At 38.7% G+C, this 144179-nt stretch overlaps 5 protein-coding genes across 5 annotated transcripts; 3 read left to right on the forward strand and 2 right to left on the reverse strand.

The window, feature by feature from the left end:
- Window positions 1-1854: 1854 nt before the first annotated feature.
- LOC139737220 (ribonuclease Oy-like) lies at window positions 1855-14548 on the forward strand. The gene is made up of 5 exons (XM_071647896.1): window positions 1855-1932; window positions 3082-3143; window positions 4686-4799; window positions 5643-5754; window positions 14243-14548. Exons 1-5 carry the CDS (start codon window positions 1855-1857, stop codon window positions 14546-14548), a joined length of 672 nt encoding a protein of 223 aa, XP_071503997.1.
- A 12725-nt stretch (window positions 14549-27273) lies between these two features.
- LOC139737215 (NFX1-type zinc finger-containing protein 1-like) lies at window positions 27274-46285 on the reverse strand. The gene is made up of 4 exons (XM_071647891.1): window positions 45981-46285; window positions 32620-36990; window positions 30128-30227; window positions 27274-28702 (listed from the first exon to the last, which is right to left on the reverse strand). Exons 2-4 carry the CDS (start codon window positions 36795-36797, stop codon window positions 27353-27355), a joined length of 5628 nt encoding a protein of 1875 aa, XP_071503992.1. The 5' UTR covers window positions 36798-36990; window positions 45981-46285; the 3' UTR covers window positions 27274-27352.
- Window positions 46286-52352: 6067 nt separating this feature from the next.
- Window positions 52353-59426, forward strand: LOC139737222 (uncharacterized). Its single transcript, XM_071647897.1, has 4 exons — window positions 52353-52417; window positions 56380-57298; window positions 58496-58653; window positions 59282-59426. Exons 1-4 carry the CDS (start codon window positions 52362-52364, stop codon window positions 59424-59426), a joined length of 1278 nt encoding a protein of 425 aa, XP_071503998.1. The 5' UTR covers window positions 52353-52361.
- A 7480-nt stretch (window positions 59427-66906) lies between these two features.
- On the reverse strand, window positions 66907-75912 carry LOC139737223 (uncharacterized). The gene is made up of 7 exons (XM_071647898.1): window positions 75855-75912; window positions 75065-75138; window positions 74078-74209; window positions 72735-72819; window positions 70728-70833; window positions 69926-70049; window positions 66907-68475 (listed from the first exon to the last, which is right to left on the reverse strand). Exons 1-7 carry the CDS (start codon window positions 75910-75912, stop codon window positions 67861-67863), a joined length of 1194 nt encoding a protein of 397 aa, XP_071503999.1. The 3' UTR covers window positions 66907-67860.
- Window positions 75913-78073: 2161 nt separating this feature from the next.
- LOC139737224 (5-cytosine rRNA methyltransferase NSUN4-like) lies at window positions 78074-85585 on the forward strand. The gene is made up of 5 exons (XM_071647899.1): window positions 78074-78253; window positions 79416-80226; window positions 81220-81380; window positions 82827-82951; window positions 85215-85585. The coding sequence occupies exons 1-5, from the start codon at window positions 78074-78076 to the stop codon at window positions 85486-85488; spliced, it is 1551 nt and encodes a 516-aa protein (XP_071504000.1). The 3' UTR covers window positions 85489-85585.
- Window positions 85586-144179: the final 58594 nt, after the last annotated feature.

The raw sequence follows: 144179 nt of genomic DNA on the forward strand, positions 1-144179 counted from the left end.
TCCTAAAATTCACATTGAACAAAACAAAAGTACAATGATATTATTTGTCGAGGAATGAAATCATGCTTTAGGTCTCTGTATAATTTATGAATATGTATACATTGCTCCGTTCGTGTGTGTGTGTGTGTGTGTGTGTGTGCTAAGAAAATATAACATTATGTTCAATAACTTTTCTTTTTATTCCCGCGAAAAGAACGAGAAAAATGCAATTGTATTAACAAGCGTATGATTATATGGTAGTGTCGGACATGAACTAAAACAGTGTATATCATACTCTGTCTTTGTAAATGCAGCAAACTTGCACCTATCCTGCGGGCGCAGAGAAGATCTGGACCATCCACGGACTATGGGGAGTTTGACTGGCAGCTAAATTTTGATTTGTCACTTTCTGTGTATTCAACTTCTTATTGATTTGCAACAGTGTTAGCCTCTCTCTTCTACTCAAAAGCAAGCATAACAACGTTGTTTTAAAATTGAATATTATTATTATGAAATAGCCGACAAAGGAATTCTATAGTCATGTTTTTAGCTAGAAAGATGTGAGCTGGGCGGTGGTTTCATGTCATAAAAAGAGGCATTTTAAAGTGAGTTTATAATACGGACCTAATTTGTTCGAACTACTTTTTTTATCTCGATTTTTTTTACTTTTTTTTTTGGCTTATTGAGTTTTTCATAACATCATGCTTAATTATGTTAAAATATGATGTTATACCTCTTTTTAATCTTTAAAATGAAATTCTCAAATATCAAGGTTTTGGGGGGGAAATGACGTCATACACTGAGCTGGTAGAACTACGTAACTTGAGATACGTAGCAGGTAAATGCTATAGTTACCAGTGTAGATTTACCTGATCGTACTCCTTCATTGAGGCAGCTTGAGGGGTTGGTAGAACTACGCATCTCAAGTTCCGATCCGTACGCGAGTGTCATATTTGTACATAATCTCTGCAATTTTCATGATCAGGCAAAACTACATATCTTTATGATATTCAAAAATTTCTCTAAACATGTGGCAATGAGCATGTATTTTGAGTTAGATAAAACAAAAGTTTCCTTTTTGTTATAGAACACAATTCCAAGTTGTATGTATCACTCTATGTAAAAAGACAGGCGTTTCAACTTTAAACGTGAATATCTCGAAATCGCTTCAAACGAGATACGTAGTTTTGCTAGATCACAGCCGAATATATATCTGGTTGAACATGATCAACAGACCTTATTGTTAAAAGGAAGAATCTGTGTAGAGCGGATTTACCACACTCAAATTCTGAGAGCGTAAAGTTTGTGTTTTTCTTGATACGCGTTTCTTCGTCTTCCTTTTACGTCACTTGATACGGTAACCATATTCTAGTTAATTCAATCTCGAGTAGCCGTTTTCATGTTTATCAATCCCCCCCCCCCCAAAAAAAAAACAACTTTTATCATTCGTAATACAATGCCATGCATGAGCATCGTAATTCAGATGGACATGAATATCTATAAATTTTCAATGTATCGATCCTATTTAATAGAGATGATATTCCAACCTACTTAAATTGGCCTTCTGTTATTGTCTCCAATTACAATATAATTTCTATTTCAAGATTTATTCACATCATTTATATTATATGTTTTATTAATCATCTATATTTCAGTTTGCCTGGGTTGCCACAGTTTCCAAGTTTTGACGTAAACCACTTCAGCTGTAATTTTATAACATGTCCGTGACCATCTTTTATTTAACGTTATGTGCTCCGTTGGTTAGATTGTATATGATGTCTCAATTTACATTGGATTTAATGTCTGGATGTACCTTAATCAAAGAGAAATAAAATGATATAAAACAAACGTTGTCTCTCTTTCAGGCCAGCGAAAATGGGGAAGAAGTTGAAGGATCAACCAGCCTTCTGCACCGGGGGCAAGCCTCTCACTTTCGCTAACAGCGGTTTGGCGGTATGAAATCTGCATTCCATGAAATGATCATAAATATACATGCCGCCGATTTTACGTCATATCCACGCACTCGATGCCTAAGAAGCAAACAGACAAACTAACAAACACACACACAAACAAACCTGTCATTGTTAGCAAAGTGTCAGTGCTATAACTATAATTTAACATGCTTCCGCTGAACGGCTTGCTTAAAGACCAATGCGAAATGGCTATTATTGGGGGGGGGGGGGCGGTGTCACATTGAGTATGCTAAAAGCAATATTTATTTAGTTCAATAAAATTCAACAAGGTAAAGCAGCCTTTGTAGGCTCTACATCTTTGTATATTCAAGATCAATTTCGAGTTGAGAAGTGATTAATACTGGAAGAGACTGCGAAGTTCGTACTATGTCATTACCAAAAGATGGTGGAAAACGTACATGCCCCTATAGATGCTGCATGGGTGATGACTGAACTCATTCAATATGATGGGAGCATAAACCCGCCCCTTCAGTACTTGATGTGCCCATACAGTGGTTACTAAATTGCTTCCTTCGAGACCTTGGAAAATAAATCTCAATGCAAGGCTGTCATATCTTTACCAGTTTTGTAACGACTATATCCCTTTAGACATGTTTTGTCTTGGTTGTTCGGTCACTGTGTTCATTATTCTAGGAGGTATATAGGGCCTATAGCGTATCCGGGCAATTACCCCAAGAGGGCAATCACCCCCGGCTAAATACATGGTTAGTGGCAAGGTTAGAGTAACATTAAAAGATTAGGTTTAGGGTTAGGAGTTTGGGTTAGGGTTAGGAATAGGTCCAGGATTAGGATTAGGATTAGGATTAGGGACAGGGGAAAGGTCCAGGGTAATTGCCCAGGGGGGTAATTGCCCTACGGGCCTGTAGATGTTGAAGAATTTCAGTTGCACACCAATATTTCTTTCTGTATTTTTGCGCATTTATCAGTATGAATATGAACGTATAGAGCTTTTAACCAAACTTCAAACTTTAACCTTTAGTATACGATCACAGTTCCAATACAATTTGTGTTTGTCTTTCTTTTTTCTTTACACCAGAGCATTACAGAGATCCTAACTTTTAAGCAGATTACAACGCTCGAGTTCCAATACGATGCTTTGTGATTGTCTATTTCTTTTTTTCCCCACCAGAGCATGAATGCAGACCTGACGAAAAAGTGGCCATCTTACGCTGGAAGTCACGATGACTTTTGGCGAGTAATAATACATGTATCATTCTACAGGTCTCATATTGCCTGGAGACCTCTTTATCGCTGTTGTGCAAATCATGAACGCTAGAAAAGACGTTGACGGGAATATAAATCAAATAAAACCCCACTGATGATTACGATAGGGATAAAATGTGTTATGTCTTTATAACAAGATATGACAAAATAAAGATTTGACCATCAATCAGTATGTAAAGCCTTTCTTCAAGTTGATTTGTCAACAAAATCATGCAGTAACCTTCACTGAACGTGTATATGAAATCATTCCTTGCATCATGCCGTTATAGTCATCAAACCTTATACCACGTACTACAACGCCAGGTTTTTCGTGTTTCATTAAGTGCCTTGGTGGAGTTTAAGCTCAGAACTGTAATTCGTACCCGTGGATATTTTTGATGACAGAAGTGTAAAGTACAAGATTGTAAGCTGAATAAGTGTGACTTTGATAAATATTAAATATTCTTCATGATTTCATTTGCATATGGAACTCCTCATCGTAGTGGGCTACTGAGTGAGATAGGGACAGTGCTACAGAGACCAATGATCTCTGTCTAATTTAGTCTAATAAACTGCATTTCTGTAGGGCAGTGAAGTATCTTTTAATCGTGGTTCTTGGCCTTTTTAGTGTTTCCTAATGTATACTTAATGTTTTTCAGTACCCCACCAGGGGCGGATCCAGGGAGGACCGCAACCGGCGCACGCCCCCCTTTATTTTTTGTTGAAACAAAAGAAACAAAAAGAAAAAAAAAATGGGTAGAGGTGTGCGTGCGCCCCCTTTCTTTTAAGTTTGTAAACGCGCCGCCTCTTTACGGAATTCCTGGATCCGCCCCTGCCCACTACAATGAGGACTTTCATATGCAAGGGAAATCATGAGTATGATTAATATATGTCAAAGTTACTCTTGTTTATTGGCTTACACTCTCGTACTGAATAATTCTGATCATAAAAAATAGGCCCTACAACGGATACGAATTATACAGACGTCATTATGAACAACAATAAAAAGAAAACGTAAGCAAGAATTCCATAAGATTTAATGTTCATGAAAAGAACACGTTCCATCTACTTGCCAATGACTTAAAGTTCGGGTTTATATCATCTCCCTGCAAAAGTTAGTAAAGACCAGTGTTCTTTTATAATGTAAGAAAAGTGAAACCATTTCGAATGACAGTGAACATTTCATCTGCTTGTCACTGTCATAAAGTTCAGGGTAATATCATTTCCCCTGCTACTAAAAAACAGGTTAGTAATGTGCTCTTATGTTATGTAAGAAAAGTGAAACTATGTCGAATTTTCTTTATATTTTCTTATTGTTGTCCATAATGACGTCATGAAGTCTAGTAGTATCCTTATCCAGCAATGACGGCAATGCAATTTCAAAAATATATAGCTTATTAATCGATTGTCCAATATTGTTTCAGCTTCACTTTCCCTGATGTGTTCTACCGCTTCCACTCAGTCCACAAGTATATCAGGGCTTTCCTGTACGAGTTAAATTTCTCATTTATCATCTACTTTAACTCACAGGATGAAAGAGTACAACAAACACGGGACGTGCGCTACCGACGTGCCAGAGACTGGTACTCCAGTGAAATACTTTCATAAGACTCTTAAGTTGTATGGACAACACGACCTGAAAGCGTAAGATTCGATTCATCAGTTCAATTCGCCTGGATCCGTATGCATACTTGGTAGTCTATAGTATGGAACGATTCTGTGTCCCCGGCAGACCTAGAGTGAGATTAGAATACAAAGGAATTAGATATCAACAGCAGGGGTATCGCTCACTACTCCCTCATTGATAATCACTGTGTGTATGACTTATATTGTATATATTGATTAATGTTGCATAACTAACACTTCGCGGGAAAGATGCACAATATTGTTTAATCTTGAGGATTATTATATCTTATAGGGTGATTACGTCACAATCCAATTACCACACAAGTCATGTGGGCCCTATAATTTTTTTTCTTCATCGCGACGGACATTTAAGAATTTATTTTGTCTGTATGAAATATTATCATACCGTTTTCTGGAAGTGGCTGGTGTGCAAAGGAAACATATTTCTGTTAAGATATATTATCTGCTGAAACCTGTCGTTGGTAGGCCATATAATGTCATGTAAAGCAATCTTCATGACTACGATTGGTATGGATTTGATTGCGTGATAGTAAATAACCTTAATGAATTTGTAAGGACTTTATGCAAAGACAGGCTTTAGATTGGGACTTACATAGGTACTGCGGTACTACTAAAGCTCTGCATTCTGTAACAGAAAATCCCAAGTTCGAATCCCGCCCTCGAAAAAGAGGTATCAATCCTATGCCTCTAACTATAATCTAAACTTTGTTGGAAACGCCTGGCTTACAATATTAGCAGGAACATTGTATGGGAGAGCATTGTTAACCTGGGAAAATGTGGATATGCTGGCAAACTGTATTACCCGACACTTTCGCTGCAATGTTTGCCTCATTTTTATAGAATCCTGAACAAGGGCAGAGTCGCTCCATCAAGCACGTTGTACTATCCACTTGCTGACGTCAAAAATGCATTGAAGAATGGACTCGGAGTTGAACCAGGAGTGTTTTGTAAAGTAAGTGGATGTCGCTCGTTGATTACCACCTTGTAATACAATCAGCGTGATTATACAAAACATTTTTTTCACGTATGCTCTTACCAAAACCATTTTTGTTGTTGTTGTTGTTGAATCTCTCTCTCTCTCTCTCTTTTTAACTTTATCATAGCTATTATTATTATTATTATTTCGTTGCGCGACACAGCATTACAGAAATCTGTGGTGCGATGGCGTGTGTGTGTGTAAACGTTATTAGCAATTAGTGTGATCAATGCATTCAGCTCAATTGACAAAGTGACTGGTTCAAGTAACGGAGGAATGATCGCAGGAGGACACATATCAGGTACGAATTAGGAATAAACTAAAACCGATTTTGAAGATGATCTGGGTAACGAAGCTGCTTTAGGCCTACTTCTAATGTAGTCCTGGACCTCCTCGATCTTTCGGAGTTTTGCACGCTGTAGTGTAGCTCGTGTGTAGGAATCAACACTACAGCGCAGCGGTGTCGTTCGCTACGCGCTGCACGCACTGCTGCTGCACAGCTACGGCCTAACGGTAGATTTATCGTTCAAGAAACCTGCACATTTTTCCAAAAGGGAACCGTCATTACTCTAGTAAAATGCTCGAGAGGGATATAAAACAAATATCGACTGCTTTCTTTCGGGCCATGGTAAAACTATTTGACCTCGGTGATTTATTTATACAGGGTGGCCCCGTCAGTAATCAAGTACTGCTTTCCAGGGGGCCCTGTAAACACATACATACAAGGGAACAATCACAACAAATAACATTTACATAACTCCGAATAGTACATCAAACAGAACAGAACTGTTCATAACATTGGGAAAATGAAGAATGAGACTAAATGTAGCAGTTTGCAACCGGGATGGAAAAAATGCAACTTACTGTCTGAGTTCATAAAGAAAAATGCACCCCCTATAATGAATATAAATATATCATATATATCAAAATATACATACCTGAGAAAAAAAAAATTATACAACCAAAAATTGTTTTTATGAATTTACCAAATCAAAAACTATTATCTATACACTAAACTCTCCATTCACTTATACATTATACTATTCTATACTTCAAAATTCAACATTCATTTCTAACAACAAAAATCAACTATACTCAACATTAATCATCATACAATATCAAACAACAGCTTACAATCTGCTTCTTCTTCTACCCTCCGCTACAACGTAAATCAACATCCGGCGAGAAAATAAAAATTGATAAACTCATTACCCAGAACACCATTTCAAATACTGTGAACAAAAAGCGTTCTTACTTTGGGCATTTCGCACTTGGGGTGGCAGGCTATTCCATAGTGCACCGTCAACTGAAAAGGATCGTTTACCACATTCTGTTCTTACTCTTGGAATAATAACACCAAAATTCTCCGAACTTCGTGTTCGATATCCATGAGTGCGGGTGGACAATGTGATTATGTCACACAAGTAAGAGGGTGCGCTGTTATTCATGATATCAAACAATAGTTTGCTTTTCTGGAACTCCCATCTTTTTTCCATGTCAATCCATTTTAAGGTACGGAACATTTCGGAAGTAGAAGTGAGCATGTTTGTTTTAAGGACAATTCTTGCCATCTGCTTATGTTGCTTAATCAGGATATCTTTTGTCCCTTTACTGCAGTTGCTCCATGAGATATTGCAATAATCATAATAAGGGAGAATGAGAGAATTGGCGAGCAGTTTGGCACTATCTGTGGTAAGGTACTTTCTGACTCTGCGCAATAGGGCTAGCCTAGAACCAATTTTGCTTGAGATGTACTTTACATGATCCTGCCAAGTCATGTGCTGGTCCAGCCAGACTCCCAAATATTTGACACTGTTAACTTGGTTTATTGATACATCAGACACATTAATTTTGATTGGTGGGTGTTGCAATTTTGATATTTTTTGTGGAGTTCCAAACATCATGAAACATGTTTTTTCGGTATTCAGGGTGAGGTGGTTTCTTTCTAACCACATTCTCACGCGATTCAGATCATGATTAAGACATGTTTCAATGTCCCTTGGATTGGAAGCACAGTACATAAGAGCAGTGTCATCTGCATACATGATTATTTTACCGTGGTCAATGACAGACGGAAGATCGTTCATAAACAGAGAAAAAAGAAGAGGCCCCAATATCGATCCTTAGGGGACTCCTGATTTTAACATCAGCACATCAGACGTTTTACCAGCAAAGGATGTACATTGTGTCCTGTTACAAAGGTAAGAGATGAACCAGGATAAGGCTTGATCCTTTGTGCCATACATTTGTAACTTATCCAATAACAGTATATGATCGACAGAGTCAAATGCTTTTCTTATGTTAAATACCATTCCAGTCAGCATACCTCTATCCATATTGCTCAACAAGTTATTACTCAAATACGCGAGAACAGTGTTGGTGGAATAACCTTTTCTAAATCCAGATTGGTGAGGGGTTAAGACATGATTATCTGACAAATAATCATGAAGCTGCATGTTAACTGCCTTTTCCAAGATTTCCATAATGGTCGGTATAACTGTTATGGGACGGTAGTTGTTAACATTGCCTTGATCTCCCCCCTTATGAATGGGAGTTACTCGACCTTGTTTCCATTCAGCTGGTATACGGCTGGTTTGTAGTGAAAGATTACACAGGTAAGTAATATGTGTACTGATAACGGGTGCCGCCAACTTCATGAGGCGTGCGCTAACACCCTCTAGGCCAGTTGCCTTGTTAACTTGTATTGACTGCAGCTCTCTTCGTACAAAATCCTCAGATATGTTGTCAAATTGAAATACAGAGCGACTAGTATCCCTCTGAAAAGACAGGTTCATTGGATCAACAGTGGGAAGATTGGCAGCAAGCTGACTACCAATAGATGTAAAATACTCATTCACACAATTGACATCTAGGTTCAATGGATTGGTAACTTTCTTGGATGAAGTCGGGGCAATATCCTTGAGTAACTTCCACAGTGCTGATGGGTTTCTTTTATTCTGCACTATTTGTTCATGACAAAAAGACCTTTTCAATGTTACTCTTAAATTATTCGCATGGTTACGACAACATCTGAAAAACCTCCAATCCCGTGGGTTCTTTGTATGTTCAGCCCTTTTTCTAAGGGCATCTCTTTCATGACACAATCTAGTGTACTCAGGTGTCACCCATTCTGTCTTCAGACACCTTACTCTCAAAGTAATCCTCGGACACTGTTCACTACAAATATCAACAAATTTAGCCTTCCATCTGTGCCATTCAACTTCAACATCTACATCTAGGCCTCTACATTACCTCTGAAAACTTTTCAAATTTTATGTTCCCTTATTTCAATTTCAAATATACTACAGACCTACATACATTCATGTTTTTATATATATATATACACTGTATATATATATAAATATATATATATATATAAATTTGGAGGTGCTTGGTACTTGTTATAGTGCAATAAGACGTCATGCACTATGTGTTATATAAAATAGCATACATACCCAGTAGTCCCAGGCAAGATAAATTGAAAAAATACGAAAGCCTAGATCATTTAAGACTCTACACGTGTCTAGACAAGCAATAATACCAGTTTCTTTGAACCTGTGTAGACAAAATCCTGAAGATCCAAATTCAACTATAGAGTCTAGGGTCTACGTGGTTATCTAACGTTTTCTAGGCCCTACGATAGGTTAGGTCAAGGGGCCCTGGCCTAACGTTTTTTACTAGATCTACGTCACTTACGAGCGACAGAGCTAACGTACAGTTAACACTTGACCCTACAATACAGTGTAGGTCTACCATGGATCTAACAGTAACACGTTAGACGCCCTACTTACTGCACTGTGGGTCCAGGACCAGGACTAGATGATGTTTTGTAGGATTAGGAATCTACTGGATTTAAACACAAGGCTCGTGCCAGGCATCATTGAAGTCACCATTGCTGCACATGTAGATTCCGAGAGTGTGTTGTAAATGTCGTAGTAAAAGTTCATAGCGTAGCGTGATCAAAGAGCGCTTAGCGTATACCGTACACACGCTGCCCATTTCCACGGCGCACTTCCGCGTAGAATGTACGGAGAAACCGGCACAAATCTTGGGTTGACTTGCTCAATATCCGTCGGATTGATTCCTTTTTCAGAACAGTAGGAGTCCAAAATTCGTAGGGCGTATTTGATGGCGTCCTTTGTGTCCTTATTATCTAAGATACTGTTTACATAGATCAGTCTCTGTAAAAGTAGCGAGCCTATTCATTTCAGCTTCCATGTTTAAATCTACCGCTGAAAGTCTAGTCCCACACAGATAAGTTGCCGGCATAGCCAGCGAGAATTGAGAATAACGATAATATCGAGCAAGCGTATCGCGGTTGTGGCGCAATCGCGTCGATAAGGTGCGGGATTCAGTACTCGATGATTAAAATGAGGGATATATATGTATATATATATATATATATATATATATCATTTGTTCTCTGTCGGTTTTCCCTCTCTTTGTTTCAATATTACAAAAATAAAAAATAATACAAACAAGTAAGTAACTAATACAAACAATGTAAATATACACAACTTTTCAAAGTTGATTTACATCCTTTGGGTTTATGTCAGGTTAATGTGCGTGTGTGTGTGTGTGTGTGTGTGTGTGTGTATGTGGCACACATGCACATACAATAGCTTCCGACCACACGAACACCGCACTAGGGCTTTCAATAGCTCAGTCTGTAGAGCACCGGTCTCGTAATCCGGAGGTCTCGGGTTGGAATCCCGATGAAAACCCATTTTCTTTGCTAAAAGTTATAACTATATAAATATATATATACAGCATATATATATATATATATATATATATATATATAAAGATATGTATGCATAATATATATGTGAGAGTATAGGAAGAGGCGGTAGACGTAGCTTTTTAATCCTCATGATTTTGATTTTAATACTCGAGCTTTCGGGCCCTGCCCTTTATAAAGACTGAGGAAGAAATCGGACAAAATACAGAAAATGGATATTGTATATAAAAAAAAATTATAATAATGATCTAGAGAATAGTGAAAATAATAACGGCAATGATAAAGGCAGAGACAGCAAAAAATAACAAAACTAATAGGAGTGTATATATGCGTCAATATTTTATAATATAACATACATACAATCATAAACAAGCATAGGCTACATAATCACGTACAAATACATGTGTAACTAAATATCTGCGCACACATAATTATGTACATATAGATACAAATATGTTCGCACGTATACACTTTCAAATCTCTACACACATATGAAGAGAGGCAACCATCGTAATCAATAACATCAATTAATAGTAATTACACTGAGGAGTTTATGCATAAATAAACTGAACATAGGCATAAAAAAGCATTCGAGGGCACATAAGCAGCATTATTAAACATAAACATGTGTATAATAGTGTGTTTGACAACAATCACAGATACAGGAAGGGGAAAAACAAAATCTATAGATACGTACGATGTGATGCTGCACAATTCAGATTTGGGCTGGTTGCAAGCCGGCAATCAGTTGGTAACCGGTTGTGAGAAACATTCTGGTGGTATATGAAAAAACAAAAACGGTAGTGGGCTATCGGACATCTTAACACAGTGGCAGCAATGAAAAGTCGGAACATTAAGGGTCGTACGAAAATGTATGTATCATGTAATGTATTGATATATATATATATATATTTATGATATATCAGGGCTCGAAACTTCTATTTCTCGTGGCCCGTTTGACATTTGAAATTTTGGTGGACTCAAATAGAAATTTAGTGCATTTAAAACAATATTTTGAATTTTAGCTGCCCAATCGGGCCTCCATATCACAGCCCCCTTTTTTTTTTTCGAAATGTGGATGGCCCGATATCTGTTATTTCTAGTGGCCACGCGAGCCCTGTATATAAATGAAATAATGTTTAGATGTCGAATCATAACATTGATGACATCAAAGTCACGTTGTCGCCTATATGAGATAGTTATGGACGGAAAGAATGAAATGAAAGATTAAATATAATAGATAATCTGTGGATTGTGACAAATCGTTGATAAAAACCAAGAACAGAGTAGGTTACAATACTGATCCTCGCGGCACGCCACATGTGATACCACACGAGGAGGTCGTGAAACACTGAATTTTCGTAACACTTTCATATGGAAATTGGTTTGATAATTAACTGAGCATCCATTTTAATCATGCTAATGGTAACTCACGTATGCCATAGTGTTGTAATTTATAGAGCAGAATGTTATTCTTCATTGTATCGACAGCTTTTGTAATCTAGAAATAAACAAAAGTGTGTCCCAATTTTCATCCTTACGGAACACCACATGCGATCGGCAGTCATGGAGACATGGTATTTTCATAACATAATATATTGAAGTCGGCTTGATAAATGAGCATTAAATCTAATGGGAACCCGCGTATGTCATAATTTTGTAATCTAGGAAGCAAAATACCATAATATCAAAATACCCTGAATTCAGAATTGATAGAAGTTTCACATTGGATCAAGGCTAATAAACTTTCCCTTAATATTACTAAATCTGAGTTTATGATTTTCAGCAATTCAATAGAAACATTGCCTGGGGACATATTTATTGATAATTTTCCTCTTGAGCAAGTCGATAGTATACAATTTCTTGGTATTTGTGTTGATAATAAACTTACATGGAGAGATCATGTCAATGTTCTCTGTAAAACGATTTCACGAAATATAGGTATGATTAATAGACTGAAATATATTTACCAACCTCTACATTAACAACGCTTTACTCCGGTTTTATTTTACCGTATTTGATTTATGGGATTTTAGTGTGGGGCAACACGCATCAATTCCTTTCGTAAAAAAATTTATTATTGCAAAAAAAGGTCGTTAAGAGTAATCTCTAATTCAAATCCTTGTGCTCATACTAATAATTTGTTTTGTGATAATGAATTATTAAGAATAAATGATTTATATTTATTTCAGTTGGGTCAATTTATGTTCAGTATATTGATAATAAAAGTTTACCACAAATATATGATCAAATCTTTCGACGCAATGATGCTGTACACAATTATCCTACTCGACGTTCCAGTGAATATCATCTTCCATTACTACGTACAATTCTCGTCCAAAATACATTCGTTTTCACTGGCCCGAGGTTCTGGAACAGCCTTGATAATACTCTAAAAGATGCTCTGACTTTACCTTCTTTTAAATCAAAACTGAAAAATATTCTTTTGTTATCCTCATGTAAACAAACAAACAAATTAAAGAATTTTTTATTATTTTCATAAAAAACTAACAAATGAATGAATGATGAGTATATTTTGAACAATTTAAGTGTTTGTATTTTAAGCTAAATTCGTCAAGAATCTTAAGTTCTTTTTCATGCCTTGGTGACCTCTTCAGATAACTGAATGTATACATTGTCTTGTTTTGTTCCCCTCCCTTTCTTTGTTATGCCTATCTTTAGTTTTAATTTCTGTCTATTCCGTCCATGCTTTTGTTCTTGTCCTTGCCATAGGCTTTTTTTCTGATTATTTCGCCTAACATCAGGATATCAAAATCTTATACATGGAGTCCTTGACTGATCTTGAGATGCTCTTATCTTCTATATTCACAAATTTTACAAGCCAAGCTTTTCTTTTGAATTCCTCTTTTCCATATAAAGTTAGAAATTGAGATTGTATTGCTTACTTGTTTATTTATCCAAACCAGCGTTAATATCATTATGATACTTGTATTCATTTTTTGTTGAAAATTACTTGATAGAAAGTTCCTTTTGATAATATGTATTCATGTAAGCGTTATGTATATCACTTTGTATTACTTTATATGGAAATAAAATCATTGAATTGAATTGAATTGAACTGAAATGTTTAGCGGTATCGAAAGCTTGTGCAAAATTGTCAAAAAAGCAACCAACTAACAATGGATTACCCTCATCCATTTTTTTAGCCAACTCACCACTTGAATTAATTAGCGATAGTTTTATACCATTCCTTTGTCTCAAACCATAGTCTTACTGGTGTTTTATATATATATATATATATATGTATATATATATATATTTCATCCAAAGCTTTAATCATGCAACCGTTTACAAGTTTTTTAGATATCTTTAATACTGATTATCGGAAGGAAAGAAATAGGCTGATAATCTATTATTTGAAGACGCTTCTTTATCTCCCTTTTTATAAACAGGTATCGTTTTTTACGTCGGAAATCACACCAGTGAGATAATGATAGATTTATGAATCATGCTAAAGGCTGAGCTAGCAGCATCTATATAGTGTATAAAAGTTCCTGTATGAATTATACGTATGTTGAATAGCCTACAATGAACCAACAGTTATTGAGTACATTGCATTTTTTAACTTTCTGTGAACATGGTGCTGTGATCATAACGAACAACGCTGTCCACAGAAACGTATGAAAAACTTATTTGCCAGGATCATATTGATTGTATATGAAAGGTTTGCTATAACATAATCTTCATTTGCTATACCCACAGGACGCAGGCACGTACCAACATCTGTGGGAGATCCGTTTGTGTTACAGCAAATCCGAATTGAAATTGATCGATTGTGGTTCAAAGCTTTCTGGCCAGCAATGTCAGTCCGGGAAGAAGCTCAAGTACCCCCCTTATCCATCGTCCGTCAGCACAAGCTCCTTTGGGGCCGACGGTGGTCTGGCACTCGATCTCCTAGTCGACATCGCTGAAATGTTGGCGGAGAAGGAAGAAGAAGAAAGGCTGGAGCTCGCCATGGAGGAGGCCTTCCTGGATGCCGAGGACGAGGAGGATTTCGACTTCTACTAAGAATAAAAGGGTGCACGTCACGAGACCGACACCCACGAGTCATACAGCCCTTGAGTTCAACACTAAGCTAAAACGGTCCACGAGACCGACACATTAAGTCCCGTGTAGTATCTGTCGAACTCGTGGGTTGTTTTTACCTATTGTCGAACTTATGGGCTTTAGGCCTATTTTGCCTAGTGTCGAACTCATGGGCTGTATGACTCGTGAGCTGTATGACTCATGGACCTCTTTTCAATGTCGAACTCGTGGGTTGCATGAATTGTGGGTGTCGGCCTTGTGGGATGACCCCGAATAAAAGAGTCGAGCGTAATCAAAATTTCACTTTTAGTTGTAGGCTGCTTCCCATCATGAAAACTGTACTGCAAGAGTTTCTTCATTTCTCTCCAAGGTGTGATAGGACGTACATCTCTTTGTCTTTCAGTCAACCCCCCCCCCCCCCCCGACCTCCACTGGAGAAAAAAAGTATAAACAGCTCTAAATGTATACACATAAAGTAGCGACCAGTCCACATAATTGACGGAATTTAAAAAAAAGGAATCAGAATGACGAAAGAAAGCTTTATGTTGTCGAGAATGTTCACTCATGGAGATCTTCCAATTCTATATGACCTCTTATTTTTTTGAAGAATTTGCAGACTGAGAACGATTAAGAATCATTTAAATCAAGGTCTGCAACAAAGGGCATTGAATCAACATTCTTAAGTGCATAAGGGTGAATATGATCATTAACCCATTTGTACTATTAGAGTTATCTCTTTTTCAATTGGTGGTATAAGGAATCCAATAAAAAACCTAAGTTGTCATTATAGTTGAATGATCTATTTGCATAATCTATCGTGTATCAAAGCTAACGTTGCACATTAATGAATGTACGAAATCATTGTGACAGAATACTAAGATAATGCTAACAATGATACATACATACATACAAACATACATGCACGCATCAGTAACTACTGTACATACAATTTCTGTAGCGTCATTTTCCATTCTGATTAAATGTTGAAGGCGCTTTACACCGAAGCAAAAAGAGCAAGAAGAAGATAAAAAAAGAAGGGAAGGAAAGAAAGAAGAAAAAGAAGCGGAAGAAACGAATGTCTGACTTAAAAAAACCGCACGGTTAAAGAAATAGTATTTTAAGTTGTTCTTAAAAGAGGTTGTTGACCAAATCTCTAAGCTCTCGTGGAAGAAAATTCCAGTATTGGTCCACGGTGAGCAAAAGCTCGACCCCCCCCCCCCCCAAAAAAAATGTATATAATACGTATATATATATATATATATATATATATATATATATATATATATACATTGTATATATATTTCGTTAGTAGAAAGCGAAATTTGCAAGATATACAAAGAAAATGAAATTGTCATGTCTGGTATAGGAGGGTCCCCAATACACAAAGCTTAATTTAATGTTTGGGGCCCTCTTAAATACACAGAAAAATTGTTTTTGATAAACCATCGATGTATTTAGCTATACAACAACACGACAAATCATTTCACAAAAACAAAATGGTATATCATCTATCTGCAATATGATAGCTCGGCGTTTACTATTTTAAAGTTATAATCTCAAAATTTGCCTGCAGAGCAAGAAAACATGTTTTGAGCGGAAATGTGGAGCGTGCGATGCGATGCTCTTCGACATTGTCATGAATTCTCGGTTGTAATGTGTGTGGGGGTGTAAAAGTGTTGCGAGTATGCGTGTGTGATCGATGTCTGCAATTGTGAGCATCTTTCTCTCTCTTTCTCCATGATGTAGACACGCCATAAAAATGGTATAGTATTTTCTTCAACGTAATTATGTAAAACTGATAATCAGGTCTGGTCTGCAGCTCCATTACTTTATCACGTTTCTTGGTACAGCGCATAAAGTGATCTGATAATAAACAAGGTTCATTTCTTAGTTTCAGTGTGAAACAAAGTCTTTCGCCTCTATGAATTTGGCCGCTTTATCTTTGAGACTGAACAACAAGCAAATCATATATCAGAACCAAATTTAACTTTCCTGTCCAGCAAGGACCTCCTTTGTTCAGTTTCCAATATCTGTAACATTTTCATCCCTTCAGGATTTGACGACGCGTTTTTTGTTTTTTTTCTTTTTTTTTAATTTCATGTCAGAAAGAAGGAAAGACGCTGCATATCATAGAACTGGAATAATCATTGTTGTATTATTATATGCAATGTCGATGGAAAACTTATGAGAACCTGAAATCATCCAAAATAAATGTTGCATACATAGGTGGTACCAGTACAACAGCATCGCTGTTTAGCAAAAACACGCTGAACATGACTTTTAGGGTGTTATGTTATGGCTGGTGCAATTCTGCATGTTTAACTTTTACTCTAATAGCCTTCAGAGCCAATTTACTTGAACATATAGTGTGAGGGCTGGATCTGAACTAGATGTAGTTTTATGATAAACAGCCAAGTGCACCAAATGTTGTGTGTCAGATGGTGCGTTTATATCATACGTGCTGCAAAGTGCTCTAGACCGAGCATTTGTGACAACTTTAATGAGGTTAATAAATACAATTCCTCCAGCAGGTCGTGCATTGATCGTCCTAAGGAATTTCATGAATTTGAACACGGTCGTTATATTACCTTTATCAAAATATAGTTGATGTAGACCCTACGTGTCAGAGTGAATTTAACTTTGAGAAATATCCCCCGTTTACTCGAACATCAACAATCTGCATTACCAAATGTACGCAAACACACACACACACACACACACACACACACACACACACACACACACACACACACATTCAACCAGGATATACCTATACCACATTCTGAATACACGGTATGGGACTGAAAAATATATCTAAATATATATATTGGGGTAATATCACATTACCCCAATATACACTGTATTTCGTTGCTCGTACACGGGGCCGGGCGGAGACAGGTATCCCGTAAAGGTGGGTGGGGGCGCATAGCTGTTTATTTACCACTTCCATATCTAATCAGCTAAACAAACAAACAAACAAACAAACAAACAAACAAAGCACACACACACATAAAGGCCTCAGCAGGTATTTTCTCGTGCCACTATCGGGTTTCATTAGCTGGCAAGTAAAAAAAAAGCAATACAATCAACTGACAAGGATAGTTTCTTCAACAAGAAAAAATATATATATATTTTTTTTAATCTAAACAAATTTAAAGGGGGCACCCCTCCTGGATTCGCCACAGCGTACATTGCGTTGAACACATCATCAGTTTCTTTGCATTGTATCCATTACACTGCAAATACAAAATCAATATTGAATGAGATTTCCATTGGCACTGAGCTTCGAAATAAGCAGGAACATTTTATTCTCATCTATTGCCGTCATAATGCTCACACCTGAAACCAAATGAAAGTTAATGCCAATAAACTTTAATGCACCTTTGGCTATTGTAAACTATACCTGTATAACTATAGACCTGTATCACAAATGGCATCAACTCTACGACAGACTTGTCTTTTACCACACTTAAAGCAGATGCAAATCTTCCTATCCACGGAGTGACACACCTCACCATCATCTACTGCCATGACATAGGCACATGTTTATGTATTATGTATATGTATTTGTCCAGAATATCGGTGCACTTTGAAAACACTCACTGAGTAATAACGATCTTTTAGACATACTGGCTTTGGATGACAGCATTGAAGAGCGCGCATCATTTGGCAAGAGGTACAGTGGACTCCTGTTATATAAGGGAGTTCTCGGGACCGGCAGTTTTCTTTCGTTATACAGTATATTTGGAATTTCGTAATACACTTGTAACCGAACAACTGAAAATGATGTTGCAACGAAGACTCATGTGAAAAATATGTTGTACAGTATATACAAGTACGCAAACGTCCTTCCACTTTCCATTGCTCCATCTCATCACTTCGCCAAAGGAATCTTATTTGTTTCACAGTTCATATACATTATTCAACTAGAAAACGTGAATTTGAGAACGCAAAACAAATAGAAATATAGGCCTACACATACGAAGTGTAATGTGTTTGCTTTTGGACACTATCATCAAACCACACAAAACTACAGTATACTACATATAACCAATTACCCACACGCACATGTGATACAGTATTACAATAAAATAGGCAGAAAAAGGCACAATATATAACAATACAAATCGAACATAAATCAATTAGATTAAGTTTCATACAGTACAGATCGTTCAAGATTCGCATACACGTACATGTATTAACAAACGAAAGTAAATGTTCGCGTCATCGTGCTCACTTCAAATCTGCTCGCAGATGGTCTTCCATCAATGCAAAGTTCACCGTGCTTTGACCAAAAACATTTGTCTGCCCAACTGGAACATTAGCACGTTCATACATAGCAGATTTTTCGCTGATCTGCAGAATTTTCACAACTCTCCTCTTAAGAGTGTTTTAGCTACGAGAAAAAGGGCTGTCATGATCTTGTCCATAAACGTGAACAATGACAGTACAAATTCACTATGTGTTTTGCAGAGTAACGCTTAATAATTTTATCAATATTCATAAAAGAAAGAAAAAATTCTCAGATAAAGAGGTACAGTGCGTTCACAATAAGACACATGTGATTTGTCTATTCATTACATCGAGTTCATGAATTGTAGGAGAAAAATGCAGTATTCTATGGTACAGGCAGGAAAATCCGTCTGTCCGGAGTTTTTTTTTTTTTTTTTTTTTTGGTATTATTATCATTATCATTTTTTTACATTTACGGCTCTCCTCCGTAGACAAAGGATTTCCGTGAAGCCAGACGCAGTCTCCGCGGAACATATCCCCGACAATAAAGATACAGATCGATCTTTTTGGTCAATATATGGTACAGAAATGACAAACTATAACCAAACACAAAAACATATATGTAAACCAACGTTGATCTTGCATTACAAGGGAAGGGAACATATTTATTGGTAATAACAGCAATAGAAGTGCAGATGGACGTTATATCAAGCATAGCTTGCAATAATGGCCGGCCTTACTTAATAAACAATGACGTAAAAAGAGGGATATCTGATGTATAAATTCTGCTAGGGGTTCTAAATTTTGGTAAGAGTTTCTTTCGAGAATAGACTCCTTCATCAAGCTGAAACAGGGAAATATAACGAGTGAAATATCATCTTCTTTCATTTATGAGCAGGATTGGAAGATATGCCCAAAGCTTTTATCCATACTCAAATGTTATATCCGTACTCAGAGCTGATGTGTACTTAAAAATTTGCAAATTATACATTTGAACAAATGAATGATTTAAAAATAGGTAACGATGGATGGCATGGAGCATTTACCAAATTTCGCTGCCCATTTTGATGAAAGGCAATTTCAAACAACTGTCAGGAGATATCCATAACTAAAGAAAAGTGACTCTCAACACAACCGAAAAAGATTGCCATTACATAGGAGAAGAAGTGGAGAATGGCAAAATTGTTGACTTATGATGCTATACCACCAAAAAGACTACGACAACACATTAATATCATTGTATCACCATATCATTGCATAGAATACAAGTACATGAAATGTACATATCTGATGAGGCTGGCTTTATTCTCGATTCCTTTTAATGTCGACAACATTACGTCCACACAATAATGGTAAATACGTAATTGTTATCAGAAAGTGCAATGGTCTATGCTGCACAGTAAAGTTTAAATATCCACCAGCAAAGATTCTTTGGCAATAACGTTTGTCGGAAGAATAAGTTTAGACTCCTTCAAGGCAAAAAACATATTTACAACATGATACTGCACTATCATTCATCTATAGCAACTCGGCTCTTTCGTCTAATTACTGCATTTACAGTAAACCGTGAAAAAATCCAACAATCTGAGCTATACTGTACCCACAGACTCAGAATTCACGGCAATTGCACACATGACACTGTTGCCCATTGCTACTATACTTTACATGTCATAAAATTATAATAGCGTGTATTTATACACTGCATACCGACACAGCAATGAAGTTAACCCGGAGTATTTCTAGATGAATGCATGTAAAAATATCTCACGGCATGAAGCACTATGTACACACTTGTCTATACCCATTGGAAGCTACAGGAACGGCAGTGATAAGAATGTGAAGAGTACAATGAGTCACTCTATGTATGCTTAAAATAGATGTGAAATACTACAAACAAAATTCTTCAGAGAATATCAGGATTTCAAAATGTCATCTAGTGCGATAGTAAACACATTTTACTTGATTCTACCCCTTTTGCTCGGCTATACCAATTCTCTGTGCCAAAGAACAAAGCACATCAGGACTATGAAAGTTACTACAGAGCTTTGGAATTAGTCCAATACTGAATTCACATTTGACAAGCTCAGAAGATGCTTTATCATAGCCCCTGGGTAACTATGCATCGATATAGGAGGGGTTAAGACAAACTCAAAAACTATAGCTTTGCAAACTTACATGTTCCAAAACAATATTAGATATACGCATCACATAAACAATAATTATATATTCTTGATGTAATGAATAGCATTGCCCAAAGATACGCAAACTGTAATTTATTTATTTATTTATTTATTTCACATATTTAAAAAGGGCTAGCCCGTAAGTCAGCACTGGCTGGTTTTCATCGGGGCCCTTTAAAAAACACAACGCATAAAACATTCCAGAATTACATTTACTAACAAACATAGAAAAAGAAAAAATATTATTTACATTCAATACAATCAAAATCAACATATAACGCTTATACAGTCGTGTAGAACAATTTCAAAGACATGTAAATACTACAACGTTTCTAAATGAACAAAAATGAACTGGGAAAAACCACAGCAATAGCATTTATTGCACATTTATTGCAACAACCGATAAAACTGTGAAAGACCGTGTTAGTCATTGAAAAAAAAATCTCGATAATAAAACACACATATCATAGGCTCCTTTTGAACAATTCTAAGTTGGGGGAACATCGTGTCTCTAGATTCACACATATCATAATCTGCTTTTGAACAAAACTAAAGGCCGTGTCACACCAACCTTGCGTGCGACTTGCAAAGAACAATTTGACTACCCGGAGGTCCCCGTAGATATCCGCACATGACAGTACCTAGCATGTATCTCAAAAGTAGTCGCCCGGAGGTGCGCACGCATATTTTTTTACCCGCAACCGTGTTTAGGCCCTGTCACACCTTTCCGGGCAAGCTACTCGGGCTTGTTGCGTGTAGGGATTTTCTAGCATACCGGACATTCCTGAGGGCGGAAAAGGATTTGTGCGAGTCAGCGCATGTGTGTTACTTGCTGGACGCGTTATACTTGCGAGTATACTGTGTGACCTTTGCACCAGTCGCGTGGGGGCTGACAACTTAGTGAAGGAATTCCTCTAATGGAATGGCTGAAATCTCACAGAATTTCATTATCTTGGCTGCATACGGGACTGCGAAGTACCTGCGTGGGAATTGCCTGGAAGAACTGCCGCTAAGGGTCTCTACTGGCGTTCTGCGTGGACCTCTACGGGCATTCCCGCGACTCACCCGGAAAAAGTTTTGGTCATGCTCAAAACTTGGCTGCGGTTAAATCGGACTTGCGTGAGCACCTCCGGGCAACTACGCGCTAGATACTGTCAGGTGCGGACCAACTGCGGAGAGCTCCTTGGAGTAAATTTGTTTCCCCGCAAGTCAAGCCGCAGTAGTTCCCCCGTACGGTATGACAAGGCATGAATGAAAATCGCAAACATTCTTGTTCGCCCGCTGAAAATCTTCTACGTGCTGGAAACTATACCTCCTCGCCACAAGCCCGCGTTATGGTGTGACACGGCCTTAAGTTGGGGGAACATCGCGTCTCTAATGGTAAATTATTCCTGTGAGATACCGCTGTGCACACAAATGATCTCCTGTAAAATTCGGTATTACATCTCGGGATTTCAAGTTTTGCACTGCCCCGAGTTGCGTGTAACGCGTTGGGCTACTGCATCATGCATAACAAACTTATTTGCGAGTAAAAAGGGTGCAAGATGGTGCACACATTTAAATGTCATGCATGCCATTGCTTTTGAATACAATGTTTGTAACGTTGGCCAATTAAGTTGATTGAGCACTTGCGCGGATGGGGTTTCCCATGAACAGCCAGCTATAATGTAAGCGGCTCGCTTGTGTAACCTGTTGATGGTTTCGTAGTTTTGTCGTGACCTGTTGGTCCATACATTGCAACAATACAAGGCATGTGGGAGGATATAACCCCAGTATAATAGGCTGAGATAGTGAGTGTTGAACGCTCCCTTGAGCCTTCTAAGAAAACCTAATTTTTGCTTTACTTGCAGGGCGACTCTATCAACATGCTTGTTGAACTGCAAATTATCGTCTATCATAATTCCGAGACATTTATACTGAGAAACACATTCAACTGGGGTTGATCTTATCTGTACATATAATCTGCTGACATTTAAAGTTTGAACTTTTTACCTAGACCCAATTACCATTACTTTAGTTTTATTAATATTCAGAAGCAGTTTGTTTTTTTGGGTCCATATATGTAAACCTCCTGAAGAGCATGGTTCAGTTTTGACTGAATTTCATCCACGCTTCTACCTCGCACAGATAAAGTCGCGTCGTCTGCGAAAAGAAACATTTCTCCGTTGTGGATACTCATGGGTAAATCATTAATGAATATGAAGAAAAGTATTGGCGCTAACACTGAACCCTGTGGAACTCCGTGTTGTATTGCTCTAATAGATGATTTTTTTCCCTTTTACAGACACAAATTGACTTCTACCTTTCAAATATGAAGTAAACCATCGTACACTTCTATTTGTGCAACCTACAGACTTCAATTTCAGTAACAATATTTCGTGGTTTACTGCATCAAAAGCTTTTCTCATGTCAATAAATGCAACACCATTTACGTATCCGTGATCTACATTCCGAGACCACTGATCAACCATACAAAGAGAGGCGGTTTCGCACGAATGATTAGATCGGAAACCGAACTGTCTATCTGATAATACCTCGTTCCGATCAAATAATCTTGAAATGATACATTAACAATTTTTTCTAGTATCTTAGACAATATTGATAATAATGAAACAGGTCGACAATTTTCAACACTTGATTTACTTCCGGCTTTGTGTATGGGTTGGACTCGTGCGATTTTCCAATCTTCCAAAAATTCACCCTGGTCCAATGATAAATTAAGAATATGCGTTAAGCTTTGAATTACATTCGGGGCATTGCAAGCATATTTCAATAATTTTGTAGAAACATCGTCAGGACCAGCGGCTTTTTTAACTGGAATACGGTTGATTTCATTAACAATAAATTCATCTGTCACATCAGGGAGATCAAATGAGATGTCAGGGGGAACATAACCAACAGCCCTTTCATCATAAAACTCATTAATACCACCGCTATTTTCACAGATATCAAAGTTTGTTGGATTAAACAACATATCAACAGAATTTACAAAGTAATCATTGAATTGCTGAGCTATTTCTTCTGCATCAGACACTTCTTCACCATTTAACTCAAGCTTAATTTGATTATCATTCTTCGATGATGAAATAAGCTTTATATATTTTCCACATGGCGTTCAGAGTACCACCATTTTCACTTAATGAAATATTTATGTAATCATTTTTGGCTTCCTTGATTTTAGTGGAAATTTCATTCCTCAGGGATTTATACATGAGCCAGAAATGGGAGGTTTGTGGGCTGCTTGCTTTTTTAGACATCTTGTAGTACCAGTCACGCTTATTCATGGTGTCTATTAACAAAGTCACCAGTCACCCACGGACATAACTTTGACCTAAGGCGCTTCCTCTTCAGGGGAGCGTGTTCATTGACAGCTGTCATATACAATTTATACCACCTTTTTATAGCGTTATTCGGATCGGTATCATCTACAATATCTAAAAAAGGTAAGTTTCGTAACATATTGATAAAATTCTCGTGTGAAAAATGTCTATAACATCTATACTCAATTACATTATCAAACTGTTTGGTCTCCACCTTCGTAGTACCAAAAACAGTAAAAGTCAAATAATGGTCACTTATGTGTGTCTCAAAGACCCCAGTCACCTGATGTTCTTCGGGGTTGGATGAGTACACGTGATCGATCAATGACTTAGAGTTGGGCGTTACGCGAGTTGGTACATCAATAAGCTGGTATAGGAGATTAGTATTCATAACTAACAAAAGACTGCGAGACTGTGAGTTGTGATTATCGGGAAGAAGATCACAGTTTAGATCACCAACTATTATGATTTCTCCTTCGTTTTCGCTTATACAGTGAAGCATGTTTGATAATGTTACAAAAAAATCATTGGACGAGTTAGGAGGTCGGTAGATTACACATACAAACACTGGATTCATTCGTTTTAATTTAACTTTAATCCAGATGACCTCCAAATCATTTCCACAAATATCTATTTCACAGAAATTTAAGCTTTTTCTTACATACAGTGCGACTCCTCCCCCATATCTTGACCGATCTTTACGTATTACAGTAAAATTGTCTATAGATAAATCCGTATCTGAAATTGTTGCATCACAATGAGTTTCACTAATAGCTACAATATCAAAAGGATCATTATCTAACAACAGACTCAACTCATCTATTTTATTCGGAAGAGAGGCTACGTTAACATGACATATTTTAACCCAGAATAACAAACGTTGGGATTATACCATCAATGAGTTCGTGATAGCTGTTTTTGTTCTCCACAGAGTCTCTTTCATTACGTTGTATCTCTTCTACGTTTTCTTCATTCGCGACATAATTCACTGATTCTGCTGAGCTAGCAGTGTTTTCGCGGTCTGCAGGCAGTCCTTCCAATTTCGCGGAAAACCCTGCCCTTCGGAGTCTTCTTCCTGCGATGCCAGTCTTGCCGTCTGCGAAAAGGCGATGCATCGTCTCTGATTGTTGACCTGATGTGCTGGACAAGGTTTTGCGCGAAGACTTTTATCCCGTGTGCGTTTAGATGTACGCCATCTACGGCGATTTGGGTATTGGTATCTATGCAGTCGTTGTCAATGATGTTCCATGCTCGCTGATTGGCCAGAAGTTTTAGGTCAGCGTTTACGCGATGGGTCTTCCAGGAAATTGTCTGCGGGGCCTGTCTACGATGAATTATCGTCGAGATTGTGATAGACTTGAGCTCTGCAAAAGACTTTTGCATGTAGTCGCAGAGTGATGCCAATTTGGCGACGATTTCGTTAGGTTCGTCATCGGCCAAGTTATTGGTGCCAAGATGGAAAATGATTTCCGATGCGTTGTGTTTTCCAGCTAGATCTTTGGCTATGTCAAAGGCATCATCAATTCTAGCACCGGGAAAAGATTTGCACAATACCACTTTCCTTCGTGATAGCTTTTTCGGATCTATGTACTTGACCATTGAGTCTCCAACTAGCAAGATATCTGCCTTGAAGTCGCTGTCTGGTTGGCTAGATGCGTCATTGTAGAAAAAAATCATTCACTTCTGTTTGGCATGCCTGGGCAGTATTGTTTGATGGATTGACAAACATTTTGATTTCGTCATCCGTCTGAGTCGCCAGGGTGTTGTTTGACGTACTAGAATTCACTGGCTTGTTTTCCGCATTTGTCGGAGGTGCCTGAAAACTCAAGCGGGGATCATCGATATGATTCGATTCCGAAGCAGAACAAGAAGCCGTGAACACTTGTTTGTGTTTCCTCCTGTATTCATCCAGCTGTGAACAGAGTGATCCGTTTACGTTGTTAGTTTGAACATCGTTGGAATGGTGTGTGAGTTCCGTGACAGGTGATGATGGTGGTGACGTGTAACTATGGTCATCGTCACACTCCAATTGCTCCTCATTGTGACCCTCGCTGTTGACATCATCGTGTTTAGAGCTATCGGGGGTATTTGTCCCATTGTCCAATTCTGGACGTCGAACGGATTCCAGACGATCAAGTCGGGTTTGAATGGACCTAATCATGTCCGGCAGGGAGAGACATTGTTCACATAATCTGATTCCATCGTTGTCGGAGGCAGGGGATCTTCTACAAAGAGGGCACTGGCTTATGCCGTCATCTGAGATTGTGACAATGTGGCGGCTAGCATCATGTTCGCTAGAGTCGTTTGATTCTCGATCAGTCAGACAGGCGAAGTGCTTGCATATATCAATGTGTAGATAAGGCAAAATGTCATTCAGTAGATTTGTTAGATATTCGACACTATCTGTGTCGGTTTCCTTGCCGAGAAGTTCAGTTGTAGTTTTCAGATAATTCGTTGCTTTCATAAGGCTTACTTTCGTCACATATTTTGGTAGTTTGTATCGAAAGTTACTTTCTCCGGGAGTTCCGTGACAAGTGTTCGTTTTAAGCTGCGTCATTATTTATCTTGCACATTGTCCGAGAGATAAGATGTATATAACAGTATGAGCTCACCTGTTAACTTCTTAGAATGAAGAGTGATGGGTACATAACAAGTAAATCTGGTTTTTGCTCACCGATGAATCTGCGCACATCATGTTGAATCGGCTACGGCCGTTGTTGTACACACATGGGACTACGCAGATCCTTACTCCCAGGACTCAGTTCACTTTCGCTCACAGAAATCTGACGAAAAGGTCCTCAAAAAACTCGGCATGATTCCCCCAAAGCTTCAGAATGTTTCCTCCATAGATATTGTAGCGGAGTAACATAAAGACACAATTCTGTGAAATTTCAAAAATCACATATTTTAGCGATGTTTAGCGATGTTTCAGTTTAGCGATGCTTCAAACACCACACACTGTCCACTCGTTGGTCATGATATCTAACATACATCAATTAAAATCTGCTAAACTTTCCAAGGATTTTTTCAAACTGACTACATAAGCTGTATCTCTAGGAAATCGTGCACTGATTCTCCCTCTGTGATTCTCTCTGCTGTTCCTCGAGCCTCTCCTCGGCAATGGCCCTGGCTCTCTGCAATTCTCTGTTCCTTCTTTCTTCTTCTAGCATCATCTCCTCCTCTGCATATGCTCTCTGCAATCGTCTTATCCTTCTTTCTCCTGCTAGCCTCCTCTCCTCCCTGGCTCTCTGCAATTCTCTGTCTCTTCTTTCTTCTGCTAGCCTCCTCTCCTCCCTGGCTCTCTGCAATTCTCTGATCCTTCTTTCTTCTGCTACCCTCCTCTCCTCCCTGGCTCTCCGCAAATCTCTGTTTCTCCTTTCCTCAGCCTCTCTTCTGTCCACTTCGATTTGTCGCTGTATCTCAAACTGTTCCTGTATTTCTTCTTGGTTGAAATGCATCTCTTCAACGGCACCAATATCATCATCGTATCCAGTGGGCCAGGCCGCTCTTCGAGCGCCGTCCATCTCCGTGGCAACACGATTCCCCGAGGTGAGAGTGTGGCTCTGGCCACCGATGCTTGCTCCGCATTCGGGACAGTTGGCATTTTCCATGGCTCCCCCGCATTCCCCAATGCAATACACATGCCCTTTGGGACATTTGTACCAATGCCCCTGGTTCAAGCCAATAGCTGTAACAATCTGGACCCTCTCACGATCAGTGATGCCAAGAACAACATGGCCTGTGAGCTGCTTTACCTGATGCAAGAGCTGTCGCGCATGGTGTTCATCTCCCTTTGTGAATGGTTCTTCTTGGCAAATTAGCTTGTCAAAGGACTTCAGTGCGCTGCTATTCATGGTTTGTTGCAAAGAGGGCAAGTTGCGACTCAATACAGTGAAAACCTGCTGGCTGAGGTCAACACGACTTACCTCTTGCTGGAAATCTTTGACCTGCTGTTCAGTGAAGCGATCAAGAGGACCCTCCAATATTGCCTTCTTCAATTTCTCCAGTTGATGAGTAATTGTCGTGCGTCGACTGCTCAGGTTTGAAGAGTGATAGCTGCTATAGCTGTTGCGGGCTGCCAATTTGGCAAAGATATCAGCAAGGGCTTGGAGGAAGGCAAATCTGTTGAGACAGGAGACAGCCTTTTCGAGGTGTTTAAATTTTTCCAAGCACTGTAAGAGCTTTGTGAAGTCACCTTTCACGATGAAGCCATCATGATAAGCCAAATGCTGCCTCATTCGTGCTATCTTTGATCTCAGCCCTTCCATCTTCCTCTCGATCTCCAAATCACTACCTCGAATCATCGTCTTCACCGCTTCCACATCCGATAAGGCTTTCTTGATGGCATTACCATACCTCACATTTCTGCGGATGGGCGTTTTGCACCTTGGGCAACCCTTGAGCTGTATGGGGGGGGGGGGGGGGAGGGAGAGAAATCAGAACTCCATATCAAACTGGAACCCTGTAAATGGCCAGATAAGATCATAGTGATTTCCATGAATAGTGCTTTTTTTCTTGGTTATTACTCTAACAGGCTTCATCGGAAGTGCATCAAGAATAACAAACATCTTTTCATTTTTGGATTAAAAAACCTACAAAATAACGTGTCTTCAGAATAAGGAACCTTATCAAATTTTCAGAATAACTAACCTTTGGAATAACGAACATTTGGCACACCACAACTGCTTAACGATTTCTTTTGTTATTCATTTTAGGATTGACAAACATCTAGATATGAGGATTTTGTATATTTCAGAATAACGAACCATCAGAAGAACAAATATCACCCGTAATCCAAAATGTCTCATATTTTGCAATGTGTCATTCCATGGAATGTCTTCTGCTTTGAAATATCTTATGCTCTTGGCTGTCTTCTATCTTCTGCTGTTGTTAAACATCCTATCAACGTATGGATATTTAAAATAGCCATTAATTAATTAATTAATTCATTCATTCATTCATTCATTCATTCATTCACTCATTCATTCATTCATTTTCCATTTCCAACAGAAACATAAAAATATTTTACAGAAATTGAATGCATAATTTCATCACACCATTACATATGACATGAATAATTATCAATATTTGTATATATACTAGTATATATTCATATTACATTCATAGTATTACATAAATTACATCACTGTGTGTTATCTTGGCACACAGCATGTTAATCTGTAATTTATTCCTTATCGAACATTGCTTCTGAGACACTGATTAATACATGACTAGTCATTTTTATAATTTTTTAAATATCATACATATACAAAAATCTCAGATATCCCAAACTGTGCTTTGTTCATCGACTGGCACATGCCACTGAGTGTTTTCTTTGCCATGAGGCACAGATGTATATTAAAACTTAACTACTGATTTATCAATCTAGATGCTACTCTATCACCTGAATCCCTAATGTGTCATTAGCTTTCCTGTTGGACTGAAGCACATTGTTATGCCTGTCTGAGTGGGCCGCTAACTTACAATTACCGGAAGTCAATCAAGGTTGGAGGATTTTAACTGAATGCTGATGAAAAATCATGGCAAGTTACACTGCCTGGGCAAATAAAGGCCTAATATATAGTGAAGGACATCATGGTTTCTGATTGGGGATATCATGCCCTTCCCACAGATTCAGTCATGTAAGTATAATTATGAATGGAATGATGCACTGTATACACGCTGACATGCATACAAACAAAAAGAAATGCACACATGCACATGCACATACACACACACACACACACACACAAACACAGAAAGACGTGCATTCAATATGTATGTGCAACTTGAGCAAGAGGGATAAATTCAGAATTCAGAAGACAAACCTGGATGTTGATTGTATCGTCTGAATCCTGACTCATAGCCATGTACTGGTCCAGCGCATCGACTTCTATGATGTGGCCACAGTCTTCCAGCTCCACAAATCTTGTAATATGATTATGGAGAAATGGAACAGGCAGGCGAGATGAAGACAAAAGCAAAGAGGAAAGAATCATGAGACAAATAAAGTTAATTGTTTCAAGCGGCAAAGAATTAAAGACAACATATCATTAGGGATTAATCAAATCCAACATTACAGAAAAGCTAATATGTTTATGGAACCAAATTATTGGGTCTACACTGAAATAGTGTGTGTATTTACTACTGAACAAGGGCAATCAAGGCCTTATGGTGGAGAATAAAAAATGACTAAGTTTAAAACAGTTGTAAATCGGTATTCTGAAAACTGTTTTAACGGTGTTGTAAGTCATGATAACCACGCCCATCGCAATAACCATATCCAATCGGAAATATTGTAAGAAGTAGCATCTAAGACATTTCAACCAATAAGATTGCTCCCTTGGGCTAATGCGCTTTGCTTAACTCTGCGCGTTTTAACAAGCGTTCATTCTCTGGCGTGCGCACAAATAGGACAATGGCATGCGCAGGTAAAGAGAGCCAGATATAAAATAAAATTACAACTTACAGAAGCTTGATCATTTATGCCTTCTTACAGATTTTGACGTATAGTTCGTGCGGTATGGGGATTCAAAAAGCTATCTCAAACTGAGTCATTTTATTTGAAATTTTGTTTAAAAAATTAATAAGATATTTGCCGTTTATGAGAGGAATCCAAATTTCATGGTTTATGGGGAACTAGACCCTTAATAAATAGGCCCTTGCAAAACCATGTTATCATAATAATAATAATAATTATTATTATTATCATTATTATTTGCACATGATAGAGGGATGGGAAATATCACGCTTATTGTGTTTTGTTTTATTGTTTGTTAACGCACTCACGGCATTCAGAAGATTAGATCTAATTGACTTCCTGATATTTGGGAAAAATTAATATCCAATGTCTGCTTTTTGAAACTTCTCCGAGAACAAGCACTTAAAAGAAATATCTTTTGAAACACATAAAGGTACTCAAAATGAATTCTTATTGGTGAAGACAGTAAAATCATAAAAGTTTAATATTTTGAAAGATGAATAATCATAAACGGTACCATAAATAGGGTTAAATGACTTTTACTTTTTTTTAACAATTAAGTATAATTCAGAGGAAACTTTTTATAAAGAAAGTCTCTGGCATGGTATAGACTAGGAAGTTTTGTATTTATGAGTTTGTGTTTTAGTGCTTTAAGCAAACTGCCGGCGGTGCCGGTAACCTTTCTGTTCATGTGTTTGTGTTTTTATCTATGTGCATATTATGCTACGCGTATTACTGTTACCAAATTTTGTATTGTGGAATGAGTTTACATTTCGTCAAACTGCTTTATCTTTTGCCATTCTGTACATGCATTGTTTTTATATTTTGTATTTTTTTTTTCAATAATTTGAACTCGCATACCACAATACTGAGTTAATAACTTATCTCACTATACAAACAGAAGTTGAAATGAAAGTTACAACAGAGTTAAAACACCTTCCACGCTGTTTTATCTCAGAAGCATTAATTTGCACGGGGCATGACTTACAACAGAAGATAAAACAGTTTTCAGAATACCGTGTAATCCAATGGGTGCGTAGGTTTGCGCCCACTGTTACGCGCGTGCGCATATCCTAAGACAATGGTATGCGCAGGCAAAGAGTGCGCAAGATAAAACACAAGTTACAACACAAGTTACAACATAAGTTACAACAGAGATAAAACGGTCTCAGAATACCGATTTGCTACAACAGACTTACAACAGAGATAAAACGGTCTCAGAATACCACCCCTGTTCTATAACCGTGAAAAAAAACATTTTGGGCATAGACAACGATTGGAGGACACGCTATAATCAACTATGTCTCACAGACAATCACTTGGTCATACTTATTCTGAGATTCATATTTTTTTCTCCTTGCTTTCAGTTGTCTGTTGCTTTTCTTTTTACTTTCAGGAGGCACTAGTTTTGGGGGCTATTTTACTTGACTATCAATTGAGCTTTCCCATGCATGGTCGTGAACAAGTCATTTGAAACTTCCACTTCCTATGTTGAATGGTAGTTAATTTCAGACTTCTGCCGAACTCAAAGTATATTCTCACACTGAGAAACAGGTGTATTTTAACAAAAAAAAAAATATCCAAGAGGAAGTTTGCTGCACAAGCTTTGTCTTGTCCTATCTTCCAGTAAATGGCAATTCTGTATTTTACTTTGTATCAGGTATTGGGGAAGGGCTGGCGGACATGGTTGGTTTGATTAAAACTGAACGAAATCAGAAGACAAAAACGTGTAAATTACTTGCTAAACCAGTTGTATATACGTGTAGTAGGTATAGAGTCATAGGTTTCGAGCATAACATCTTTATTGCAAACTTAATGAAAACCTTGCACAGCTCTCACCTTGCATCGTCATCATCCTCGCTGCCAAAGAAGATTTCAGTCACCTCTTCCTTGTCACAGACACGACACTTGCTGGGGCACTTCTCACCACACAGGCCAATGCAGGGATGTCCACAGGGCAGAATCTTCTTGCACGGCTCGTTGCATGGTTTACGATCACAGGGCTGGCCGCACAACTTGAGACAGGACACATGAGGACATTGCCACAGGCAGTTCTCTTTGCATGGCACGCAGGCTTCTCCACAGAGATTCCTGCAGGCACTATGTTGACATCTATTCTCGCAGGGCTTTGGACATGGTGGACACTGTGCTGAACAGCTGCTTTCACAAGCATGGCCACAGACCAGAGTTCTTCCACACGGCTGCTCGCAAGCAACATGTATTCTGCCACGGAGGCATTTGCCGCAGGTTCCGGAGCATGGATGTCCACAAGCTAACAATGTATTACAAGGATGGGGGCACGTCTCGGGCCCATCACAGCATCGCACTTCCACTGTGTGTCCACATGGATAGTCTGACTTTTTGGTCAATTCTGTGCATTCTTTGCTGCATGGACTTCTACAAAGATTTGTACATTTATGTCCGCAAGGCAACTTTCTGGAACATTGTTCTCTGCACGTTGCATGATGGACTGGAAGGTAGCATGGCAACATCTGAGAATGTCCACATTGTAGCACCTTTTCAACTCTTACTCCACATTTGGTGTTGCATGGTTCAGAACACAGCTTTGAGCATTTATGTCCATTCTTACAGATCTCGTTACCGCATGGTTGTCGGCAAATGATTTGGCTTTCCTCCTGGTTGTGATTGTGACAGGATTCTTTGCAAGAGTGCCCACATGGCAAGCGTGCTTGGCAGGGTTGATTACAACCATTCTTTGTGTACTGCACAAGCTCCTCTGCAGTGGAAACTCCAGTTGGTTTGTGCTGGTTTGAGCATGTGAGCTGGAGATGAGGACCTACCCATTCAAGTCTCTGCGCAGCCTCAATAATCTTACCCCAGAACTGGTTCTGCTTTGCAAGCAATGTGAAGTTACCAATTGCGTATAGCCCCCTCCTTGCTCTGGTCAGAACTGACTGAAGCGCCTGTTCCTCCAGGAGATATCCTGGTCTGCTCTCTCTACCACTACCACTACACATAAACAGGATGACATCACGCTCTTCGCGCAAATCAGCAATGCTTAACAGACGTTCAGATATGTTCCCTTTAAAAAGGGATTTCTGAGAGTGGCGATGAACAACTACTGCAATGTGCTTCCTTGCCAGTCCTCCATTCACCAGGAAATCATAAAATGCGGTCAGAAATGATGCTTCGAAGAGTTCTGGAGAGGTCTTGTCATTGTGTTCAATGAAGAATACACTGTTTGCAACACCGCTTACAGGTGGAAGCTCTGTCACGGATGGATCTGGCTGATATTCTTCTCCAAGAATCAATCGGCTGATCTTTGAACAGGTTGGGCTCATGCGATGCTGGGTTTGAAGCTTGTAGACAGCGTGATTTGTCCCGAGGCATTGTCCCATCAATGAAAATTCTACATTGTGATCTCTAGCAACCCTCTTTGCCAGCTGAAAGTGATGAAGGGTGTCACTCTCTTTACCAAGGAGGACGAGTCGATTGCAACTAGGAGGCAGAAAAGCAGCTGATGTTGACTGCAGAATGTCACCTGCCTCATCACAGATCACCACTTGTGGACTGACTCGATGGATAGCTTCACGATGTTTAATGGCATTTGCTGCAGTCATTCCAATCAGCTTTGCAGATCTAAATACCATGAAGTCTGTTTCTTCTTGTACTCCTAGTCCACTAGTCTGAGTAAGCTCCGTAGACAATGCTGTGATTCTCTCTCGTAGTAGTTTTTCAAGTTCAAGCACCCAGTGTCGATACAAACGCCACCTGCTGTGTGAATTCAGATTCCAAACATTCGTGACACTCTCGACCTCAGTGTTGGTCATCTTGTCTCTGGATTGTAGCTGGTTTCCAATCTTGTCTCTGGCTTTTGGGGCAAGTTGAGCTGCTACAGGGTCCAGTGCACATGGCATCTCCTGGTCTATCCACGAACAATCCTGTAATGTCTCCTCCTTGCATGAGAAACAAGTCACTGTTGGAGGAAGCTCCCTTTTCAACATATCCAAATCATCCTTGGTGATGATATCTGAAACAAGCCAATCTAGGATGATGATGGCCCCATTGCCTTCATTTCCCTCTTTGAGGCTTTGATAGTGCCCTGCACTGATGATTGGTTTAAGGACATTTTCAGGCAAAACTGATTTTCTGAGGAGCAACATGTTGCGATGGGCATTTGCACACCTTTCCTTACAGTTTTTGAGCTTCTCCTGCACAGTGCGTTCAGTTGTTGGAGGCGTCTGCTTCTCACGGTATCTTTCCAGATTATGGTCTTGCAAAATCTTGCGACAGGAAAGTGGTCCTACTCGGACAATGCCTGACCGCTGGAACATCAATACCTGCACAAGAAACTCATCAAGAGTAGCCTTGGATGCACAGATGAAGAGAATTGGTCCTCCCACGCCACTTTTACCCAGGGATCCAGTTTCGCTCCTTGAGTGAATATTACACAGAAAGAGCTGAACCAACTTTAGCCCAACGTACGTTTTACCAGTACCAGGCTGACCAGTGATGACTGTCATTTCATTGGTAAGAGCTGCCTTTATTGCGACAAGTTGATCACCATCAACATTCAGTCTCGTATCTGTTGGCCATTCGTCTGGTTGCTGCAAATGTATGCGAAATGTTGGCTGAGTTCTCCTGGTTTTGGTTTCCTCCTTGAGAAGAGGACCCACATCAAATGTCATGTTTGTGTCACTTTTCAGACAGCCTTGGCAATTTCCTGATGGGGATTGGAACACAATGTGAGATGCTAAGGGTAATGAGTCTGCAGACAGTTGTTGTAAAGCTTGCAGGGTTGCACTTGACTCCTCAATGTTGTTCCAAGAATCGATCATGAAGAACGTCTTTCCAGAACACAGTTCTGTCACATCTTCCGTTCTGAGCACCTGAATTTTGACATATCCCAGCTTCAGTAACTTCACATCGCGGCTAGAAACCATAGCAAATATCATGTGATGAAAATGTGATGTGGTGAGACACAGCATCGAGCCACACGATAAGATCTTTGTGGTATCCCAAGATATGTTACCGAGATGCGAGGTGTCGAACCTGATTTGGAAAGTCAGTGAGTCAGATTTTTCCCATGCATTTTCCTCTACAATTTTCACTCCAGTGTAGACATGACACTCTCTTTGTGCGGCATGGATACCTCTGAGTCGTTTGATCCTGTGATACTTGGAAATTACCGCACGAAGAGGTCCGACAATGTCTTCACGCAGGATATGAAAGTGTACATCAAGGAAGTCATCTACTGAAGATGGACCCTCACGGCGCGTATATGACAATAAGGGTGATTGTGCATCTGTATCTACTACCTCTCCAGCTGTAGGAAATATTGGTACAGTGGACCTAGACGTAGCTTGCAACTTTTCCACTTCTGGAAGATGTCCGGACAAAACCTGCTGCACTATTCCAAGTGACCTGCTGACTATTTTGTCATTACGATTTCCGGTTTTCATCATGTAACATGTCAAACTGTCATGAACTACCGTCAAAACCACGCAGATGTCTAAAAGACTGCTAGCATCATACACCGAGCTGTACTCTACAAATGCTTGGGATATTTCCACAAGGTGATGTATGTTTTCTTCACACATTCCTGTTTCAGCTTGCAACCTACACCTTAGTGCATGCAGGAGCAAATGCACTTTGATGAATTGCTGTTTTGCGAAGAAGTTGAATACCTCCCTCGCATTCTCATCATGGGTCTGGGAGATTAAAGCAAGAACTTTGAGAAGGCATAACATCATCTCATTCCCAATATCATCATCCTTGAGGAGTTGCTCCAAAAGACTCTTTCGTGACCTCATCTCCACAGCCAGCACGGACTTATCTCTAAGTAGGATTTGAAGCTCACGGACACTCAGATTAGGTCCAAATTCTGACTTTCTCCGTCCCCCGTCGCTCCTCTGATTTTGCTTTTTGTGTCGTCCTCTTCTTTTGCCATCCCGAATTGTTGTGCTGCTAGCTACTGAGGAAACAGACTCTGTGTCACTGTGTGTGGCGGATTCAGCAAAGTCTGCTGGAGAATTCAAGTCATACTCATCCAACATCTTGTACTTTTACTAAAAACTGAAGTCAGTTTAGGCAAAACAGGGTCTTCAGTGTGTGGAAAAGTTGGCTCTCACATTATGTAAACAAACTTTAGTACTCAGTGGATAGCTCAATCCCATGGTGGTGGTTTGTATGTGTTGCAGAGTCCAACAGTGGGTGCAACATGACAGTCTCCAGAAGAGTCCTAGATACCTGTAGATAAAAAAGTGACATCCCGGTATACAGTTGATAAACAATAGTTAATCACAAAACTTAGGACATGTTCAGACAGCTTCGATTTGTGGGATGGTATTCAATTCAATAATTAGGCCCCCCACCCCCCCCCCCCCCCCCAAAAAAAAAGAAGCACGAAATAGGAAATATACACGATAGTAAGAAGAAATCTTTGCCTGAATAAATCATTCAACCTTAACCCTAAAAATACTGGGCTATTTTGATGCCTCGTAGGACTGGCGGGGGGGGGGGGGGGGAGGGGGCTCATTGGGTCCCCCCCCCCCCCAAGATCTTGGCCATTGACCGCGCGATCGCACGGAAAATTGGCACGCGCGTCATCCACAAGGTAATCTACAAAACCGAATAGGTAATTATTTCACAAATATTCATTTCTTTTTACGTTCCAGATTTATCGTGAAAAAATGTCGGGGCGAGGGGGCAAAAGCCCCCCCCCCCCCCCCCCCAGTCTTTTTAGGGTTAAAGCAGTATTCAAAAGATAATTGTTGTCTTAAGTATATTGGCTTAGTATTTTAAAAGTAAAATAATTACTGTATTTCAGAGAAGTAATTCTTGAGTGGACTATGTTAGCTATTCAAAATACATTTTCTTTTTTACCAAGTGCTGCATTTGGTGTACTCTCGATAGGGGGTCAATCACAGTTGCAAGTTTCTTGCTTTAACGACATCTTTCAAGAAACAATTACCATCAAGAAATTTACAAGCATCTTGATAAACTTAAGTAAATATACCTTGAAACTGAACATACCAATTAAAAGGAATTGTACATCCAACTCATGGCACATCAAAGAGGAACACAAATTAATCATTAAGTCTCAATGCAGTTGATTGAAGCGTCTGAAGGGCACACATGTACCATGCATTTTTTTTTTAACGATAACGCACAAACAGCCATTTCAGAGAATTGCACAAAATTGTTTACCAGCTATTGAACTGGATGATGTGTGATGTCACACTTGTGCTTTTATTTTGACTTAGCAGTCGTGAGCTGCCTATATTAAGGATCTTCGAAATGTCTTGAATATGAAATATGCCAAATAATCAGCCAAACTGAACATTTATAAGTAAAAAAAAAGTATTTTTCTAAGTACTGAGTGTAGAGTGAACATTCTTCCACCCAATTCTCTTCAGACTTCAGCCGTGATTTGGCAAAACTACATGTCTCGTCATGACTTTTATGGGTGATTTCATAATAGTCAGCTTTCATTAGGCCATTTGCATACTGTAACAGGATTTGGCGCCACTGCTCTTGGATAAGCTGCCCGTTCGAACGTTGACGAGATCCCCGATACGCCTGAGCGGCAGAAAGCACCCAATACACTCTCTATACACAGTCAATTGACAAGTACTTTAAAGCTGCAACCGCCAATTTCGAGCGAATGATCAAGAAAGTTCTTAACTCGCTCGTTGAACGCATAAAGAATGTGGAAAAGGCTGTGGAATACCAAAGTGCTAGAGCCGACGAAATGGAAAAGAGGAACAAACATCTGGAGGAAAAGGTAGCAGCAATGGAAAAGGAAGTTTCATTCATGAATGATCAACTTAGCCGCCATGCTGTTGAACTAAATAAGACCAAACGCTTCTCCAGGAGGAATAACTTTCGCATCGCGGGCGTCCCTGAAGCCAAGGACAACGCGAGGGAGGATAGCCCTATAGATTAAGGAGAAGATCATAAAGGAAAAGTCTGGCATGCGGATACCACAGTTGAGCGAGCTCATCGCGATGGCAGGAAAGCTGAAGATCGACCAAGGTACGTTCTGGTGAAAATGCTGTCATATCGTGAGAATGTTGATATCATGAAAAGTGCCCGGAAAAGTCTCGCAAGGAAGTTGTTCTACGTCATCGATGATCTCACCCAACCTGACTTACAGGAGAAGAAAAGGTGGGCGAGAGAAGTGAAGGAGTTGTAGGCGAAAGGGACCAAATTACATTTCTTTGCAGGAAAATGGCGCACCAACAACGGTATCCCCTATAACTTCTGACTTTCATAGCTTTCATAAAAGCCACTTAAATTTGCCATCGCTATTGCTATGCACTATTGAGCAGCACGCGCATTCTGTAACATCTGTATGCTTGTCTATTGAAGATCTCCATTGCCTGTGTTTTGCATTTACAAAGTTTGCTCGTAACTCAGCTCATATAGTATGCAATATTTTCATATAACGTTTTACTCTCAATTGCCTCTATTCTGCATAATCCAACATGGAGAAGCCATGTTCAGCTCAAGCATTCTTTATTTGTCACCTATATGGTCATGATTGTATCTCCACCAGTCTTGGTAACTATCATCACTATAGTAATACATTATTGTTCAAGATAACCTTAGGGGCCTACTCTTAGAGAGTCTTGGTTACAATATTTCTTCATGAACGCATTACGTACACAGTTGTACTTTTTAAAAAAATGTTGGATATTTGAATTAATCATTTATTTGTTTTGAATTGTCAGATTCAAATCATACTGAGTTCAATTAGTTCGTTAAATTGACTTTGTATTTCATTCATGTATGAAAAAGAAACTTAGAAATAAAATCAAAATCATATCAATCAATCAGTCACCTTTACGCTGTTTCTATTGAAATTGGAGGGGAACAATTCGCCATGTCATACTTTATGATTAAATGTCGACCATAATATTGTGTTTTTATTTGTATTGTAAGTGCCTTGTGATGCATCCTTCCTCTCCTATCCCTCTTCCATCCTCCTCGTTCGATACTCTGTTGCAAAGTCATGCGTTCGTTACATCTGTACTTCGATAATTGATAAGTCACTGATATTCCATGCTTTCCATGTTTAATGATTATATAAATGATCAACAATTATAGATATAGAAGGCAACTGTGGATATTTCCTACCTTACCTCACGAATTCCATCGTCAGATGTCAGAATACATAGCGTATCTTCCGATTTAAGGTTATTGCATGTTAATACTCGCAGCACAGTAAAAAAAAACTGATTTTTTTTCTCTCATTTTCTGTCCTCCATACAGTTGAATGTTTCTATTATTTGGGTAACAGAAACGTGGTTGAGTGATACATCTCCCAATCTTGTAAACCTTGATGGCTATAAATTTATTCGTGCTGACAGGAAATGTGGAAGAGGCGGAGGTGTTGGTTTTTATATTACTCATTCACTGTTCCCAAAAATTACACATGATTTGACGGGTTTTTTTTTTACATCCAGTGCTGCCTTTATTCAAGTTGATGTAACACACTGGTAACTTTTTTATTGCATTCTTAATTTACAGACTCCCAAATGCAAACCTGGAATTATTCTTTGAAGACCTAGAAACCTCAGGGAAATTAACTCTTTCAATAAGATATGCTGTTTAATGGGCGATTTTTAATATCGAATGTGGCAAATGAAAATGATTCTACTTTAACTTTCTTAATATTTTATTATCACATTCATTTTATAATACAATTGATAAACCGAAAAGAATAACTCCTCAGTCAGCCTCTGTGATAAAAACAACGCATCGAGATACATTAAAGTCAGGTATACTTTATGAAAAATATATCTAATCATCTCCCAATTTGTTTTATCCTTTCCAATATGATTTCCAAAAGATTTTCTCAAACTACTAGATATGTTAAGCGTAAAATAACATTTGATTTAGTCAATGGATAAAAGAATGATTTGGCATTAGAAACTTAGAGAGATGTCCTTGGATGTAAGGAATTCGTTAATTCTGCCTTTGACTTTTTTAAATTTTTTTCAATATTATTCTGATGATATGTCTTTAAATGAAGCAAGTGTTGTTAAAAGAGAAGAAAAAACACCCGGGGATCACAAATGATATTCTGAAGTCAATTAAGAGACTGAATATGTTGTTTATAAGTAATAGTTATGATTCATAATGTTTTGATATCTAATATAAGAGATACAGGAATGAATTGACGGAAATAATTCGGACGTCTCGTAACTCATATTTTCATAATAGAAAGATTGGTAAAAGTAATAAATAAACTTATAATTCCACTTGGAAAGTAATTAAAGAAATCTTAAATAAAAAATTGTTCAAATAAGATTGCTTTGTTATTTTTTAAGGAGGTGGTAACTGTTGCAAATATATTTAATGTGTATTTTGCCGGAATTGATCAAAATCAAAGAATATTGATAGAAATGGAATGGATTTTCGGTATTTTTTTAATATAAGTTTTTATGAAACGATAGTTTTTATCCTGTAAATGATAACGAGATATTGAAAATCTCCAAATCATTGATAGTTATACTACTAGTCATGATGAAATAAGTTCATATTTATTGACGAAAATGATACGATATCGTTTTGATATCACTGGGATATAATCATTTTCAACCTTTCATTATGTACAGGTGTATATCCACAGTCATTTAAAGTAGCTAAGTGGTACCAATCCATAGATAAGATGATCCCTCAAATATATCTAAATATTGAACCATTTCTATTTTGCCTGCCTTTTCAAAGATACTTGAAAAATTGCGAATAACAGAGTTGATAATTTTATCACACGCAATAACCCGCTTATTCCTGAATGGTGAGTGATCAGCATGGTTTTCGTAAAGCACATTCCACTGATGCTGCACTCTTGAAACTATATTACGACAGAGTATCGAGCGCCTTGGCGGACAATAAGCACGTGGTCGGCGAGTTTATGGACCTCAGCAAGGCGTTTGATACTACAGTACTCTAGATCATGGTATCTTACTTTCAAAATTGTAGCATTATGGTGTGCGGGGCGTTTGATTGGTTTATTAGTTACTTATAGATATCAATATACTGTTCACGACTCTCATCCATCTTCTTTGCTTCCGTTAACATGTGGTGTCCCCCAAGGATCCATTTTAGGTCGGCTTTTGTTTGTAATAATGAAAATGATTTGGTTAATGTGTCAGATTAATTGCAATGATAAACTTTGCCGATGATACGAACGTATTCTTTTCCCGTTGTCTCACTTCGAAACTGAATATACTGAACTTCCAAAATTGTCACTTTGGTTCCGGAGCAATGTACTATCGCTTAACTTGTCGAAACAAGTTTTATTCATTCTTGACGTGTTGTTATAAATGAATATTTGAATTGGTCTGATCATGTCAGACATAATCTACTCCCATTGCGCGCAACATTGGCATTCTACGTAGATTACGACATGATCTTTGGACGGAGAAAACTCCGATAATTCACTCGTTTTGCCATATATAACTTACTGCAACATTATCTGGGCAACTTCGTACAGCACTACAAATTCAATATTTTTGGTCCAAAAGAAAGCCATGCGTATCTGTGCTGGGACTGATTATAGAGCTCACATGGATCTAATATCTATAAAAAAAAACCCAACAACAAACAAACAAAACAAAACATACAATTTTGAAAGTCGACGACAGTAATTTCTTAGAGACTGCTACCTTCATGTTTCGCTACTATACTAAGCGTTTACCCTCTTACTCTATGACTATTTTCAAACTAATCCTCTCTTACCCAACAAGAAACGCCTTCAACGTTCATTTAATAAATGAAGAACTTGTTTAGCTAAAAAAAACAATTCGGCACACTGGCCCAGACGTATGAATTCTATACCATCTCAGTCTCGCATTCACAATTAGCTCATTTGGTTCTTTAAAAAAAAATGTTAAACATAATTATGCTTAATTGTTGCCAAATATTGGTGACCTAATTTACATATCCAGAACAAGTATTCTTTTGTCACTTGAAGCACTTTCATTCTGTGTTATATTTTATATTCTGCCATCTCTGTTGTAGGCTTGCCATGGAATGTTTTCTCTATTTGCAGCTATCCATTGTATAAGAACACGCAAATGAGGTGCAACTATTATTGCAACGAGACCAAAATAATAATAACAACAACAATAACAATAATAATAATAATAATAATAAATAATTCAGTATCATTGTGCCCCGACGTAATATTTCCCTGGACACCAAAGTCATCTGTGAAAATAACAATTGTTTCATGGTAATATCATTTTCAAAATCTTTAAAACTGTATAAAAGAGCGCCACCAAATCTAAATAACAAACAGTTCAACATTGATGCTTTAATAATATCATGGATTCCAGCCTCATTAGTTGAGGTTCCTCGTGTAAGCAATTTGCGGGACACCAAATCTTACACAAGGAAACTTAACCCGTTCCATACTGAATTTTGAAATCCCCATGTGACTTAACACACAGGCCACCAGGTTCCTGCATGGAACGGGTTAATTTTTAATCTGAGATTCACTCGTGAAAAAAAGGAAAATCCATCGTTTGATCCATGGTTTTCATTTAGATTATTAGATTAATTTGCTTGTCTTTTATATCACTTTTGATTTATTAATACACACTTTTATCCACCAATGAACTGTAAATCTATCGAACTTGTTGTATTAGACGTCTACAGTAAAAATGTCGTACAATTTTGCTTAAAAAGTAATGTCTTTTCACTTTTTTGAGGTGAAAATGTGTCCAGTACATTGTTGTTAGCAAGTTTTGTTTGCCTTCAAAAAAGAAGATACTTGCGGTGCCTGAATAACAGTAGGCCTACTCAAGGGTAAAGTGGTAGGTCTTTTATAATGTAAGCAATGACATGATTAAACTAATAGAAGGAGGAATTCAACCAGTGTGGACCTTTTTGTTTATGGAGACCCACAGCTAGGATCGGATATCATGCTTTATGTGCAGATCAAATAAGTGTGACAATATCAAACACAAGATTATTTTCCAAATCATATGGATATATAAACAGGAGTTCTCAGTACATAATCATGTAAATATACATATTTCATGACGACAAATCTCTAAGTATACAGGTCATGCACGTGAAGGAGACCGTTTGTCAATAGGCAAATCGCTTGACTTGGACAACGCCTCTAAGCATTACGGCTTGGAACAATTCTATTTTTTTTTAAACTGAGGGAACAGAACACAATGATATAGATATCTACATATGAGAATAAATCATGATGTAAAACTTTCAAGTATTTTGAATGTCATTTGACCGAAACGGACAACGCAAGGTGGAATACAAAAGGACAAAAAAAAAAAAGAGAGAGAATAATGGACAAGAATAAGAGGGTACCCGACTAAGAGAAGAGAAGTGAAGGGGAAGAAAAGCGATAGTATTTGCAGCGTTCAGGAATTGGGCGCTACATAATGTAACCCCGGGCGCTACTTGTATACACAGATATAGCCCGAACGCTTTGCGTTTCATCGGACTGGTCGCAGTTAAAGCCCAAACATAGTTCTGGTATGCCTTCAAAATTGTCAAATTTAGCCCAAAAATGTACACGTATGCGTAAGAAATGTGTGGAATAACGCTGTAATGGCAAAATAATGCGAAATAGTGTATTTTTTAACCAAAAATGTTCGCATCTCAGAACTTCCCCGATCGGGGTCAGGCTAACTCGGACTCGGGGACAACTCGGCCTAGTTTTGACGGCGGGGCAGAGTTGTCCCTCTGGATTATACAGTGTTGTACTATGGGAGCGCTTCTCGTTCTGGCTGGTTGCTGTCAGAGCCTTCTTCTGTAATAGAAGCTCTGGTTGGAGTTATTGGCCGAGTTGAAACAACGCGCGCATCAAGGAACCTCTTTGGCTCACATGCAAAATTAATATGTGCCTATCAAGCGCCTGTGTATAGACTACGTATGGCGATCACGAACTGTATACGTATAAATTGTCAGAAATACCCTGCTCGAAAAAAAAATCACAAAAATATAAAAATATTTCAAAAATCACCCTAAAAATATATTTTTACGATATTTTTGTATTGAAAAGACACCTCAAAAACATATCTTTGAAAATATTTTTTTTCATACAGTTTTGGAACACCGAATACTGTATGTTAAAAATATATTTTTTGAATATTTTTTGTCACGTCGTGCTGCTACAGCAAAAAAATACTGTAAAAATATGTTTTCTAGCTAATTTTACCGCCTTTATGATTTGGGGCTACAAAAATACTGCAAAAATATATTTTCAAGTATTTTTGTTTTACATTTTCGAGTTTGGACAAAATAAATAATAATTTCGTGAATTATGTAGATGTTTTGCGCGTATCTAGAATGTACATTCTGTGTATGTGAAGAAATCATCAATATCCAACTTAACCTTTCACATACATAACCCTACAGCTAGTCATAGAAGCCCAGGCCTATGTAACCTATGTATCTACATCCTATACATAGTTGGTACCAAACACATCACACTCACTTATATAGGGCCATTTAGTTATAATGTTTTAAGGCGTGGTTACCAAGTAAATTACACTTTTGATATTGAACAATGAAAATGCCTCCTAACTAAAGTTGAAATTATGAATAACACAATGATATTGAGCAAACTTTTTAATACAGTTCAAAGCTTATTGTAATCATAAAAACAATTAAAACTGTATTTTTTCTTTTTCCATGACTAAAACATGCTATTTGTAGAGTATTTTTCCACAAAAAAAATCACAAAAATATGCAGTTTAAAAGAAAATACTCAAAAAATACTCAAAAAATACTCAAAAAATATATTTTCAGTTGGGGAAAAACGACTGGGGTAGGGCCGAGCTGTCCCTGAGACCGAGCTAACCTGGATCCTCCTGGAATATAAAAGGTCGGCCGGTATACCGACTTTTACTTTTGATCTCAAAATACTCCGAAACAACTCATCATCATCCCAGCAATTAAATCGCGTCAGCCAGTTAAGTTTCTTGGGAGACTCTTTCAATATATTGCAAGTAAATATGAAATGGTGCCAAGACAGGTTCCCAAACCCTTAGGCCTATCAGAACTATGTTTTCACTTTAACAGGAGATATTTAGTGGGCTGATAGGCAAGGGCATAATTATTTCTAATTCGATTGGTACATTGCGATAAGAACCTTTTTTTTATAGCATGATTAAAAATGTATGCATTGATTGGAAATTGTCACGATTGAAATGGACATTGTAAAACAAGAAAATAGAAGAAGCACTACTTACCTCAACACGATTCGAAGTATTATCCAATATATAAATGAGGCCAATAACTCTGTTGCCTACGTAAAACCTATGTCATAGTTCACCACCATTCATTGATTATGTTCTTCGTCTCATATCGGCGTATGTTGTTGTACGATTCGCGTTCTTCTCAGTCATACTCCTGACTACATCAAAGTGCCATATGGTGGCCGTGCCTGATCCACTCAGGTAGATTTTTATCTCCAGGGCACTGTCTCTGAAACAAAATTAATGTCAGTATTAAACAGAGAACGCGAAGAAACTGTATTGTACGGTTGCGTTTTCTTGTGTAGCTCCGTGTCGATTGCCCACAGCCACGCACGTACCGTACCGCTGTACAATGCACTACGAGCACTTCGAACGCAGAAAAACGAAAACAAAAACAAAAACAAAAATACAAACAGAGCGGGGAATCCCACGGAGGCTAGACAACTCGACCTCGGCTAAAGCTCAAGACGGCCCAGACCCTGGACAAATTTGGACAGGGTACTAAGTAAACCGGTTTAACCCTGCCTATTCCCACGACGTTTCGCGTGATTATTCCACAACGCGTGATGCTCTCGCCGCGATGTTTTATGACTTTTTTCTTTCAAGTATATATCGCGCAACTTTTGAGACCAAATTTGTCGCTCCCGGGCATACCGTTTTGAAGCCACGCCCCTTTGAAAAAAATTCGTCGACCCAAAAATTGCTCAAAAACATGATTTTGTGTACGAATCCAATGTAAATAGTGCTTTTGCAATTAATTCATATAGATATAAACATTTTTACTTTTAATGGCTGATAATGATTTATTTTAGCCTGATTATGCTTCAAAAAGTTTCTGCGACAAATTTTGACGAAAAAACAAAAACAAAAAATAAAAAAGAAGAAATACATTAGAAATTCAATAAACAATAAAATACATAAGAAATAATTATGAAGCCGAATTTTTGCTTCAATATTATTGTTGAGGATATTGAAAGGAATATGTTCACCAAAAATTAGAAGCTTTGGAGCTTTATTTTTTGATTTTTAGGCAAAAAAAATATTTGTGCATAAATTAGCATAAATTAATAAATATAAAATACATAGATAAAAATTTGAAAAACCTAACCATACAGTCTTGTAGATTACATTGGCCTCTACCTTAGCGCAAATTTTCGCGAGGATCGCGCTATCACGATCGAGATCTGAAAGGGGGCCAAAAAGCACCCCTCCCCCTCCCCCCCCCCCCCCCCCCGTGGTTTCAAGTCCCTCAAAGGGTTAACAGACTACTGATATATACCACAATCCTTTTGCTGCTGCCGCTGCAGGTGATTGGCGATGTAATAAAGCAACGGGTCAGACAATTTGAGGGTGTACTGATTTTAACCTTATCTTGCAAGGAAAAACTCACTGCACTTATTCCCTATCACTAATGCAGATATTTTAGATGTTGCTATGAAGTGCACACAAAGTGTGATGAAGTTCATGCAACTTCAGGTATTGCAGCATTAAAGATATTTCACTGTAACATCTTTACGCAATGGCATTACTAGTTATTTGAAATACGAATACATTGTATTCCCCTATGCTGTTAAAATTGCCAAGTGGGTCCCTTTTTTTTGGAATAGGCGATAATTTCTTTCAAATAATTATCGACAATAGGCCCTATCTGTGTTATCAATTTTTACAAACATTTTTTTACCATAATTAATTCATAAGTTGTATTCGGTATGAACAGTATCATACATTACAAGCAACTCGTTTGCTTTTTAGAAACGGTTAGTGCTTCGCATGCATGTCCTTCTTAATAACACAGATAGAATAGCTCAAGCTTTCGTAAATAACGAATTTAGGTGCGTTTTTAGATCTTTCTAACGCATTTCATTGTATGGATCATGATATCTCAATAGATCAACTGTGTTTTTATGGTATACGAGGAATTTCACTTCTTCTAATCAATTGTTATTGATCACATCAACTCGATTAATTGATAGGTCCTACATGAACGAAAATATTTACATTTTGTAACAGTGTGTGCATGATTGTGTGTGTATGTGTGTCACTTTTTATACCTCCACCCACACATAGTGTGTAGGGGGGGGGGGGGGATGTAGGAATCACTCTGAGGTCGGATGGCCGGTCGGTCGGTCGGTCGGTCGGGCGGTCGGGCGGTCGGTCCGTTGCAAAATCTTGTGGGTCGAACTCCTCTCTCATTTTTTGAGCAATTAACCCCAAATTTGGCATGTGTGACCACTATCAAAGGTAGATGTGCAAGACACCTTTTTCGTTAGTATTGCATAATGCGTTGCCATGGCAACGGCATATTTTCATAAAAACTTGTGGATCGAACTACTCTCTCATTTTTTGAGCAATTAACCCCAAAATTGGCATATGTCACTGCTATCAAAGGGAGATGTGCAAGACACCTTTTTCGTTAGTATTGCATAATGAGTTGCCATGGCAACGATAAATTTTGAAAAAATCTTACAAAATGTTGTGGATCGAACTCCTCTCTCATTTTTTTTTGAGCAATTGACCCTTAATTTGGCATGTGTGACCACTATCAAAGGTAGATGTGCAAGACACCTCTTTCGTTAGTATCACATAATGCGTTGCCATGGCAACGGCATATTTTCATAAAAACTTGTGGATCGAACTACTTTCTCATATTTTTAGCAATTAACTTCAAATTTGGCATGTGTGACCGCTATCACAGGCAGATGTGCAAGACACCTTTTTCATGAGTATTTCATAATGCGTTGCCATGGCAACGGAAGATTTTCATAAAAATCTTACAAATGTTGTGGATTGCACTACTCTCTCAGTTTTGTAGCAATTCAGTTTGAATTTAGGATATGCGATCAATGTAATGTATAATTGCGCAAAACACCTTTGATGTGTGTGTTAATAAATCTGTTGCCATGGCAACAGCAGTTTTTTTAAACCAATCATACAAAAATGTGTGGATTAGCGTAACTCCTTCAGTTTTCAAGCATTTGGCTCGAAAATTGACACATGTGACCACTATGGTACATAGATGTGCATACTTGCTCTTTTGTCATTGTTGATCAATGTGTTGCCATGGTAACAGCATAGTTTGCATGAAAATCATACAAAAATATTGTGGATTCAGTTAACTCCCTCAGTCTTAGAGCATTTGACTTGAAATTTGGCACACATGACCACTATAGTATATAGATGTGCAAACTTAATCTTTCGTCAGTGGTGAGCAATGTGTTGCCATGGTAACAGCTTTTTTTAAGCAAAAAACATACAAAAATATTGTGGATTCAGCTAACTTCCTTTAGTCGTCGAGCATTCAGCTAGAAATTTGGCACACATGACCACTGTGGTACGTAGATGTGTAAACATAATCTTTCATCAGTGGTGATCAATGTGTTGCCATGGTAACGGCATATTTTGAATGAAAATCATACAATGAACATCGTGGATTCAGTTAACTCCCTCACTCTTTGAGCATTTGGCTTGAAATTTGGCACATGCAACCACTATAGCATATACATGTGCAAACTTAATCTTTCGTCAGTGGTGAACAATGCGTTGCCATGGTAACAGCATCTTTTCACTAAAATGCATACAAAAATATTGTGGATTCAGGTAACTACCTCAGTCTTAGAGCATTTAGCTTGAAATTTGGCACATGTGACCACTATAGTACGTAGATGAGCATACATAGTCTTTTGTCATTGTTGATCAATGTGTTGCCATGGTAACAGTATATTTTGAATGAAAATCATGCAAAAATATTGTGGATTCAGTTAACTCCCTCAGTCTTAGAGCATTTGGCTTGAAATTTGGCACACATGACCACTATAGCATATAGATGTTCAAACTCAATCTGTCATTATCGTTGAGCAATGCGTTGCCATGGTAACAACATTTTTTTCACCAAAAAGCATGTGGATTCAGCCAACTCCCTCAGTCTTTGAGCATTTAGCTTTAAATTTGGCACACCTGACCACTATGGTACGTAGAAGTGCAAACTTAACCTTTCGTTATTGTTGATCATTGTGTTGCCACGGTAACAGCATAGTTTTAATGAAAATCATACAAAAATATTGTGGATTCAGGTAACTCCCTCAGTCTTTAAGCATTTGGCTTGAAATTTGGCACATGCAACCATTATAGTACAGAAATATGCAAACTTCATGTTTCATCATTGTTGAACAATGTGTTGCCATGGTAACAGTGCATTTTGAATGAAAATCATACAAACATTTAGATTCTGCTAACTCTCTCTGTTTAGAGCATTTTGGCTTCAAATTTGGCACATGTTACCTCTACATTACCTAGATGTGCAACAATTCTTTTGTCAGTGTGGAAAATGTGTTGCCATGGTAACAGTATATTTTGAATGAAAATGATACACTAATATTATGAATTCAACTAAGCCCCTCATCATTTTAGCATTTGGCTTGAAATTTGGCACATGTGACGGCTATGATATAAAGTTGTGCAAACTTCATTTTTTTCTTAATGTCCAACATTGTGTTGCCATGGTTACACAATGTTTGATAAAAACCATAGAAATTATCAGTTTATTTATCTTGCTCACTCATTTTTTGAGCACTTGACTGGAAATGTGGGACATGTGACTAACAGTGAGCAATGCATTTATTCACTGTTGAACGGTGCATTGCCGTGGTAATTTTTTTTTTTTCATTAAAAAGTATTAAAGAAAAGATAATCCTGGTTGAGCTAATTCCCTCAGTTGCGGGTGGGGGTAAATTAATCACAATGAGTGATAGTTCTAGTTTATTTTGTATTTTGTATTTATTTTTTTAACGACGTTTGTGTGCTGTGGGTACCGAAGTATGGGAGAGCTCTTTCCGTTGTGTCTTTTTTTTTCTTTATTTGTATGTTATGTAAAACATTAATGTTGTGGAACTCGTGCATAATACCTAGGTTGCCATGCATGATCTCAGTAAAGATCTATCTATCTATCTATCTATCTATCTATCTATCTACTATCTATCTACTATCTCTCTCTCTCTATCTATCTATCTATCTATCTATCTATTTACTATCTATCTATCGATCTACTATCTATCTATATCTATCTGTCTGTCTGTCTATGAGTGTGTTGGTCAGTGCTGTGCATAATGATAATATATCTATTTGTTATAGACTGTGGAATGGGAATATCTTATATTGTAAAATGTAGGTAAATTTCAGACTGCAGGCTTTAGATATGGATATATGAGAGATAACCATCCATGTGTTATCATGTTATAACAACAGCTTGTTTAGTCTGGGACTGTAAATCTGTTTATGCAGACTGGGAAAAATATCTTGATATCGCACTTGTAAATTTTTTATACAATGTACTTTAATCAGCGGGAAAAACAGTGTGAGGATACTGAAATTCTTGTTTGAGTGAAAGAGAGAACAAAATGATAAAGTGAAAGAAACGTAGAGTTACAATCGTATAGTTTACCATCTCTTCGTTGTTGTTGTTGGTGGTGTTGGTGTTGTTGTTTATTTTTATTTGTTCAGGGGGGGGGGGGGTTACTAAGTGCCAACACGCAACATAACTACCTACTATGTCAGAAGCGGATCTAGAGGGGGGGGGGGGGGGTTGCAACCCCTCCCCCCCCCCAAAAAAAAAAAAAAAAAAAAAAAAAAATCCGGGGAACATTTCTTTTTAAATCTTATCTTTTTTTTTAAACTTGTAAATTTTAATTTGGCAATGACCTCTATACCAAAAATAGTGGGGTTTTAGATGCAAGAAAACGCCATTTTCCCACACAGATTTTCAAAAATTCTCCCTACTGTGGGAGGGGGGGGGTGTCCTGTTCCTGCTCAGGGTCTACACAGGTTCAAAGAAACTGGTATTATTGCTTGTCTAGACACGTGTAGAGTCTTAAATGATCTAGGCTTTCGTATTTATTCAATTTTTCTTGCCTAGCTGGGTATGTATGCTATTTTATATAACACATAGTGCATGACATCTTATTGCACTATAACAAGTACCAAGCACCTCCAAATTCTGAATTTGCCCCCAGGCAATTATATTCAATTCGGCCTGCGGCCTCATTGAATATAACTGGCCTTCGGGGCAAAGTCAGAATTTGTCGGTGCATATATTGTTATGGTGCATGATTCAGCCTCATGCACTATATATATAATATAAAAAATATAGCTTTGCGAGTATCGATGCACGACGGTGGATCTGCTGCATGCATGCATGCTGGCGGCGAATGGGAAGAAATACACCGCTCCCTGGCCGTGCCATCACATGCCGTACTGTGTCTAGTGCGCATGCGCGTTGCTAACGGTACAGTACAGCGAAAGCGTCTACTACGGCTACTTACTCGTTTGTTTTCAGGTGTCCATGTCTGGCGTTTCTAACATTTTTGTGTCATCATACACGACATGGATCAAAATCCTGATAAATACTTCATTTTGCATGGTCGCAGAACTCCTATAAGGTACGTGAATGCATCCTTGAAGATTCCATCTATTCGTGCAGGTTTTGATGGCGGTATTTACTGTGAAAATTGCTCACATAGCATAGGGCAGTCGAACTTTGTACGGTCGCTAGGTAGGAAAAGCCCGCAGCTACTGCGGCGAGCCGGATTGGCGGAGGACGTAGGCTGCAGCTTGTGACATACAATGTAGACTGTAACGTCAGACCGATGCAGCATGCAGGTGTCTGTCTCTTCACGGTGGGCTTCTTATCTGACATTGGGACATGTATGGTCAGTCCCCCACTGACCATATACATGTCCCAAAGTCAGATGAGAAGCCCACCGTGAAGAGATAGATACTTGGTAACCCCGGGACGCTCCGTATACACAGTTACACACTGTGGGAGCGTCCTGAGTCAATAGAGTGCTATATCGCCTTATCGGTAAGCTTGAAAAACATACACAGTCTGTCACAGATTTTCGCACCTCCGTAGGTTTCGAATATCACGAGGAAAAAACGTACTTTTATAGTATACATAAGATTCTTATCTAATTAATACCCTTCGTTCACCTTGTTCTTGTTCATATTGGTCCAATGATCTTGAAAAAACGTTTTTTTCACGGCCATATACGGGTCCGTAGTCCTAGCTCCCCATCCCATTCACCATTTTCGAAATCAGTATGCAGTACACTGCGCACGTAAATATTCATGTGCTGGCGGAGTCGCAATGCGTTTAGCCTTCTGACAAGGCGTGCGCGCGCGCACCCACCCAGAAAGCAACGCAATATACAGCGAGAGGGTTTGCCAACAGTATGATAAGGCCTTGCCACAAAGCTACACGACTTGATGGCCAGCGCATGCGCACAAATCTCAAATCCATTTACTGTATAAGATGTAGTTCTCCCGAGTTCCTCTCGACCGAGTCGCATTTAACTCATCAAACCGAGCAGAAAGGGACTATTACCAGAACCAAAAGTTGAACGCAGTCAGTCTTCAACATTACATCTTCACCTGTAAGTCTTCATATTGCGGAATTTTTGCGATTTCATATTGATTTTTAGGCGCTATACTTCGCCTGTCATGATCATGTCTGCTACAATGCGCAGCCCCAACACTGCGTGTTGGGGCTGGTCGCAGTTAGATACTTGGTATCATTGGACATTAATTGCATTGGTCTATCTCATGATCTGTGGTGGTAGCTACAGTGTATACAAGTGCTGAGCTCTGTTTCATGAAAGCCTGACAAGTTGTCATCCTCTGCTGAGACTAAGAGTGCAGACTTCTAGTAAAATTCTACCATCAGTCCATAAAAATATCTACTAATCGAATAGTAACACTTTTTGAATAAACAGTCAGTCAGTGACCAGAGCTTGTCATATCAGCCAATGGTCTAGATATAGAATGTATGACCAAACGTTGTGGGACCAGACACGTATTGTAAGTGCGTCTGTAATGAAAATGGCGCGCCCAGGAATTCTCACGCCGTTTTCAGAGTATGTTGTCTAGTAGTAGTAGGATGGGGGTTTGGGTGTCCGGACACTTAAGACTCTCGCGTACTGACTTGCTTATTTTACTTTGAATACGCATTTACGCACAGCTCCTCACCGACAACTGTTTATACGTAGGCGCGTCACTGTCAAACCAGACGCACTTTACAGTACGCGTCCGGTCCCACAACCTGTCCGGACACCCAGTGACTGGGTATATATGAGGAGTCTATATCGAGTCTTTTGAGGTAAAGAAGGGTGCATATTCTATGTAAAATGGGTAAACGTTTAAGTTTTCACGCGTGAACTTACATTGTAAGTGTCCAGAAACACAACCCCCCATCATATAGGTTCTAGATCCTACACTGTAGCTTACAATTTTAATAGACTTGTTTCTGTCTAACGTTAGATTCTATTTCTCTTTTTCTCCTCCTCACAATCTCTTTCCTCTTGAATAAGACATTCCTTTCCATCCTGCGTTTCTAACTGATGTTAGTGTTAACTCTTTTCAGGTTTGAATCACATGCAGCTAAAGGTGTAACCAGTTAGACACTAACTTAGAGTGGTTGGACCTTACCAGTTAGTCCGTGTATGGTTTGGTGTCCAATATCGACACCCTGGCCTAATGTAACAATAGAATTAGAAACCTAAAATATCGCTTTACCTTTACCAAAGATACGGGAAGATTGCTGTGTAGCAGCAGTCGAGCTTCCAGGTCTATCCTCTTCTATCATCAGCCCACTTATTGGTAGGTGGTTTCTTGTCCAGTTCAAAAGAAGGCAAGGCAGACAGGCTGTTAGTAATTACTGCTCATCACACATCAATTAGTTACAATCTTACAATTTGTCTGAAATTTTACTCACATGTAGACTTTCTAGACCTAAAGAAAATACTCTGAATTCACAAGCTTGCATTTAAAATGTGATTTGCAGTACTACTAGTAGTAGTAGCTAGGTCTACATGCTCCAAGATAACTGCTTTGAACTTGTACAATTTGTAGATCTAGAGTGTTATTTTGACGCAGTAATTTTGAAACTGACACCCCTACCCTCTATTGACAATACGTGTGAAATATGCACGTAATGTTTTTCCAATGTGCATTTATAATCTATGGTATCATTGTTTTTATGTTGATCTTGTTTATTATTGGGATTTTCAGTAATATTTGGACATCTTCAAATCCCCAGTGAAGAATGCAAAACCACTGCACGTAGTCTCACGCGTGAATGTTCGTTCTTTTACCATACGCGCAATTATATAGAGGGGTGTCGGTTTCAATGTACAGTGTCGATGTGTTAGACACCTACCATACTATTACTATTACTTATCGACCGCTTTCTTATTTAATACCTCGCATTTTAGAAAATATTCCTTAGATTCACCTTAATTTTATGTCACTATAGGCAGAAAATACTGCAGATTCATATCACGGGCTCAGATTGTTGACTGGTACCGTACTATCGTATGCGCAGAATAATTTTCTCTGCAGCAAACGCAGGTGACATTTTTTTACTGTGAGCCAGTGCAAGCTCATCAGTTTAATTGACCTCCTGTTCTCCCATTGATAAAGCACTGAATGGCAATGACGTGTTAACATCATGTTTGTTATTAACTGTTAACTAATGAGGATTTTCTTCAATTCTTTTTCCTCCTTTTTCCTCAGGGTATTTGCCTGCAAAGGGTTCTAGGCCCTATTGAGTTTCCTGCAGCCTTACTGAAAATAGGGTATACTGTAACCCCGGGGCGCTGTAACCAGTACGTGTTGGGGCAGCTGGTGCAGTTAGTCCTACTGATGCTAGCCTATACTGTATGTCTCGATCCAAGTCTAGTCTAGAACCCAAAATTTGTGCATATTTCAGTCACAGTACATTCTATGAAATTCTGCTCACATAGAGCACTTTAGAAAATTCTAATCAAACCACAAGTTCTGTGGTCGATACCAGATTTTTTTTTTCCTTATTTTTTTTTTTTTTTAGTAGTATCATCATCAAACTCATTTTACTGGACTAAGCAGGATAGGATGGGGCCCGTACCTTGCCATCCTGCACCCATATGATGAAAAATCTAGTGCACACATACATGTATTTATATTACAACCTAGATCTAAAAGATGTGTGTGGGGGACCATCAGCATGATACCAACACTTATTAAGTTACATATTCCTTGTATAAACTTACATGTATATTTTAAAGAAAATATGACCAGCTGTCACCTCAGTTTGCTTGGTTGTGGTAATAACCCTGCAAAGTTCCAAGCATACTGCACACAGTTCCATGCTTACATTTTTGTTCAGTACGCTTGTAGCAATTTTACGCAGGGTGGCGGATTTAGGGCCCCTGGCGATGTGCGGGTACCTCACTAGATTATGTAGAGTCTATGCGGGTCATTGCTATAGTTGGCAGCTGTGCACAAACGCATGAATGATACATCATAAATTACCTATACAGTGTCATACTAATATTTTCTTGTTTTGTGTTACTTTTCTTCATCATAGAGACAAGGATTCGACGTTCCTTTCAAATTCTCAACGGACGCTGAGTACAAGGAATCTGTCTCAAACTACCCTATATCATACAGATGTGAGAAACTCCATTCTACATAACTCTCCTGGTGATTGGACTGGGCATCAATCTCTGGCGGAGACGAAGCAATCATGGCGGAGTCCCTCTCCAGAAAATCCCTATGCGGAAGTTCAGGAAAACTTGCGTGCCAAGAATTCTGAGCTGAGCCTTGACCTCAGGAGTCTAAACAGCAGTTTGAACAAAAGCCTCAGCAAGAGTGTGAGTTTCAGTGATAAGAAGACTAATGCACAGAAAAAACAGCGGGATGATGATGAGCTCAGTTTAGAAGACACCTTTGAAGAAGAACTGCAGCGTCTAATTGATGCCGACACCCTTGAACTTGAAGAAATGGAGCAGAATTTTGCTGGCAAGTCACAAAGAAAGACAAAATCTCAGTGGTACGTTGAGCCTGTACACCTTACAAGGGACTCTGACTATCCAGTCTTCAGTAGTCTCGGCGCAAAGGAGCACACGGTCTCCCTGGTCAACCGCACCACAGGGGTGCTCGGCACTGAAATGGCTCAGCGGAAAGTTGCGTCAAATATCATGCTGGACGATGAGGCTAAGCAATACTTTCCAGTGACCTTGGGAGAAGTGCCTGCGATTATGGAGACCCTAACCATGGCCCCACCCCTGGAGACAGCTGCGCAGGCTGTGAGGGACCGCACAAGTAGGAGTGTAATGAGTGATGTGGGCCCAAGGAAGACTGCCGCGGGGATCAAAACTGGCTCAACGAGCCGCAAACCAGCTAGTGCCTCAGGGAGGCTAAGAACTTCACAGAGGAGAATGCAAGAAAGTCAAACTCTGCAAGATCCACAGATGAAGGCAACCAGAGACTACAGTTACTTGAAGGTGAGAGTATGGCCAATTTATCATAAAGACGATGGCCTACATACTGTATATCATGCAGAGACTCCAACTCTCCCGCTTTCGATGGGAGATCTCCCGCCGAAAGCCCATTTTTGCAAAATCTCCCGTTCTCCCGCTTGAGATTTAATTTCTCCCGCCCTGGCTCTATGTCTCATCATAATATGTTGAAAATAAGCCTGACATAGCATGAGAAAGCATCTATAGAACCCTAGAGCTGCCAGGGCCCTTAGGTATAAGCGGGCCCTGGACCCCAGCCGCAAGGAACTTCGCGCTCGTGATGATGTTTCGCGCACATCAAGTTGCGGTCTCCCGTTTGCTAGGGGTTTCAGGCGGGAGAATCTCCAGATCAGAAGGTGCTTGGGGTTGGAGTCTCTGTATCATGTACACGTGTACATGTATGCATGTTGACCTGTACTTGCTAGATGCTGGACAGAGTCCGACTGCCTTCTGCTGTAAATATCTGCAGCTCATTGTATCTGGTAGATAACTGTGTCTGGAGTCAATTGATGGAAATACAAATTTGTATGCCAGAATGCACCATGCCATTGTAGCATGTGAGACTGTGCCATATCATGACACACAGTATGACACACTGTGGCACAGGTTGAGGTATATTTAGTGTATTCTTTATTGAAATCTTGCTTCTAAGGTGCTGTTTTTGCATACTTTCCTAATTTATATTCATGTGCAAAATTTTGTAAAAGCTCAGTCAACATGTCATAAATTTAACCGATAAAATAGTATTCAATTTGTATAGATGTCTACCCCATTACATATTGCTACATCAAACTGGAGTACTTTCTAATGTACCACAACATAAAAAGATGTTGTATTCTTTCATTGATCACGCCAGTGTAGATTTGACATATTGTGATTAATTATCAAACATTTTATTACTATGCAAAATAGCTTGTATTATCAATTTAAGAAACTTTTTGCTTTGTTTTGTGTAAAAAGGTGCCTTACATATAACCAAAATTACTATGAATTTTCCTAATGTTATGACTAATATTGTAACACTGTTATGTTTGATGAAATGGAATCATATGCTTCAGAAACAGATAAAATGATATGTCATCTACAGAAAGATACAGGAAGTATATCATTATTTCCTTTCTACATCATATAGGGCCTATTGCTGCATATATTTATTTTCCTTCATTTGTTGTCACTGTGCAGGCATCACAGCAGTTCGTTGATCAAAAGGTGGTGGCGTCACCCTTTGAATATGAGCTGGCCAAGCTGCGCATGGAGCGGCTGCGACTCGAGGAGCAGCGGATCCTGGAAACCAAGCGCCAGGACGAGCTTGAGCGGATCCGGGGACCAACCCCAAAATGGTGAGAACTTGGAAACATTTTACTCAATTTGTTTATTGTACATGCTGGTTGCTTGTGGTACCATTACACAAAACTACTGTGCTGTAAAATGTATTGGTTAAAGAAGATTATCCTCTCAAAAAAATAATTACATCACTGATATCAAAGATCACTGAAGAGGACACATGGTATTTGTAGTTACTTCTAGTTATGTTCTCATCTCTTTAGAAGAATAGCTGTTCCTTTAGTTATTTTTTTTTGTTGCTTTATTTCCTTATCATCATTATATTTTCTTTTCTTTTAACCCTCAACCCCAGCCAAGAGTGATTTTATCAATGCCTGCTTTCTCGTTAGCAACAATTGAATATCCACTATTTACATGTGCATTTTCAATGCACCTGCGGAATTCTTTCAATACTATTGATCAAATGTGTAATTTGAAATATAGAATGGTTAGTACCATGGATCACTGGCAGTGGTCTCTGTTATGTAATATATAGTCAAAATATTGCCATGCCTGTCTTTGTATTATAGTATGGTATAAGGTATCTCTCCTTCATGGTCAGTGTTGTGGAGAAACCTGTTTTATAAGATGGTATTATCCTCTATTGAAAGTGACATTTTAAATGTGTTTTCATTTCTAATGCAGGTATGAACTGAAAACTCCAAAGTTTACCTACGAGCATGCCAAGAACAATCAACTCATCAACAGCAAGAAGGAGTGGCAGGCATTGTATGACTATCGGACTGAGCTTCTGTCTGCCTCTCACGAGTTCACCAAATCTGCAACCTGATGTGTGGCACATGTGGCTCACCCGAGTGGGGTGATTTCTCAGGCATGTTTCCTTGAGGACAGCTCACATACAGTACAGATCCTCCGGGTCTCGATGTGGTGGTGTACTTCATGGCTGCGTCACAACGCAGGTTTCACAGTCCTGACAATCTGACTGCAAAAATGCTGGAAAAGCTGCTTGGACGTGTCCTGCTGTGATCAATACGTGTGGACATGCATTTAGCGATGATCTTGTTGATCCTTAGCAGCTGATATAGATAATAGAGAGGAGTTGAAGTTCAAGTAAAGATGGGCTGAATGGAAAAGAAGCAAATGGAAAAAAGCCTTATTTAAGTTGTAAAACACATTTATGTGTTCACTCAGGTTCACTGGTATGGCACCAAAGAAAATAAGATTATGACAGTGTGGAAGTGGAACTTGCATGTTTTGTGTAATGCATGCTGGATAGGCTGTCATAGAGAACAATTTTATTCCAATGCAACATCAACATCATGATAGCATGTGATGTGATGGTTTAATTGGTTTTTGAAACACTGCTCATGAAAAAAAAAAAAATATATATATATAAATATATATATATATATATATATATATATATGATATATTGTGCTTCTAGACTTTCAGTTCCATTCCATTAAAAAAACAAACAAAAGAAACACTCAGAAAACATCAAAAACCAAAAATCAGCCAAGTTGACTTAGTACTGAGATCTGCTTTTCAAGTCGAGTGGAAATCAACCTGTGCCTCTTTATGTTGGTTTGGTGCTACATTCAATTGTCACGTACTTTCAATGGACACATGATTGTGTTGGGTTTGGTATGTAATAAAGCTGCATTACTTTGAAGTCATATTCTGTGAGCAAAGGCCAAAACAATAAAAAAATATTTGATCTTACCAATAATCAATCAACACTCAATTCGTAATGGAATCATGCTTTTAGAATTAGCTGAATATCACTTTGGTCAACTGCAAACAGGTCTCTAATGAATAAATGTAAGATGCCAAAGGTTGCATAGTGTGAATTGCTTGGAGCCATGCAAAAATACCAGTTTTATTCCAATCATCTTTTCGCCTAGCAGTGCAATAGCAGAAATGTGAGTATGTGAGTGTGCGTGTGTGTGTGTGTCTGTGTATGAATGTGTTGCTCCATGCATGACTTTGATATCTGGGCAGTAGTACAGAGAGATATAATGCCAACTCCATATTTCCATAGGACTTTCACTTTTCTGGCATTGATTATTGCATCACTTTATCAAGAGAGCATCTCTCCATTCTATTACTCACAATTTTTCCATTGTACCTCTAGGGACATAAGTAAGAATTTTTCATGAGTTCAGTTTTGTTTTGTTTTTTATAGAAGGAAAGAGAATCATGATTCTCTTTCCTTTCTTCTTGTTCCCATTTATACAAACTTGTGCTGTTTTGTTAGGTTGGATTAACTCTGTGTAGGTAATTTGAACTTGGGGCTGAGTTTTAATTTAAGCTACACCACAGCACAAAAGTTTGCAACCGTGCCTTTTAAGTAGGGGTGCGTTTATAAGATTTTGCGCGCCTAGAATCACTGTTTTGAAACACTGTTTTGAAACACTGTTTCAAATCACACTTTCGTCAGGAGAGCGTCTATAAGATTTTTTCTCCGAGCGTGTTGGGGCTCTTGCTCAGACTGTGCCATTGCGCAACTCACTCTGCGCAGTTTTTCCTTGGCAAAAGGTCAAACAGGGTGCGCGCAAGGCATTGTGACGTCACATAAACAGTGTTTGCGATCGCGGTTGCGTTTATAAGATTTTTGAAACACTGATTCTACAGAAACACTGTTTGTAAACGCACTATTTTGTGCGTTTACAAACAGTGTTTCAAAACACTGTTTCACATCACGGTGAGCGTTTATAAGAATTTTTTTCGAGCTAGAATCACTGTTTGGCCAGAAACAGTGTTTCAAACACTGTTTCTGGCCAAAAGAAAAATCTTATAAACGCACCCTAGGTTTCAAGGTGACAAGAACTTCACACTTCCATCTGATTCAAATTTTGTTCGAATTGCCTTGCCCCATGGATGGAATCCTAACAGCGTGTTTCTCTGTGCACATCATTGTTCCACAGCACTATGTATGATGAACTTGTATGTGGCTGCTCACATTTAACTCTTTATGTGCCACGTTCGCACCTCCGACTCAGTCGACGGCATGCCAACTTCGCATATTCTGCTCAACAAACAAAGCCGCAAAGACCGATCGATAAACCGCTAATTACTGCTAATCCCGCGGCACAATGAAAGCGTTTCTCGTGCTTTTGTTCCTCTCATAAACGGCTTCCATTCTATGTAATGATCGAATATCAAGCGATGTTCCCAACTAGATTTGCTCGTACATTCTAAGTTTCTGTCACGGTTTAATGTGCAAAAGTCATGCCTTTACAGTAATGTAGCAACTGGTCATTCAAAAGAAAAATTGAAAAATAGAGTTGTCATACAATTTATATCGAAACAAAGCTTGATATTCCCATCTTAACAGAAATTTGTAGAAGTTATAAAAATTGGAAAAACAGAATTCTTTCTCAAAGCATGACTACTTTCGTGTCTCAGAATAACGTGGCACACAGGGGGTTTCCACCATGGCACGTAAAGAGTTAATAGGATCAATACTCAGGAATTTATCTGTTTGTACCAACATACTGCATACTTACACTGGAGCAGAAGTGTGAAAGTATATGGTACAAGAAACTTCCAGCAAAGCCAGTAATAGTATTACGTGTGCTTAGGGTTATGTTGCAAATTGACAATTTCCAGAGACTCCAACCCAAAGTACCTTCTGATCTGGAGATTCTCCTGCCTGAAACCCCTAGCAAACGGGAGACTCAAAGTTGATGTGTGCGAAGCGCAAAATTCCCAGGGTTCTAGATGCTCTCTGGTGCTATCTAAGGCTTATTTTTTCAACATACGATAGAAATATGTAAGAAATCCATTCCAACGGGAGACAAAGAGCCAGGGCGGGAGAAATTAAATCTCAAACGGGAGAACGGGAGATTTTGCAAAAATGGGTTTTCGGCAGGAGATCTCCCGTCGAAAACGGGAGAGTTGGAGTCTCTGAATTTCTATGTTGCCTGTGCCATAGGTTTGAACTTCCTACATTACATGCAGGAAAAACAATTACAGTTGCTCCCATAGGAAGTCCCTCCATCTCAGTAAGACATACAGTAATTGGTTATATTGAAAATACGAGTATGAATAAAATTCATAATTTACTGGTAGATTCTTTAGATGTGTTTGTGCTAATATTCATAAAAGTGTTACAGCTGCAAAAAGAAAAACCCTTCCCAATGTGAGTGAATCACTGTAAAAGTGGAAATTTTTGCAGTGTAGAAATTTTCGCGCATTTAGCGTGACCAGATACCACCGTGAAAATAAAAACATGCAAATATATTTGTGGCTCATATGTTTTACAAAAAAAAAAAAATTACTCGCGTAAAAATATCCACTTTTACAGTAATGGTCAAGATGTCAGTCATGCTGACAGTGCTGAATGGATGATGATGAAAAGTGTTGTATCAATTCTTGTTGCCAATATCCTAATCTGCCAGGGCAGCAAAGAGTCAGTGAAGCCACTGTGACCTGTAGGCATCACCATCTGAGTACAGTGAACTCCTGTTGTAACAAAGTCCTCAGAACTGGCATTTTTCTTTTGCTATATGAAAATCTTATTTTAACCTAAGGAAGAAACAATAAAAAACAAAAACCGCATAATGTTGCTGCCTGAATTTTTACTTCATTATATCCATCTGGAATTTTTACTTCATTATATCTGGAATTTTGCTATAACCGTGTGCATTTTATAATGGGAGTGCACTGTATATCAGCCAATATTCATATGTTTGACCACTTTGGGAGAGTAGTGAAGTGGGGTCTTCCATGTACATAAGGTATGACTCTCCCACACAAGAAACAGACAGCTTCTCCCAAAGGACTTGTCAATAGAGGAGGTGAAATGCCTTGGAAAAGGGTACTGAAAGGAAACCTTGTTATAGCAAGCTGCTTGGTACGTACCACTGAAATTTCCTTGTTATTTTTGGTATCAGAAGTTACTCAAGAAATAAACATAAAACAGAATATATGTGTACCATAAATGGAATGTGACCTGCAAAATTACCTTGTGATATCAGGTATCTCACTGTATATCCGACCTCCCTATAACAAGGTTGCCCTGTGCTGCCGGGTTGGGCCTCGAACCTTATGCATGCGTGGGAGCCCCCAGTCTCATTCACAAAGTCTTTGCCTTTCAGCCACAACAGCTATGTCCCACTACTCAACACAAACAACATGGTACACATGGCTGATGTTCTCACATGACCATTATGTGACCACCCAGCTCAAAACCCACAAAAAAATATGGTAAAATGAATTTCCACTTTTCTACATAATTTACTGAAAAATGAGTAAGCTCTACGCTTTCTGAAGAAAAAGGAAACAATTTGTAACTTGTTTAAATTGGACCATCCTAATACATTTACAAAGTGATTGAAATAGGAGGAAGGAGTTGCAGTTTTGTAGAAATGGGAGAAAAAAAAAATTTAAAGATTAGGGTGATTAAAGCATGCAGTGCACAAGTATCAATTTCCCAGAGAAGCAGTGCTTGTCCTAAAAAAATATGGATAAAAACTTTATATTTCTGTTTCTGCTTTTTAAAGTTGACAAATTTTGACAGTAGGTAGAGAAAGGATTACTCTCCGATAAGACAAACTTTAAAAAAAGATGAGTCTATCAACCAAAATGACATACTGTGTTTTGGTCCATTACATAGAATCCTAAGCTGCAACTTTTTGTGGGTTTTGAGCTGGGCAGTCACATATCCTTATCGATACCAACACTTCCCACGAGCAACAGATTAAATGACATACATGTAAGCAAACAATCACCTTGTAATTATGGCGACCTGTTCATCTTTATAGCATACAATAATAACCCAACATTCACCATAAAATGAATAGTGGATGTACACAGGTGTTTTCTTCTTTTTTTTTAAAACAATAATTATACTATATGCCTGGAATGACACTCTGTCATTAGATAAATGTCTTATGTACACACATGGAAATAATCTTACCTTTTATCAATTTTAAGTCCATATTGGTTTTATCTTTTCTTTATTTTTCCTTCTGACATAACCTTGCATGGTACACTGTAGATGGAAGGACTAAACATTTCCATAGTATTTACTAGTAAAGCATTTCATTGGCTTTTTTTTTTTCTGTTTCATGTAATGCTCAATAGCCCTTTTGCTGATTTATATCACCCTCTTCAGAATTCTGATTTTTTTTTTTTTTTTTTTTTTAATGATTCTGTCTTTGTTTCGAAAAATAAAAGTGGATACAGAATCAAGGATTGGGAACTACTTGAATTCTCTGATCATACCTACAGGAATGCATCTGCAGTATCTACCTAAAAATTTTGCCACAGTGATTCCACGTAGTGTGAACATTTAATCACATTGCATAAACTACACAAGTACAAGTACACAGTTAAAAACGGCATAATATAAGACTTATACAACATTGCTTCTGGAAGCAGAGACTTTTTGAAACAAGTCTATTTTGAGCTTCTGAGGGATCTTGTTTACAACTTCTTTCTTTTTCTTTTTCTTTTTTATGGGGGGGGGGGGTTCAAATTTTGCAGTTGACATGTCAGTTTCAGTTTTGTGGCACAGATGTCACGTGTGATAAGTGTTAATACAACCACAAAGTATTCGTCCGCTATAATGCTGATTGAACACTGAAACAGTGTCACAGGAGTAAACTTAAGGTCATCTACTGTAAAAGTGGATATTTTCGCGTGACTAATTTCTCGCGCTTGGCCAGGTAAGAAGAGTTTCGCGTGTTTTTAATTTCGCGAAATCAAGACATCAGCTACTGGAACATATGGCATGCAAAAATATTCGCGTGCTTTTATTTTCGCGCTAGCTTCTGGTTGCGCGAAATCCGCGAAAATTTCAACACCGCGAAAATTTCCACTTTTACAGTACTTGTCATATAGAATTGAGCCTTGCTGCACCGTAAACTCTTGAAGGATAGCTTCTCCATTCAAATTCTATGAACTAATGAATGTAATATTTCCTAGAAGCCAAAGGTTTTTAGACAGTTGCGACCTGACATCACTGATTTACAATCAATCAGGTACCAATTCCTGTCAATGAAGAGTAACAAGTATCAGAGGAAAAGATTTCAGTAAGCTGCTTCTGCAGGGAAGATGGGTGATACTTAACGTGGTACAACTTGTAATTGCCAGCTGGGATATCGGATCAACCCAATTATGGCAAGATGACCAAAAGGTTTACATTCCACAAAAGATGGGTGATACTTAAAGTGGCAATTGCCAGCTGGGATTTTGGATTAACCCAATTATGGCAAGACAATCACAGGGTTTTCATTCCAAAGGCCAACAGGTCAAGGATGTTGAACTTTTGTCCCAGAAGAATTGGCCACAGCAATGTATACCTGCCAAGGTCCTGCATCTATAGTTACGTTCAGACGACAAGCCTTAACCTCGAGGTTAGGAAACCTCGAGGTAGTTAGCTAACCTCGAGGTTAGCTGGATGTTAAGAGCCACGAAATATCTTGTAGTTAGCGCTCTAACCACGAGCCGCGGGGGGTTCCTACTCGTAGTTAAGCACCGTGTGGACACAAAAATCAACGCACTCAAAGGGGCAGGAGTTTAACCTCGAGGTTTCCTAACCTTGAGGTTAAGCTTTGTCGTGTGGACGCACGTCGAAGTTAGGGGGCAAGAGCTTAACCTCGAGGTTTCCTAACCTCGAGGTTAGGGCTTGTCGTCTGAACGTAACTTATGTCTCAACACAGGAAGGGTAACAAGGTAATAGGTAAATGTTGAAGCCTAACAGCTTGGTTTCTGCAACAACTACTATTTCTTACACCTGTGGTATATACAATAACATGGTACATTACAGTACCAAATACCATTTCTTTCCTTTCTTTGAGCATGCTTAGCAGCATCAAATATATTGTGTAAAAATAGTCTGGAAGACATTCATAAGTACTTATCATGGAACAAGTGGAACAAAACACATACACCTATGATTTTTTTATTGATGGTGAAATTGTTTGAAAATGTATCACATTTAATGAGCTTGATGTTTCTCTAGAAGTTACAGAAAAGAGAAAGCAATTTTCTTTTTCTATACACAAAAGTCGTAGCTGCATTACAAATTAAAAAGACCTGCAACATATCCTTCTCATGAGAGTTCATGTGCATTGCATTGCACGTCCTATTTAAAGATTTGTTTATCATGTACAATGCACTCGGCCCCAAGGATAGGTATAGCCCCCCAGTCACATTTCTGAACTGCTAAAACTTAGAGTGTGCAAGCATACCCACAACCTTCAATGCTTCCAAAATACATCACGACTGCAAATACCATCACATCAAACAAACAGAAAAACAAAAAACTGAAGGAGACTGCAGAGTTGCCGTGGAATAATCAGATTAAAGGGCATCTTCAGATTAGAAATTCAACATACGTAGTTGAACACACTTAAATCAACAGTAAAAGTGTGCCTTTTCATTAGATATCTATAGTTCGCACTGAATATAAGGTACACCAGGAGCTCTTGCTGCGCAACAAAATATCTGTATAGTTCTTGTGCATTGGAAATTTGTGTACCTGATAGGATGTATAATTATGCAAGTACTAAGTATATCATCTCATCAGAGTTAAAAGACATGGGAAAAAGGGCTCATAAAAGTTGTACATGACCAGCAGTAAAGTTCTACAGAACAACATAATTCTTGTACGATGAAAAACAAACATTAAATGTATGCAACCTTATGCCAAAAGAAGGGGAATCACTGATACACTACTGACATCAGCCAGCCAGAAGTACAGTGGTTACAGTTTTGTACCATCATTTGCAACTTCCTTGAAAAGTTAGGATGATTCCCTTGTACAAGACATCATCCAGTTCATGCCATCGACACATGGGAGCATGTCCTCAAATATCACCTTTCAGGTATATTACAAGGATTGGATACAACAGAAAATACTGTATTAAAGAAGTGGAAGTGGTGTTACAAATAAATGTGTGCCTGGGCAGAATTTAAAAAGGACTGAAATAAAGATGCAGTACCGACACTTCAGTCTGGTAATACATTAAACTTTTTTCCTTTATTTGCCATTTAACGTTGTTCTTAAATATTACAAAATCTAGACAAAATCTGATAAAAGTGGAACAAGACTGGAGGATGGGCAAGGAGAAATAATAAGGAACACACATTATTTTATGGTGGTGTTTGGTGGAGAAAATAGGTAAAGCAGCACAAAATATATCAAGGAAGGTTTGTGCTAACTATTAAAGCTTATTCTTGGAAAAGTTGAGGTGTATTTGACTCTGAAAAAAAGTGTCTATTGGTAAACAGAAATTGCTATAAACTTGGTCTCATGTGAATTTGTACTCATACATGATGTAAAACCTCCGAAGAATGAGGATGATGATGATGAAGCTTAAGATGCTCATGGTGACGAGGGGGCAAAGTAGCCCCTCAACCCCTCGGTCCACTGGTCTAGCTCCGGAGGCAGGGGGCGAAGCCCTCTGACTTGCTGCCTGGGGAGCCGTACTAGTCCTGCTTGGGACATTAGTCCGCTGCCTCACAGCGTCTGAACTTGACGCACCACTCGAGGATTGTGATTGGCTGGTAGGCTGTGAGGCGAGACTCTGGCTGCCTCCGCCTGTTGTCTTGTTGCTTTCTTCGGTTTTGCTATCCGTGGGCGTCGATGGTGGTCCCTGCTGACTACTGCCCCTACCCGCTGTGTCTGCAGGAGCCTGAGTGGGTGGAACGTGAGGGGTGTAGTTTCCTAGGCCAAACGGGGCTTGCCCCTGGAGCATGAAGTTTGGTGGGAAAGGCACAAACGGTGGTTGCTGCGGCATGGCACCAGGCTGCTGGTTCAATGCGTTGAAGGGATTTGGCGGGAAAGGTGGCGGTGGCACGGGGTTGTTAGGCGGAGCTGCTTGAGTTGGCGAGGTAGAGCTCCCTTCAGATTTCTTCACTTCTTTCTGTAATGGTGAAATGTCGGGTATCATTTTCAGAACCAGCTTGATCACACAGATAAAAGGAAGATTACCTCTGCTCAGCAATATGTAATTTGTCAAAACCACAAATATCAATATATCAGTCAGTATAATAAAATCAGACAATAGGAAAGACAGAACTAACTACCCACATAAAGAAAACAAGCTGTTTCATCAAAAACTTGTTCGGGAGGGGGGGGGGGGGTGGACTGAAAAATAGCAGTCTTAGGGAGATTACGTGAAGAGTGCGAGTGCTGTATCATTATTGCTCAAATACTCTGTGCTTGAAAGCCCAACATTTGAAACTCTGGAAACATCTTCCACTCTGTTTGAGGAAACCCAGAAAACTCTTTATTCTCAATCACAAAAATGGTTTGAATTTATCAACACACTACATCTGGAATGTTAAATCATGATTGCTTGATTTATATTTTAAATCATAAGTCATGATATTCCCTAACCTAGTTCACAGCTATGAATGGATCCAGAGGGAATATTTGGCATCTGCAGTAACTCATCTCCCGGGAAGAGATTAAAGATAATATAAAGTTTGGGTACCTCAAAAGTTTCCCTGAGTTTCCTTGTCTTAGTTTGTGTTTCAGGTTAAAGTACCTTTCATATAACTAACACTGTGAGACTTACTCGCCCCAAAGTGCTCTCATGTCTTAGTAATCATATGCAATAATGGTTTCGTACAATACGTGTATATTGATTGTCGCGGTATCGCGTTGAGTCAAACTAACGGCTCGTTCAAATTTTTCAGAGCCCGCTCTGCTCTGGTACGAAACCATTATTGCATGAATACTAAGAGTGAGAGTATCTCATCCATGCATATGTGTGTGTGTGTGTGTGTGTGTGTGTGTGTGTGTGTGTATGTGTGTGTGCATGTGTGAGTGAGTGTATGGGGGGGGTCATAGGTAAAGGGGAGAAGAGCGAGTGACATGAATATTACAAAATCATTCTGACAAAGCCCTTGCCTCCCACACTACTCTATATGCCATATACTGTAAAAGCCATTATTTTCGCGTATACCGGTAGATATTTTCACGGATGAGGAGGTCACGAACATTTTTTAGCGAGATGTTGTTTTCGCGAATTGACACAGAGCCCATCATAAGCGCACTATTACCTTAGCGCATGATGACATTTTTGCGTGGTCTCAAATTTGCAGTCCAACTGTGATTTGCAAAATTAGCGAAAATAACAGCTTACACAGAATTTAGCGAGTCTAAATTTTCGCTAAGCGGGACTTAGAGATCGAGTGCATATATTCAAAATTGTGGAATACTGTACTGGACGGAGAAATGCATACGTGTGCAGCACATTCATGTCGGGATCAGAATCATTATTTTCGTGTTGTCTTTAATTTCGCGAATAGCACCAGACTCACAAAATTTGCGAAAATAAATTGCCAAATATTCGCCTCCCACAATACCTTAAACTGAATCTTTGCAGCCAGCTCAGCTGCTTCTCGTTGCATGGACGCCGATTTGGCTGTGACCGCTGGAAGAATGCTTCGATTCGGCGTCCCACATTTATCACACTTCCACTCCTGCGACCTGCAGAGTTAATGCCAATAGAATCAGATAAATGATAACATTGTGTGGAAGCACAATCACTACACTTTAAAATATCACCATTATATGGGATGAATGAGGGGCCCAGCATTATTTTGGTGACTAAATTGTGCTCTTAGTTTGTGTAGATGAATCTTATTCAGAATGCACGTATGATCAACCAGTGTTGATATATAGTTTGTTTGGAAAAGAGTCACAGAATTTGAACATCCTAATGATGACAACATCATTATTGATTTATCATCAAAAATTACTTTAAACCATTTACTTTGCTCTTTGTTTCACATCATCTTTCACATGATGATGATGAAGGAGAGCAAAATTCAGTCTTTTCTTTCTGTTTCTTACCCTCCATTTGCAGCTAAAATAATTGAAAGGAAACCTGACAGTAGTCATTGTTCTAGAACTGACTTTAAAGCCCAAGGTGTCAATAATCACAGTCACACTGGCAAAAGATCACAATCTTTAAGGTCTTGAAGTTTTGTTGGTGTGACTGCAAACTTCCAGAAACTTCTCATGAAACTTCTAGCAAAATTCCCCACTCAAACTAGAGACATTTCCCAGACCCCATCAATCTCCTCGATCTTTGGGCAGTGTGAATGCTAGTAACTGAAACTTTGTGAAATGGGGGGGGGGGGGGGGGGGGGGGCTGTAGCTTACTTTCTGGCTAGGACCTTGCGTTCATCTGGTGTGTAGTCCAGGGATCCAATGGCTCCTTCCCCCTTGGTTGGCATGAAGCCAATGATGGCTAGGAGAACTGTACGAACTGTGAGAAATTAGGAGAGAAAAAACAGGTTTGTACTTATACTCACTAGCATCCTAAGTGCCAACATTCCACCTGGAACTCAAAGCACCAAAAATGCCCCGCTGGCATTGGTAGCTGCCTTTGTGTCAGACATGATACTGTCTATGCTACTATTCTTGCGTACAGATACTTTCATGGATGAAGAGGTCACAGACATTTTCGTGAGATGTTGTTTTTTGGAATTAACACAGAGGTCTTCATAAGTGCACTATTGCTTTAATGACATTTTCACATGTTCTTAAATTTGCGGTCTAACAATGATTCGCTAAATTCATGAAAATTAAACAATTACAAAAATGACAGCTTATACAGTATTAAGTCATGTTTGGGTGTCGGATGGTAATGATTATTCCTGGTTGGAATGGTGCAAAAGCAACTGGGTTAGCACATATCATTTTGAATAATCATGTAGACTTAAAGGGGATGGCTAGTAACTGATCAGTGGGAATCAGTGGGAATGCTGAGGGATGATTGTTCCAATCCTTGTGGGATTCATTTAAGAGTACATTATATATCTACTGTTGTGTGAAAATTATTTGCTTCAGAACGCTCTCATATTCAAGTAATGTGCAGATTAATGCCCCGTCACTGACCAGGCATGCTAACCTGGAAACATTAAACTGCACATTACTTGAATATGAGACCATTCTGAAGCAAATAATTTTCACACAACAATAGATATATAATGTACTCTTAAATGAATCCCACAAGGATTGGAACAATCATCCTCCAGCATTCCCAGTGATTCCCACTGATCAGTTACTAGCCATCCCCTTTAACCCTATTCTAACTGGGGGGGGGGGGGTCAAATTGACCCCCCCCTCGACGTTTTGAGCCACGATTTTGCAACGCGCAAAGATTTTGCCGCGTCGTTTCACGACTTTTTAAATTGAAGTCTCCCGCATATTTTGAGACCAAATTTGCAACGTCCGGGTACACCGTTTTGAAGTTACGTAATGTTTTGCACATGCATGTCAACCAAAAAACAGGTCAAATTCATGATATCGTGTGCAAATCCAATGCAAATTGTGTTTTTTGGTTAAATTGATATAAATTAGATTATTTCAGCTTTTAACCATTGAAATTAATCAATTCTAGTGTAGATAAGCCTGAAAAAGTGCCTGCAACAAATTTTGGAAAAAAAAAATAGAAAAAAAAAGGGTCGAAAAAACAATAAAATACATAAGAAATTAACAAAACAATAAAAAACAAAAGAAATTGATATCGATTTTTTTCACGAAAATGGTTTGATGTGTCTTGAGGAATTCTGACACAAAAATTTAGCAATCCTCTAGTCTTTTTAATGGAGTTATAGGTGAAAATATGATTTCGTGCACAAATTTGCATAATTAATTTATTAAAAATAGAAAGGCAATAGTTTTCTATTGTATGACCATGTAATCTTGTAGTTGACATCCAGCTCTATCTTCACGCAAAATTTCGCCGCGATCGCGCGATCGGCGGCCGAGATCTGAAGGGGGGGTCAAATTGATCCCCCCCCTCAGTAAAAACGTGGTCTCAAATAGCCCAGTTAGACAATTTATGGCTTGCAATCATCTTGCCTTGGCACATACCAAATCCAGGATGCATTTACAACTGCATTCAGAATTTCTACTTGTCAGACCTGTCTTTTGCCGATTAACACCAAGATTACTCTGGTAACAATTATAGTGAGTACAATTCACAATACCATGCACGAAGAAGGTACGAGTTGAGGAAAGCCCATGGAACAGCCGCATTTTGATGTAATGCCATATGCCATGCTACACATTAGCACAGGTGAAGAGGTTGACTGTTATTTAAACGAGACTGTAGTCTCTATAAAATTGCCAACAGGCATGAGGCAAGAGGAGGGCACTCACTGCTCCATGATGGTTGCCAAGTTTCAGGATGGTGGCCAGAAATGGAGAGGCAGATCTTCGTTCCAACTTCAAACCTTCCCGTTGGCTAAATCAGAGAGAAACATACATAAATTGATGTCCTGAGATAAAGTCTGTATTCTGTTCTGGTAATTTTTCAGTCTTTTGAAACAAAGTCCAATATCACAAAGTACATACAAGTAATGACAGTATGACGATCTAGTCAACAGGTCCTTCACTGTATATCCAAATTTCATTCAAACATGGCATTTATTATCAGAATAGCACATACAGATACACTGTAGGTATCTAAATTTGGCTAAAACTATGAGAGTTCAGCACTGCTCATGCATTCCTTGGACCTATTTTTGACATTAAAAATTAGAGATCAGTTTCATCTAGTGCTTTAGGCATCTTCTGTTAGCTTCAAGACTGTAGAAAGGTTCATTAAATGCTAGAAATTATTCACTAAGAGAGTTAATGAAATGCCATATGCTCACGTATTAGCATGATGGTTATTTCAAGTGTCATAGAGCACTTTTTTATGTGAGACTCATAGACACCCCCACAATGCTTTGTAACAGAGGGCTGCTATGATGAACACTATAATGTGACAATTTCAGTGAGAGAATCCAAACTATGAAATCTTGCAAAAATGAAAGCAGGAAAAAAAAAGCTGGACATTGCAGAAAAGGCAAAGATGATATTTATCTGTATTGTGGTTGTCTTCTATACCTCATCTCATTGTATGTGTGTATCGTTATTAACCAAGTGGTCGAACAAAATCATAGTCATCAGTTTGTTATGCTACATTTACACCATGTTCCTGATGCCACAGGCCACAGCAGCCCTGTTTGCCCAAAACGTACAGTGCGCCGTGGGTAGATGGTACATTCTCCTGTTTTTCCCCCTCTGTATTCTAGTCTTGTTCGTTCCAGTCCTTGCTATGGTGAACATGTAGCTATCAGACGACGTTTTCACAGCGTCTGGTCAGGCAAGACTTCATAAAAATTTTTATCGCGTCGCACTATTGACCGCCTCTAAGTTTTTATTATGGCCTGTTACATTCTGTCACGTTTTGTTGCGCTCACCCCGTTTTTTCATGACCCAAGAGGTTTCTCATTGGCACCGAGACTGCCATGGCAAATTTTCTGACAATTTTAAAATCTGACCCAGCATCCACAGAAATCACGGCCTCTAAAATTTGCCCATCCCATGCCATGGCCTTGTCTAAAGTCTGTTCAGTTTTGTCCACGGTGGTCTGAAACGTGACTGCCTTGGCTGTCGGAAACATGGTGTAAAGTCATTGGAAAATATTGCATTCAACCTCTTTAAAAGACTCTTACTGTGAGAAGCATGATGCTCGGTGGCTTCATGGGGTATTCTGGTGGGAGAGTGATCCGTCCATGATACACGCCCCCAGCAAAATCTGATTCAGGTGGACCACGGACCGTAAAGTGCCACTCAAAGAGGTTGTCCTAAATTTTGAATGGACAAGAGAATACAAAGTAGGTGAAGCATCTCATAACAAGCAAACTGTCAGTATTTTTCTGTTGTTTCCTAACATTTTCTTTTCTCATCATAACATGCAACTACTGTGCCTTCTTGCATTTAGTGTTCAGTACCCTAGCTCTCTAGTCATCAGTTACAAGATTGCTCAAGATACTGTTACTTTCTGATACCTTAGAAGCATATGACTGTCTTGCATTATGTACAATGCATCTCTAATATTAATTCTTATCATATGGCACAATATTCAAAGCATATTGCTTTTTTCAGGTATAAATGTGTGATATACTGTACGTAGTTCCCTATTTTTGAAATATCAAATTATTTTGGCAAGCAATATCAAATGGCAAGACATGTATTGACACTTGTCCCACATCACACTGGGAGATGGGGTTATCTTTGGTATATACAGGTACCATACAATTGTACAAGAATTCACTGTAGATCTTGTCTTCTATATAACATCATGGAAATAGTTTTTACAATGTACTGTAAAAGTGGATATTTTTGAGCGGCTAATTTTTCATGCTTGGCCGGGTATGAAGAGTTTTGCATGTTTTTAATTCTGCAGAATCAAGACATCAACTGCTGGAACATATGGCACGTAAAAATATTCATGTGCTTTTATATTTGCACTAGCTTCTGATTGCGCAAAATGTGCAAAAATGTCAACATCGCAAAAATTTCCACTTTTACGATATGAAGGCACTTTTGTGAGAATATCTTTTTAAGCTCTTACATAGTATGTAATGAGTATGCATCGGAGAGACATACATCATCAAGCGTTTTAATGGCATTATCACATTTGCTAATGGTAAACTTACCTCTAGTGGCTGTGCAAAATATTGTTCTGTTGGTTCACTTAATTCCTGGGCCTCTTTCATGAGCCGCTTGACAGCTGTAGGGAAGAGAAAACACACCACAGAGCAATAAACACTGATTATAAACACGTATAGCATTGCACAGTATATGTATATTCATGCAGCTCCTGAACAATTCTTGGCATCATCTTACAACCCAGATTGAATCCCATTTACAATAAATATTGCATGACTGGAATGTCACAGTACAGTGTACCAGTATGTATTGCATTGCAAAAATATGCACAAATGTGCATCTTAATTTATAAGTTATATCCAAGTGTATTTCACGATGAAAAATGCTGATGCGTGATTATACTACACTCTATACACTACCTCCCACTCCCCCCCCCCCCCCCCCCCCCCCCCATCATCTTGGTCTCGGCTCTATTTTGACCCTTTATGCTGTATGTCACTCTTATGCCTTCTTCACTGTTTGCAGCCCTGTAGCCGTGATAGGACCCATGGTGGTGCAATGTGTACGTTGTATCCACAAAGATGCCAAGGTCAGAGAGTAGCTAAGCAAAGCGATGGGGTTTGTTTCCCCTTCCCTTAAGGCCAGCCATGAAGTGCAAAGCTTAGACAGCATTTCTAAGCTGCAGTCTGGTGTGTACGGTACCAAGAAGTGGTAAAGCATGTTACCCTTGATTCGACCATTTCCATGAATAGACCACTCTTACGAATATAAATGCCCTGAAATTTATCAATAAAAAATGGTGCAAATCAAGTGTGAAATTCAAACTATGCAACTAACTCCACACGTGTTCTGAAGAGCGCAACAGTGGGCCACGTCGCAGGACCCCGAAAATCATTGTCGTGACCCTCCCAGGTCAGCTCGCATAAGCAGTTCAACGGGTAAGTAACAGGTAAAGTAAAGTTGCATAGCAACAAATATAGACTTGTTTCATTCAAGTTTCGAAGTTACTAGTCTGTTTATCTGCATTGAATCTGTCAGTACAGCATGTACACAGGTACAGCCACGGTGGCAGCAGTTTCTGAGATAACTTGTGCATTTACGCGCTCTTTATATTTTGCATGCCATTGTGCTAGAATTTGCGATATCGCCACGGTTGGACCACAACTATTGTATAGACTGTGTAAACTGTAGCCCCGCCCTGCTATTCACCATCAAATAAATAAATGAGAAGAAAAAAAAAAAATGTCCCAAAATAAGACTTTTTTGGTGGTTGGAAATGATGCATCATGCATGTTTTTTTTTTCTGTTTCTGTTTCAGTTTCAGTTCCGTTGGTATACTCAATGCTCTCAGAATTAACTGTAGAACTGTTCTACTCCACGAACATTCTAATTTTATTTGTGACACAAATAAAATTAAAATGTTGGTGGAGTACAGTTTGTGTGTGTAATGTAGCTATTGTAGTGGGATTGGGTTTTTGGGGCAGACAGCCTTGACTTTCCCCCTCCTCTCTACTGTACTTTAAATTACGCCCTTAACCAGACCCAGACTGTCTACTCATGACTTTGATCCGACTGCGCGGTCACATGACTGACACCTTCAACCTCGTCAGGTGAATACGACTGCACGACTGCACCCCACCACATCGCCCCATGACCTTACTCCGGGGCTTGATGACTGGACTTGTGTGGCTGACGGATGTGGACGACAAACCCCCTCTAAAAATCGGTCAGCATCAGGAGCATTTAATACATAGGGCTTCAGGCCATCCAGAGCTACCAAGTCTCATGCATTGTGAGTGAGACTCAAGCATTTAGGGTCTGTCTCACGATCTCACGCATGGCACCCATTTTTCTCACGCATTGCCATTGGGAGCATACACACTTATGAAGCTTAAAGGATTAAAGTGAGAGATGCAATTGAAGGTATATTTCCCTTTTGTCTTTCAAAATAAGTAAAAGGTAGTCCCTTATAGTGTAAGTATGCACCAGCTTGCACCATTAAGAACTAAAAACTGAAAAAGCTCCCAACCGTGGGAGGGCGGACACCCCCTCCCCTCGCTCAGTCACTTCACTCCCTCGCTCACGGACATGTGCGCGCACCGAGATGCTGAGTCATGAAAATCTCACTCATAAAAATTTTTTGAACTTGGCATCTATGGGCCATCTCAAGTAAATTTACTGGCGAGTACTGAGGCGTGCGCGTACCGCCGTGTTCACTAAATTACTGAAGACGTGGAGCAAATCCATTATGTGTGAAGTGTGTGTGCGGATGTGCACGTGAGTGAGACGTGACTCTCGTGCATTAAATGCGTGAAACTTGGTCGGTGTGTTATCTAGCTTCGATTATAACACGTCCTGGCTGAACTGAGAGAAACGATCACTACCCACGAATACCACGAAACAGCAGCCGTTGTTGGCCGGTACGTATGTATGTATTATGGCCTACGTATATGTAGACTTCTAAAACGTACTAGTAACGTTAGACTACATGTACAATTACAAACGAGGAAGCACATCATACGTACTTCTCAATATGTGGGACTACATTACAATTCCACTTGTTTTCTTCAAAATCCCGTGTCTGAATATTAATATGCGTGTAAGTATGACGCAAATAAAACTCACCGGGACTTCTTCTTGAATATGTTGTATGCATGGCTGCTGATTCTATCACAAATCACTCGAGTGTCTCGGGGCTAGAAAACATTTCAGGGCAATAATGCGACGTGGCGTTCGCTCGTAATTCGTCTACAGCTGTAAGGCCACATAAACTTGTGTGAGCGTAACTTTCTGTAGCCAAGCCTGATTGGTCAAAGTTTTACGATAGATATTCAACTGTCCAATCATAAAATAGTTTACTAAACGCGATGTGTCCTCTCAGCAGATCGGTACTTGTTCTGTGAGAACGTCAACAAATACACGTGCTTGTCGATCACTAGGTAGCTCGTCTTTCCCTCAAGTTACAGGGTTGATATACGAACCATGCTACAAGATGTGAGATTGTTGAAAGGTAGTTATACACTTTCTAATGCTTGATGATGTTTACGATTCGCAATATGCATTTATTTGGGAATTCCAGCACTAATTGGTGGGCGCTCCTCTACCTCTGTCGCCAGCAGCACCTTCGCCGGCGTTTCCCCGCTTGCTCTCCAGCAGCTACTCGCTATCGGGGCCGGGGAAGTACCACGCTGGGGCACACGACATGCTGTCGAGGCAAGAAAACAAGAGCCAAATTGGTGAGATGAATTAAGCCAAGATGAAAAACGCCACCAATCATATTTAGAGATAAAGATTTATGTTGTAGCAGTGAACATTCCAACACCTACTGACTGTAGCCTCGCCTACTTCGGGTTCAATAGCCTACTTGTGAAATAAACCAGCAAATTATAAAAGCACAGATGTACTGTACTCATCAGATACTACTACACTACAATGTAGTTCAAGCCTTGGCTTCAGCACTGTTCAGGCTTCAGGCCCCTGGGCTTCCCTTTAAGCTAAGTTTAAGGTTATGTACAAATTGAATAATTTCACTTTCTTGCTTTGTTGATGTGTTCTTTTTAATTAGATGAACTTTTTGGTTATCACTGGCAGCATATATATTCACATAAGTGCTATATGGGAGGGCTTAATTCTCTCTTCCATCCACTTTTTTGATAACTCCAAAAATCTCCCCATTTACTTTGTCATTGGCCAAGATACACTGCACTCATCTTACCAAGGAGGTACTACTAGGCCAGGCAAGCCTACACAATAGTTCAAAAGAAGTTGCTGAAGAACCATTCGGTCTAAATCGAGCCAATACTGCATGGGGATAACCCGCAACTCACTTGAAGTGTTTGAGATATAAAGAAATGCAATCGCTGTAGTGTGATCTCTTGCAGTTTGCCACATACATGTACACTGTATACAATAGATCACAGTTACAACTTGTAGTAGTGATGATGATGATGATGATGATAATAGGACTTAATGATAATAATAATGATATTATTATTATTATTATTATTATTACTATTATTGTTGTTATTGTTGTTATTATTGTTGTTGTTATTATTATTATTGTTATTATTATTATTATCAGTAGTAGTAGTAGTAGTAGTAATAGTAGGAGTGGTATCTATAATTCAGCCAAGCAAAACATCACAACTAGGGCCTACAGTTACATAAACACTTGTTCCTTTAAACCTTTATCTCTATTAGCATAGCCTTCAAAAAATATTTAGAGTACCGGTTCATCTGCACAAAATGTTTGGGAAAAATAGTGCTCATTACAGATTGTTTGTCAATTTTGAAATTTCTTGAAGAGTGTCACTGTTCAAAAAAAAGAAGACCGTATGCAAACAAAAACAGAGCAGTGAAAACTTCAACTTTGTCTTGCTGTATTCATGTGACTGACAGGTCTACGGAAAGCGCAAGAATGACCCCACAGAACTGGCCCTGAAGCACTTTGATCAGAACTACAGGCCTATCTTTGGAGAACAGTGGCCGTCCGTTCGCTTAGGGCTCTTGTCCATGCCAAAGTATGGTGCTCTGCTCAACAACTACAGTGATACCGACTATACGGTGGAGAAGTTGCACTCTCTGGGCTTGGAAGACTTTGTCCAGCCATGTGTGGAGTCCACGATTGCTCACATACATCAGCGCAAAAAGGAAGCAAATGACATGGATGAAGAATATGAAGCCAGTGCCTTACCAAGACAGTTAGGGGATGAAAGGGAGGTACGAAATTATGATGTTGCTGCAAGTGACGTCCAGGAGAGAGAAATTATAGGGTTAGCCGAGGAGGAAGATGCAGATGATCTTGATGTAGAGGAAAGGAGACCAGAGGCTGCTTTGAAGCCCTGGTGGGAGGACAAGTACATAGTTGCCCCAGGTTACGAGCACCGCATGGAACTCATCCATCAGATGGAGATGGAGGAGCGAGGGGGAGAGGAGGTGATGGGTGGGGCTCCGCCCATCATTGACCTGGACAGTGTCGACATCAAGGTCAGTCCTCACTTACGATGCTTCCTGCACAGGGACGACCCAGCAGCGAGACTTCCACCGGCGAAGAAATGTGCATACTCTCAGCAGCTCCAGTACTACATCATGGATGCGGCTTCGGTGCTTCCCATAGTGGCGATGGGCATCATGCCAGACGACGTCGTGCTTGATTTGTGTGCTGCCCCTGGTGGGAAGTCCTTAGCCATTCTGCAGACCATGCTGGTTGGTAAGTTTCAAAATATTACTTCTGCCTTCTTGTATGACTTTTCGTATGATGTACAGTACCCTCCGCATAATCGGGTAGGCTCGGGCAGAGCGTTTCTTACCCGATTATATGCGGATTCTGATTAACAAAAGAATACGTCTAATTCACAATTGACACACTCAGTGTGTATCTACATGCAAAGTACACTGCACCAAACACCTACACTGTATGCTTAAGACGCGTGCTGGCACGGCACATTATACATAACGTGTACTTACTCAGTCAAGAGCAATAATTTACACTCTTTTTATGGACAAATATGTCTTCAGAAAACTTTGTCGTTTGACTATAAACTCCTCGCTAACACGCAGGCGTTTGCGTGCACAAGTTATGCCGAATGTCAGGTTATTTTTCGAGAAGTGACTGGGAAAAAGCAAAATTACTGGTATGGAGCTGGTGTATGGCCTGTTTTTCCTTTTTCATTTTTTTTTTCTAAAAACTTCTCGTATTGTGAATGTTGCTGCGGAGCAAGGGAGAAGCGCAAGTGTGTTCAACTCCTGTCTGTCTATGCAGTTGTGAGTGCCAGCTATATGTGTAATGTTCGTTTATATGTGTCAAATCGGTACAAGGTGTACTGGTACATGTGTTTCAATGTTTAATCACTCCCCAATTGATCTGTCTTCTTTGCAAATTAAGCAGCGAAGGCGAGTAGCCGTGGAAAATTTGACATTCATGATTTCTTGAAGTGTTTTATCTGCTATAAACTGGGTAGAAATTAGATAGGAAGAAAATTATTTACCCATTTATGCGGAGAGGCAACCCGATTATCAGGTAATTTTAGTGTGCATTGGAACTGATTTGGACATTACTACCCAATTAAACGGAGTACACGTTTAAGCGATACCCGATTACGCGGAGAGTGCTGTATAATGTTCTTGAATGTGAACAGGCTCTACCAGCATTAAATGGTTGATCTGTGATGTCTTACTCTTGGACAATGCTTTACATGTACAGGGAGTCTGACAGCGAATGAGAAAGTGTCGTCAAGAAGACGGCGGCTGCAAGAAGTGTTTGGTCTCTATCTTCCGAGGACGGTGACAGCCGGCGGGGCGGTCAATATTGCAGGTGAAGATGGCTGCGAATGGGGAAAGATGGAACCTGCTGGCTATGACAAGGTAATCATGACCTATTGAAAACCAACTGTGATAGGGAGTAATCTTACTTATTTACTTACTGTAAAATGAGGAATGTTCGCGTGCATTTTAATTTCGCAAATTTCGTGAGAGCCAAGATTCGCGAAATTAAAATGCACGCGAAAGTTCTTGTCTACACTATATGCATTGCATATTAGAGGCAAGTTGCAAAAATTTCATGCCACATAAAAGGCTGTCAGCTCCAATTTGCGAAAATATCATGCTGCGAAAATGTTGTGTTTTACAATAATTACTTTACTTTTGCTTTTATTTTGATGGCTTCCCTTCTAAAGGCTACAATAGGGGATCACAACCCTGATCCATTTTCATCCCCAAAAGGGGCATCTCTAAGAATCTGAAACAAGTGTATATGTATGGTTGGCCGCCTGAATTTGCGGGGGGGGGGGGGGGGGGGGGGGGGGGGTCGTAGGGTCCCAATGAATTCATTTAAAAGTTAATGATAAGATATCATCTAATTATGTCCCTGGTATCATGTGCTCTGCTCTGGTATATTTTTTGATCATACATTGCACATTGCACTATTCATCGTTTTTGGTGTTTCATGTGGTAGCGTAAGCGAAATTTATCCTGTATTTTTCCTTTTGTTGTTCATATTTGTTTTTGTTTGTTTCTGTGTTAGTCACAGACTTTCAAAATGCTTCTTAATTTTCACTTACAATTAAATCTTTACAAGCTGGTTTAGAAGATTAAAGTTCCTGTTTCTCTCAACAGGATTTCAAGATTACTACAATCTCAGTAGCAAAATTCCTAAAGGACCTGATAGGCATTTTGTCCAGGGTAGCCTCTTGCAGTCAAAGAGCTCTGTCTCCTGACACAGGGGCATGAAAGCATCATTATTTGATACATTGTCAGATGCCTACTGAATTGATTTTATTTGGTACTTGAATCAAGTTACAGTTGTAGCTTTATGATTCTAACAATATAATTAATGAAGCAAAACATTGCTAAGGCAACAAGCCCTTGTATCTACAAACTGTCAAATGTTTAAGAGAGCAAAAACAAACAAACAAACATGGTGGCCAGAGCACTATGTCAAATGGCATAACCTTTCCTATGACATGCTGTTGTGGCTTCATTTTGGGGGTATGATAGCTACGATTTGGACTGGACATCACTACAACTAACTGATTAATCCAAAAAAGAGTCTTTTTTCACCAAAATTTGATAAACAAGGTTTTGTCACCCCAGCAACAAGAAATGTGTGTAGGTGTGTGTGTTGAGATGGGAGGATGTTAGCTTTTTCTGCTATGCTTTTTAATGCTTTTGTGATGACATGTCATTATTTATGAAGTGCCTACAAGTCACACAGGGCCTCTGCATTTTTCGCATGCAGATACCATGATATACTTATTGTTTTATCGATTATGCACAACACCCTGTAACCTATTTGTTGTTGTATATGTTCAGGTGCTTGTGGATGTGCCATGCACCACAGATCGGGTATCAGCGTCAGTGGGCGACAACAATATTTTTGGTGTCAGGCGATCAAGAGAGAGACTGAGCCTCCCAAAGCTACAGACAGAGTTACTATGGTTAGTATTAGAGTTTGTCTTATTTACATCATAGTTATTACCTACATAGGAAGAAGGAGGTTAAGGGATCATTGGCGTTGGTTTGTCTGTTTTCAAAATAACTCAAAAAAATTATTTACGGATTAAAGGGACCGTACAGTACTGGTTGAGGTGGGGATTCATGTTTTGAACAATTTTAAGTGAGATAATGAGAAACCTCTTATGAAATCGAGCATGTAATTTGAAGAAGGATTCAATGTTTATTTGATGAAAATCGTTTTTCAAATGGCTGAGATATCCAAAAAAGGGATAATAATGAAAGGCGACAGGCCACAACTTTATTAGGATCTCTTTGTTTCATCTTGTTTTTGGATATCTCGGCCATTTCAAAACCGATTTTCATCAAATAAACTTTTGATACCCCTTAGAATTGCATGCTCTTTGACATCTCATAGAGTGGTTTCTGAATATCTTGCAAAATGTTAAAAGCTAAATCCTCACCTCAACCAGAACTGTACACACCCTTTAAAATGAAACTTGCATAAAAGGTTGATGTTGACACATGGAACACCTTATTCCGTTTTGGTAGTGATCCAGGAAATTGTATGAATTTTTGAAGGATTTTTCATCTTTTGGTGCAAGGTCAACGAAGTTGGGGTTCAAGCTGTGCTTACTGGAGGTTTACATATTATGTGCACTAAAGCGTGTGCTCTGCTCCGGCAAGGAGCCATGCAATGATGTAAACAAAAGGCTTCTATTTTGGAAATGAGTTGCTGGCTGTGTGGTGGTCTATGCTCTCCGAGCACTTTTCTATTTAAGGTGCAATGTGCAAAAGTGCTTCAGTGCACTGCAGCATCAAGTATGAAAATACATGTGATGGTGAAGAAGGGTGCCTGAAGCTAACAGCAAAAGGGCCCTTGATATTGAAAGAAATGACAAGATTTCCAAAATTTTTGAAATAATCATGTTGCAACTAATGAAACTTGATAATTTTCATATAAGGTAAATGCATCTGCATTAATCTATAGGGATGTACAGATGCTCCATGTTCATGGGGAATACAGGAGCTTAATCTTATTTAGCCTCTCTCAATATGACTCTTATCATTGTACTTTACTGGGAATTTAGAACAATGGTGGCAAATGTTTGCTACGAAGACGATCCTAAGCCAAAGCCTCAAAACTGCTCCGAGGCTGACCCATGGTGTGTAAAAGTTCATGTGTGAATAGAAGCCTCAGAGATTACATGGATAACGCATTTTCAAGTGGCCTTGAACCAACTCTGGAAAGGCATCCGTAAGGGGTCCTCTACCCTAACAATGGACGACCTCTGTCCCCAGCTTGATCGCATCGCTCTTTCTTCAACAACATATCTCTCCAAATTTCTATCTCTTTTCTTACAAACCTTTGTCTGAGCCGCGTCATTTTACCAATCCAGTTTGCAGTATTTATATACCATCAGGTCCGTCTCCAGACAGGGCCATATTGTCTCCTTTTTATTGATTGGTCAGCTTGTGGAATTCTGCTAACCACATGTTCCGATAATTTGGCCCACTATGCATTACTAAAACACCATCCAAGATACTTTTCAGGTCAGCTGAACTTCCATTTTAGAGCTTCTGCAATGTCTGTAAATGTGTTATGCATGTGCATTTGTAAATGTTCTACACAATACCCATGACCATGTTGGCAAGTTAGTGGTTTGACGCATGTTACCTCTTCTCTTTGATGGAATCCTGGATAATGAATCAAGTACAGCTGTATTCAAAGACAATTTTTAGTCGCATTATATGGTACCTTTAAAAGAATGTGTGCAAGGGAAACTTAATTATGATAATTCATCAGAACAGAACGAATTGATTACAATCCAACCAGATTTATTGATAGTCTTGGGGAAAAAAAAATGTGCATTTGAATCTTAATTATGATAATGCATCAGAACAGAATTAATTGGTTACAATCCAACCGGATTTATTGACAATTTTGAAATCATTACAGACTTACGGCCATAACAATGGTAAACCCATTGATTTTTTTTCGTGACCATTTTCAAGAACTGCATTGTCCCTCAGTATCTCTTCTAAAGTAACATGGGATGGTGTAAACTGAATGAGTAAAAACTTGACATGCTAGAGTTCATTGCATATTAACTATTCTTTTGCCTGTGCGGTTTCTGCCAAGGTTATTTTTGTTTCTTTTCTTCTTTTTTTTTTTCTTTTTAACTGCTTGTCAGTCGTTCATCTCACACTCTTTGGCCATCCTTTCTTGTTCTTTGTGCTTCACAGTGCTGGCCTTGAAGCTGTCAAACCTGGAGGGACGGTAGTGTATTCAACCTGTACAATATCCCCCCTCCAGAACGATGGAGTGGTCCAGAGTGCAGTGACGAAGTGCCAAGAGGAACTAGACATTGGGGTGTCTGTCGTCGACCTTTCACCCATGGCGGTGGGCTTCAGTGATGTGTTCAACCTCACGGGCTGCCGCTATGGTCAGCTTGTGCTGCCAAATATCCTGGGAAATTATGGGCCCATGTACTTTGCCAGACTTCTGAGGACTTCTTGAGTGAAGAAACAACTACAGCACACAAACAAACAATAGAAAACAAAAGGAAAAAATAAACAAAGAGGAAAGTTTGAGCATAATCCTCCCTTTAGCAAGATACCAGAGAAAGAAAGGGACTGTAGAAATTCATGATGTATTATGAACACACTTCTTGGTAAAAATGAACAAAATGATACTGGTGGATCAAGGACTGATTGTTATATTCTCATAGTAGTCATCTCGTCATAGTTCGTTCAAGATATTTGAACTGTTCGCCTTAGGTAAACCACCATGAAGGCAAAGAATGATGCTCAGGTGAGAAATGGACCTGCAGGCTCTTGCTTTTTATCTCCTGTCAAAGCCAGTACAGTGGACTCCCATTATAAAGAAGTCCTTGGGACCTGCAGTTTTCTTTTGTTATATCTAAATTTCGTTATAACCGCACAAATAAACACTAAAAAAACCTAGAGCCGATAATTTTGCAACCTGGATTTTTATTTCATTGTAACATGAATTTTGTCATAACGGTGTTCACTATAATGGGAGTGTGCTGTATAACAAGATGAGTAATATTCAAAATCTACTTGTTCAAGGGATGTGCTGCAGTCCTGAATTTTGTTCGCATACACGTCCATAGTCTTGCTGTGGTGCTCCATTTTCTGCAAGAGACTTCTTTGTATCTTTCTACTCCTTTACGGAGAACAGGTGTATTAAGATTTCAGCTATAGGAAGGTGAAGCTTGTACCCCTGATACTTTGGCTGCTGTGACTAAGTCTTTATTCTCCATCAAAATATGAAAAAAAAAAACCAACAACCATACGATTAGGCTAGATTACATCATCAAACCACATGGCAGACATGTATAACAAAATATAATTTAATACTCTTTCTCACTATTATGCAAGACCAAACAGTGTGAATTAGTTTCTTTACCTATTGTAAGACCCATACAAAATGTCACTAGATGAATATAGATGAACAATTGTTGAATTGACAAATGCTTCCCATGTACATGTTGTGAACTAGAACCACTTTATTTAACTGCATGGCTGGTGGAACCGGCTGAACCGTTTTATGCACCATACAAAGAAATGCATAAGGTGTCATCACTTTGGGCCCCCCACAGTGGCACTAAAGAGAAAGAGATAGATATCTTGAAATGTGAGCGCGGTTAGGTTATGTTTTTCCGCTGAAGACCCTTTTTTTTTTTCTTTCTTTTCTTTTGCTTGTGAGCTCGGAAATGGAAGGGGAGAGATGAGCTGAGGACCTTTTTTTTTTTTGCTTGTTACCTCATGAAACCCAGAAGTGCCCCCCCCCCCACTTTTGAAAACGCTCCGTCGGCAACCATGGGACCATGTACGATAGACCAGGCAACAAGAACAATTCCTAGTGCTAAGCCCGGAGGAATAACCTCTGCTGTTCAGTGGATGCAGTAAGGAGCCTCAGACCTCATATAATCCAGCAAGCCACAATAGCAATGACATTCAACCTTCACTGTAAGTCTTATAGCACATATGGTCCCACATATTGATATTTGTGTCCTGCTGTTATGGGGTATGAATCGAGCAAGAAAATCATTGATTGGGCAGGACTTTATTGTTATAATGATCATTTCGTTTTTGTTGTAGCAAAGTCCATGATGAAATTTGACAGATCAATTGTGATGTGTGTATATGTATCCCAAAAAGTCATATGCTGTAAGGCCTACTGTGCTTACAGAATGATAGGATTTGTCCACTGGAACATGAAAATCTGTTGATTATGTTTCCCCTATTTGTCAAAGATCATGACAATGTCCCGTTATTAAAGATCAGAATGGAAAGTGTGCAAAGAGAATTCTGTCTTTATGAGTTGCAATTTAGTCCCTCACTGCATTCTCTGTGTCTTATCATCTGCAGACACAGAGTAGACCTTTTTTTTTAACCTTACCATTGGAAAGTAAAGATTATGACAAGAATCATCAAACCTTACCCAGTTATCCGAGAGGGCAAAGTGAAGTTGATCATCCTCATCATTATTACAATTAGGTAAATGTCATTGCAATGTTCCAAAAGATAGCACATGATGTAGGAGAACCCATGGGATACAGTTATGTGCCCTTCATTTTATTCAAAACAGAAGAGAAACAAGGACTCCTAGGTGCTTATCTGTGACCACCAGCAATTGTCAATATTACGATTATTTTTTTTTCTTGATGCAAGTACATGTATCAAATTCTTATGTGGGTCACCACATCTGGAAGTATGAATACATAGGTATTGAGTAGCTTGCTTGAAGATCACTGAATCACTTTTTACTTTGATATATTTTTTTCAAGCAAATTGGTGTCATAGGCATTTTAGGTGGTTGAACCTTTTGTAGGAGATGAATTCTGTTTCATGACTTTCTGTATTATCTATTTATGCAAAAACTGCAGAAATAGAGACAGAGAGGGATATATTCAGAGACTCCAACTCTCCCGCTTTCGACGGGAGATCTCCCAAAAGCCAATTTTTGCAAAATCTCCCGTTCTCCCTCTTGAGATGCAATTTCTCCCGCCCTGGCTCTGTGTCTCCCGGTTGATATTATATCTTACCTAGTATCATCGTATGTCAAAAAATAAGCATGAGCTAGCACGAGAGAGCATCTGGAACCCTAAAGCTTCCAGGGCCCTTAAGCAGGCCCTGGACCCAGGCCGCAAGGGACTTCGCGCTTCACGCACATAAATTTGCAGTCTCCCGTTTGCAAGGGGTTTCAGGCTGGAGAATCTCCAGATCAGAAGGTGCTTCGGGTTGGAGTCTCTGTATATTATACAAATATACTTGGCCTTGAGAGTTTCTTGTTAAAACTATGGGCAGAGGTGACTCCAAAAGAACTATTCACTGAGGGGCGCAGCCCCGAAGTGAATACAGTGTAGTTCTTTTGGAGTCACCGAGGCCTATAGTTTGAACAAGAAACTCGAAATTAGGCAAAGTATATTTGTTTTATATTTTGGATCAAAAATACAAACAAAAGAAAGGAAAATGAAGGAAATGGAAAGCCAGAAGTCATATGGTGGATGCAATGTTGTGAAGGGATCCTACATTGACCAGCTAGCTACTAGCAGCGTACGATGCAGAACTGCTTTGTGATGTTGTTAAAAATGGTTACAGCTCGTTATTCCAAAGGTTCGTTATTCGGAAGGCTCTTCAGTCCGAAGATTCGTTATTTTCCAAATTTCATTTTCGGATTAACAAATCTTCGGAATAACGCCACAAATGTTCGGATTAACGAACCCTTTTTCATTTTCGGATTAACGAACCTCTAGGTATAGGGAATTTGTGTGTTTCGGATTAACGAACCTTCGGAATAACGAATCTTCGGAATATTGAACCTTCGGAATAATGAACAGCACCCGTTAAAAATTGATACATTTTGACAAGCGCGACGCGACGCACGGTGCGAAGCAATTTGCGCAATGTTAGAATTGTTTTTATGACGTCACAATCGTTTTGTTAAGAATTGGTACATTTCAGAGTGACGGTAAGAGCCGCTGCCGTGCGCATAGAAATTGATACATTTTCAGAGTGACGGTACGAGCAGTGCGGAATGTCAAAATTGCTTTGTGGCGTCACAATTGTTTTGTTAGAATTATTGTTACCTCCCAGACTGATGGTGCAAAGCTGCGCACAATTTCAGAATTGCTTTGTGACATCATTTTGCAAATAGTACTTTATGGAGTGTCAACTTTCTGAAATAGCCGAAAAAACCTTTAATCACGTGAAGCTCTTTCAACCAATCACCAGAGGATAAATCTTTGATCCAAAATATAAATACATATATATATAAACTGGACTGCAAAAGAAAGTACCCACCTCTGTCAAAGGCCGCACACAAAAAAACACCTCCTAGAAATAAACAATTTTTGTACGCAGGTGTGCTAAATGCCCCTTACTAATCACATACCCAATAGCAAGTGATTATCTTTATTACAAAGAAAAAAAAATGACATGCACAACATCTTGGTCACTGAATCAAAAGTCACAAAATGTAACAGAATGAGCCTTACAAGTTTCACGCAAAAAGCAATGTCACAGGACGAAAAAAAGCAGTCACAAACATCAATTTTCAATAATGTGTATGTTCCTGATACTATGGGACAAGTTTAGAAATTGCTCTGTGCGAACAACCAAAACGTCTTGCAATTGCTCGATGACTTTCACCTGCCTCAAGCATCCCAATGGCCCTTAATCGCTGTTCATTATGTCCAGTCTAAAGAGCTAATTGATTTTATTCTGAGAATTTAGCATAATCAGGAAGGATAGCATCCCTAAATACAGAATACACTCATAACATCATTTTGACAAAACAGGTGTTCACTTTGACATATTGGTTGTTTAAAAATGTCCATTCAGTGGCCATTTTTGCGTGGTGGAAAGTGCTTTTGTGTGGGACTTTTGATTCAGTGACCAAGATGCTGTGCATGTCAAGTTCTTCTTTGTTATAAAGTTACTTGCTTATGTACATGTGATTAGTAAGGGGCATTGTAGCACACCTGTGTACAAAAATTGTCTACATGTATTTCTAGGAGGTGAATTTTTGTGTGCGGCCTTTGACAGAAGTGGGTACTTTCTTTTGCTGTCCAGTGTATATATATATACATATATCCAAACAGGTTGAGATTTCATGTATTGGCTTTCACGAAGAAATGAAGAAACAACATGGTAATGCATTTTTGGCCAATAAAGCATGAGTTTATTCGACTCAAATTTGCCTTCTTCCATATATACGTGTATATATATCAACTTGGTATACAACACCCTGTATAATTCAGTGTTCAACATAGATACATATTCATGCACGTAGCAAGATGACAGCACTGAAAAAAGTGTGCTATTAAGGACAGAGTTTAAGAGAATGATTATCACCAGTATGGAATACAATGGACATGCAAACAACACAAACACGAAAACAGCACCATTGAAACGATATATTTACAGTCAACTTTGCCTAAGTTAAAGGGGTGGTATAGTTTTGGTTGAGAAGGGAATTCAGGTTTTAGCTCTGTGAGATAAGCTAGAAACCACTTATATGAGATATTAAGGAGCATACATTTATAAGAGGATTTGATAAAAATCGGTTTGAAAGGACAGATATCCAAAAACAAAGAGATCCTGATAAAAGGTGGGATTCCCTTCTTATTGGGACCACTTTGTTTTACTTTGGTGGTAGAAGGCTTAACGGTGCACCACGTATTCTTTCTCAGGTACTTATTTGGCCCTGAAAAAGCCCTACTTTTGAGATTGGGTAGGACCTTTTCAGGGCCACATACATACCCAACAGAGAATGTTTGGTGCGCCGTTAAGCCTTCTACCACCCAAAGTTCTATTGCCACGGAAACCTTCAAAGATTTGTCTTGCTCTGTTTTAGATTTTTTCAGCCATTTCAAAAGCGACTTTTATAAAATAAACTTTCAATTCCTCTAAGAATTGTGCGCTCTTTAATATTTCATAAAATGTTTCTTTTATTACCTCATATAGTTATAACCTGAATTCCCATTTCAACCAAAACTATACCACCCCTTTGAGCACTATATCCAGACAAAATCATTCGACTTACGTGAATTTAGACTTACACTTTAGACATATTCCATTTGTGCGAGGTCGACTTTGGTGAGGTTGAGTACAAACAACATTAACAACACAACATTTTTGTAAATGTTCTTTATGTTTCAGTCAATCAGTCGAGAACCGGAGGTGAATTCTTACTCGTTATAGCCGCAAGCTTTGTCAACGTGTCATGAATTTGGACTTGAACCTGAACGACAAAAGGGCGGACGGCAAACTGTCAAAAGCTCAAAGCCACTCTCAAGGTCGGTGTGGGAAACGCACTTCCGATGATAATCACGCAATACCGCTCATTATTGTTTCCTAATTGTGAAACTTTTGTAGATTTGTGTGCCGGTTGTTGTCGTCTTCGTGACAATATTCGCAAAATTTTCTTGCAAAAATAGATCAGTGTAGAAAAATAGCAAAATAGAGTTTAAGTGGATAGCCATCCAGTATAATAAAAATGCAAATACAAGAGAAAATACAGACTATTCTATATGTTTGCATTAACAGATAAACATTTTAACAGGTTAATGGTAACAGGTTTACCATTAACAGGTAACAGTGTTATTAACTCTTCTGAAAAGGCACGCAATCTTGGTGTTGTTTTTGATAGTACCATGTCCTTCAAATATCATGTTGCGCATGTATCACAATCTGTAAGATTCCAGTTGCGTAATCTTGGTTTTATTCGGAAATATCTCACTAAAACAGCAGCGGAACAGCTTGTACATGCTCTTATTTCCTCTCGTATAGATTATTGTAACTCTTTGTTTTTCGGCATGTCACAACAACAAATCAACGCTCTACAACGTCTTCAAAACTCTGCCGCAAGATTACTGACCTATAGTAGGAAAACTGCTCACATTACGCCAGTGTTACGTTCTCTCCATTGGCTTCCTGTTGAAAAGCGAATTATTTTCAAAATTGCTCTTCTTGTGTATCATGTGGTTCACTCAACTGCACCCGAGTATCTCCAGAATTCTTTATATTGTTATAACCCTCCTCGCAGACTTCGATCATCTACTCCCTTTTTATTTCAGATACCTAAGGTTAAGCATTCATGGGGAACTCGTTCTTTCTCCCACATTGGACCAAAAGTTTGGAAAGATATCCCTGTCACTGTTCGCCAGTCATCCTCTGTGGAATCATTTAAAACATCCCTAAAAACATATCTGTTTAATATGTTGTAGGAAACAAAACAAAAAAGTGAAGATGTCACATAATTCATTTTTTTTGCTTCTTCGTCTTCTTCTTCTCTCTTTTCTTTCTTCTTTCTTCTCCTAACCTTAAGACTAAAAGCGCCATGAGCATCTTTTGATGGACTGTTGCGCTATAAAAGTATACATTATTATTATTATTATTATTATTATTATTATTATTATTATTATTATTATTATTATTATTTTATATCTCTCAATGAAATTGATCGTATCAAGGCAATTACCACCATCAATGGACAACCTCCCGGCTAATACCGGTTATTGATAGGACTGTTAGGTTCCGGATGCAGATTAGGGGCATGGTCAGGGAGTAGTCTGGGGTAATTGTCCAGAAGTAATTGTCCTAGTACAAAAGTTATGATAGATAACTATAAGGAATAGCAAAGCTTGGAAAGCAGCGGAAGAACAAGAAACCAACGAAAGACATGGAACATGCAATTGTGCTTGCGTAGAGTTAGAATCGGATTCTAAGCAAGCACGATCTACCCAGTCTAAATAGTTTCTGTTTGGATATTTTCTTTTAAGGTCAAGTCTCTTTCGGGTGTCTTTCCGACATTTCTACAGGAGATTATGTTTGTCATCGAAAAACAAAAACAAAAACGTGTATTATTATATTTTTCAACTGGTGGTTCTCCTGCATATGGAAATATAGGAAATAAACAACACTTATGTGAATGATATTGAGAGAACATAAAAAGAGTAGAGTCATATTATGATCCTTCTCTTATTATTCTAACTCATTTGGAACAAGCAGGATTTTTTTGAGTAGTCTTGATAATGCACATGCTTTCCCAATTTGACAAATGTACTATTTGTCCCACATGACCTACCAATTCGGTTTACGTTTGACCTATTTAATGTACTCGATTTATACATCCTTTGTCGGTGATAACCTTAGAATCAAGGAAACAATTAAATCGAGGCTGTTCGAATGTAGGTCTAATTCTGTCAGTAGAATCCTTGGTATAGCAATGTATCCAAATACCAACTACAATCTGCATGCCGATTATCAGCAAACCTGTGTAACAAAACAATACAAACAAAGCAAAACAAAAACGAAAACAAACCAGAGGCAGGAAAACCACAAAAACTATAAGCTACCTTTTAAAGCATTACTCAGCAATGAAACAATCCAAGTTTATCCTAGAGGTACATGTATACACCATGTGTACAGTCCACTTGTACCCTGTCTTATATATAAGGTTAATATATATATATATATATATATATATATATATATATATATATATATATATATATATATATATATATATATATATATATATATATATATGTATATATGTATATATTGGCGTTCCATGCCAAAGACCTGGGTTCGATCCCCGGCGGAGACCAATTTTTCAACCCTTGCGCTTTTCCAAAAAGGAGGAACAGTGAGAGGAATAATGATGTCAAAGCTACGCACCGATTTCTCCTCATTTCTCATATCTCATATCTCATATATAGATATACTTGTATATATATATATATATATATATATATATATATATATATATATATATATATAAAGATAAGTAACAAAGCTGCAACAAAGTTCATGCTGTATTCACCAACGGTTTATTTCTTCACACAAATTTTCGAGCGTCTCGCCGCCCTTTCTCAAGTGTTGATACTTGAGAAAGGGCGGCGAGACGCTCGAAAATTTGTGTGAGCTTTGTTACTTATCTTTTTATCTTGCCAACACGTGGACTACCTTATCAACATACAATGTATATATATATATATATATATATATATATATATATATATATATATATTTATATTTATATACATCCATACATATTCATTTCATGGTTTGGGAATGCCAGGTAGACCAATTTTCAGCTTAAACTATTTTGTGTTAAACAATGAAAAGAACTTCTGGTTGCAGTTTCATTTCACTGAATTAAGAGGCACATTCCAAATCAATTCTTGCAAAACGAACTACAGTGTACGTAAAATGTATGCCCGGTTCACATGATTAATCAACCATGACGTAACAATGTATGATTTAAAGTCAAGATTTGTCTTTAGAGTGTCTTGTTTCCGACAAGCAGCAAGTACAAGAATTACAAACAGCAACCAATTTCCTTCAAAAAATCCAAAGCAGATATTTTGAATTTGTACATTTATTTTGTATCATATATACTTCACGACCTGTATACACTTCCTATACAAATTGTTATGGGATACAATTTGTCAAGTATTTTATATTATGTATAATGATTACCTTTTTTGGATGGAAATAAAGTATCACTGAATTAAAGCAAATAAAAGACAACAATGTTCATACACTGATAGGGGAAACGAAAAAATATATAAGCGAATAATGATAAGCGATAATTTGATAACAAAGCAACACTGCAATCCAATCGAACTTTATCATTATGTTTTATCGAATTCCCTCATAACTGATGACAGTGTCATCACATTGCAACCGGTCTTCTTGGAAATCGGAACAGACTTAAAAACAAAAAACAAAAAGAAAAAAAGCAAAACAAAACAAATAAAACAAAAAGGACCTTCGACGAATACATTTTCACAAAATGGTATATCCAAGTATATGTAGTGGTGATTGCCATACGTGTGTAAATGTACAGGATATAAGTGTATAATTATATACTGTATTGATACTTCCCATCAAATATATTAATGTTCAAAAAATTGAATGAGGTTCTTCACAAACCAGGGCCAGAGAGCTGCAGCTTACAATATTCTGCAAAGGAGCGCCAGTGGCGGACGTGGCGGACACGTAATTCAGAAAGTAAACATCAGAACATCCAACGATTTGCTCAAAAAAGTGAACGACCCCCAACAACAACACCCAAACAAACAAACAAACAAGCAAATAAACAAACAAAACCAAAACAAACAAAAGAGCCCGGACATTGATAAAGCAAGGGTTAATTTTTTGCACGGGGTATAAAGTAGAATGGCAAGGTTTTGCGGAGGTCGAAGCAAGTGCATCGAGGGACTACGGTGTGCCCGCTTCCTTTTCCTATAAAAAACCCCAATTTACCTGTGCGCCGTGACAACGAATCCGTTGTGACGTGGGAGGGATTATATTCTAATCAATGTAGCGTGCAGAGCAAAGCATAAATCATCATTGTTTCAACATTCGTCAAAGGCTGACTATTTTGCAGACATGGGTGTCATATTTCATCGTTGATATACGGAAAGATTAGATCGGCAAAAATATGTATGAACATTTGTTTTTTATTTCAGAACTTTTTGCACGTTTTTCCTACTGCTTATTTATGTTGACTAAAAACTCAAAGCTCTTTTTTTTCGCTTCCTCGCTTGTCGCGTCATTTCATTCGTCGCTTTTTGCTTTTCGATAAGATTATTCCAGTCTAATGCACAAAGAATCGTGGAAAGGGAAATCTCATTTTCAAAACTATTTACGTTTTGAAAACTTTGAAGTCTGAAATGCTTCACAATGTATCTCTATAACATGCTTTATTTCCTGTGCAAATGAAAGCATGTGATAAACAGTCATAGGTTACTACCTGCCCACAGGCAGGTAAGTACAAGAAAAGAAATACAATGGGCCCGGTCCATCACACCACAGTTGACAGTTACACAAATATATACGTGTATACAAGTACATTTACACACAAACATAATACATGAACAGCTGTAAGAAGAGCTGTAAGAAACACAAAAAATAACTCTAATCATTCGTTCAATTATACGAATCTACCGAAATTCACTACCAATAAATTGCATTAAATCCATCCAATATAATCATAATTATTTCACATCCAATATTATAGAAAAAAAACCCGGAAAAATATACATCATGATAAATACATATTATGCATATATATATATAATAAATCCTATAAATATACTTGTTCAACAATACAAAGGGGGAAAATCAAAATAGGCATAACCGGCCCGTAAATAATTACTGTATATAAACATCTAAACATCTAAATGACATTAAAAACAATCGCAAAATTCCGGACAATGTCCTTTGTGATTTGATCATTATCTGTCGACTTTGCTTTTTCCACGAAAGATTTTTACACAATGAGAAATACTTGGATAGATTCTTGGATATTCAAAAGCTCCTCTCAGCTTAGCACAGGGACACTATAGCAGTATTTCGTGTAACTTTTTTTTTTTCGTGTAAAGGTAACTGATCCAGGAAGTAATTCCCCAATATCAGGCCCTTCAGCAAACGAAAAAGGTCGAAATTTTTTGTTATATAAACGTGTGCGTGATTGCTCAATTATGGTAATCACTTTTTATAACATAAGGTACAGTGAACTTACACGGAGGAAGCTATTATCCGTTCGTGAACTTATAAAAACATCCGACTCCAGCCTGTCACTCCCTCTGTCAGCTCAGATGTACCAGGAATGGAGTTTGCTCACCCCAAACTATATTCTTGAATTAAAACAGCACCCATGGGCATTCAGGAAGAAGTAAATGTAAAATGATATGATTTCGTTACATAACGTAACGTAACCACATTTAACTGTTTTGTCATATTTTGTTTGAGTGTTTGTTGTTGATTGTGGTTGACGGCTACAAATCCGTCCCACAAAAAAAAAAAATCAAAGGTCTTCACAACGATTTATGTCGTACCAAAATCTAAGAACTATTGACCATTAAAATAGCTATGTACCGTCCCACGACTGGTCTTCGGCTCATGAACGCCGTCTCACCTATTATACTATCCCTTTGTTATAACCTTCTAGAGGACGTTGAAGATATTGGGTCATAATATGTGTGTGTGTTTTATTTTTCTGTCATCTTCTTTGTGTCTTCCTGTCATCGCAGATGAGTCAATTCAATCTCCGTCTAAGGATGCACTGTCTCCTTGCAACGCACTCTTGACAAAATGCACGCCATCGTTGAAGGAACGATGTACCCTCAAATCATAGTCTGTCAAATCTCAATGGGCTTAGTTTTCCAAGTTACGGCAATGGCGAATATCAAACTGTGCCATCCGGCATTTTCTTCGTGCGTCCTGCTGATATACATTGCACCATGTACAAGGAGTTATATAGTTTGAGAATGAGACGAGGATCTGAAGTGTGGAAACTTAAAGGGCAATTTTCTATAAACACGTATAAAGGTGATATTCAGCAAATGCAGAAATATCTTCAGGGATGACAGTGCGAATATTCACAATATTGTGAATATTTGCACTGTCATCCCTGAAGAAGAGGAAGGATCCTCGAAAATTCGGATTATTCATTAAATCAAGATTGGCTATTAATGCATTCCCTGCATTCCTCTGTTGTGACTTTATTATTGCTATATATATATATATATATATATGAATGGAGGTATGTGACATCTCTGCTGGCTATATCGACTTATCCTTACATCGTTCTAAATAAGATACACTGTAATAACTATGAGTAAGAATTGCTGTAGCGTTCCATCTATAGAGGGCAGTAATAACCCATCAGTACTGAACCGCCCGAAACCGCCCGAACCCGCCCGAAACCGCCGGAAATCGCCCTGAACCGCGCTCGTACCCTTTTACAAAGTTTTACGCTTTATTCTTTTTATTGTTTTCGTGTAGAACATATTGTTATCTAATTTGAAAGAGGTCAAAGGTCAACAGAAGTATGTCAAATTATATCTTTGACACACAGGTGTCTTAGCAAAGTCTTAGGATTTCAAATAAACATAACTTATGATAGACAAAAATAAACATGCAGTAATCTATTTTGCATAATTTAGAAAGTTGTCGAAATGAGGGTAATGTTACTGTACCTTCCAGGGAACTGTACGCCATTATGTATGGAATTCTCAGTTGGTAAAGAGATAACATAGAATTGAAACTTTCTCTCATCAGTATTTCACTAATCTCTGTACTTGCGCTGAATCCATGCAACCGTATGACATGTTTGGGGCATGGCCGGCGCCACTTCCGGGTTTCATCAGCTGCCAAGCCAAAAAAAAAAAAAAGGAGAAAATATCAAGACTTTATGTGAAGAGTTTGTTCGCAAAAACCGATAAGTCCATTTTTGAAGATTTTGAAGTACGGTCTCTGTCATAAAGTACAAAAAACCTTTTAAATCATATATTGGTCACTAGATAATCATAAAGTTACATTTTTGAAGTTATGGTCAAAAGAAACAAAAATTTTCTTATTATTCTCTTTATTTTTCTTGACCTTTAATCGCAAATATCTCCATTTGGCAAATATGGACTTATCGGTTTTTGCAAACAAAGTCTTCATGTATTCCTATGTATCATCCCCCTCAAAAAAAAGTAGGGGGGTGGGGGTGAGCTCCCCACCCCCACCGCCGCCTCCCCCCCCCCCCCCCCCCCCTCGGTTCCGCCGGCCCTGTGGGACATGCTAACCAAACTGTCAAAAGATGCGGCATGACCCTTCAGTACGCTTTCATTTCAATCCCTGTACACAGCAAAACTATGAATTTTCCGTATTTAGAAATACGAGACTTCACAAGATATTTGTTATGTAATTATGATCATACATTATTATAATGATCCTTTAATTTGCAACACAATTCATAAAAGATTACATTCTATGCTGATGCAGTTCTATATACCAATATGAATTATTTCTTTAGGCTTAAGGAGGCAAAGACTGTTTTAATTACAAATGGAATATGGCGATTCTTTATACTTTATATCTTTAATTTATTATGTGGTCACTACAGATGGATCATTCGAATAAGGTATTTTAATCCAAACTGTAATGGCCTTGGCTGGTGAGATATGAAAATAGGAATATTATTCTGAATACTTCTCTCATGCAGGTTTGTTCTTCATCTCTTGGAGTTAGGAAAGAGTTGCTTGACAATGCTGCTATTGAGGTATTGTTGAGTGGGCGATGAGCTCATCATAAAACCAGCCAGTCCTTGGGCTTCTTCCCGCGGTTTCTGAATGACCGTGGCATTGGTCCAACATGACAGCCTCTCATACAGACGGTCCCGCATCCCGTTCACTAACTCTCCATCATTGGTCTGTGCGTGTGTGATTGTTTGTTCGTGAACGTGTGAATGAAAAATACATGTTATCTTTATGAGTGCCGTAAAAACACCAGCAAAGGATAAATCATTGATTTACATCCTTTGGGTTTATGTCAGGTTAATGTGTGTGTGTGTGTGTGTGTGTGTGTGTGTGTGTGTGTGTGTGTGTGTGTGTGTGGCACACATACACACACTGTAGCTTCTGACCACAAGAGCAAAGGACAAACACCGATCTAGGGCTTACAATAGCTCAGTCGGTAGAACACCGGTCTAGTAATCCGGATGTCTCGGGTTCGAATCCCGATGAAAACCCATATATATATATATATATATATATATATATATATATATATATATATATATATATATATATATATATATATATATACATTTATATATATATATACATATATATATATATATATATATATGTGTGTGTGTGTGTGTGTGTGTGTGTGTGTGTAATTTTAACAGGAAATATGTAATATTAGGAATATTTTTTTATTTGAATTTGAATTTGCATTCCAATTTGAAGAATACGGTTTACGTAGCACCATTTTCATCTCTGTATTAGTACGAAAAGAGCGAAAAGTCATTGATTGTGTTTTTCTTTTAGATTAAGACAAACATTATGTATGAATTCCTTTTTGAGACTTTTGAGACTTGTCAGTTGTTCAAAAATGTATATCTTTGGGGATTTATATTTCCCTGAGGAAGAAGAAAAAATCTCCAAATTGTAAACTTGTTCTTGGTTGTTTTTCAAATTCATCTTTGGTATTGTTGATTTGATAGCAGTTTGGAATTGAAATCATTTGATATTTTGCTTTATAAAAGCATAGTGATGATAATAGTAAATAACATTCGTGCATTTACTAATGTGATTATACTATATTGCGCTTAAATCTTTAATGAAAACTATTGTTTTTGAATTTGTCTGAATTCCTATCTTTAATAAATCATTGTCAAGTGCAGAAAAAAAATCACAAACAAGGATTACTTGTCATTTAAGCAAAACAGAAACAAATGTGGGCGTGTTTGTGTGTGTGTGCTGGCGAGAGCAGTCATGTTGCGTTTGGATTTGCTCATTTCTAAACTGAACTGATGTACCAGATATGGCTAATCTAGTTTTGATGCGTGCCAAAAGCGCTGTGATAACAAAGAAACTGCCCCGAACAGTAGAACGTAGAAAATTATAGGCCATTTATCATGTTTATAGTCAATTATAGTTAGTAACGGGTTGTTTTGCGATGAAGCGGTTGGTCAGTCAACAAGAGCGTATTTCAAAAAAAAAAAAAATAACCGTTGAGTACCTAACCTATGCTGAGTTGGTGAAATACGTTAAATTCTTATCAAACTATTACTGAGTGCAAAACTGCACATCTTGAAATGCAGTTATACCTTTGATGAATTAATTGAACTCATTCACATTGGAACCTCAGATATATCTTATTCCCTAAATCGCATTCCCAAAAACAAATTTATTACAAACTTATTCTACTTACGAGTTAATGATAGATGATGACAATTATGGAGTGTAAACTATTGTAAATCTGCTTATCATTTTGTCAAGTAGGCCTATCATACTGAAACACTTACAATGTAAACTAATGATATGTACAGGAGTACGAACAATCATTACGTTGTGATACACATACAAATCAGTATCTGACATTAATGTTTATTTGGAATATATATCGTGATATAAAAACTTGAAAAAAAAAGTTAAGTAGACCTAAATGATACAACTGAATCGAATCCAAAATCAACTGCGATGCCAGGAAAGGTTTATTGTCTTTCTCAAATGTTAATTCCCATTGTAAAAGTTGAATCTATAATAGCAATGTATTGTGTACACTTTTCATATACACTTTCATAAATATATTCCACCCTTCAATATCTATAATTACATGTAAGCATATGATATGTATTAATATGTATATATATAATATTTGTGAGATATGAGTAAAGGGAAAATGGTGCATAGCTTTGATATGAGTTTCATTTTCTCTTCCTCCTTTTTTTTTTTTTTTTTTGGAAAAAGTGCAGCAAAATTGAAAAAGAAAAAAGTTTCCGCCAGGAATCATTCCCGGGTCTTTGGCATGCTATATCTATACTTACTTATATCAAAAGATTTTTTTAAACAATAACGTTGCAAGAGAGAAGCAAGTTTAATGTTCATTGATACTCTAACACTGGGATAATACTGATTTTTTTTAGGGAAACACAGTAGCCCCAACTTTTGGTAGTGTTTCATCGTTTAACATCTGCAGGAACCTTTGAAACTATGACATTGCTTAATCATCATAGTGTTGTACGGAAATGTTTGACAAAGGTTTCCTTTTCAGAGAACCTATGGGAAAGGGTAACGGTTACATCCAGACATTGCTTCCGCCCTCAGACAGATTGAGTTGCCATACATTTCATTTTGTTCGTTTGTTTGTTTTCCCGACATACCAGTGCGTGAAAAAATTTATGACGCCATGGGGTTGGTAGCCTTTTTTCTAGAGCTCTCACGCTCTTTCAACTGGTTGTGTTCAAAAGAAGCCAACACCGACCATGTCACCTGTCGCTGTGACTTGCCAGATGGCTTTATACTCCGTCTCCCATGACAACCATCGGCTTCCCTTGCCATTACAACGAGAGGGGCTAGAACAAAGGCTACGATACTGGTAGCACTTGATGGATCCTGAAAATAGAGCACACCCACGTTATGCTTTCAAACGAGCCTAGTGATAGCTACAACAAATGTATGATAAGAAAATCAAGTGGCGATACCGCGTGCATTATTGTACTCATAATACGTTCCCGCTCGCAAAGATTTGCAAAGTTATGCGTGCGCATCATAATTGTTTCGATAGCCCACCTACTATAAAATGGTGCTACCCTCGTACTAGTCAGCTAAAAGTTTTCGGTTAATGTATAGAAATACTATTAATGAAAGCAGCGAACTTATTCATCGGAGCACTCTATTTCAACCTGGAGACGACATCCTTCGATTGATTTTAGGATGGGTTTGTTACTTGCCCAAGCAGTCTACTTTGTCATTTTTGCTGTGCCGGTAATCTACGGTAAGATTAAAGGAATATTATCAGTCGGTGATCCAATTTGTGACGCAGTTGATTCTAAGAAGGGATACAATTTAAAAGTGAAATCATTGTAGGTCCAAGGGCATAAATTGCATATCAACCTATATATACATCGATGTTTCTGGGTTAATGATTATCATGTGCACCGAAGAAGGCTGTTTCGTTCATACGTTTACATTATATCTACATGTACACCTTTTTTATGTTATGCCACACACAGGTGTACCTCTCGTCACAATCTTGCTGTTTATTTGTTTGTTTGTTAGTTAGTTTGTTTGCTTGTTTTAAGATGGAGTGTTATAAACATACTGTGTACCACATGGGACTTTCCTCTCGACGTGGGGAACAAGTTCTCCCTATAGCGACTGGGATCTTTTCTCTATATTCAATGGCTGGCTATCTTCAAATGCAGCAGATTGTTAATAGACCGTTCATTCAATCAACTCTTTCGAATCCTGCAACTACAGTGTGCCTTGAAATAAGACCCAAATCACATCGTGTCCTTACAATATACAAATGAATTCATTATACTGGTGTCCAAGGTATAGTTATGATAACAATGTAAGTACAAAAGTGAAAGGTTTCCGATTCTTGAGCTTGGGTGCTCTACTGTGTAGTGCTAGTAGCTCCCTTGCTTGCTGGTTGCTCCAAGCTGGTGACGATGGCCCTTCCTAGAGCAGCGGGTCGTCTCTGTTTATGATCGTTGACTTCCCAACTTCGGTCCTTCTCGGAGCCCCAAAGTGTGGCCTGTCTCGTAACACCAAATACCCTATTGATTTTACTAACATGATATATTCCCTATTATTTGTAGTCTTTTGTCATTCTGGATTCTCTAAATAAATGTCATTAGAGAGAATACAGTTATAGTCAAACATATAGACCACCTTTAATTTCCATTGTGATATTTCACAAGGTATCATTATCTTTCAACATTAACAATGATTGAGTAATGGTCTAGTGGGATTTGGGGAAAATATGACTGTTAGAGGCATTTTTTAGTAAAAGTTGGGAACCGGTCTATTTTGTATAATTCAAGTACGCTGAATCCAAAAATTCCGGTTCCCAAGCGGAATTTTGAGTCTAAGAGCATCTAATTTGCATAAACAAAATGGCCGCCAATTCATTGCTTTTAAAGGTGTTTTGATGATCTAATTTTAATAAAATCTCCCTAGACATGCAGAAATAGTAATAATTTCAGAAATTAAAGTGCAAAGACAATAGCTAGGTCATCAGTTGTTCATAACTTTCACTTATATATGCAAATTAAGAAGTGAAATATGCAAATTAGGAGTTGTTGCTGATACAGCAATGCATTACCGCATATATATGCACATGTATAGTACCTACGTGTTCACTTCTGTTTTTAATCATTTCAACAAGTTATCGGGCAAACAAAAAGTACTTGGTGTCGCCAGAGTCGAATCAAAATTAATCAATTCAAAACAATTCAATCAATTCAAAAGAAATGAATTACACTTATGCAAATATCTATGCAAATTGGTATACAAGAGGATACATAACTGGCAGGGTTCTAGATTCTACAACGCATTGCCGCTGCATATGAATCTGAGTCATAATTCTGATGATAGTTATCATTATATCAAGACCGGTTCACGATCACTAGTGTGATAAAGAGATACAAGAACCAATTTCGAGCATTGAAATAAAACATGCATCTCATTTGCATGATAAATTATGTAAATATTTTTTCCATTTTTTCAAGATATTTTCCCCTAAAACAAAGTTTTGCTATTAAAATATACCTTGGCGTAGTGAAAAATAGATATGCTATCGGTCAAACAAGGTGTACATGGTGTCATCTGAGTCCGAGGAAAATCAAGTACTGGAATCAACCAATTCACAATTAAAAAAAATGAATTACAAAATTTACAATAACGTATGGAAATTGGTATGCAAGAGGCTATACTACGACAGGCTTCGAGATTCTACAACACATCGCCGCGATATATGAATCCGAATCATTATAGTTATAATATCAAGACATAAGCTGATGATTCTTTTGTGATAAAGAGATACAAGAAAAAAAACCAGCTATTAGAAATACCCTCACAATCTAATTTGTATAATAAATTATACAAATAGTTGGCCATTTCTATGGATATATCCCCTAAAACAAAGTCTTGCTGTCAAAATGTACCTTGGCGTACTGAAATACAGCTAAGTTATCGGGCAAACAAGTTGCACATTATGATGTCGTCAGAGTCCGAAGTAAATCAAGTACTGGAATCAATCAATAAAGAAGAACTGAATGACACTAAAAGGAAATATATTTGCAAATTGATATTCAAGAGGCCGTAGACCACTGAGGCAGATTTCGAGATTCTACAATGCACTGCAGCAATAGTATTATGAATATGTTTCATAACAGTTATAACATGAAGACCTGTTTATGATTCCTGGCGTGGTTAAGAGATGCAAAAATTAACTGCAACTACTAAACAAAACACATCTATTATCTCATTTGCATAACAAATTATGCAAATATTTACCCATTTTCTATGCATATTTACCACCAAAACAAGGTCTTGCCATCAAAGTGACCGGGCAATCACATCACTATTACTCTATGGATTAGTGCGAGGGTACTTTATCCTTCCCTGTACTTTGTCGTCTTCATTGGATAGATTGGTTTATAATGAATTATTTTCAATCTGTTGAATTTAAAATCAAGTGGCAACTTTCATAAATCTCGTCTGCGAACATAATTTTTTTTTTTATCTATCTCTTCACCCACCTCGCAGGCTCAAGCAAAAAAAAAAATTGTAAGAAAAATCCTGGTATCTTGGACAGTGTCGGAAACAGAAACGAAGGATGAATTCTAGTCATCAACACCTTTATATTTTGGCTGAAAAGAAACATAACCTGAGCCGAAAAGTCTATTTCTCAATCGAGCTAAATTAATCTACATTCATGCAAGGTTTGCATCATCACATTGTTGCCAACATGCACACACTGCTGTACATCGTAGGCCTGATTTGTGACATTTGCATAGAAATGTTCTGCATTGCTTTCGCATGCACATTAAATCATCTCAAGGCAACTTTGCAGGATTGGAGCTAGACATATCGGTTGTACAGGCTGTAGACCAGTTCAAAACGTTCCCACCCATTGTCTACTGGTGAAGAAAGATCAGGTCTGGCACAGTGAGCAGGATTTTCTTCTTTCTTTATCTTTTTTTAATACAGGAGTATTGTCGTTGAACAGCTTCCGTGAGCGTTCAGTATACTTTTGTCGGTAAACTGCCGGAACATAATTATTTCGTGCCAAACGAGCTTGTGTGATGCATCTTTAGAATCGAATATAAGTTTATTCTTATGAAGACGACTGATAACAACCATGTTCTTGGAACCCTTTAGTTTTCTTCTCGTACAAGCAGCATCCTTGATGATTGTGAGTCATTGGTCACTTGCTTTGATAAGAGTGCTACTGTCAGTATCAGTCTGGCAGAAAAAGCACAACTCCACTATCTACAGAAGAATGCCTCTTTAAGGTAGCTATCGGATCGATGTTATCTCTCAAGGGAACAAAAGTAATTTCATGTTCGCAATGTAGTGGAAAACTCAGGTCCTCCATTAAAAGATCCATATCCTAATTCTTGGGCAGAAATTCGAGTGACACCATGGATATTCAAAAACTATACTTGATAAAGCAAATAATGAGAGGCAAAATGGCTATTACGTCTGATATGAAGTGGAATCTTCTGTATGTAACAGGGTTTCTAATGAGTATTCATCATTCCTTAGTTCTTACAATCCACTGGCCCTTAAAGCTAGAGGCCTGTTTGCTTAAAGAATGTCATTTCTATGATCTGAATCCCACCTGGTGAGATATATCATAAGTCAGACAGACGAGGGAGCGTGACGAAGAATAAATTGAAATGCATCATACTTGGTGGTTATCACTGGCGGCATGTTATCCACGTATATTGAAAACAAAAACAAAAAGGAACAGGAAATAATGTGTAAACTCCTTATTTCGCAGATTGCACTGGCCGAGACAATTTCAGAGTTCGAACTCTCTTGGAAGTTGACTAAGTTACATTCTTATAACAGATGTAGCAGGATCAAATATAGGTAGATGCGTGCCACACGTCTTTTATTTCCATTTCTTCTCCCTCACTGCTATTCTAACATCGTTAAGATAAGGCGCGGTCAGAGTGGCAAAAGAAACTCATAATTTCTGTGCCCGATCTTTTGTTGTCCGGTCACACTGGCAAGAGATCGAGAAGTTTTGCGGGGACAGCATTATAAAATGAAATATCCCTAGCTGATGTAGAGGGAAGTTTCGCGGAAAGTTTGCAGTCACACGCACTTGAAAAACTTCAAGATCTTAAAGATTGCGATATTAAACTTTTCGATAATTTGCCAAATTGGCCGCGCCTTTTGAGATCTTGGAGAACGCAATCTTAAACTTCTTGATCTTTTGCCAGTGTGTGATCGCGGCTATTCTACAAACTTAACTTTCCAATGGATCCTTCTCCAGTCTTGAATATAAACATATATATATATATATATATATATATATATATATATTCATCTGACGGACTAACAACATAATTTTGTTTATTCATTGGGGCATCAGTAATGTTTGTTGTGACATTAAAGGTATTTTTCGTCGACTTGCAAGAAAAAATGCTTCAAGAGAAAATAGAATAAAACCACCTATCACATTTTAACCTATAGACGAAGTTTGCTATCTATAATCATATGTAATCATATATATATATATATATATATATATATATATATATATATATATATATATATATGTGTGTGTTGGTTTATGCATTACCGTTGGTATTACCTGTACTAAACTACTGCTACAACTTTATTCTTTCACTGCAAGTGTATGTGATAATACTGCCTTTCCGTTGGAGCGAATGTAATATTGCTGCCCATGTTTCTTTTGCCTTGTTTTTGTTTTTGTTTTGTTTTTGTTTTTGTTTTGTTGTTTGCCTAATATTCTGTTGAAATGTATGCAAATTGTTGTCACTGCCTACATTCCGTTTGATTGGCTCTTTGTTATTTCTATTTCTATTTCTGTTCAAATGCATGCAAATTGGTTGCTATTTTGCTTTTATGTTATGTCTCATCAAGCCCTTGAAAAAGACTGGTGAAACAGCCGAAAGCTCGGGGAATAAAGGCAAGACTGAACATTACTGCAACGTCTATACTGCAAGTTTTCCTTCCGTCACACACACACACACACACACACACACACATATATATATATATATATATATATATATATATATACATATATATATATATATATATATATATATATATATATATATATGATTACCATGCTCTGGTTAACAGGGAAATAGAATTTCCGTGCTGATGCTACAGATTTGCATATTGGAACAATACAATAATGGATGGTGCATATGAACAAAATGTCATTGATCGATAACATTCCCCCCACCCATAAAAAGTTGAGTCATGATCCGCGTAGAGAGAGTTTTCATCAATTCGTTTTGCGATAATCGATGTACTAAAAATATTTTCATGGAATTAACAATTTTTTAAGGCAATATTGCAGCTATTTTGTATGTATTATGCAAATTAGATGTTAAAGTTCATTCGCTTAAAGGGATCGTACAGTTTTGGTTGAGACCTAATTTCAGGTTTCTAACAATTTTGGTGAAATAATGAGAAACCTCTTATAAAATATTAAAAAGCATTTAATTTTATGAGGAATTCAACGTTTATTTGATGAAATTTTGTTTTGATATGGCTGAGATATCCAAAAAAGAGTGATTCTAATAAAGTGTGGGACCCACACTTTATTACGATCGCTTTGTTTTATTTTGTTTTTGGATGTTTCAGTCATTCCAACCCGATTTTCATCACATAAACTTTGAATTCCCCTTAAAATGGTACGCTCTGTTCTATATCATAAGTGTTTTCTTGGTATTTCGCGAAAAGTTAAAAGCCCAATTCTCAGCTACACCAGTACTGTACCATCCCTTTAAAGAAGACCCGTTTTTTGTTTGTTTGTTTGTTTGTTTTTGCCCTAGCGCAATCATTGTTGGTTAAGAATCGGGTTCCTATTGAAACTTGAATTCTATTTAAAAAAAAAATCCAAAAGGACCTTTTTAGAGGATTTGAAAAAATAGAATTTTACCAGGGTATATGTGACCCTGCACCTCAAAACAAACAAAAAGTCGCCAGACATGAATTTTTAGTTAAGACCATATTCTGAAAGAGCAGACGTTAAGCTTTAAAATGATGTATAACTCAAATCAAATGGACTCTCCTAACCTATCTGAATATTGAAAAGAAAGCACAAACTCAGGAAAAGTGTGAACTGAGAAAAGAGGCTCTGAAGTACAGTGTCTATTCAAGCGCTTAATCTTTACCAAACCGTGCTGGCTGTGCGATGAATGGGACAAAAACAGGAAGTAAACCACCGGAGTAACAACAATGAAGGGATTATCAGATTAAACTGAATTTAATCATGCTTCATTAACACATTCTGTCCATAATTAATGCCAACTTTCAAAGCAGTAGCGCTATCCTTTCAAAAGTTATTAGAGTTGAAAGTGAAGAGTGTGGACAAGGTTTTTCAGAAATGTAAAAAGGGATTCTAAAGACACACCTAATCACTTTCTACCAAAAATGTTCGAGATAAACTGCTAAAAAAACACACTTTCCTGCCCGTTTTATGATACCAAATTTTAGCATAATGTAAAAAATATGAAAAAGTCAAGTTCACCTAGGTTGACCCATTTCACTTATTTTCAGTCCTCACGCAAAATCAGTGTGTGCGACTTTATGTTCGTTTTGAGGTGCACGGTCACATATAGGCTATTGAATGAACTGCATGCACATAAAACTCATGAAGCCTCCATATAATTTGCATACCAATTATATTTGCATTTATTTTGATACCACTGAGAAGGGATTCCGGTTTTCATCTAACCCTCAAAGCCTTAAAGTCTATATTATATATTTTGTCTTTAACTTCCCCTTAAGAAAAAAAATCTTCCAGTTTTGATATGTATTTATTTGCATATTTCAGTACTAATTTGCATAATTATGAAAGAAATATACTATTTACCGCCTGAGAAAAGTTTATCCCTGAAATTGCTAATTCCATTCTATGTACATAGATTTCAAATCACTTTTTTCCAGGTCGTTAAAAAGAAAAAACAATTCTAGAAAATGCGTGTCTGAAACTCATAATTTCTGTGCCTGGGCAGCAATCTTATTTATGCAACTTAGATGGTCAAGATCGGTGAATTTCGCTTGGGAACCAGAGTTTTCTTAACCCTCAAAACCTTTAAGTCTACATATTTAGTATTTAAATTGCCTCTCAAGAAAAAAATTGTAACAATTACTCTTCCAGCGTTAATATATATTTATCTCCATATTTCAGTATTAATTTGCATTATGAATAGAATATACTATTTACCATCTGAGAAACGTTTATCCCTCAAATTGCTACTTCTATTCTATGTATGAATACTTCAAATCACTTTTTCCAGCTCGTTTGCAAAGAATTTCTAGAAAATGCGTGTCTGAAACTGATAATTTATGTGGCTTGGCAGCCATTTTGTTTATGCAAATTAGATGGTCAAGATTGGTGAATTTCGCTTTGGAACTAGTTTTCCCAACCATTAAAACCTTAAAGTCTACATATTTAGTATTTAATTTGCCTCTCAAGAAAAAAAAAATCAAAATTACTCTTCCAGTGTCAATGTATATGTATATATATTATATATATATATATTTATTTATCTGCATATTTCAGTTCTCATTTGCATAATTATGAATAAGATATACTATTTACCACCTGAGAAACATTTATACCTGAAATTGGTAATTCTATTCTCTGTACAAACATTTTAAATCACTTTTTTCCAGTTCGTTTGCAAAGAATTTCTAGAAAATGCGTGTCTGAAACTGATAATTTCTGTGGCTTGGCAGCCATTTTGTTTATGCAAATTAGATGGTCAAGATCGGTAAATTTCGCTTGGGAACCGGATTTTTCGGATTCAGCATACTCAAATTAGGTAAAAGAGACCAGTTCCCAACTTTTACTCAAAAATGCCTCTAACACCATTTTAGAGAGCCCTTTTTCAGAAATCCCACTAGACTATAAGTTATGATTAGTTTGCTAATTAAAATCTAAGCATTGTTGTTTGTCAGTTTTTCTACCAAAATGCAATTAAAATTCGGTTTGATATACCGACCTTTACACATACAATACCACAACGGGAATTATACATTTATAACTAGAAACTTACAAGGCACAAACAACTTTTCATAAGATAGTCATGTACCTACAACTGTTGTTGGTGTTTTAACTCGAATCCTCGTGGTGAGTGATTCTCTGCTAGACGATCGTTCTGTCCGAGTCGAATTGCACCAATCTCTGAATCACAATGTTTCCAACACTCTGCTCCACTGAACTTCCCAATTTGAAAATGACGTATTAACCTGATCCCGAGTGTTCGGCAACAGTATGTGGCATCTGAAACTTACTCCTAATTGAGTCCTAAACATCTTGTATTTATGTATTTATTAGACCATATATATGCCTTCATGTAAAACAAGTCAGATGAGGGGACTTCTTGGAAAGTTTTTGCAGAAGTCCTTCCCCCATTTCCTGATTGGCTGGCGTTTTCTGCCAAAACTTTCTGAACCGTTTTGTTTTGCATTGGTCAAGCCTCCGCTTGACGTCATTACTTCCTGTCCACGGAAACAGGAATTCTCCGAAATGACCCTGTCTTGACCAGGCTATAAACTTATACTGTGACTTTCTCAATTACGTCTACATTCCAGACAGCATGAGGTATATCATGTATACCCTTTCCTCGTATTTTGACGTCACAAATAGGGTCTGCTTATTCTGGAAACATTTAATTTCAATCAACTGTCTTTAACTTTCATCGTGCACCACAAAATCCATTATTTGGACATGCTGATGCAAGCTCATGTCCTTAAAGTCGCATTGCTTGTTTGAGAATTATAGCAACACCCATTTCTTACAACAACATTTATTAAGTTTATTACGCAACAAATAAAAACAAATATGTCATACCATGACACAATGAGCACAATGAGATCCATTCTTTGGGTGTACCATTTCACACTCTGAAAATGTAAGAAAGTTGTTCATTATGGCAACTGCTTGTACAGTTCTTCTTGGATGCCAAAGTTCACAAGAATATGAACCATGTCCCTCCTGTTGACACGGCCATCCATTTTAAAACTTACTACACTTGTTTTTTGCCTAGAAATCTGCAGCTCTTCAGTGATCCCCTTTAAGGTGCAAAAAGGGGCATTTAAAGGAAAGAGTGTTACTGATGCCACATTGAACAATTATATCAGGGCAGTAACCCCCGAGAGCAAGTACCCCCGGCTTGATACTGGTTAGTGGTAAGGTTAGAGTAAAGATTAGGCTTAGGTTTAGGTTTAGGGTTAGGAGTTAGAGTTAGGGTTAGGATTAGGTTCAGGATTAGGATTAGGATAAGGATTAGGGCCAGGGGAAGGTTCCGGGGTAATTGCCCAGGGGGTAATTGCCCTTGATCCATTTAGAGTTATCCAGTTCTTATATTCCCCTGTTCCCGTAGTTTAGGGTTTCATAGCAATGGTCAACGTTAGTATCTCGTTATAAACGAGTATGCATTTCAAGACTTTAAAAACTAGAACGTTATTGAGACATGGTGTCCAGGATGTCTTTAAAGACAATTCTCGAAGTTTTCCGTTAACAATGGGCGAGTTGTTATTTGAATAATGATCGAGTTCTTTTGGGGGAGGAATAAGCCATCGAAATAGTTGCATGCTTTTCGTCATGTAGTAACCTACTAATAGCCCACAAGGACTTCAAATTGAGAGCTTCCCTAATGGGTCAACCGTACTGTGCCTTGTTGGGGTCTTTCGGATTGTCACCCTTTCTCTGGCTGTGTTGGCAATCTACTAGTTCGTGCATACGCTGCTATGCTGATTACTCATGGAATTTATCATCTTTAATGGTTAGAAATTTTCATTTTGCTAACTTCATAGGACAATGAGAAAATGCTTTGCTTTAATTTACGCGAGCTGACCTGGCGTCTGATTACGATGGTCAATTCGAATACCTCCTGAAGCAATGAAGACTCTAAGATAATTGATGGAGCTGATCAGCAAATCTGTGAAGACAAGTTGACGTCACATGTTATGAGGTCACATCTCCCTAGAAACGAGTGAGGGATACCAAATCTTTACGATTCATCGCAGATTTTTTTTTACTCCGCAAAAGGTGTCATTTACACACAATTCAGCCATCATTCCGAGTGATGGAAAAATATTGACTTTTCATTTCAGCATCTGCATGTACTATCGTACAGTCCGACCTCTCCTATCCAGACATGTCGTGACCGGCGCTAGACCGGATAAGGGATTTGACCGGATATGGGAGACTCAATGTTTAATACCTGCAGCTGCCTACCCAATGTAATTCATATGAGTTTGTGTGGGAAAGTTGTTTGAGTTTGAAATCCCCCCTTTTATGAGATTGAAAAGAGAAAAAAAAAAACACGCCGAGATCGCATCCGGATAATGGAGAGTTCCGGATAAAGGGAGGCCGGATAGGAGAGGTCCGACTGTATGCTGTAATTGTCCATTTATTTATGTATTGTATTTCCTCATTTCAGGTGAGCACACACTCCCTTGTGGTGAGAATATCACGTTGACGGCTGCAGAGCCGACCAGGACAATCTCCACTCCATACTATGTGACGGAGGACCCACCGTCGGGCATAGAGTTCGACTGTCTGTGGATGATCAGTGCACCCCCAGGGAAGCAGGTGAAAGTGGCTTACTTGGAGATCACAACATACGTAGAAGACGTGAAAATCTACGACCATCCAGCGTCCATCGATGGGTCATACCTAGTCACCAGACTGTCGGGTTCGGTGAGAATATGGATACCCCAGTTTTACTCCACACGGGGTGGAGTAACGATATTTTACGACGACTTGTCGCCCAGATGGAACAATCGGCGGGGGTTCATCATTGACGTGTCTGTTGTAGGTAAGTCCGAGTCTGAAGAAAAAATACGTAACAGTGTTTGTTAACAAAGTAGTAGTAAGAGCCAAACACACACACACACACACACACACACACACAGAAGTTGTGGTAGCATTGTTGGAGGCAGTAGAAATATTTGTACTGATAGGTATACTAGATAGAAGTTAACGATAAAAAAGAACACTTTAGCCCTCTCTGTAAGCCCTACGACATTCATTTTCTGTCCATAGGTTTATGCGTGAACTTTCTGCATATCTGACTCATTGACAGAGCCTCGAAAGGAATAACGTCCTTGTATTGTAGAACTGACTGAGTCACTTGCATCCAGCATGACAACGCACATAGGCCCTTTACATAGTACACAGACACTAATAGGAGTAAGGATGACCGACATGCAATCACAATGTTGAATAATAGTAATAGTAATAATAAACCTTCTATAGCGCATGTTACAAATTAATGTTCGCTCTGCACTTAAATACATTATGAATCTTACCAGTTTACAATTATCACAAAAAAAAACACACATATAGCTGTTATCATACGAGACACAACATAAACTGTATGCATTAATGTACAAAAAATCATACACAAAAGATGTTTACTTCTCTAAGATGGATAAGTTTTAAAGAGGATTTGAATGAAACCAATGTAGACGACTGACGGATATGCTGTGGTAGTGAGTTCCGCAATCTTGGGGCAGCAACTGAAAAAAGACTTATTGCCATAAATAAATACCATTTTGTTTTAACTTAAGGAATAAAAAGAAGGGATTGTTATTGTGATCTACGCACTACGTGTGGGGACAGGTGAGATACTGAATGTATTTGAATGTACTTTTTTTTTTTGCTTCAATTGTGTGGAAATTAATGTTTTGTAATACAGATGGCATTGTCCTTCCCGGACCAACATCGTGTGGTGGTATCATTGATATGACTGAATCCTCCCCGGTCATGCCTATCGGCTCCCCATTCAACGACGAGGACATCGACAAGCTCGGACTTGTGTCGTGCTTCTGGCGCTTTTTTGCCCCGCCCGGGAAGGAGATCGAGGTCACGTGGCGGAGAGTCGGCGTCTTGAACGAGGAGATCGGCATTTTCGACGATCCGAGGGCCGTCTGGGGCTCCGATGAGATTGCTGAGATCAGCTCATCTTCCATCGATTTCGACGTCGCACCTTTCATATCAACCGCCGGAGGACTCACAGTTTATCTCCGGGGCGGACACGGGGTGTACATCGGAGACGGTTTTGATGCGGACGTCCGTGTAACCGGTAGGCAAGCATACATATTTACCGTAATAAAGATATGCGTCAGACAGAGGTGGACCAGACCGTGGTAAACCACAAGAATGGTCGGTTACGCAGATAATACCACTATACATCGTTCAAACGACCAAAAAGCAAAACAAAGTACATGACCATTGTGTCTGCATGATTTTCCAGAACAAGACTGAAACTATGTTAAGAGGCGGTATACAATGGTTAGGTGCAAATTGATATTGCTGTTTTGCAACAGGCACCGTTATGTATGGGGGTGACACGACATTTTTGCTCCTGCTACCACCGGTCCTGCTACAATTGCTCCGGTCTTATTTCCTTCAAGGACTGAAGGTTAGGGTTTAGGATAGGGTTTAGGTTTAAACTAATGAGAGGATTAGGGTTAGGGATATGTTTGAGGGTAGAATAAAGGTTTGGCTTGGCATGCAGATATTTCATGGGAGCAATAGTCGCAAAAGCAAATGTTATGGAACCCATTGTGGGATATAGAGTTAAAGTGTACTCATGTGCTGCAGATGTTTCTTATCACGAGACTCCATGCAGTCCAACGACTCTGTTTGTTTTCGACATTATTTTCATTTCCTGCAATCAGTCCCACTTCGCTAATTTCTGGTTTCCCCATATATATCTGACTTTCCAAGACATACGATTATTGTCATCCTTACTTTATGTGGCTGTTTTCCCCAACACAATCTTTTCGTTTCGCCATAAAGATCCCGGATTCAACAACCAATCATGTGGTGGCACCCTTTACCTTACGGACGACTCACCCACAATCTCCTTCAGCACTCCTCAGTACTTCACAGGTGGTACTGGCGGAACATTCCGCTGCCGCTGGTACGTGAACGCTCCCGAAGGCAAGCAAGTGCGCGTAACGGCCGAAGACATCATGACCGAATACGACGAAGAAATCATGTTCTACGACCATCCACACTCATCCGACGAGGACCTAATGCTTTCCGAAATCTACGGCACAATCGATTCGGCATATGTGGTGTCGACCAGGGGAGGAATATCCGTGGTCTACGAGGATTGGGAAGACGCGACCTTTTCGTTGGGAGCCCGATTTTTCGCCGATGTAGTGGGTAGGAACAGCACGAATGTCTGGTATTTGATCACCTAGATTTCTTTTCCAATAGATGGTTCAAACACAATAATCTGAGAGTAATATCAAGAAAGTGTGTCTTGCTAAATAAACAAACAAACCAACAAAGAAAACGAACAAACAACAAATATACGATCGGGGTTAAATATTCAGAAGTTTGCTTCTTTTTTCTTTTTTCTTTTTTTGCACACTAGCAGTTCTCAGCATTTGGAGCGCCATCTTCTGGGAATATTACACTTGTACGTTCTTTTCTACTTATTATTTTTGTTTGACATGATTATCGGGGGACGCCCGAACGTTTCTTAAAGGTAACCCCCCCCCCCCCGCCCCCTCCATCGCGAAATACTACTGTTGTAATTTCCCTATGTTTTCTTCTTTTCTTTTAACAGAACCAAAAAGCGCGGGAGGGGTATTGCATCGGTTTCCGGTGCCCATATTTATTTTGTCACAGGAAATTATATTTTTGTTAATTTTATTTCATAACATATTACAGCAAACTCTGAAAGATAGGGTACTCAAAATGAGCAAATGATGCATTTGTTTGTGCGTGTATGTGTGTGTGTTTGTGAGTGAACATGTAAAGTGTGTGAGTTTGTTGGTGTGCGCGTGTATGTGAGTACACATAGAATGTAAATAATGATTATATTAGAGGAATCGTTTATACGTTTATAATATATTCAAGGAAATACGTTCTGGAGTCATGCCTCGAACCTGAAATCCTGCGGTAGAACGATCCACCTGGATGATTCGACACCATCCATCTCCTTCGCCTCACCAACCTACCCGGAGACCACTCAGTTCAACTACTTCCTTTGTATATGGCACTTCACAAGTCCCCCGGGAACCCGGTTGGTCTTCAGTTTGAGTTACATATATTTGGGAGAAGACGTCACGGTGTACGTCTGGCAAGACGACTTCCAGTACGCTTATTTCAACAACAATCAGGCTCCGCGACAGGCCAGCGTCGAGATTGATGGCAATGAAGCCGTGGTTGAGTTCGTGGCCGACGAGATTTACGATGACGTGACTCAACATGGGTTCTTATCTTACGTGTTATTCGTTCCGGAAGGTAAAGTTTTTTTTTTTTTTTCTCTCTCTCTCTCTCTCTCTCTCTCTCTCTTCATCCTTGTCGTAAAGTTAGAAGTGATGAAGCAATAGGTCGAAAAAAGTAGGGAAATAAAGAAAGTCAAGAAAGGAATGTGGTCAGAATCATTGGAAGAGCCAAAGTACGTTTACTCTCTAAAAATATGTATGACGAAATAGAAAGATTACTTATAATTGACTGTCATTCAGTGGAAAAATGTTGGATAGGATAGTCTAACCTTATCACATGTTTTCAAGAAAGATCAAAGTTAAATGAGAAAAAAAAATTATTCAGAGGGGTGAAGGTTCAGGTATATATTTCTTTAATTTGTCTCTCTCTACAAATTAGATTTGTTAAGATCGCACTGCTGATCTGTAAATTAACAAACATGTCGGAGAAAGAAACCACGGGACTCGAACCTGGTAGTAGTGTCGCTGCCCGGAAAGCAGTAGATAAAAGGTTCGAGTCCCACTGGTTCCTTTTTCCCGACATGTTTGTTAATTTAAAGATCAGCAGTTACAATCTTAACAAATTTAATTTATAGAGGGAGACAAATTGAAGAAACTTATTCCTGAATATCAAAGTTGTGCCCAGTCAACACGAACTTAAGGTTAATTGCAGAAAGCCAAATATGTATAGCCGTGCTGGTATCGTAAAATGGATGCTTGCCGCGTATTCGTGATTTATATTTCGGAAAAAAATCTCAATAAAGAACTTGAACAACATGACAAACAGCATGAATCTACAGTATAATTTATGAAGACATTACATTTTGTGCCTTACTGGATATCAGACACCTCATAATAGGCCTACTTCATTTGACTCAAAGATATCTGTCGGTTAAAGTTCAATCAGTGATATTTCATGTAAATATCTTGCAATATGAATAGCTTCTCCTGTATAGGCGCCGTCATCACGTCTTCATTTTTAATTTATTCATTGTTATATTCTACTATCTGGTCATGTTGGTAAATGTCTGCAAATTAGTACACATATCAGTAAAATGACTATTCAACAGACGAAGGAACTCCACCTGCGGAAGTCAAAATGGTATCCTAGCTTTGGTTCCTCTGTTTCTTGGTAGATGCCCCGACACCTGCCGTCGAGGCCTCAGAGGAAGTAGTGCACTGTGGAGGCCTCGTGACTCTAACCCAGTCCATGCAAAGCCTGGGAATAGTGACACCGTTCTACCCGGACTATTCCGCAGAGGACAACATAGAATGCACGTGGGTTGTGAGAAGTGAGGATGGTTACATCGTGAGTTTGGATGTGGCTGATATTGATCTAGGTGACAATGCCCGAAATCTGCAGGTTGACTGGGGAGAAGGCGTTCGTGTTCCGGTAATAGAGTTAGCCCAGCCTGTGTCCTCCGTCAGCAATACAATGATCATCTCCTTCGTAAAGTCGTCTGATCAACCCCCGTTCAGAGGAGCGAATTTCACGGTCAATGCAGTTTTCAAAGGTTTGATGATATAATTATGTTCTTTGCATATTCTTTGCTTTTCTCCGAATTTATGTGCAACAACCGAAATGACTTTTAGCCACTGTCTTGCATTAAGTGTCAGACCGATTGATTAGAATTCTTACATTCTATATACAGCAAAGTGCTGACAAGCATCTGAAACGAGATTTGATACCTAATATTGTCTTACATCTCTTACAAGTTTTTAAAAATGAAGGGGACCAGGTTATGGGAACAGGGACGTCGATTCATTTTTAGAATGGGCTGAGAAGCAAAAACAACCAAAAAAAAATCTTTTGAGGCCATTTGCCTGGCATGATGGCATCAATTTTTTTTGATGCCATTTCCCTATTAAAATCGGCTTAAAAACTTCACAATTTTTGATGTCACTCTAACAACAACGGTAGCTGACAAGCAAAGATAAACAACTAAAAGTCAAACCCTATATTCTTCTGCGAAAAAAAAGTGGAGGGTTCTTTCGCTTTTATAGTGTTTTCTCACGATCTCAATGAAATATACATTTTTATGAGGTTTCTTCTCGCTTGTGCATGAGAACTGTTGTATTTTGTGGTTATTACAATTTGTGTGAAAACTTTTCCTCACCTTTCCCTCTGTAGAAAGGTAAGACTTAAAATGTTACTACTCTTTGTAACTGGATGCAGATCGTGTAAGCAAACCAATGGGTCATACGTGAATATCTGGTATTATGACATCAACTTATCGAATCTGCGTGAACATGTGGGGTATAATGGAAGATGGTATCATTGTTTGATGAGCACGTCTGAAACCTTCAAATTTCACTTCAGTGAATTGATTTTGCTCAACATCAAACAAGTGTCAGTCAACTTCCACAAAGAGTGAGATTTGATTGTTGGAAAACAAAATTAAGCAATGTCCTAAACACCGGTGCATCTAATGTAGAACGGAGGCTCTGAATATACCAACAATGACAACATTGAAAACAACACAAACTACAGCAAGAACATATGAAAAACACAATTACTCACGGCAGGTTGTATTGAAAGTGACGATCTTCTTTCAACTAAATTGGATCGATATCACGTTTCCATCGTGATCATGAAATACGTACATTGCAGGGAGTTACAAGACATGATGCCCTTTATACTTGAAGGATCTCACATACACATATAAATGCATTGTCTTTACCAAAGTTTATGAGTTTTGAAAGAATGTCAGAGACAAATATCACCCATGGCAGCGACTAGACCAAAAATACATCGTTAATGCCAGAGTGTCAACACCGCTTTGAATGCTAGTCCTTCAGAGAGATATAGACCCTAGTCGCTGACAACCAAAGTAGTTCCGGTCAAACCGATTTTCATGCTTCCATTTCATTTTGTCTCCTAGGGTAGACTTTCTTTTTCTTAATCTTTGACTGTTCTCCCTTTCAGTTGTAACAACAGTTGCTCCAACGACAATCGAAGGTAGGCAAACATTGTTTTAAGGTTTCCAAGTATATAGAATATAAAGTTATAGTATAGCTGTCTTCTTTATCTAAAACCTCGTTATAGTATTACGTGTATAATTATATTCATATGCCACGGTGTTAAATATTCCTAAACGAAGGAAAGAGATTGAATGGCATGGGGATGTGAGTATGCGATTTTACGGTAACTCCATGTCCTGAAGAAATATATCGCGAGAATTCTTTTCTTCAGAAATTGGAATCCTTAAAAAGACTAAACTAACTGAAAGTGAAAACTATGAGAAAATGAGATACTTAGAATACTCGAAATTTCCGTTTCCGTTGCCATATATAAACCATGATACCTGCGTGTAGGTGCACAACGCTAACAATAGCATCACTGGATTTCATATCATTAGCAATTGTATAGTTGCGAAATGTTGTGTGTTTTTTATGTCCATTTTGGCCTGTTTCGTTGTTGCCTCTTGCGACAAACAGGAGGCAAACTGTATGCATCCATGCATTTTGGTAACGAAAGCTCCTCATGCCTTCATACAATACGAAATTAGTTTGAAATGTACCACCATGTTATGTGCTGAAGAATTTTATCGAGATGATTCTTCTCTTGAGAAATTAACAATCCTTAAGAAGACTGTGAGATATTGAAAAAAAAGACTGCACCTGTAGGACCTACTAGCATGAAGACGTAAACTACATCAATCTAATGATACTTCTGAAGAAAGATACACGATTAAGGATAGAGGAATCAACAATTTCATCGAGCCACGAATTGTGCAGTCGCCATGAAAAAAATATGGGAAAGTGAGTTGAATATCCAATGCTTTCCTGTTATAATGCTCGGTTGTCTCTGGCCATATTTCTGTCAGACGTAACGACGACTGCACCTGAAGATCCTACGACAATGAGCGGTAAGTGAGTCCTTTATCAATGCAAAGATATTTTGTAGTTAAATATATAAGACTATTTAGATCAATGAATGAGACAAATTTGTAATAAGAGCTTTAATCGTAATTGGAATGTGCACTGAATATTCATTTCCCCCTCAGAATTATTAATAATGCTCGAATATTACTCCACGATGTTTTTTCCCCTCGGACAAAAAAACAAAACAAAATAAAACAAAACAAAACCGGCTGCACCTGAAACCCCTACAACAATTCGAGGTAGACATAAGTACTTTCTAAGCTGAAGATGGTTTGCAGTAGACATTAAGGACTCTATGTCGTGTTGAAAGGTCGTTATTTTCCAGTATATGCTTTGTAATCTCTCAATTTCTATTTCTTCTCAGACGTAACAACGGCTGCACCTGAGCCCTCTACGACAATGCAAGGTAGGAACGACCTGGAACACTCATGAGTTCGACACCCACGAATCATAAAGCCCACGAGTTATACAGCCCAAGAGTTATAAAACCCATGAGTTATACAGCCCACGAGTCATACAACCCATGAGTTCGACATTAAACAAACAAGGCCCACGAGACCGACACAGTAAGCCCCGTGTTGGAATGTCAAACTTCTGGGCTGCTTTTACCTAGTGTCAAACTCATGGCCTCTGTGACTCGTGGACCCTTACTTTCAAATGTCGAACCCATTGGCTGTATGACTCGTAGGCATGGGCGTAAATCCCGGGGGGGGGGGGGATGGGGGGGATATATCCCCCCCTGAAATGGAGGAGGGGGGGATGGCCTGTACAATCATCCCCCCCCCCCTGAATTTTGAGGGGAAAAATGGAGGAAGCAGAAATGTGATTGTATCAATTTTGGCATATTGCATGACGTTTGTACGCCGGCCTTCAGACAGGTAACAGGGCTGAACAGTATTCTATCTTGTAGGAAAATGTATACATAATTTTCTCAAGCGCTCGCTCGCTTCGCTCGCTCGCGAAGAAAGTAACATTGACATACACTGTAAGGTATGGCTCAGACGTTGACAACGTCAATATAGGCTACATGTAGGCCTAAACATGCACGAGTAACTGGGGACCATCTGCAAAATATGTACGAAAACAAACAAACAAACACAAAAAACTATATCGCCATAATTGAACCCCCTCCATTTCCTGAATCATTCCTGAGAAACGACAGTGACTAATGACTCAGTCAGGATACATCTATGGGCATACCCAGGGAAGATCAGGGGCGTCGAATCTATGGGGGGGGGGGAAGGGGCATTTGCCCCGCCCCTGCGGAAGTGTTTAGGCAGACAAATAATTTATCCCCCAAGCAATTCCCGAGATGAGGACAAATCTCGAACTTTCTTAATGGAAAATTGTCAAAAAATCGCCAGAACTCTGCACCAGATCGTTGTATTGCAATCTTAAACATGCAAAAGCTCCCCTATACAGGATCCCTTTCGATAAACTTTGTACAATTTTGACATTGACGTATATTTCCCTAATTCATCAAAGAGTGTGCAGCAGATCTTTCACTTAACAAAAGCACCCTCATATGCAGAGGCATCAATGGGGGGGGGGGGGGATGGTTCCCCGATAAAGTAAATGTCAAAATTTTCAAGCTCGCTCGCTCCGCTCGCTCGCATTTAACCGCTATGCCATTCTCCTGATGTTGCTGATAGTGACTGACAGCAGGTGCGCCCAGTGCGCCCCCCTTAATTTCCAAAGCGAAAATTTTATCTACAAACGGCAGTTTTGGGACTGTAAAATGTCAACATTTTCAATCTCGCTCGCTTCGCTCGCTCGCATTTAATCATTATTCCATTCTCCTGAGGTTGCTGCCAGTAATTGCCAGCAGTTTTCGCCCGATGCGCCCCCTTAATTTCCAAAGCGAAAAATATAGCTACAAACGGCAGTTTGGGGATTGTAAAATGTCAAAATTTTCAAGCTCGCTCTCCTCGCTCGCTCGCATTTAATCATTATTCCATTCTCCTGATGTTGCTGTCAGTAATTGCCAGCAGTTTTCGCCCGGTGCGCCCCCCTGAATTTCCAAAGCGAAAAATATAGCTACAAACGGCAGTTTTGGGACTGTTAATGTCAACATTTTCAAGCTCGCTCGCTTCGCTCGCTCGCATTTAATCATTATTCCATTCTCCTGATGTTGCTGCCAGTAATTGCCAGCAGTTTTCGCCCGATGCGCCCCCTTAATTTCCAAAGCGAAAATATAGCTACAAACGGCAGTTTTGGGACTGTCAAATGTCAAAATTTTCAAGCTCGCTCTCTTCGCTCGCTCGCATTTAATCATTATTCCATTCTCCTGATGTTGCTGCCAGTAATTGCCAGCAGTTTTCGCCCGGTGCGCCCCCCTTAATTTCTAAAGCGAAAAATATAGCTACAAACGGCAGTTTTGGGACTGTTAATGTCAACATTTTCAAGCTCGCTCGCTTCGCTCGCTCGCATTTAATCATTATTCCATTCTCCTGATGTTGCTGCCAGTAATTGCCAGCAGTTTTCGCCTGATGCGCCCCCTTAATTTCCAAAGCGAAAATATAGACAAACGGCAGTTTTGGGACTGTCAAATGTCAAAATTTTCAAGCTCGCTCTCTTCGCTCGCTCGCATTTAATCATTATTCCATTCTCCTGATGTTGCTGCCAGTAATTGCCATCAGTTTTCACCCGGTGCGCCCCCCTTAATTTCCAAAGCGAAAAATATAGCTACAAACGGCAGTTTGGGGACTGTCAAATGTCAAAATTTTCAAGCTCGCTCGCTTCGCTCGCTCGCATTTAATCATTGTTCCATTCTCCTGATGTTGCTGCCAGTAATTGCCATCAGTTTTTGCCCGGTGCGCCCCCCTTAATTTCCAAAGCGAAAAATATAGCTACAAACGGCAGTTTTGGGACTGTAGAATATCAAAATTTTCAAGCTCGGTCGCTTCGCTCGCTCGCATTTAATCGCTATGCCATTCTCCTGATGTTGCTGCCAGTAATTGCCAGCAGTTTTCGTCCGGTGCGCCCCCGCCCCCTTACTTTCCAAAGCGAAGAATATAGTTACAAACGGCAGTTTTGGGACTGTAAAATGTCAAAATTTTCAATGCAAAAAGATTTCACCGTGGGAGGGGGAAATCCCCCTACCATACCCTCCCCCCCCCCCCGCTTGCTTCGCTCCCTCACATAACTGCTCCTCCTAAGATCAAATCCTGTCTACGCCGGTGATAGGCCTCATTATTTAGTAGGCCTTCACAGTGATGTCGCACAGGCGGAGCAAGAGCTGAAATACCACGATTTAGTCATTCAATAATATGTTGTGAATATTTCATTTTCTTATTGTTTTTTTAAAGAAAAGAAAACAAAATTTTCACCAAAAGTGTGCACCAAATCGCTGAATTTCAGGTCTGAAAATGCAAAATCTTCCACATGTGGGAGAGGGATACCCCCCCCCCCCCACATACCCTCCCCCCGTTCGGTCGTTCCGCTCCCTCTCATAGGTATATAAAAAAAAAAAAAAAGTTTTCATACTTTTAAGGTCTGATTTTCCGCCGAAAGTCATCTGACAAGCAAAAAAACAAAAGCAACAAGAACAAAAAGTCTTCATATTTCTGCTGCCACTTTCCTCCCACTTTATATTTCATGCAAAAGAGTGGGACATCCGATCCCTGTAAAGTGTGTGCGTGTGTGTGTGGGGGGGGGGGGGGGGCACCAAGCTTTCTCCCCCCCCCCCCCCCAAGCCGGTCCGGTTATGGGCTTGTAATCGTGGTGATGGTGACCATCCCCCCCACTCCTCAGTACGGATTTACGCCGTTGCTCGTAGGTGTCGGTCTCGTGGAATGACCCCGGGACAACTATGTCAGTACAGGGATACATAAGAAATGAGGATAGTGTTTAGTTTAGTAGTTTTATCTAAAATGTTCTATTATTATTTTGTATAATGTCAGGTATGCGTAAATTTCTCTTTAAAATTTTCGGGGGGGGGGGGGCCGTCGTTTTGGCAAGTTCCTTTATAGTTCTTCTAACTCGTGAGAAGCGTCCCAAGTTTAATTTTGCAATGTATTATTTAGGATAAAATCGGAGGGGGATTATGAAAATGAACAAATGAATTCAACTACGATCTATGACTGAGTTCTTTGCATTTGTCTTTATGTTTCGCTCGTTCCAATTCTATGCGATACTTGTCCAATTTTCGCGGTAGTGTATCAGGTTTCTTCTGGCGTGGGTCTATGTAACTATGGTAATACTGTCAAAATTAACTTGAGTATGGAGCGAAGTTTGACGTTAAAGTATTTGCATAATCATTGTAATCACTGGCGTAGCCAGGGGGGGGGGGGCGATGGGGGCGATCGCCCCCCCCCTAAGATTTGGACCGGGGATTTGGGAGGCGGAAAAAAAAATGCGTGTATACTGTATATGCATGCACATGAAGCGGGTCTCCTTTGCAACCTTTCATCAAATAAGATATTTTTTGAATATTTCACTCAAAGTGTGCACCAGATCGTTGAATTTCAATTCAAAATATGCAAAATCTCTCGTGCTTGGGAGGGGGATACCCCCTCCCAAACCCTCCCCCTCTGTGCCTCTTTCCCTAGCCTAGTACACTTTTTAGATTTACAAAAAATTATGAATAATTCTGAGTGCACAAGACTTATCACTTATATTCCGAAAACTCAAGGTTCCCTCATGTATAAGGGGAATTTCCCCTTTTAATCGACCCTTTCCTCCCTCAGCCCCCCCATCAGTTTGTGCGTGTGTGTGTGTGTGTGTATTTCCCAAATGTTGATTCCATCAAAAATGCGTAGATGAGATATCTCAATTTCAACCTTAAAAAGGCAAAAGCTCGATCGGAAGGGAAGGGTGGGGATAACACTCGCCCACGCCTTCTCCCTGCTCCCCCGCCCCTCCCCCCCCCTTCCACCATGCATAGAAGTATAGACTGTGGCTATACCCAGATCGCTTTATTTCAATTCTAAAAACGCAAAAGCTCCGCGAGCGGGAGGAGGAATCCCCCTTCCTCTATATACATCACTAGACTTTATGCATACACACAGATGGTGCACATTCGGAATAAGAGCTAAATTCCGTGATTTTATCACTTCGATGAAAAAGTATTGCACCAAAAATTTGCAACAGATCGCTGAATTTCAGGTCTGAAAACGCAAAATCACCTTCGTGTGGTAGGGGATATGCCCCTATCTACACCCTCGTGTGCATGCTTTTTCTGTTTGACTGCTGAACAGACGGTGTTCATGATGTTCAGTGTAAGAATTAATACAAGAAGATTATTTAAATGATACCATTCTATAGGCAAATTGTTCAATAATAATATACACTAAATTATACTGCAACTTTAAACAAGTGGGACTGTTTCATCACGTTAAAACACGCAAAAACATGCATCAAATTGCACCATTTGCAACATCAAAATGGAAAAAGTTCTCACCGTGGGAGGGGGACACCCCCCTCCCACACCCTCCCCTCCCCCTTCACTCGCTCCGCTCTCTCGGGTTCAGTCGCGTTCATGATATTCAGTGAAAAGAGTTGATACAAGAAGTGTATTTAACTTATAGCATTTTATAGGCAAATTGTTCAATAATAATCTACATCAAAATAAACTGCTACCTTAAACAAGTGGGACTGTTTCACGTCGATATAACGCGCAAAAACATGCATCAAATTGCACCATTTGCAACATCAAAATGCAAACAGTTCTCACCGTGGGAGGGGGACACCCTCCCACACCCTCCCCTCCCCCTTCACTCGCTCCGCTCTCTCGGGTTCAGTCGCGTTCATGATATTCAGTGAAAAGAATTAATACAAGAAGTGTATTTAACGTATACCATTTTATAGGCAAATTGTTCAATAATAATCTACACTAAAATATACTGCTACCTTAAACAAGTGGGACTGTTTCACGTCGATAAAAGGCGCAAAAACATGCATCTAATTGCACCATTTGCAACATCAAAATGCAAAAAGTTCTTACCGTGGGAGGGGGACACCCCCTCCCACACCCTCCCCTCCCCCTCGCTCGCTCCGCTCGCTCGGGTTCAGTCGCGTTCATGATATTCAGTGAAAAGAAGTAATACAAGAAGTGTATTTGAATTATACCATATTATAGGCAAATTGTTCAATGATAATCTACATCAAAATATACTGCAACCTTAAACAAGTGGGACTGTTTCAACTCGTTAAAACACGCAAAAACATGCATCAAATTGCACCATTTGCAACATCAAAATGCAAAAAGTTCTCACCGTGGGAGGGGGACACCCCCCTCCCACACCCTCCCCTCCCCCTTCACTCGCTCCGCTCTCTCGGGTTCAGTCGCGTTCATGATATTCAGTGAAAAGAATTAATACAAGAAGTGTATTTAACGTATACCATTTTATAGGCAAATTGTTCAATAATAATCTACACTAAAAATTACTGCTACCTTAAACAAGTGGGACTGTTTCACGTCGATAAAAGGCGCAAAAACATGCATCTAATTACACCATTTGCAACATCAAAATGCAAAAAGTTCTTACCGTGGGAGGGGGACACCCCCTCCCACACCCTCCCCTCCCCCTCGCTCGCTCCGCTCGCTCGGGTTCAGTCGCGTTCATGATATTCAGTGAAAAGAAGTAACACAAGAAGTGTATTTAAATTATACCATATTATAGGCAAATTGTTCAATGATAATCTTCATCAAAATATACTGCAACCTTAAACAAGTGGGACTGTTTCAACTCGTTAAAACACGCAAAAACATGCATCAAATTGCACCATTTGCAACATCAAAATGCAAAAAGTTCTCACCGTGGGAGGGGGACACCCCCCTCCCACACCCTCCCCTCCCCCTTCACTCGCTCCGCTCTCTCGGGTTCAGTCGCGTTCATGATATTCAGTGAAAAGAGTTAATACAAGAAGTGTATTTAACTTATAGCATTTTATAGGCAAATTGTTCAATAATAATCTACATCAAAATAAACTGCTACCTTAAACAAGTGGGACTGTTTCACGTCGATATAACGCGCAAAAACATGCATCAAATTGCACCATTTGCAACATCAAAATGCAAAAAGTTCTTACCGTGGGAGGGGGACACCCCCTCCCACACCCTCCCCTCCCCCTCGCTCGCTCCGCTCGCTCGGGTTCAGTCGCGTTCATGATATTCAGTGAAAAGAAGTAATACAAGAAGTGTATTTGAATTATACCATATTATAGGCAAATTGTTCAATGATAATCTACATCAAAATATACTGCAACCTTAAACAAGTGGGACTGTTTCAACTCGTTAAAACACGCAAAAACATGCATCAAATTGCACCATTTGCAACATCAAAATGCAAAAAGTTCTCACCGTGGGAGGGGGACACCCCCCTCCCACACCCTCCCCTCCCCCTTCACTCGCTCCGCTCTCTCGGGTTCAGTCGCGTTCATGATATTCAGTGAAAAGAGTTAATACAAGAAGTGTATTTAACTTATAGCATTTTATAGGCAAATTGTTCAATAATAATCTACATCAAAATAAACTGCTACCTTAAACAAGTGGGACTGTTTCACGTCGATATAACGCGCAAAAACATGCATCAAATTGCACCATTTGCAACATCAAAATGCAACTAGAACCGGAATTTGTCAACACTGACAAATTAGGTGATCCGATCTCTTCCAAAATCAATGATTTGAGTCCTGATCCAAATATTCATGACCATACAGGTTTCATCTGTGTTGACGGGACATTGGCCGTGTGATGTTTGGATTCTCATTTAGAAAAGGGAGTGAGACCTGCCATCTTTGGTACCGAATTCCGTATACACTAACGGAAATACAGAATGAAGTATATTTGACCTTTGACCTCACTTTGCACACCCAAGATGGCGTCTAAGCAAAAAGTGATTATTTTATGAAATGATTCTTGTAACATGGTCTTTGCGTGTGCAAAATATGGGAAAGATAGGACATGTATTCACCAAGATACAGGATGAAACATTTATGACCTTTGACCCTAATTTACATACCCAAGATGGTGTCTGATCAAGTAGTTGTTATTTTATGAAATAATGTACGTGACATGTACTAAATATGTGCAAAATATGGGATTGGTAGCCATTGTTGTTGTTCATCTATTGCACAGAAAGTAGTAGAAAGAAAGAAAAATAAAGAAAAAATTATGTTATTTTATAGAAATTTGAAGGAGAAGCATAAAAAAAATCAGAAAAAGATAAAGTAAGGAGAGGGAGATTAAGATTAAGTAAAGAAAAAGAAGAAAAAAAGTGTTTGAAAAAATTTAAAAAAAATATTGGCAGGGGTGAGCCTCGAACCAGTGACCTTAGGATTACGAGTCGGATGCGCTACGCAATGACCTATTTCATTCTCCATAGGCCCTGTGTATTAAGCAAAATGACGCTGCATCGAAGCCTCGTGCCATTTTCAACCAAGTTTTTCGACGTGATGCCGACATCGTATGAAAAAATGGAGGGCACATTTACGATAGCCCAAAGTCTCAGCTACAACATACTAAAATCTGGGAGGAATTCACCGAAGCATAAGTGAGCTAGTGCTCGAAAAAAAGAGTCATGTCAAGTTTCACTGCCAGAAAAACTGCTCTCCCATAGAGATAACACGTAAACTGGTCAAATTTGACAATATTACTTTCAATCCATTTTTACGAGGTGATACCGTCATCCAATCAAAATGTTGTAAAATATTAATGAAAGAACATCTAATAAGCTACAACATATTGAAATTTGGGTGAAAATTGGCAAAGGATTAGTGAGATACGCTCGAGTGAACTTAAAATTTGATGACGTCATTTTGAAAATTTCCTTTTTTTACTTTATTAAGAAGTTTGATATCTTTTGATCATTTTTTCAGTATTGCCAACCCATGAAATGACATGTACAGCTTATCAGCTTTCAGAATATGTAAAGAAAATGGGGGGTCACCGTCCATCCTGACGAGTAATATCGGATTTAAAATTGGTGGTTTTTTGGCATAGTTGCACTGTATATCGCCATTGACGCGCGCGCGGAATTTCAACTTTGACGGGCCCGTATGACGTCATATTGAGTCGGATTGACTTGAAACTTGGTAGAAATATTCCTTGACATTTTAGGCAGCCGATAAGTGTGAAAAAAGGGATATTTCTATTGCATATGAGCTGTGCGTGTGAATATGCGCGCGCGCGTACGCGTCCGTCCAATTTTTTCAATTTTTCAAAAAATGCTCCAAATGGTCTGAAACGTGTGCAAAAAAAATTTGAGCTCGATTTGAGCATACAAATATTTCAACGCGCGCGTACGCGCACGTCTTAAGAGAAAATCTGAATTTTGAGAATATGAGTAAAATGCGCATAACTTGAAATATATGTGACGTAAATTTCATTGAAAAATTCCATTCCATTAATGAGATATGATTGAGAATGTGTTTTCATATAATGACGTCATAGTGACGTCACGGTCGACTGATCACAATGATACATTAGATTTGTCGTCTTTGGGACATGATACATATATGGTATGAGTTTGAAATTGATACTCTGAGTACTTTCTGAGTAAGTAGATACACAACTTTTGTCCAGAAATAAAGAAGAAGAAGAACCAACAAAGAATCCGTACAGATACAGAAGGTGATCCGAGAGGATACTCGGATCACCTAAAAAGTTCTCACCGTGGGAGGGGGGACACCCCCTCCCACACCCTCCCCCCCCCTCGCTCGCTCCGCTCGCTCGGGCTCGGTCGCTTCGCTCCCTCGCAGACTCACCGCCCCCCCTAAGATGAAATCCTGGCTACGCCGTTGATTGTAATGTCTGTTAATATTGCTGACTTACTGACTTATATTTATTGACCTTACAGAGATGCCAGAGCTAACGACAGAAGCAGTGGAACAGGTGTCAATATCCGATGGTAGGTTTCTTAAATACCAATGAAATGAAAAAGGGGAAGTCGAGAGAAGTTACAGGACAGAATTCAGATACACTGTATTCACGTCGGCATACATTCTTACTTGTTGGATACTCAGGAACGTGCATTTATCAAACGTGCATGAAAACATCAGTAAATTTGTTTCAGTTGAGAGTTTTAAACGTTATTTGAAGACCATTCCAATTGCATTGAATGCTTTACATTATTGAGTTTATGGCATTTTGATTTGGTAAAAAAATGTACGAGATATTATTTTTGCTTAGCTTTTTTTTTCTCTCTCTCTTCTTTTTTTTCCTCCCTACCTCTGATTGTTTTTTTTTTGCTCCTTATTGTTTGAGTTCTTTTTTTCCTTATATGTACCTCGCGTATATTTATATTTGTTTACTGTTTCAGCTAAATTTGTGTATTTCTTGTACAGTCATTTTTTCCATTTGTTGTTGTTGTTTTTTAATACTCTCCAATATTGAATGTTTTGTGTATTGTTATGTTGTTTTTACTTTGGTTGGACCCCTTCGAAAATCAGCAATTTGCTGAAAGGGCTATCCATCCCACAAGTGGTAAATAAATAAATACAAATACAAATAATATTGTAAAGATTGTCAGCAGTCAGTAGAATGTATATAAGAACCCTCTTATAGGAGATCATGGCGACATATTTTTCCCCGCTGTAAGTTCGGATGTAATTTCCAAACATTGATTTTAAAACTCATTCATTAAGTCATATCAATCCATAGTTTACTAAGAGCATACAGAAACATGTGTTGTGCCATCGTGTTGAGAAATGGTAGCCACGAAATCACAAACTATGACATGCTCTACAAAGGATACTAAGCACAATCTTTTTTCATTTACCGATATGACTTAGCTTATAATTACAACAAAATAACTCGCTTAAGTAATCACAAATCATTTCCACAAACCACAATAAACTACCATGATCAGGAATACACTGTCCCTATCCACGTTAGGAAGCACTTCATGAGTGGCTTAGAATATTGTAGGAACAACAAAAAAAAAAAAACAGCTCAACCCTCCCCCCCTTCGGACTCTGTTTTTGCAGGTGTGACTGTAGCGTGCGATAGCATGACCTTGACTGTTTACCTGCTGAAATCAGTCTTGCCCGACATGGTCAATGCAAGCGATTTCCACTTCATTGACGACAGCTGTATCGCCGTCGACCACGATGAAAACCAGCTCATGATGAGCACGAGGTATGACAGGTGTCAGACGATGATGGAGGTGAGTTTGGGGGTGAAAAGGACGTTATCAAAATATTGTTGACATCTCTTTTCCTTCTTGTCTCCAATTATTCGTGACGGGCTACCGTTTACAACGCCTAAAATGTAGCGGTGTCCTCGCTGATGGCGAGCTTTAGATCTGCGTTGCGAAAGATAGACGACGCTAATTCATAGGTTAAAACTGGTGACTCGGGAGGCTGCGTCGTCTTAGCGTTCGCATCGCAGATCTAAACCTGGCTAATGTACACTTGACTACGTAAAGTAGAATTCATCTTTATTAATCACCTTTACATATTAAGTAATAATTATTCGTCTAAAACAAAGATTATTTCACTGTACAGAACAGTATAAGCTTTTTTTTTGTGCTGAAAAATGTAGGCCTAATTACTGTTCACAAAGCATGCACGTGTTTGTAAGAAAGTTTCTCTGACCATAGAATTCAAAATTTGTCTGGTCTTTCTATTATCACGCAGCAAACGAACTCGGCCATTATTTATTCGAACAAAGTGAGATACTTGCACATAAGGCCAGAACTGGACACCGAGATCACTCGAGACATGGTCGATATTACTGTCGATGTTCAGTGCGAACTAGAACGACAGCAGGTCCTTAGCCGATTCTTCAACCCCGTCAGCAGCGCCATCGAAATCAGCGAAGTTGGCTTTGGCAACTTCATCCTGAGCTTCGACCGCTATTCCGACGAGCAATTCGACAACAACCCCGAAGACCCAGAGGCACCCATCTTATTGGGCGATCGCGTCTTTTTTGGCGTTACGCTGACCAGCGTGCCCGAATTGACCGTCTTCATCGACAACTGCTGGTCAACTCCGTCACCGGATCCACTGGACTCCACACAATATACTCTCATCACCAGAGGGTAAAGAACATCTTGTTCCGCTGTCTGAATTATACTTCTTTTGTACACTTGTAACTGGTTTTTTTTTAAATCTCACGAGACCGACACCCACGAGTCATACAGTACGACATTGAAAAAGGGTCCATGAGTCATGCAGCCCACGAGTCATACAGACAACCATGCTGGGCACGAGGCAAATAAGGCCTATGGGCTTGACACTGGGCAAACATGACCCAGAAGTTCGACACTATGTAAAAAAAGGCCCATGAGTTCGACTATATGATACGTGGCTTCAGTGTGTCGGTCTCGGGACCTCTTTTGCTTAGTGTCAAACTTGTGGGCCTTGTTTGCCTGTTGTCGGACTCGTGGGCCTTGTTTTCCTAGCGTCGGACTCGTTGGACTTATTTGCCTTCTGTCGAACTTTACTTTACTTTAGGAACAATAATGTGTTCAATTTCTTCTTTGGTTAGATGTGCGGTCGACTCCACGCTTGAAATGTCCACGGATTTGAGACCAAAATTCGAGGCTTTCTCTCTGGATGGATATTCCTTCGTTGGAAACTTCTCACAGGTAAAACAGAATTTCGTGTCACACTGCAGGCTACTGAATGAAATTATAAAACAAGAAAAACGGGCAAGATAATCCCAGTAGACAACCAAGAAAACTACGGAAGACATAAAATACTTTAATAAGCGAATCACTATGTGATTACTTCCGAAAACATTCCTAAACGCAGGATTTCCGTTTAAGATGAAATATTTGAAGAGGTAGTTGTGATTACAAACTCTTATATTACGTGGAGCCCTTCAGCAGGTATTTCTCGCCGCTGCAGGACGAAGCTGCATTGCCAGGATTAATGAGAGTAAATGGCAGTCAAGGCGTAAGTTTAAACTCGAAGGTAACTCAAAGACGTATTGGTTTAAACTCGAAGGTAACTCAAAGACGTATTGGTGGCAGCAGGGAAAGTGAACATATTTCTGTGCCCCTTATTTGAAATGTTTTCATCAATCCTATCCCAACTTTTATCTGAAATTCTTCAACGCTCATTCCGGTAGTTCGAACCTGTTATATAAAAATAGAGACAAACAGTTATGTCTGAAATAAAATTGCCGTCGTCTATCTGCACCAAGGTGTACGTACACTGCGAGGTACTGGTCTGTTTCGAGGACGACGGAACTTCGCGGTGCAGCCAGGGCTGCGTGACTCGAAGCCGACGTTCCGCCGAGGCTCTCCTAGGACAGAGTTCCACACCTAGGGTCGTGTCCAGAGGACCTTTCCACCTTGCGGATCAAGAGCAAGGTATGTATACTCTTAAAACTTAAATGAAAATATGAACCACCTTAATGAGAGTTAGCCCCGGTTTTTTTTTTTTTTTTTTTTCGTTATCAGTCCTCCTTTGTTTTAAATTTCACTGTACAATTCAAGAGTACGTCAGATAAACATGTCGCAAGACTCTCGGGAAAGTGTAAATTGCAGACCACGTTGTGAAACTTTTTTTTTTGGTGCTCTTAATGCATTTATAGTTTGACACAGATGTGTGTAGTAATCAGTTATTTGATGTATATTGATACTTGAATTTGCCTCTCATATTTCTTTTATTTTTTTCTCACACCATAGAGCGTCATACAACTAGAGACTTGTCAAGTGTTTGAGTGATGATTTCAGACCGCGTTCTTGATATTGTAATTTGATTGTTTACAATCACAATAAATGAAGAGTTTGAATACTAGTATACTGTTCATTATCATATACACATATTGTTCATTACACAATGATAAGAAGTTGCCTCTTAAACACTTTTTTTCAGTATATATAGATATAAGGTCAAATCAAATCGAATCAAATCATTCAATTGAGAGACAAGAGACTGTTTTAATCTAAGCTCTAAACATCTTTTCCCCTCTTCCTTTTCTCCTTAACCTCTCTGCAACGTGGATGTCTGCTGCTCCGTTGTCACAGCTCAATATTCGATGAGCACCAACACGACAATCCTTGTCGGCATGGTTACCGGGCTCGTGTGTCTCTTTCTCGGCGCTGTGATCACTCTCATCATCGTAAAATTTAGCCGTAGTTCCTAGGATCACACGGGGCTGATCATATCGATATCTCGCTGCTGCCTTATTCATTACCATCTGGCAAACGATTATGATGACTGCCAATTTTACTTTGAGTAACTGAAATAGAAAAAAAAAACGTGAGAAGGCCGTGTCTATGATAAAGTACCATACTATGCCTTTTTCTTTGTTTTCCTATTGAGTATATCATAACTCGCTATACGTGCTTACATTTCTCAAACTGCGTGCTTACATTTCTCATTTCTCAAAACTGCGTGCTTACATTTCTCAAACATTTTTTACCGTTAGCTTCGTATAGTAAATGGTGCGTTACTTTAGAACATAATTTCCGGCGTGATTTGAAGTATACAGATACATTGTAATTAAGCTTCATAAAACATGATAAACCGGTTTCTTTGGGGCTCACCATTATTGTACATGCCACCGATCTGCAATTCAATAATTAACTGAGGACGTTGTCTATTTCAAAAGTCATGAATCCCACCTTAGAAAATACTTTCCACGTTCTGGAAATCTACGATCACAGAATCTCATCAGAAAAGCGTTGATTTGAATGTCCAAGTAAAGACATACATCAGAAAATATTTAAAGACCTGATCGATGCCGTTTACTACATCATTATGGTGGACAATAAAAAGAGAAAATTAAATTACTATTTCTGGCTTACATTTAAGTATAGGTGAGGGTTATACAGAATAGTGGGAATACGTAAATATGTTTCTCGAGGACAATGTGGGATCTTATCGGGTAAAATCTCGTTGGTATGGTAACGTAGTCTTCTTAGTAGACTCATAAAGTGATGAGCAATAATCGTATATAACAGTCACCACAGTGGTTAACTCCCCGTTGAGAGAAATGGCTGCCACGGTACTGTGTATTACTTGACCAAGACTAAAAAGGCCGCACAGTCTCTCACGAAACGAGACAAAAAAGAGGAAAAATTATACAAGGAAGATGGAAAGGAGAAAGGAAGGAGCAGGAGAAGAGATACATGTACAGTGAACACGGTTATAACGAAATTCTCGAGACAGCGAAGTAAAGATTCAGGTCTCAAAATTACCACCTATATATTGTTATATACTTTACTGTTCGGCTATAAGGAAATTTCGATATGACGAGTGAAAACCGCCTGTACCGAGAACTCCGTTATAACGGGAGTACACTGTATAAAAAGACCTCACCCTTTGCACCAAAAGGAAGAACTAATATAAGATGCAGACCTCAATAAAATATCATTGTTTATGTGTTTATAAAACATGTTTTTTAAAACAAATTTGCATTCTAAAGTTTCGTTATATCGTATGTATTGCTAAGACAGACTCCTTTCGAAAAATGTGTGCAATTCATCTCATTTGGCGCAATAATGTTCGTGTGATTTTTGTTGCTGTTGTTGTTGCTGTGTCTCCATTTGTTTGCAAGCCTTCACGTGTATCTGCCATTTGCAGCAGACACTAGTTCGCGAGTTTCAGTTTATTAATAACTCTGTTATAGTAATTATTGTTTCATCATATCATTGAGGTAACCTTCATATACGTTTCACGGAAAACTCTTTTGTGTTCGCCTGGTAGTGTGTGATATTCGTAATAACAATGAGTGAAAAAAAACACTTCAATGAATATATTTGAGTGAAATGAATTGTCTATAATCTTATTGCCCTTTATGCCTCATGCGCATTACATCTTTCGTTTAAATTTTAAGGCGTTTAAGTGAAGCATGCTAGCTCCTTTGATGAAATATATGTCGAAAATGAGTCGAGCTTACAGGGAAATTAAGAGATTAAGGAGCGTGTCATTAACATGGGTCTTAGCTGTATTTCACGTTGCTTTTCTCTCTCAAATGAACTATAATGATGAAGTGACAGAGAGGACCTAAGGATATCATGAGGTAACACCATAGGTGTCGTTATCATTTTTGACGATGATGATGATCTACAGCATTTGTATAGCGCCATACATCTGTTATAGAACATTCACAGGCGCAGACTCCTCCAAGACAGTTAGCAATTGAATGCCTGGTGAAAAAAAAAAAATGTGAGTTTTTAGTGAGGCTTTGAAGTGATCCAGTTTGTCAATTTCACGGAGAAAAGATTGGAGGGAGTTCCATAGGCGAGGAGCGAAAGAGGAAAATGTCCGGTCTCCGTATCCCTTGAGATGTGTAATGGGCATCTGGAGAGTAAGGCCAGATGAACGCATTGGACACAGTATGGAGTGTGTAAGAAAGACTGAATGAGTGAATGAAATTCAATAAATGACTCTATACAAGTAATCTTCTCCAAAACAAGAACATACATATTAAATGGGCGCGCTCACACTTCATGAGATAAAAGAAAACGAAAATGAAGTAAATCATAAAAATGTCTATGAACGCTCACACAACAGAACTTCTATCATACTTCTACATCGTCACTGACACCTGTAACAACCTTCAACCAAACTCAGAAGCACTAAGCATGTTATTGATTCTTAGAGATGAATCAAGGACTTACGATTGGGGTGATAGTAAAAAAAAAAAGTACTCAATAAATGGCAACTTGATATGCCCATTGGTTCAATCACGAGATTTCAAAGAAAAGCCTCAAATAATGCTTTCGGATCAGTGGACATGGCGGAGGAACAGACATTGACAGAGGAGAGCGTTTCGCTTTGTCTATAATTGAAATCTGGGGATAATCGTATAGGCCTATCTATTCTACTACTGGCAATAATACAACAACCCCAAGTCATGAAAAATTCTACTCGATGAATATGACTTTAGCTGTAGGAATTACGCCAAACAGAAAACAACAAAGAAAGAATAACCAAATGAATGAGAAGTTATGGGATTTTAACATTTTGATAGGTTTCCGCGTAGCGTTATCATCAACGACACATGTGCAAGGGAGAAAGGAATACGATATGTTCAAGAGCGCGATGTGTCCACGGGGAGGTCAGTTTATGCAATCTGGATTAAATCTATTATGCTTCTGTTTCCAGTGATCATTGATGTTGCCTCGACAGTATCAGCACAAGGGCTATTCAAAGATTTCACTCTTTCCTCTTACTAGTGCGACATCTTCCTATATACAACTTGAACTCATGATCACGCGTAACTTGATTATTGATAACAAAAACAAACAGCAGGATCAAAATCTTAGATATCATGCAAAATCTTGAAGACTTGAATCATAATCTGCACGTTCACTTCTATACTAATGGGATGGAATTCCCAAAGACTTGATTCTCTCACAATATGACAATGATCTAACTTCAGATAACAACTTGGTCGATCTTTTTGTCTGAATCGATTCAAGCTGTTTTCCATCACTCTTCTTTAAGTTCATTTCGGACACATGAATAATATTCCAAGATAGATATACAAGTCATGATATTTCATTTCTTAATACCCAGGCGATGCGGTTCACTATACTGGGGGGGGGGGGGGGGGGGTGCGACACAATAGCGCATACAGTTCAGAATGTATGATCGTTTGTGTTACGTGAATAACGTGAAATGAAATGAAATGTACGTATGATTATGTCATATTTTCAAATCCCTAATGCACTGCATCATCACACATGATCACCTAATTCCTTGCGATATACTTCTAAGATATTTTTACATCTCAGCAGTTTAACTATTTCAGACTTTGTAAACCCTTCATACCGTATTTAGTTTGTGGAATATTATATTATTTTGTTCTGTTTGCGGGTTTTTTGTCCATGTACGATCATTGTAGGAAGTTAAGCAGTTTTGATAATTGTAGGAAGTTATGCAGTTTTGATATCCAGTATTGTACCACAACATTTAATGCAAGTTTGTCTCCACTTGAAAATGCTTAAGAAATTATGAAAACATTAAAACATCCATTTAAACGTATACGCGTATATATCATGACACGGGGTGCTCAATTTGTGTGTGAGTGAGTGTGTGTGTGTGTGTGTGTGTGTGTGTGTGTGTGTGTGTATGTGTGTGTGTCTATTCAGCCTGAACGCAAACAGAGAGCTTTATTGTAATTATTTTCTCTGTTCTTTTTTATTCTTTTCATCGAAATATAATAACTTAAAAAACTTCATAGACATAATATTCGGTAACATTAAAAAATGTTTATAATGATATGTTGATTTAGAAAGTGTTATAATAAATGTAGTTATGTCTATGTATACATGTATATATATATATATATATATATATATATTTATATATTGTAACGAAATTCGATTTAATCGTTCGATTATAATTTGTCATAATCGATTGTGCCTGTAGTATAGAAATGGGCGCATTATCGGAACGGTGGACAAACGTTTCAAGGTGGTAGTGCATCGTTATGAGATTAAACATTTATTATCTAATTTGTGGTTACTTGTTTGTCCTGGGCAAGTTTGGGTTATTTAATACCAACTCCGGTTTAGACAAATGATACATGCCGAATTATAGTAACCATGTACAAGAGATACTGTTAAAACGTATAATCATTGTACGAATTTTGTAACCACGTCAACATTTTAAATAATTTGAAGGACTACTGCGGGTATATTGCACATGGCTTACGGCGCTGTGCAGGATTGCATGCCTCATTCCGCGACAGGAGGAGAGGTGTATAAAGTGGCCGTTGTGTGACATGTACGGTACGGTCCGCAACAAAGTAGCCCGTGTATGACATAATATTTCCAATGTGTTGTTCATGTTATTTTATATGTATTAAACTGTACATGTGTTCCTGAATTGCTGTGTGCACTGTGTCTTCATGAGGATTCTACCACAATACAACAATTCGGAGAGTGGTGGTACATGTTCCTGAGTTGGAGCGCCGTTCCTGAGAAGACCAACTAGCAAGTCATTGGATTTCGAGTATAATGGTAATGTGACTTGTCGCATAGTCCGTGCCCAATCCAAGTTCCAGTCGTCGCCGTTGGATTTCGGGTATATTGGTAATGTGACTTGTCGCATAGTCCGTGCCCAATCCAAGTTCCAGTCGTCGCCGTTAGATTTCGGGAATAGTGGTAATGTGACTTGTCGCATATGCCCTGTGCCCAATCCAAGTTCCAGTCGTCGCCTGAGGAAGTTGGTAACGGTGCGATACAGCATTTTACCCCATGCCATCAATGATACTGTGCCACCATATGGTTGTGAAAGGTGTTCCACGTTAGCGTGACTGAGTTGGTAGCAGAGTTGGTAACAAAACTTGGTAGCAAGAGTTGGTAGCAAAAGTTGGTAACAAAATAAGTGTACCAATTCAACATCCTCTACAAGTGACGCTTGGGAGTGACATACTTTAAGTGATGCTGAACTTGGTATGTGTGCCGCTTGTGTTGGTGAGCTGCTTCTGACACAACATAATACATGGTAGCGTACAGACTACTACTAGTAGTTCTAATAATTTAAAGGGATCGTTGTAAACTGCAACAAAACGAACCCCGCCTACTCGGCCATCCTGACACGGCTCGCAGAGACATTGTACAAACAGTCAAATACATTATTTTAATTCACGACGAGAAGGCGAGTTCGTCACAATATATATATATATATATATATATATATATATATATATACATATATATGTGTGTATGTATGTGCGTATGTGTGTGTATGTATGCATATGTGTGCAATGCATATGGACAAGACTGTTTATAGTCTAATTTCTTTCACTATATGCTACCCACAAGGAGGCACCGCGTGCGTTTGGGAAGGGAACAATCTCTCGCACTATTGATATACATACATGTACGTGTATATATCATTTCATAATCGAGGATCGACACTTTTTCTCTTGTGGCCCGTGCTGGCCACTGAAAAAAAAAAAATGAATATTAAATTTCAATCGCTCGAAAAGGAAAATGTCTTCGCCCGAATAAGAGGAAATATGAACAATCATTTTGAATTTCTGCAGCTCCCAATCGGACTACCAAAAGATAGTCTTTGGGGGAATTTAGTGGCCTGACATCAAATTTTAGTGGTCTCGGGGCCACCGGGCCATCTATATTATGTTATAATATATATATATATATATATATATATATATATATAAATGGGTTTTCATTGGGATTCGAATCCAAGACCTCCGGATTACTAGACCGATGCTCTACCGACTGAGCTATTGAAAGCCCTAGATAGGTGTTCGTCCCAAACCCTTAATTCTCTTTGCTCGTGTGGTCATAAGCTATAGCGTGTGTATGTGTGCCACACAAACACACATTAACCTGACATAAACCCAAAGGATGTAAATCAACTTTGGAATAAATGCAAGGGATCCCTCGTATTTATTCCAAATGTTATTGTTGTTGTTGTTGTTGTAGTTTTTTGTTTCAGTTTCCCCTTTCTTTGTTTCTTTGTTTATATATGTATATACATATATATATAATATATAAATATATACAATATATATATATAATACATATATATATATATACATATAATGTATACATATATGTATATATATATATATAATATATAAATATATACTATATATATATATACATATATGTATACATATATGTAAATGTTTGCGCTTCCATTTATCTGCATTTTCGCAACTTTAAAAATTCATAACTTTTGCCTCAATTGTCCGATTTTCCTCAAACTTTCACTGATGTGTTCCACAAATGTTGCTGCTTTCACTCAATCCCCTTTTCTCTTTGGGTTTTGGTTTCCTTTAAGCCATGGGCAATTTCAAACAATTGCTCTGGAGGCGGAGCCAAATCTGTGCTTGTGCTCATAGCTGGGGTGGCGCCCTAACTGTTTCAATCCATTTACAGGCTGAGCACTCCAACAAACTTGGCTCAAAAGTACCAGCCTGTATAAGGATAATTTTATCCTCAATCAAGACATATCAAACATTCACGGACCATGGTAACAGTGGTGGTGGGGGAGGGAGGGGCGTTCGGGCACATCCACAATCTGATTGTGAACGTATATCAACTGTAATGGTCTGCTCTATATACGGTGCAGAAGTCTTGTAGTGGATCCTGGACCTGATGGGAAACCAGTTCAGTTGACGGAAGACAGATTGCGTGTGGGAAAATTTGGATGTGTGCTATATAAATGTATTCTTATTATTATTATTATTGTTATTATTATTATTATTATTATTATTGTCATAATCATCATCATCATCATCATGTCATCGTGCTTTCCAGTCAAGTACGTTTCTCCAGAATTAAGGAGCGAAACAGTCGTGTGAACGCGATTGGCCACCAAATGTGTTCTGGGGGCGGAGCTTAGAGAGACTGCGCTAATGAAATGTTCACACTGCTATAGTCAAAGCGCTCGCTACTTACGGCTCAAGAATGATAGGTGGAAACGTGGAAAGAAGCCAATCCTCTCCTCCTTGTTCTGAAATTCAAATTCGTAGAATCCGTGAAGCCTTCCTTGGTCGTGAGAACGAACGATAATTCGAATCGTAATTGCAATCGAGTTCATAATTCAGCATTACAATTCCGTTTCTCAGTAGGTGTAAAAACAACCTCACTCTCTCTTTCTCTCTCTTGTGGTTACGATCGTTAGGGTCAAATAACTGTCAGGGGATGCGCTTAACGAGGAGAAAATGAACCCTTGACAGTGCAAATCACCGACCTTGATGCATACATTTAAGTTTCCATCGCATGCATACTCCGTACTATCTGAACATCAAATCAAAGCACAAAACTCAAACAGACAAACAACAACATTAACAAACAAACAAACAAACAACAACAACGACAATTTTGGTTTTCTATGCCCCCTGACCGCTACCTTTTGCTTCTTTAAAAGGTGTTAACATTCTGAGTCGTTAGTACCCGTTGCATTGCAAAAGATTGTAATTTGTGAAATTCGTGCTTGTGGACAAACACACATACACAAACACACACACATACGCACACACACACAAACACAAACACACAATTGTTAATTGTCACATCGCGATCCAAAAATCGATCCCGCTTTATTTGTTGGGAAACTTGGCGATAATTTGTTTCCAGCGGATGTGTGTGAACTCGAATCTGTCAATCCTATACATGCCGCTCGCCCTAATAGGTCCATGCTCTCGGATGCCCGAGTTAATGTTCCTTCACTATTGATTTCTTTTAAGCATCGCAATGATTTGCCCTGCACAATACAGCGTGTGTGAACGGTGGCAAAAGTTTTAAAATGTTCGAGTTTTCGCCATGAAAACCTATTTTGCTGTCAGGTGGATGTGCTGGCAAGCACCATTTACAATGATTATTTGAATGATAATTACAATATTATCACAGATGTTTGTCTCAGTGAATTTACAAACCAACGTGTCCTGTTGGTACAAATGAATCCTTTTTTCTTCTGCACATGCGCAAAGTGGAAGCCCGAACTGGCCTATTGCGTGTGTATGATGTCAGGAGAGTGCAGGGAAACTTCATTTCATTTCATTTCATTTCATTTCATTTCATTTCACTTCATTTCATTTGTTTCATTTCATTTTATTTGTTAGAAGCACCAAGGACACACTATCGCGATATCGTGACAATGTTCACATTCTCCAACTTCCTGGCAACTTTAAACTAGATCTATGTCAGGGTTTCTCCTCTTTATCATCCCCCCCAAGATATATATATATATATATATATATATATATATATATATATATATATATATATGTGTGTGTGTGTGTGTGTGTGTGTGTGTGTGTGTATATTCCTTCCCAATTTGATTTCATGTCGGTTGACACTGATTCATTTGATTTTGTTTTATATCTGTTTGTAGGTTCTTTAATTAATTATTCGATGTCTTATGAATTTTCTGAGGGTCCCTTATCGTACAAGCTTTGCTTTTCAGTGGGACCCTCCATTTCAATTCCCATCCTTAATTAACTTATACAATATGCATATGTATATACATATATATGTATGAAGAGCTTATTTGCAAAAGGGGCTACATACATATTTGATGAAAATTTACTTATTAGCATTACTGCATAGGATCCCATTTGATTTAGTTACAGTAAAAATTTCAACTCCTGACAACCATTTGAAAAGAAATTATAGCAAAATTGAATTTTGATTTTCCATACACTTGTGTACAATTCTCACAAACCAGTTTTTCTCTAAAGAACTAAAAGTGGATCTAGCCTCTTTCGCAAATGAGCTCTTCATATATAGATATATAGATAAATATTATATATACATAAAATGTAATTATGAAGAGCTTGGTTTCAAAAAGCGCTAAATCAATCATTTTTCAATGGATTTAGCGCCTTTTGGAAGCATGCTCTTCATATTTCTTCATGTGTTACTCATTTTCACATGTACTTTGTTAATTTACGTGGGTTTTTGCAATTATTACAAACATGTTCTGCATATACATTGCAAGTAATTTCTCTGTTCACTTTTGATGGATATTAAAATAGTATGAATCTTGAATCTTTGCGTACAGTTGTGTGCTTATTGTGTGTATGTGTGTGTGTGTGTGTGTGTCCTTTCTTTTATTTCTTTGCACAAATCAAAATATGCTGCCGACAGGAGAGTATTTCGTATAAGGTGAAGGACAAATTATCGGATGTCTTATG

This window comes from Diadema antillarum, unplaced genomic scaffold (genome assembly GCF_040938485.1).
Source record: "Diadema antillarum isolate AM-2024a unplaced genomic scaffold, OU_Dant_1.0 seq00000686_RagTag, whole genome shotgun sequence".
Classification (NCBI taxonomy): Eukaryota; Metazoa; Echinodermata; class Echinoidea; order Diadematoida; family Diadematidae; genus Diadema; species Diadema antillarum.

What these genes read in the sequence shown, in the direction of transcription:
- LOC139737220 (XM_071647896.1), top strand. Translation starts at nt 1,855, where the DNA reads ATGGGGAAGAAGTTGAAGGATCAACCAGCCTTCTGCACCGGGGGCAAG. An exon ending in TCGCTAACAGCGGTTTGGCG is followed by an intron (nt 1,933 to 3,081) that starts GTATGAAATCTG and finishes TTTCCCCACCAG; the next exon opens with AGCATGAATGCAGACCTGAC. An exon ending in GGAAGTCACGATGACTTTTG is followed by an intron (nt 3,144 to 4,685) that starts GCGAGTAATAAT and finishes TTTAACTCACAG; the next exon opens with GATGAAAGAGTACAACAAAC.
- LOC139737215 (XM_071647891.1), bottom strand. Translation starts at nt 36,797, where the DNA reads ATGTTGGATGAGTATGACTTGAATTCTCCAGCAGACTTTGCTGAATCC. An exon ending in GAGGATGATGACGATGCAAG is followed by an intron (nt 30,228 to 32,619) that starts GTGAGAGCTGTG and finishes TCATATTACAAG; the next exon opens with ATTTGTGGAGCTGGAAGACT. An exon ending in ACGATACAATCAACATCCAG is followed by an intron (nt 28,703 to 30,127) that starts GTTTGTCTTCTG and finishes CCCCCCATACAG; the next exon opens with CTCAAGGGTTGCCCAAGGTG.
- LOC139737222 (XM_071647897.1), top strand. Translation starts at nt 52,362, where the DNA reads ATGGATCAAAATCCTGATAAATACTTCATTTTGCATGGTCGCAGAACT. An exon ending in GAGACTACAGTTACTTGAAG is followed by an intron (nt 57,299 to 58,495) that starts GTGAGAGTATGG and finishes GTCACTGTGCAG; the next exon opens with GCATCACAGCAGTTCGTTGA. An exon ending in CGGGGACCAACCCCAAAATG is followed by an intron (nt 58,654 to 59,281) that starts GTGAGAACTTGG and finishes TTTCTAATGCAG; the next exon opens with GTATGAACTGAAAACTCCAA.
- LOC139737223 (XM_071647898.1), bottom strand. Translation starts at nt 75,912, where the DNA reads ATGATTTTCGGGGTCCTGCGACGTGGCCCACTGTTGCGCTCTTCAGAA. An exon ending in ATTTTGCACAGCCACTAGAG is followed by an intron (nt 74,210 to 75,064) that starts GTAAGTTTACCA and finishes TTCAAAATTTAG; the next exon opens with GACAACCTCTTTGAGTGGCA. An exon ending in CGCAAGGTCCTAGCCAGAAA is followed by an intron (nt 70,050 to 70,727) that starts GTAAGCTACAGC and finishes TTAACTCTGCAG; the next exon opens with GTCGCAGGAGTGGAAGTGTG.
- LOC139737224 (XM_071647899.1), top strand. Translation starts at nt 78,074, where the DNA reads ATGCATTTATTTGGGAATTCCAGCACTAATTGGTGGGCGCTCCTCTAC. An exon ending in TCTGCAGACCATGCTGGTTG is followed by an intron (nt 80,227 to 81,219) that starts GTAAGTTTCAAA and finishes TTACATGTACAG; the next exon opens with GGAGTCTGACAGCGAATGAG. An exon ending in CTACAGACAGAGTTACTATG is followed by an intron (nt 82,952 to 85,214) that starts GTTAGTATTAGA and finishes TGTGCTTCACAG; the next exon opens with TGCTGGCCTTGAAGCTGTCA.